Raw genomic sequence first — 144179 nt, 5'->3', positions numbered from 1 at the left:
ATCTCATCCAACCCATCACCGTCCAGCAAGCCTACGATGAGATTATTTACGAACGGTGAAGAGCATCTTGGAATTGGCGATGAAGGAAGGCTGGTGATGACGATGGCGATGATCTCCCCTCTCCGGAGCCCAGAACGGATTCTAGATCTACCCTCCAGAGGAAGAAGAGGATGTGGCGGCGCCTTCGTATTGTAAAATGCGATGAACTCTTCTGCTCGTTTTTTTTCGGACGGAAGGGACTAAATAGAGCTGGAATTGGAGGCGGTGGAGCAACGTGGGCCCCACAAGCCTGCTAGACGCGGCTAGGGGGGGCGTGCCTGGTGGGCTTGTGGGCTTCATGCTCTGCTTCTTCGGATGATTCTTGCGCCAGTAATTTTTATATATTCCACAAAAAATCCTCATAAATTTCCAGGTCATTCCAAGAACTTTTATTTTTGCGCAACAATAACACCATGGCAATTCTGCTGAAAATAGCGTTAGTCCGGGTTAGTTCCATTCAAATTATGCAAATTAGAGTCCAAAACAAGGGCAAAAGAGTTTGGAAAAGTAGATACGACGAAGACGTATCACTAGTCCATCAAAAACTACCACAAGCTGCATCAGAAACCTCGAGCACGGAAAACTCGTGATCTCCTCAGCTTGCTTGTGGAAAACCTCAACCTCGAGATAGCCCAAAGTATCCTCGGAATCCTTCGCACGAGATGTTGGAGAAAGGTAAAAAAATCAAACACGACCGCACGACATGTCGACGAACCCGATAGGAGCCGGGTATCTCATTCTCATGACACATCCAGATGAGCATAGCATATAACAGCCTGATAAACATCACCCTGTATTATGTTGAATTACTCCTTGGGTTCATGTCGCCCTATGTAATTATGAAAGGTGATCAATGTTATTATGTTGGGAAAATATAGTACCATTGTTGGGCCTTACCATACGAGTTTTATCCCAAAACGAAAATCAAGGGGGTCCCCATAACAACCCTAAGCATGTTAGGAGCGCTAACTTATGGAACATAACAATGGTACATAAGTAACTAGGGCGGCAAAGATGGAAGAAAACACCATGCTAGAAGGCCAAGCCTTCCACCTTTTACCAAGTATATAGGTGCATTAAATTAATTAGCAATAATATGGTGATATAACAAGAAATCCATGTTGGCACATGGCAGCAACTGCACGTGCAAGTAGCAACGCTATAAGAAGGTTGAGCAAGCGGTAACATAGCCAAACAAGGGTTTGTTGGGATGTGGAGGGGTTAGTGACTTTTCATGGCAATGTTGGGAGGCCGACATTTAAGTGGTAGGCAGCAATACATAGCGAAATAAACGAGACAACTAGCATGGCAATGATAGTAATGGTATCTAGGAAAATGATCATCTTGCCTGTGATCCCGCTTGGAAGAAGAACGAATCTATGAAGTTTACAAACCAACGTAGTCGAACGAATCCTAAAACTTCAAAGCGGGTCGAAACTCTACCGAGAAGAAACAATCCATGAACGAACAATCAACACATAATAAACACAACACATATGCATGACATGATGCACAATCATATATGATGCATATCCATTTAATTATGCACGACACAACAAAGCACGTCAATTTTTTTACTACACATTAAATGAAGCTCAATATGCAACGAGTTGCGTATTGACGAAACTCCACATTTGAATTACTTAATTTACTCCCTTTTTTTGAAACTTAATGCATTGCATTGAAGAGTGTGCGAAGCGCAGTCGCTCGCACCAGAGCAGATACACACGGATCACGTCCGTGAGATACAGAATTAGGCACACCGGCCATAAGTGTTCCCTTCGCAGCCAAAGCATGCGCTACTTGATTACATATTCTGGGGCAATGCTCAATCTTATGCCCCATGAACTAACTACCAATAAATTTCTGAGCCGGTCAAAAGAAACACCCAGGCAAGAGAAAGTGAGATCCTCCTCTTCAAGTGCCCCTTTCAGTAGTAGTGCATCAGTCTCCAACACAACCTTCTGAACTCCCAACTCCCACGCGAGTCTAAGACCAGCTTCAGCCGCAAGCACCTCAGAGTGCAAAGCACTATGAATGTTTGGAAGAAAACATGCAGCACAAGATACCACCTCGCGATCATGATTTCGAAGCACAACACCCACCTGCCATTCAAGTTTGTCGCCTTGAAAGAGCCATCAACATTTAATTTAATCCATTCCTCCGTTGGTGGTGTCCAAAGCTTCACAGGTATCACCGCCTTGCTTTTCATTTCCCCCTGCAACTTGCAGAATTCAGAGGTTTGGTGTTTTATAATCCATGCTATCTCCTCACCTTGTGTCCCTTTTCCTCCCTCTCTGCGAGTATTGCGCTCGCACCACCAATTCCACATAAGAGTGGCAATAAGAGCTTGCTTCTCATTCATGAGGGCCATTAATTTGTCCATCATAGCCAAAGCCGTTCTCTAGTCGTTGAGCAGTGCTCTATCCTCCTCCAGTCCACATTCTCTCCAGACCACTTTAACTTGTTTGCATCTGAATAGAAGGTGGCCCCCATCTTCTCCAATCATTTGGCAAACTGGGCACCGTAGGGAAACGTCCATGCCCCTTCGAGCCAACTTTACACAAAAGGTTGTAGAGTTGTGGGCCAATCTCCACAAGAAGTGCTTTATCTTGCCCCGTACTTAAATTCTCCACATTTTCTTCCATGGGGATAGCATGATTGTGGCTTTAGTCTTGGATGCGACCCCCTTGGTCCCAATACGCAGACTTGATCGAGAATTTGCCCTTAGTGTCGAATTTCCATGCGGGAAGATCCTCGAGCTCCCCGTTGATTGGGATAGCCAGTATCCAGGCCGCATCATCTACATTAAACACATCTCTCACAAGAACCTCGTCCCACATGCCAGTCACTGGGTTGATTAGCTCACTGACTTTTGATAGCAGGTTCATGCTTTTCGGGGTAGCTCGCAGGCGGGTATTTCCCCTGGGTATCTGTTGGAATTATGCCCTAGAGGAAATAATAAATATAGTTATTATTATAATTCCTGTATCAAGATAAAAGTTTATTATCCATGTTATAATTGTATTGAATGAAGACTCATCTACATGTGCGGATACATAGACAAAACACCGTCCCTAGCATGCCTCTAGTTGGCTAGCCAGTTGATCGATGATAGTCAGTGTCTTCTGATTATGAACAAGGTGTTGTTGCTTGATAACTGGATCACGTCATTGGGAGAATCACGTGATGGACTAGACCCAAACTAATAGACGTAGCATGTTGATCGTGTCATTTTGTTGCTACTGATATTCCTATGACCATGAGATCATATAACTCACTAACACCGGAGGAATGCTTTGTGTGTATCAAACGTCGCAACGTAACTGGGTGACTATAAAGATGCTCTACAGGTATCTCCGAAGGTGTTAGTTGAGTTAGTATGGATCAAGACTGGGATTTGTCACTCCGTGTGACGGAGAGGTATCTCGGGGCCCACTCGGTAATACAACATCACACACAAGCCTTGCAAGCAATGTAACTTAGTGTAAGTTGCGGGATCTTGTATTACAGAACGAGTAAAGAGACTTGCCAGTAAACGAGATTGAAATAGGTATGCGGATACTGACGATCGAATCTCGGGCAAGTAACATACCGAAGGACAAAGGGAATGACATGCGGGATTATACGAATCCTTGGCACTGAGGTTCAAACGATAAGATCTTCATAGAATATGTAGGATCCAATATGGGCATCCAGGTCCCGCTATTGGATATTGACCGAGGAGTCTCTCGGGTCATGTCTACATAGTTCTCGAACCCGCAGGGTCTGCACACTTAAGGTTCGACGTTGTTTTATGTGTATTTGAGTTATATGGTTGGTTACCGAATGTTGTTCGGAGTCCCGGATGAGATCATGGACGTCATGAGGGTTTCCGGAATGGTCCCGAAACGAATATTGATATATAGGATGACCTCATTTGATTACCGGAAGGTTTTCGGAGTTACCGGGAATGTACCGGGAATGACGAATGGGTTCCGGGACTTCACCGGGGGGGGGGGGCAACCCACCCCGGGGAAGCCCATAGGCCTTCGGGAAGACACACCAGCCCTTAGTGGGCTGGTGGGACAGCCCACAAGTGCCCTATGCGCCAAGGAGAAGAAAATCAAGAGAGAAAGAAAAAAAAGGAGGAGGTGGGAAGGAAGGGGGACTCCCTCCCACCAAACCTAGTCCAACTCGGTTTGGGGGGGGAGAGTCCTGCCCCTTGGACTCGGCCGACCCCCTTGGGGATCCTTGAGCCCCAAGGCAAGGCCCCCTCCCTCCCACCTATATATACGGAGGTTTTAGGGCTGATTTGAGACGACTTTTCCACGGCAGCCCGACCACATACCTCCACGGTTTTTCCTCTAGATCGCGTTTCTGCGGAGCTCGGGCGGAGCCCTGCTGAGACAAGGTCATCACCAACCTCCGGAGCGCCGTCACGCTGCCGGAGAACTCTTCTACCTCTCTGTCTCTCTTGCTGGATCAAGAAGGCCGAGATCATCGTCGAGCTGTACGTGTGCTGAACGCGGAGGTGCCGTCCGTTCGGTATTAGATCGTGGGACTGATCGCGGGGCGGATCGTGGGACATGAGGACGTTCCACTACATCAACCGCGTTCTCTAATGCTTCTGTTGTACGGTCTACAAGGGTACGTAGATCACTCATCCCCTCTCGTAGATGGACATCACCATGATAGGTCTTCGTGCGCGTAGGAAATTTTTTGTTTCCCATGCGACGTTCCCCAACAGTGGCATCATGAGCTAGGTTCATGCGTAGATGTCTTATCGAGTAGAACACAAAAGTTTTTGTGGGCGGTGATGTGCGTTTTGCTGCCCTCAGTCTTTTCTTGATTCCGCGGTATTGTTGGATTGAAGCGGCTTGGACCGACATTACTCGTACGCTTATGAGAGACTGGTTTCATCGTGAGTAACCCCCTTTGCTCAAAGATGACTGGCAAGTGACGGTTTCTCCAACTTTAGTTGAATCGGATTTGACCGAGGAGGTCCTTGGATGAGGTTAAATAGCAACTCATATATCTCCGTTGTGGTGTTTGCGTAAGTAAGATTCGATCCTACTAGATGCCCTTGGTCACCACGTAAAACATGCAACAACAAAATTAGAGGACGTCTAACTTGTTTTTGCAGGGTATGCTTGTGATGTGATATGGCCAACGATGTGATGTGATATATTGGATGTATGAGATGATCATGTTGTAATAGAAATATCGACTTGCACGTCGATGGTACGGCAACCGGCAGGAGCCATAGGGTTGTCTTTATACTAACGTTTGTGCTTGCAGATGCGTTTACTATTTTGCTAGGATGTAGCTTTGGTAGTAATAGCATGAGTAGCACGACAACCCCGATGGCAACACGTTGATGGATGATCATGGTGTGGCGCCGGTGACAAGAAGATCGTGCCGGTGCTTTGGTGATGGAGATCAAGAAGCACGTGATGATGGCCATATCATGTCACTTATGAATTGCATGTGATGTTAATCCTTTTATGCACCTTATTTTGCTTAGAACGACGGTAGCATTATGAGGTGATCTCTCACTAAAATTTCAAGACGAAATTGTGTTCTCCCCGACTGTGCACCGTTGCTACAGTTCGTCGTTTCGAGACACCACGTGATGATCGGGTGTGATAGACTCAACGTTCACATAGAACGGGTGCAAAACAGTTGCGCACGCGGAACACTCGGGTTAAGCTTGAGGAGCCTAGCATGTGCAGACATGGCCTCGGAACACATGAGACCGAAAGGTCGATCATGAATCATATAGTTGATATGATTAGCATAGGGATGCTTACCACTGAAACTATACTCAACTCACGTGATGATCGGACTTGGGATAGTGTAAGTGGATCATGAACCACTCAAATGACCAGAGAGATGTACTTTTTGAGTGGGAGTTTAGCATATAATTTTATTAAGTTGAACTCTAATTATCTTGAATATAGTCTAAGTCCACTTTGAATATATTTGTGTTGTAGATCATGGCTCACGTGACAGTCATCCTGAATTTTAATACGTTCCTAGAGAAAGCTAAGTTGAAAGATGATGGAAGCAACTTTGTAGACTGGGCTCATAATCTTAAGCTAATCTTACAAGCTAGGAAGAAGGATTATGTCCTTAGTGGTGCGCTAGGAGATGAACCACCCGCTATGGCTGATCAGGATGTTAAGAACGCTTGGTTAGCATGTAAGGAGGACTACTCAATAGTTCAATGTGCAGTCTTGTATGGCTTAGAACCGGGACTTCAACGTCGCTTTGAGCGTCATGGAGCATTTGAGATGTTCCAGGAGTTGGAGTTTATCTTTCAGAAGAACGCCCGGATCGAGAGGTATGAGACCTCAGATAAATTCTATGCTTGCAAGATGGAGGAAAACTCGTCTGTCAGTGAACATGTGCTCAAAATGTCTGGGTACTCAAACCGTCTAGCTGAGCTGGGGATTGAACTCCCGCAAGAAGCTATCACTGACAGAATCCTTCAAGCACTGTCGCCAAGCTACAAAGGCTTTGTGTTGAACTACAACATGCAAGGGATGAACAAGTCTCCCGGCGAGTTGTTTGCGATGTTGAAAGTCGCAGATTCTGAACTCCGTAAAGAGCATCAAGTGTTGATGGTGAATAAGACCACTAGTTTCAAGAGAAACGGCAAAGGCAAGAAGGGAAATTCGAAGAAGAGCGGCAAGCCTGTTGCCAATCCGCCGAAGAAACCCAAGGCTGGACCTAAGCCTGAAACGGAGTGCTACTATTGCAAGGGTATGGGTCACTGGAAGCGCAATTGCCCCAAGTATCTGGCAGATAAGAAGGCGGGCAAAGAAAAATCAGGTATATTTGATATACATGTTATTGATGTGTACTTAACTGGCTCTCGTAGTAGTGCCTGGGTATTCGATACCGGTTCTGTTGCTCATATTTGCAACTCGAAACAGGAACTGCGGAATAGACGAAGGCTGGCGAAAGATGAAGTGACGATGCGCGTAGGAAATGGTTCCAAGGTTGATGCAATCGCCGTCGGCACAGTGTCACTTCAGCTACCGTCGGGATTAGTGATGAACTTAAATCATTGTTATTTAGTGCCTGCGTTGAGCATGAACATTATATCTGGATCTTGTTTATTGCGAGACGGTTACTCTTTTAAGTCAGAGAATAATGGTTGTTCTATTTCTATGAGTAACATCTTTTATGGTCATGCACCGAATGTGAGAGGATTGTTCATATTGAATCTTGATAGCGATACACATATACATAACATTGAGACCAAAAGAGTTAGAGTAAACAATGATAGCGCCATATTTTTGTGGCACTGCCGCTTGGGTCATATTGGTGTAAAGCGCATGAAGAAACTCCATGCTGATGGACTTTTGGAGTCACTTGACTTTGATTCACTTGACACGTGCGAACCATGCCTCATGGGCAAGATGACTAAGACTCCGTTCTCCGGAACAATGTTGCGTGCAAGTAACTTATTGGAAATCATACATACCGATGTGTGTGGTCCAATGAGCGTGGAGGCACGCGGCGGATATCGTTATTTTCTCACCTTCACTGACGATTTGAGTAGGTATGGTTATGTCTACTTGATGAAGCACAAGTCTGAAACATTTGAAAAGTTCAAGCAATTTCAGAGTGAAGTGGAAAATCATCGTAACAAGAAGATCAAGTTCCTACGGTCTGATCGTGGGGTGAATATCTGAGTTTCGAGGTTGGTGATCACTTAAGAAAATGTGGAATTGTTTCACAGTTGACACCGCCTGGAACACCACAGCGTAATGGTGTGTCCGAACGTCGTAATCGTACTTTGTTAGAGATGGTGCGATCTATGATGTCTCTTACTGATTTGCCGTTATCATTTTGGGGTTATGCATTAGAAATAGCTGCATTCACTTTAAATAGGGCACCATCAAAATCCGTTGAGACGACACCATACGAACTGTGGTATGGCAAAAGGCCTAAGTTGTCGTTTCTTAAAATTTGGGGATGTGATGCTTATGTCAAAAAGCTTCAGCCTGAAAAGCTGGAACCCAAAGCGGAAAAGTGCGTCTTCATAGGTTACCCAAAAGACACAGTGGGGTACACCTTCTATCTCAAATCCGAGGGAAAAGTGTTTGTTGCTAAAGACGGAGCTTTCCTCGAGAAGGAGTTTCTCTCGAGAGAATTGAGTGGGAGGAATATAGAACTTGACGAGGTTGTCGAACCTCTCATCCCTCTGAATGGTGGCGCAGGGCAAGGGGAAACCTCTGTCGTTGCGACGCCGGTTGAGGAGGAAGTTAATGATGATGATCATGAAACTCCAATTCAAGTTTCTGTTGAACCACGCAGGTCGACGAGATCACGCGCTGCTCCAGAGTGGTACGGTAATCCCGTCTTATCAATCATGTTGTTAGACAACAATGAACCTACAAATTATGAAGAAGCAATGGTGGGCCCAGATTCCAACATATGGCTAGAAGCCATGAAGTCCGAGATAGGATCCAAGTATGAGAACAAAGTGTGGACTTTGGAGATACTACGTGAGGGCCGCAAGGCTATTCAGAACAAATGGATCTTTAAGAAGAAGACGGACGCTGACGGTAATGTGACCATTTATAAAGCTCAACTTGTGGCAAAGGGTTTTTCACAAGTTCCAGGAGTTAACTACGATGAGACTTTCTCACCCGTAGCGATGCTTAAGTCCGTCAGAATCATGTTAGCAATAGCTGCATTTTTCGACTATGAAATCTGGCAGATGGATGTCAAAACGGCGTTCCTTAACGGTTTCCTTAAGGAAGAGTTGTATATGATGCAACCTGAAGGTTTTGTCGATCCTAAGAATGCTAACAAGGTGTGCAAGCTCCAACGATCCATTTATGGACTGGTGCAAGCATCTCGGAGTTGGAACAAACGCTTTGATGAGGTGATCAAAGCATTTGGGTTTATACAAGTGGTTGGAGAATCTTGTATTTACAAGAAAGTGAGTGGGAGCTCTGTGGCGTTTCTAATATTATATGTGGATGACATATTACTGATTGGAAACAACGTAGAGCTTTTGGAGAGCATAAAAGGTTACTTGAATGAAAGTTTCTCTATGAAGGACCTAGGAGAAGCTCCTTACATTCTAGGCATTAAGATCTATAGGGATAGATCAAAACGCGTGATAGGACTTTCACAAAGCACATACCTTGATAAAGTTTTGAAAAGGTTCAAAATGGAACAGTCTAAGAAAGGGTTCTTGCCAGTTTTACAAGGTACAAGATTGAGTAAGACTCAGTGCCCAGCAACTGATGAAGATAAAGAGCATATGCGCTTCGTCCCCTATGCTTCAGCCATAGGTTCTATCATGTATGCGATGCTATGCACTAGACCGGATGTTAGCCTGGCCATAATTATGGCAGGTAGGTTCCCGAGTAATCCAGGAGTGGATCACTAGACAGCGGTCAAGAATATCCTGAAGTACCTGAAAAGGACTAAGGAGATGTTTCTCGTGTATGGAGGTGACGAAGAGCTCGCCGTAAAGGGTTACGTCGATGCAAGCTTTGACACAGATCCGGACGACTCTAAGTCGCAAACCGGATACGTATTTATTCTTAATGGGGGTGCAGTAAGCTGGTGCAGTTCCAAGCAAAGCGTCGTAGCAGATTCTACATGTGAAGCGGAGTACATGGCTGCCTCGGAGGCGGCTAAGGAGGGTGTATGGATGAAGCAGTTCATGACGGATCTTGGAGTGGTGCCAAGCGCACTGAATCCAATAACCTTGTTCTGTGACAACACTGGTGCCATTGCCTTAGCAAAGGAACCACGGTTTCACATGAAGACCAGACACATCAAACGACGCTTCAACCTCATCCGCGACTACGTCGAGGAAGAGGACATAAATATATGCAAAGTGCACATGGATCTGAATGTAGCAGACCCTCTGACTAAACCTCTTCCACGGCCAAAACATGATCGACACCAGAACTGTATGGGTGTTAGATTTATTACAATGCAATTCACATGGTGATGTGAGGGCTAGATTATTGACTCTAGTGCAAGTGGGAGACTGTTGGAATTATGCCCTAGAGGCAATAATAAATATAGTTATTATTATAATTCCTGTATCAAGATAAAAGTTTATTATCCATGCTATAATTGTATTGAATGAAGACTCATTTACATGTGTGGATACATAGACAAAACACCGTCCCTAGCATGCCTCTAGTTGGCTAGCCAGTTGATCGATGATAGTCAGTGTCTTCTGATTATGAACAAGGTGTTGTTGCTTGATAACTGGATCACGTCATTGGGAGAATCACGTGATGGACTAGACCCAAACTAATAGACGTAGCATGTTGATCGTGTCATTTTGTTGCTACTGTTTTCTGCGTGTCAAGTATTTATTCCTATGACCATGAGATCATATAACTCACTGACACCGGAGGAATGCTTTGTGTGTATCAAACGTCGCAACGTAACTGGGTGACTATAAAGATGCTCTACAGGTATCTCCGAAGGTGTTAGTTGAGTTAGTATGGATCAAGACTGGGATTTGTCACTCCGTGTGACGGAGAGGTATCTCGGGGCCCACTCGGTAATACAACATCACACACAAGCCTTGCAAGCAATGTAACTTAGTATAAGTTGCGGGATCTTGTATTACGGAATGAGTAAAGAGACTTGCCGGTAAACGAGATTGAAATAGGTATGCGGATACTGACGATCGAATCTCGGGCAAGTAACATACCGAAGGACAGAGGGAATGACATACGGGATTATACGAATCCTTGGCACTGAGGTTCAAACGATAAGATCTTCGTAGAGTATGTAGGATCCAATATGGGAATCCAGGTCCCGCTATTGGATATTGACCGAGGAGTCTCTCGGGTCATGTCTACATAGTTCTCGAACCCGCAGGGTCTGCACACTTAAGGTTCGACGTTGTTTTATGCGTATTTGAGTTATATGGTTGGTTACCGAATGTTGGTCGGAGTCCCGGAGGAGATCACGGATGTCACGAGGGTTTCCGGAATGGTCCGGAAACGAAGATTGATATATAGGATGACCTCATTTGATTACCGGAAGGTTTTCGGAGTTACCGGGAATGTACCGGGAATGACGAATGGGTTCCGGGAGTTCACCGGGGGGGCAACCCACCCCGGGGAAGCCCATACGCCTTTGGGGAGACACACCAGCCCTTAGTGGGCTGGTGGGACAGCCCACAAGTGCCCTATGCGCCAAGGAGAAGAAAATCAAGAGAGAAAGAAAAAAAAAGGAGGAGGTGGGAAGGAAGGGGGACTCCCTCCCACCAAACCTAGTCCAACTCGGTTTGGGGGGGAGAGTCCTCCCCCTTGGACTCGGCCGACCCCCTTGGGGCTCCTTGAGCCCCAAGGCAAGGCCCCCTCCCTCCCACCTATATATACGGAGGTTTTAGGGCTGATTTGAGACGACTTTTCCACGGCAGCCCGACCACATACCTCCACGGTTTTTCCTCTAGATCGCGTTTCTGCGGAGCTCGGGCGGAGCCCTGCTGAGACAAGGTCATCACCAACCTCCGGAGCGCCGTCACGCTGCCGGAGAACTCTTATGCCTCTCCGTCTCTCTTGCTGGATCAAGAAGGCCGAGATCATCGTCGAGCTGTACGTGTGCTGAACGCGGAGGTGCCGTCCGTTCGGTACTAGATCGTGGGACTGATCGCGCGATTGTTCGCGGGGCGGATCGAGGGACGTGAGGACGTTCCACTACATCAACCGCGTTCTCTAACGCTTCTGCTGTATGGTCTACAAGGGTAGGTAGATCACTCATCCCCTCTCGTAGATGGACATCACCATGATAGGTCTTCGTGCGCGTAGGAAATTTTTTGTTTCCCATGCGACGTTCCCCAACAGTATCCATTGGTCATGCCACATGTTGATCGAGGATCCATCACCCACCCTCCAAATCATCCCTTTTTTACAAGATCAATACCTTTTAAGATGCTTCTCCGAGTATAGGACATATTACTTGTGGCCGCCATATTCAAACAATTTCCATCTGGGAAGTATTTAGCCCCAAGGACCTATGCACATAAGGACTCCGGGTTTTGAAGCATCCTCCATCCTTGCCAGGCAAGCATTGCCATGTTGAAAATATGGATATCCCAGAAACCTAACCCTCCCTTAGCCTTTTGTTTTGTCAACTTTTCCCAACTCAGCCAATGAACTTTATTTGTTTTATCGTGCTGACTCCACCAGTACTTGCACACAACAGTGCTAATCTATTCAGACATAGTTTTGGTCAAGTCAAAATAATACATAGTGAATGTGGGGATGGCCTAGGATACGGCTTTGATCATTAGTTCTTTCCCAGCCCGAGACAACAACTTCTCCTACCATCGCTGAATACTGTGTAGAATTCTCTCAGTGATGTGCCTAAATGTCTTAGATCTTGACTTTCCCACATGAATTGGCATACCTAGGTATCTCTCATTAAGAGCCTGTTTCGAGATACCTAAGGTTCGCATCACATCATCTTTATCCTTGGCTTTCACATTGTCGCTAAAGAAAACTGCAGAGTTGTCCTTGTTTATGGTTTGGCCTGAGCTTGCTTCGTAGACCCGTAGGATGTGGAGGATCTGCTCTCCGCTTTCTTTGTTCGCCTTGAACAAGATGAGAGAATAATATGCGAAGAACAGATGGGAAATGCTAGGAGCATTGGGGCACACCTTAACCCCGCGGATCAGGTTGTTTTCTTCAGCTTTAGTCAACAGACTTGAGAAAGCCTCGGCACAGAGGAGATATAAGTAAGGAGACATGGGATCCCCTTGCCTTAGACCTCTTTAAGGTAGCACCTCGTCCGTCAAATCCCCATTTATCATGATTCTAAACTTTACCGTCCATACACACTTCATAATTAGCTCCTCAAATCTTCATTGGAACCACAACTTAACCATCATAGCCTCTAAAAAGTGCCACTCCACTCGGTCATAAGCCTTGCTCATATCTAATTTCACCGCGACATAACTCTCCTTTCCATGTCTTTTGTTACGCATGTAGTGGATGACTTCATATACCAGTAAAACATTATCCGGTAATAGTCTTCCTGCCACAAACGCACTTTGAGTCAGAGATATTACCTCAGGCAAGATCCATTTTAGCCTTTTGGAGAGAATCTTTGCAATGATCTTATAGACCACATTGCACAAGCTTATCGGTCTCATGTTCTTTATGGTGTCTGGATTCTTGACCTTTGGGACCAAGGTAATGGATGTATTGTTCCAGTCAGCTGGCATTGGCCCCCATTCAAGAAAGCCAAGACTTCTCTTGTGATCTTCTCCCAAACGTCCTCCCAATAGTGCTTGTAGAATAAGGCGGGCATGCCATCCTATCCTGGAGCCTTCAGGTCCGGAATATCCTTAAGAGTTGTCTTCACCTCGTTTGCACTAAACTCTGCCATCAGTTCAGAATTCATCTCCCAAGTCACCCTTCTCTCAATGGTTCGCAACATAACACTGTGATCAGTTTCGCCCGCCGACCTAAAATGCTAGGAGAAATAGTTAGTGATAACCTCCTTCTCTTCCTCCTTCACCGCCCAACTCCCATCCTCCTTCTTTAGCTTTACGATTATGTTCATTCTCCTCCTCTCCTTTACCCATGCATGATAAAAAGAGGTATTTGTATCTCCCTTCATCAACTAGTTAATTAGTGTGTGCTCGCTGCTTCCAAAAGAGGATCACCTGCTCCTCCAATCTCTCCACTCGATATCTAGCCACTTCCTCGCCGGCCACCTTCTCCTTGCTCACTGGCATACGTCTCCACCTCTCCACCTCTTTCCGTGCTTTCTTTAATATTTTCTCCAAACTACCTAGACTGCTTTCGCTCCAATGATGTAGTTTCCGGGCCACATGCTTCAGCCCATCCTTGACGCAGCAGGCACCAACACCTGTTGCCTCTCTCCCTGCTTCCTTTACTAGCTTGTCACAGTTCTCCTCCTCCATCCATCAGGCCTGGAATTTGAAAGCATGACTCCCACCCTTCCATTTGTGCCCTCCCTCTCCTGGTCTCATTCTCTCACCCTCCTCCATATATATAATTATTGGCATGTGGTGAGAGTGTCGCTGGTCCCCATTCACGACCCTAAAATCTTGAAAATGAATCCTCCATCCCTCATTTGCTATGGCTCTATCCAATCATATGGTGATCGCCGGATGATGAATGCTTTGCCACCCCTTCAGATGTGGGTGGTGAAGGAATCGAACTAATCACTTCTGCAGGTCAGGTCTCCAGATGAAAATCATCATCTGAAGAATGTGCTGGAGACCTGAGGAAATGCTTGATAGGACGCAAGCTAATGATTGATGAAATAGAAATATTTCACATGTCCTTATATTTCTGTTGTGATGAAATTCTTATCTGATGAAATTGATATCATATTCTTCAAATCTGAAGCATATGAGATGGTAAGCTGTACTAATTCATCTGCAGGATGACAAACCCAAGAATAGTGAGTGGGTTCTTGATAGTGGCTGCACACATCACATGACTGGTGATAAAAGCTTGGTGATGAATATGCCACTAACTCCATCACCTCTCAAGCAAATCACATATGCTGACAAAGGTAAAAGCAAGGTATTGGGACTTGGCAAAGTGGCTATTTCCAAGGATAGGCATATGGAGAAAGTGATGCTTGTTGAATCCCTTGGTTTTAACCTCATGTTAGTGTCGATGCTTTGTGATCTTGATATGATTGTTATCTTTGGTAGATATAGATGTGTAGTCATCATGGAATCTGACAGATCCAAAGTCTTCGAAGGTGTAAGAAGAGGGGAGTTGTACATTGTTGATTTCTCTACAGGTCCTCAACCAGCCACTTGCTTACTAGCAAAAACCTCAGAAGGATGGTTATGGCACCGAAGACTAGGTCATGCAGGCATGAGGAATTTGCACACGCTTGCGAAGAAGAAGCATGTCATAGGCACCAAATCAGTCAAATTCCTCAAGGATCATCTCTGTGGTGCTTGTGTATCTGGGAAAATGACTAGATCCAAGCATCCCTCGAAGACTATCATGACCACTACACGTCCATTCGAATTGCTTCATATGGATCTATTTGGACCTACTCACTATGCCACACTAACCAATGCAACATCTTTATATGGCTTCGTCATAGTTGATGATTATTCCAGATATACATGGGTGCATATCATAGTGTACAAAACTGATGTGCAGGAAATCTTCAAACGATTTTCTTCAAGGGCTTCGACGAACTTTGGCATCAAGATCAAACATATCATAAGTGATAATGGAACCGAGTTCAAAAACAGTGGTCTTGATGATTATCTTGATGAACTTGGTATTACTCACGAATTATCTGCTGCTTATACTCCTCAGCAGAATGGTGTCGTCGAAAGGAAGAACAGGACTCTGGTTGAAATGGCAAGAACTATGCTTGAAGAATATCAGACTCCTCGTTGCTTTTGTCCTGAAGCAATCAACACTGCATGCCATATCATCAACAGGGTATATCTTCACAAATTCCTCAAGAAAACCTCATATGAACTCCTCACTGACAAGAAACCCAATGTAAGTTATTTCAAAGTCTTTGGTGCAAAATGTTGGATTAGAGATCCTCACCATAGCTCAAAATTTGCACCTAAGGCACATGAAGGTTTCATGCTCAGTTATGGAAAGGACTCGCACACCTACAGAGTCTTCAACAACTATCACAACAAAGTTGATGAGACTGTAGATGTGCGGTTCGATGAAACTAATTGCTCGCAAAGAGAGCAATTGCTTTCTGAACCAGATAAGCTGTCTCCTGAGGAAGCAATAAAGCTCAAACCTACTGAAGACATTGTCCCCACTGAGGAAATTGGTGAAGAAACGATCCCCGTCACTGATGAAAATCAAGAAGATGCTCCTGAGGAAATTGCACCTGAACCACTTCCTCAGCCCAGAGGAAATCCTCAACCAGCTCATCCGAGGATTGCAAATGAAGTAGAACCTGACAAAATCCTCAACCACATCAACGCGCCAGGTCCTCTCACTCGCTCAAAAGCTTCACACTTAGTTAACTTTTGTGGGCATTTTTCCTTTGTATCCATCACAGAACCCTCAAAAGTTGCTGAGGCTTTTCTGGAACCAGAGTGCATCCAAGCTATGCAAGACGAACTTCTTCAATTCAAGCTGAATGACGTATGGGAGCTCGTCAAACGACCAGATCCTCGCTAGCACAACATCATCAGCACCAAGTGGATTTTCCGAAACAAGCAAGATGAGGACAGTCAAGTGGTGAGGAACAAGGCTGACTTGTAGCCCAAGGCTACACCCAGGTTGAAGGAATATATTTCGATGAAACTTTTGCACCTCTTGCTAGACTTGAAGTTATTCGAATACTACTTGCTTATGATAATCATCATAACATCATTTTATATCAAATGGATGTGAAAAGTGTATTCCTCAATGGTAAGCTTGAGGAAGAAGTATATGTTGCTCAGCTCCCAGGTTTTGAGGATCCAAAGAATCCAGACAAAGTCTTCAGACTCAAAAAGGCCCTTTATGGTCTCAAGCAAGCACCTCGGGCATGGTATGATACATTGAAGGAATTCCTCATGAAGAAAGGCTTCAAACGTGGTTCACTCGATCCAACTCTTTTCACTAAATCCTATGATAATGAGCTATTTGTGTCTCAAATATATGTCGATGATATCATATTCGGCTGTACTGACAAACGATACAGTGATGAATTTGCTTACATGATGAGTGAAGAATATCAGATGTCTATGATGGGGGAGCTGAAATTCTTCTTAGGTCTCCAAATTCGTCAACAAAGCAATGGAATCTTCATATCACAGGAGAAATACCTCAAGGATGTTCTCAGGAAATTCGACATGCATGAATGCAAAGGTGCCAAGACTCCAATGCCTACCAACAGCCACCTCGACACTGATGAAAATGCTAAAGATTTCGATCAGCAGGTATATCGTTCTATGATTGGCTCTTTATTATATCTATGTGTATCTAGGCCAGATATAATGCTTAGTGTTTGCATGTGTGCACGTTTTCAAGCAAAACCAAAGGAATCACACCATAAGGCTGTGAAGCATATTCTTCGATACTTAGCTCACACACCAACACTAGGATTATGGCATCCTAAGGGCTCAAATCTTCATCTGGTAGGGTATTCTGATTCTGACTATGCTGGTGACCGTGTGGATCGCAAGTCAACTTCTGGCACATCCCATTTCCTTGGAAGATCACTAGTTTGTTGGTCCTCAAAGAAGCATAACTGCATATCACTCTCCACTGCCGAAGCTGAGTAGATTGCTGTTGGTTCATGCTGTGCTCAATTACTATGGATGAAGCAAACCCTCAAGGACTACGGCATCAACATGAAGAATGTGCCTCTCTACTGCGACAATGAGAGTGCAATCAAGATTGCATACAACCCAGTACAACACTGGAAGACCAAGCACATCTAGATTCGTCATCTTTTTCTTCAGGACCATGTCCTCAACGGCAATATCCTCATCGACTATGTGAAGACTGATGATCAACTGGCAGATATCTTCGCTAAGCCCTTGGATGAGAAAAGGTTTTGCAAGTTGCGGTGTGAGCTAAATATCTTAGAATCTTCAAATGTTTTCTAAAAACATGCACACATCCTAACACTTATGCAAAATTGATGACTTAGATGTGCAACACATGATGAATCGATTTTCTTCAACTGATGAAGAATGTCACTCTGAATGTGAAGAAATCAACGAAGAAATTGATTCTCAGGGCCCTACGACAATTGTACGCGGCGTCTGTAATCAATATTCTTATATGGTGGGTCACGCCACCGCCCAATGTGAAATTCCTCAAGTTGATTTTCTTCAAATGTTCCATTTCCTCAAAATGTGTTTTTCTTCAAAGCAGTTGTTCTTCATTGCGACGACTTATCACAAAATCTTCAAAAACACTAGATGACTTTCATTTGACTAGATAGACTCTGATTTCTAGTCCTCAACGACATTCACTTATAGCTATTTCTTCAAGTTGATATTTCTTCTATGTGAATGTGATCGGACCCTACTTCCCTCTATGCTATACTCATCCAGTCTATTCAATTCTTCATATGCGTTCTACTTGAAACTTTGTTCAAAATCCTCACTGCGTCCTTGCCAGCTGATGATTTTGTAACGAAAATCCTCAAATCTTAAAAAATTGTTTCTTTAATGCATAGTAACTGAACCCCACTTCCCATGTTCGGATAACCACGATCTCCATTATCTCCACCGCCTTGTTCGAGAACTACACGTGTCCTGCGGAGACGTAGAGGCAGGGACTGTTTGGTCCGAAATCTTCGCGCCAACAGTAACTGTCTGGCTATAAATATGTCCCTATCCCCCTCGGCGAACTCTTCTTCGCCCCATCGCTCTCCTGCTACAACAAACGGCACCGAACCCTAGCGCCATCGCTGGTAGTCTCGTCGCCGGTGAGGAAGAGCTTCACTGCCTCGACTTCTCCGTCGCCGGAACCACGCCGGAGTCGGACCATCTTCGTCCTCCGCCGCCGTAAACATCCTCTGTCGCTGGGTTAGGGCACATTGGACACGCGACCGAAGAGCCTCTCTACACAACTTCTCTGTGTTCTTCGTGTGCTCCTACAAGGGTAAATAAAATCCTATTTTTACCGCAAGTTAGATCTATTATTTTACATCTTCTATGTGAAATCCCTTTTTCCTCAAGAATCTATAAGCACTTGATTCCTCAAACACTGTCTATCACCACATCATTGATGAACTACACTAAGCATCTAAGATTTTCACGAGATTCCTCAATTGTGTGAATTTTTGGATTTGTACAACTCTGGAACCCAAGAACAGTATGCTTAGGCAAATTGCTCAACCACTGGTTAAATTCCTCAACTGTCAAACTTTTTCATTTTCCTCAAATCTGAGAACGCATATGACCTCTCCAAATTCCAAGCAACTATACTCAGTTCACAGGTACACACATGTCAGCTGATGAATCCCTCGGTTCTCATCACATTAACTCATTTGCAGTGTTTCTTGAAGAAAATCTTCAAGTCTCATCAGAATCCTCAAGAGTTCAATCTCATCAGAAAAATCCTCAGCTGAAGAAAATGGAGGATGACAGAAAACAGAAGGCAGGAAAGAAACTTGAGCAAAACACAGCTGCGGATATCCGTGAGGATATTTACTTGGACTATTGCACACCTGAAGAAAATGAGACAATGGCCAATAGAAAGATCTAGCTGCAGAAGATAGAACGCCGATGGGCGAAGGAATGGAAGGAATAAATGTTTGTAACTGCCAAGTATGCGAAGAAATTCGCTCTGAAGCCCCCTGGCAAACGGGCTCATCAAGTAGCACATCCCTCAAGCCTCAAGACTCTTCATGACTATCCAGATGAGAAGGAAAAGCATCTGGCTAAGCTCAAGAAGCAGGTAGATGCTGTATTGAGGAAATTCAATGAATCCTCAGCTGCTGCCTCAGCTGCAGCTACTTCCTCTGCCGCTGAGACCTCTGGTTCAACAATTCCTCAACCGCAGTCTATGCCATCAAAACCAAGGGCTCCAAAGCCTCAAGAGAAGTCTGTTCATGCATCAGTCACAAACCCTCAGCTCCAAAACCCTCAACACCACCACTAAACCCTCAAGATACACCAGAACCGAAGCCAGTCATGAAGCCAATGACCTCCACCTCCAGCTCCTCACTCCCGGCTGCAACCAGCTCGGAGACAAAGTCCTCACCACCTCCGGTGAAGACTCAGGTGTCTGCTGAAAGAGCAACTCTGCCGAGCCCTAGCAAAATCATCACTGTCCCGTCTGCATCAGAGGGCAGTCATGAATATGATGATCAAACCCTGCAAGCCATAATCAGAAACAAGCAGGAGAGAGTAGCTCAGGCATACGGCAGCACCATTCCTCTGGCCATGGACCCCAAGGTCCTCCTAGACTACATAAACATATGATATGAGGACCCAAACACTCCGTTTGATGATTTGAGACTACCCCCTGGCATCAGCCACATAGTGGCCACTTTCATCAATGAAGCCAAGTGGAAAGAACAGCAGGCCAAGCAGGCCAAGGTTGCCAAGCTTAAAAAGGAGAAATTCCTCAAGCAGAATCTCCTCAGCTTGACGCCTGATGCACTGGTGTCAACACAGGCAGAGCTGAAGAATTTGACTGATAAGTACTCCAAGCTGTCAGATCGTAAGAGTCTCAAGAGCTATTTCATCAAGCTGGCCACTAAAGCTGTTGATGACTACAACAAGAAGGCTACACCTCCAGCACCAACTTCCCAGCCCTTGATTGAGGAGCCAGCAGATGAATCTCCTCAAGCTGAGGAAACTCGTCAAGCTGAGGAAATACACGAAGAAAGCCGTGTAGATGTACCGGCTATTGAAGAAATTATCATGGAAGCTCCAGCTGATGAGACTGCACCTGACCCAGCTGCTTCATCAAAGCAGGCTGATGACTCAGTTCCAGCTGGTTCCTCAAATCCAGCTGAAGAATCTATCGAGAGAACCCCTTCACCAAAAGCTTCAAAGGTGAAGAAGATGACTCCATCTACATCAGACGTGAAGAAAACCAGGGCTGCTGAGAAGGAAGCCAAAAAGAGAAAGGCCTCCTTAGGAGAAGAAGAAACAGAGGCCAAGCGCCTCAAAGCACTTGAAGAGACGGCTCCTCTCGACCCTGTGCCCCTAAATCTCGCTCCTTCTTATGAAATGGTCATCCTTGATGATCAAGCGAAAGGGGCAGATGAGGAAATGAAGGATGCTGCCGCTGAGGAACACACTGCCGAAGAAATTCGTATTGACGACAGTCCTCAGCCCTTCATTCCTCATAAAGACACTGCTCAAGGATCAGCTGCACCAGCTGAAGAAACTGCCTCTGCCACCAAGCGAGCTGAGGAAGAACAAACTGAAAATCCTCAAGCTGATGAAATTCAAATCTCTGAGCAAAATCTTCAAGATGAGGAACAGGCTGACCCAACTCCTCCACCTGGGAAAGATGAAACTATTCCTCAGCCTGATGCACAGCCAGAGCAAGCCCCTCAGCATGAAGCCCAGCCAGAGCCATCTCCTCAGCCTGAAGTACCAGCTGCTGAAATTCCTCACCCTGAGGAAAATGCTGAGGAAAATGCACCTGACCAAGACAATGCATTCGTCGTGCTCAACCCCGAGACTGCAATTGTTGTCTCCCCTCCTATTCCTCAGCAAAATCTTCAGCCAGTTCAGCGTCAGCGATTCTCCAAGCGACCAAATTTTCAAAAGGAGAATTTCTTTGAAGAACACATGTACTTCATTGGACAGAACCCCTATGACAAGCCTCAGATGAGGCATCTGAAGTTTTGGACTAGGACACAAATTGAATTACTATGCCTCTATGCTGTGTGGAAGAAACAAGATATTCCAGCACAAGCATATTCCTCACGTTGAGCTTGAAGCTATACCGTGCCTAGAGCCAGTCCTCAATGTACTCCATGATGCTGGTTTACTGCCAATGTGCTCCGACATTTCTGACTGGAACAGCGAGCTCATTCTTCAGTTCTATGCCACTCTTCACATCTCTGGCAACCCTGAAGACATTAACACTTGGGTGTTTGACTGGGTGACACAAAACACTCACTACAAGGCTCCTGCTACTGAGCTCCTCCGTGAACTGCCTGTCCCAATTCCCTCAGAGGAGGCTGTGAAGCTTTATGGTGAGCGTGAGCTTCCCAATGAGATGATGGAAGTCCTCATGAAGCCTTTGGCTGAAGGAAAATCACCAAGAAAAACATTCCTCGTCCACGAGGTCAAGTATACACCAAGGTCTGTCTACAGAATCCTCTGCAGTGTGCTCGCACCGATCAAAGGCCATGATGATGAAGAAGATGTCGTAGGCCTCATGAAGAATATCCTCTTCAACATCATTCATGGTATTCCTATCAACATCCATGATTTCTTCTTGAGGACTTTGGCCGACAATGCTATGTGTCCTTTTGATCACAAGATATATGCCCCATGGATCATGAGATTCATCAGGACAAGGACATGCATCAACTTTCTCACTGAGTGCCAAAACCATGTTGGTTATATGCCTCCTCACCGGGTCAACAAGAAGACTTTCAAGCCCACTGAAGGAAAAGGCAAATCAGTGATCGAAGAAGGCAGTAGGCCCCTTGATGGCAGTTCAGAGAGCCAGAAGCTTATTCTTCATGGGATGATACCGAGACACGTCCGGCAAGCCCCGTTCCTCCTCGAGTGATGAATACAAGAGAGATCCTCCTCAGTCTTCACCAGAAGGTGGATCGCAATCACAAGTGGGTCAAACGCCAGTTTGGCGCCATTGTGAAAACCCTCACTGAAACAAAGAACTCTGTGAAGCTCAACCATCACTATCTGCATGAGGTTTTTGATCGCACCTGGGCTACACTTGCACATCTGAAGACTCGGACTGAGCTTGAAGAAATGGACTTTGAGAGAGACTCTGACTGGTCGTGGCCTCCCAAGAAGAAGTTCAGGCCCATTCCAGTTCCAAACCTTGAAGACAGCTCCTTTTCTTCATTCCGCACTGCTGATACTGATGAAGAACAACTCGACACTGCTACTAGTCCAAGGAAGAAGACTACTCCCAAGAAGCGTCACGACTCTTCCTCAACCGCCAAGATGTGAAGTCTTCACGGGCGTTAGACCTCAGTTTGTCCCTTTTTGTCACTTGATGACAAAGGGGGAGAAACTTGAGAGTTAGTCTTCAAACGGGATATTTTTGGGGCTTATGAACTATATTTAAGTTACAAACTCTTGGCTCTTCTGAAGTTTTTATGTAATGAGTTGTAACTTAAGCCCGATGGTACTCTGACGCTTTTGAATGTTTTTCTTCGCATGCTTATTCCTCAAGTTTTGATGCACGCATGCTGGAATTCATTAGATACCATTTGTCATCATGATTTTCATTTTCTTCATATGATAAGTTACATGTATGCATGATTTACAAGACTCAGGGGGAGATCTCCATGATATAAATCATCAATGTGCATTTCCTGTGAAAAGCAAAATCCTCACGATATGCACATCTTCAGGGGGAGTCTCTCTGAATCTTGATCTCAAATTCCTCAAATGAGTATTTACACTTCATATTTTTGATCCCTGTTGAAGACTTAACCTAATTGTCATCAACCACCAAAAAGGGGGACATTGTAAGTGCATCTAGTGCCCCTTAGTGATTTTGGTGGTTTGAAGACTTATAGGTTAAGTATCTAATGTGTTTATGAGTGTACACAGGATCTATAAGTCATTGAGGAGTTTGAGATATTTGAAGAATATCGACTCCTAAAAATATATATCTTCGGTTGAAGAAATTGGTCTGAAGCTGAAGAAATGAATCGCGAGGAATCGGCGATGAAATTGATATTCCTCATGAAGATACTGAAATTGAGGAATTCGGTGTGTCCTGAAGAAAATCATTTTGTAGACTTTGAAGCATGAAGATTTACTCTTTCTGTTTTATTTTCTTAGCATTTGAGTAATAGGAACACCGTACTGTTAATGGGGGTCGAAGTTACACTTTGGAATGAATTTCCTCATGATGCTCAACCTAAGCCTAATCCTACCAAAAGCCTCAAGTGAGCAATACGAGTGACATGAGGACTCTCACAGTTGAGGGTTCCGACAGTTTCGATATCCACGCCAAGTCATTGGTCTTATCCACTCCAACGGTCATATTATTTAAGGGCATTAGTGTCAAATCATGCCGGGATGCTCCCAGGCTATAAATAGCCACCCCCACAACCATTAGCTGGTTGGCTGCTCCGTGAGAAACTGACACTTGTCATAAGAGCAACCCAATTCCTCAGAGTCTTCGAGAGTAATTCATCAGTGTGGAAATACCCCATACACCGAAATCACAAACCAAACCTAGTGATTGAGCATCACTGAAGAAGTTGTTCGTGTGTGGGACTGAAGCCTTTTACCTTTGAGGATTGTGCATCCTCCAGACGGTTAGGCGTCATGGTCTAGAGCTTTCCAGCAGTCAATTGTGGATCGCCGGGTGAGCAAGTTTGTGAGGGTATGGAAGTCTGCCCTGAAGACTTACCATGAGTGTTGCGCGAGGACTGTGTTTTCTTAGGCCAAGGAGAACACGGTAGGGACTGTGTGTCCCGGGACTGTGTGTCCTTTGGTTTCAATACCAACCCTCTCCAAACCAGATGTACGACTATCACAGCAGTTGGAACTGGGTCATCAACGACTGTCTTCACTGAGAAACGGGTTCTAATTCCTCAACTCCTTACTTTCCTTGAATTATGTGTTGATGACTTTCACTGCTACCGTTTGAAGAATTTGCTGAAGACTTTCTCTGAATTTCCTCAACCCCAAATTCTTCCCCTCAGTTAATCCTCATCTGTATTCTGCGTGCCTGCTCACAGTGCAATCTGTTTTCACATTCCTCACTCTGAAAAACTGCTGTTGTGAAACTTTGCACTTCTGATCCTTTACTGTTTCCGCTGTAAGTTAGTCATCAGTGAGGAATTTCCTCAAAAGGAATTTCCTCAGTGATGAAATTCTAAAAATCTCCTATTCACCCCCCCCCCTCTAGTCGATATAACACACTTTCAAATTTCTCTGAAGGCGACTTGATGCCTTCCTCTACGGTCTTCCACGGCATCGTCCCGGGTAAGTCGGCATATCCTGTTGGGCGGATTAAACTCAATGTGGCTTTTGGCATCGAGTCTAACTACAGGAGCGAGTTTCTCATGTTTGAGGTGGTCAAGATCAAGAGCCCTTATCATGCGCTTTTTGGTCGGTCGGCTTACGCCCGTTTCATGGCCCCCCATGTTATGTCTACCTTAAGCTCAAAATGCCAGGCCCTAAAGGAACCATCACGATAAGTGGAGATTGAAGATAGCTCAGGAGTGCGAAGAAGGAGATGCCGCTTATGCTGAGTCGGCTTGCACAGCTGAGGAACTCAAGTTTCGTCAAGCCAATGTTGACCCCGCGGACATGACCCCACTCAAGAAGCCCACAATCGATTCAGAGCTGCCCCTTAATATTACACCTACAGATGACACTAAGCTGGTTGATTTCACACCTACCGACTCTTCCAAGCAATTCACCATTGGGACGGGTCTAGATCCCAAATAGGAAAGCATGCTCATCGAATTCATCCGTGAGAATCGGGACATCTTTGCATGGAAACCTTCTAACATGCCGAGTGTACCGAGAGAGTTCGCTGAGCACCACCCTAATATACATCCCAAGATGAAGCCGGTTCGGCAGTACCTTCGCCGTTTCAACGAGGAAATGCGTAAATCAACTGAAGAAGAGGTAGCCTGGCTCTTGGCTGCTGGGTTCATTTTGGAGGTTTTTCACCCAGAGTGGTTGGACAATCCAGTTTTGGTCCTCAAGAAGAATGGCACCTTCCGTATGTACATTGACTACACTGACCTTAACAAAGCCTGCTCGAAAGACCCTTTTACTCTCCCGCGTATCGATCAAATCATTCACTCTATGGTGGATTGCGAGCGGCTGTGTTTTTTGGATGCATACTCAGGTTATCACAAGATCAAGATGGCTTTGGAGTATCAGGAGAAGACGTCCTTCATAACTCTATTTGGCGCTTTTTGCTATGTCTCCATGCCATTTGGCCTCAAGAGTACAGGGGCGACTTATCAGCGCTGTATTCAGAATTGCTTGTACAGCCAGATCGGGTGCAACGTTCATGCCTATGTTTCATAAGTCTCCTTGGAGAGAAGGCCATCCCCCTTTATTAGCTTCTCATGAAAACAGACCGTTTTGTGTGGACGGACGCGGCCAACGAAGCCTTTGAGGCCTTGAAGAAGCAATTGGCTGAGCCGCCCGTTTTAGCCGCTTCTGTATATTGCTGCTAACTCTAATGCAGTAAGTGTGGCAGTGGTGGTCGAAAGCAAAGAAGAAGGAAAGGAGTATCCGGTCCAAAGGCCAGTATACTTTGTTAGCGAAGTCTTCACCCTCTCCAAACAACGTTATCCACACTGGCAGAAACTGTTTTTCAGGATCTTCATGGCGAGTCGGAAGCTGAAGCACTACTTCTAGGAGCATCCGATGACGGTAGTTAATTCTATGCCACTTGGCGACATCATACATAACCGTGAAGCAACCGGGCAGATTGCTAACTGGGCTATCGTGCTTGGTTCTCACCACATGAAGTATATGCCCCGCACGGCCATCAACTCTCAGGCCTTAGTGGATTTCATCAACGATTGGACCGAGTTGCTGATTCTGGAGGACAGACCTGATCACACCTATTGGACTATCCACTTTGATGGGTCTAGGCAGCTGGAAGGCTCGGGGGCTGGTGTGGTACTGTGTGGGGACCCCGACTTACGAGTCGAGATCGCCGTGCTCAATGTCCCAGAGATCAATGCTCACCGAACACAGATACCGAATAAAAGAGTCTTACATCCAAGTACCGAATATTACAACACATGACCGAATGGTCAAGTTCACAAAGCAGGGCCTAAGTCCAAATCACTCTCATACATCTAGTAGCGGAAATCATAGGGGCTAAGCGGGTGCCCATGCCATCAAGCCTACACCGACAGGCATTCTCACTCGGAAGCGTCCTAGTTCGTAGGGGTGTCTTCGAAGACGTACTCATCTCCAAACTCCGGTCCTTCCATGTCTGGTCAATAACTTAACCAGTGGCAAGCCAATGAGTACTTTGAATGTACTCCCAAACAGCCCATGATATGAACAGTGAAAGTGAAGGATAACAATATCATGCATTTCTGGTGTAACTCATCTTGGTGGAATGATCATGATTATGCATAAGCTAAAGAATTACTCTTGAAGAACAAGTTACAGATATCAATATATCTGTCGAGGGCTGAGCCATCCGGTCTCACCTATATGCCATGTTTCCAAACTCGGTGATACTATTACTCTCATAACAACATCTTTGTCATCACCTCTCTCTCTCACACACACACTTGGCTTATGCAGAAATAGCTGGACGTAGTTGAAGCAGAATTACCCAACTCTCCTTGACCATGGACACGACTATTCGAATAGTTTACACTCTGCAGAGGTAGTACGCTGGACCCACGAGATCAGGGAAACTTCCATGTTAGCCACGACTCGCGGTATATAACATACCCGAGGTAAGTATCCGATCAATGCCTTTCCCCTGACGATACTATACGAAGAGCTCCACTTGATTGGTACCCAGCCCACACGTTGTACGTCTTACGATCATCGACTCTGGACAGTACCAACCATGCGGGGACCAACGGTGTGACTGGAACTCATAAAAATGGCATAGTCGTCCTACCTGGCCCGACCCCATCACGAGAGTGACCACACATCACTCCCGCCACTAGTATTGTGGCTCTTTGCTAGCACCGACCAGAGTAATTAACATAGCCCCGTCCCATAAGGGGTAACGTGGTCATACTGGTAAGCTTGCGAGGGTCGACACATCATAAATCTAATCGCATTTTCGAAACCATACTCACACAAATACTGGGTGCATCACTTCACCAAAAGTGACCACCTAACTCATCATCACCCTCCGGCATTAGTGGCACCCGATGGGGTTTTCATAAACTCTTGCTTTAAGTCATCAACATGCTCATGATAATACTACTTCTATCTTTACTTGTCAACATGATATTAGCATGACCCTCAAGTGGTAGGATCAAGCTCAACGCATGTGCTCCGGGGGAGCCATCGGTAAAATCATATCAAATGATTACCGACACTTATGATCATATGCAACAGAAAATACTTGCTATTTAAATCATGCAAAGTAACATATGCTCACTCATGGTCAAAGGGCTGCTTGCCTTGGTCAGCTAGGTATCCGGGTTCTTCGAGGTCTTCCGCTCCGATTCCCTTGTCACACGGATTTTCTATCATCGATAAAACAATAAATAAGAAATAGCTCACACAGGAACAGATCACAAAGTCATTTTAAAAATGTCCTTTATTACTGATAAATCTAAGTTATCATTCTTAAAAATATTTGCCTTAATCTCTCTTGAAGAAACATTTTTAAAATTAACCAAACAGAAGCAAAACTATTCCAGTTTAGTCCTTTCTATTATTGTAAAACAGAATAGTTGTAGAAAAATTCATCCATTCATTCTATTAAATATTACATATTTTTAGAAGAATATTAGTGAAAGAATTATATTTTTACATTGGTTAAATGTTTTTATAAAAATCTTAGGAACGAGGTTTTAAAAATAAAAAGAAAAATCGGCTAACTCCTGGCCTGGCTCGGCCTAGAGCCGGGCTGGCCCATGGCGAGCCGACAGCCTGCCCAGGCGCGCGCGCCATCAGGTTTGTACCTGAAGTGCGGGGCCCTGCAGTCAGTGGTTGTGGGCAGCACGAGGGAGGAGGCTGGGCCACCGACAGGTGGGGCTCACCTGTCGGGGTCGGAGGAGGAGCACGCCGGCGAGGTTGCCGACGCTCTCAAGCCCCAACGAGGACTGGAATGGGTTTGCCTTGCTGTCGCCTACCTGCTGGTGGTCGGAACATGGTCGGAGAGGGAGGGGTTCGCCGGCGACGAGGAGGCCGTGGCGGAGGAGTTTCGGGAGGTGGTCAAGGAGGTGACTAGAGACACGGAAATGCTCGGGCGAGTTGGGGGAAAGCTTCCTGGGGTTGAGAGGGTTAGTTTGCTGGGTCGAGGGGCGCAGGAGTCGGTGTGTAGCCGGAGGTCGACCAGAGCTCCGAGGCGGAGGGGCCTCGGTCGATTTCGAGCACCGCGGCTCTGCTGGGTTCCAGGGGTGGCTAGGGAGGTACTAGTGATCGTGGTGGAGCTATGTGAGGGGTGCCAGAGCGAGGGGGAGGGCTATCTATAGGCCCACGACGGTGAGCCAATTCAGAAGCGCCGGTGACTCATCGTGGCGCGCATGGGGGTGCAGAGAGAGGCTGGGGCCGAAACCACGGGCTCAGGACATGGTTTTGGACTACCAGAGCCGTCTGCTGCAGAGGGAGAGAGGGGGGGAGTCGTGCATCCGTGGCCACGCAACCTTGGCCGGTTCTGGTGCGCGCGGGCACGCGTTGCACGCGCTCTAGCACGGGAGAGGAGGGGCCCTCAGGGTTTCTCGACGCAGAGGGGTTGTCGGGGAAGAGGTTGGACACCTCGGGGGAGGCTGGAACTGGCCGAGAGCGTCGCCCCCACCTTGGTGGCTTCCTGTAGTGCGCCCACAGCATAGTGTTGGCATGCCACGGCATGCTGGTGCGCTCTGTCGCACTTTGGACGTGTCTAGCATGTCCTGGCACTGGCTGGGAGTGTGGCTAGCCGTTTGGGTCTTGTGGGAGCTTCGGCTGGACAAGGGAGACAAGAAATACCGGTGCTTTCAGCCTTGAACTGAAGCTTAAATTGGGTTTTTTGGCCTTTCCACTTTGAACGATATGGATACTAGCCACCTAATCTCTAAGTTTGGAGCAAGGGGGTTGGGTTTAACTGTGGCTAAGATGGCTTTTTCCCATCTGCCAGAAGGTAATCGGCAGTGCTTTCAGGTTTGCACCCCACCCCTGGTGCTGCAACTTAACTGGTTCGGGTTTGGTGCTAAACCATGGGGTTTCACCAAGTTTGAGCTCCATTGGACAAGTTTAGCGTTGTAAACTTGAAAACACTCCAATATGACCAGATCTGTCCCTTCCAAAGGGAGTGTGGGCAAACTAAGTCGCACAAATCCCATTTTTGGTGTGGAACCCTCATTTGATGTATTAGGCACTCTAGCAAAGTTTCAGCCTTATTGGATAAACTTTGCTATGTAGTGTTTCTCTAACTTGATTCTAGACACAAGGAGTTTTTGGGGTATTTGGGGTCCTTAATCACCTTGTATCAAGGTGAAACTTTATGTGGACACCAATATTGGGGTCCTTAATCACCACTGGAATTTTCTAGGATTTTATTGAAAATATTTCCTTTAGAAATATTTCAGAAGGTCAAAACAGACAGAAATATTTTTCATGGTTTTATTCAATAATTATAACATAAAATAGGGTTAAGATTCTTATGTATGGAAATATGTGTCCTTCTGATCATCATCAAATTTAATAAGATTTTTCTAAGGCAGAAAAGTATTTTTCCCTGTAGGAATAACAATTTTGGCCTCAGAAATGGACATGCAATTCAATTAGGAAAACAATTATAAAAAAATAATTATTTTTGTGTTTTTGGAATATAAAGATAAGTTAAAATCAGATCACCAACTTTGAGTGGAAACCAACCTTGCCATCAGGGACAAGTAGTGCAACTAAAAGTAGGGTTTTACCTTGATCAGTATCAAGTAAAGGTTTTTAGAAATAATTCAATATTGTGAAATGCGGTTTTTATCATCACATGATCACACTCACAAGCATACAATGACAATCATGGCACTTACATCATTAGTTTTGGAAAATTTTCAACAAGCTGGCATTTTCGCAATACAAATAAGTGATATTAAAAACAGGGTGTGACAGACCTATCCCCCTTACAAGAATATCGTCCCCGAGATTCCTTAGCTAGGTGTTAAAAAGGTCTGGAAACTCAGATCGGAGATAGTCTTCACGCTCCCATGTAGCTTCGGCTTCGGTGTGGTTTCTCCATTGAACCTTGAAAAACTTGATGGTGCGGCTCCTGGTGCAATGCTCTGCTTCGTCCAGAATGCGGATCGGCCTCTTGCTGTAGGTGAGGTCAGGCTGAAGGACAATGGCGTGGTGGTTAATGTCCTTGTAAAGATCAGGACGACTTGGCGCTTGAAGACACTTCCGAAGTTGTCACACGTGGACGACGTTGTGCACACCGGAAAGTTCCGGAGGTAGCTCCAATTGATAAGCAACTTCTCCATGCCTTGTCGTGATCTTAAAAGGTCCAATGAACCTTGGAGTGAGTTTCACTTTAACATGGAAACGCTTGGTTCCCTTGAGAGGTGTGACACGGAGGTACACCAGATCTCCATGAAGGAACTGTACAACCCTTCAACGAGAATCCACATAACTCTTCTATCACGACTTGGCTGCTTTCAAATTTTCTCGGACCAGTTGCACCTTCTATTCTACCTTGTGCAAAACTTCCGGCGCAAAAATCAGCCCTTCAACGGTTTCGAACCAGTTGAGCAGGGTGCGGCACTTTCGTCCATATAATACTTCAAATGGGGCGATCTGGAGACTGGACTGGTAGATGTTGTTGTACGAAAACTCAGCGAATGGCAGACAATCTGCCTATTTGGCTCCATGCGCCAAGACGTATGCGCGAAGCATATCTTCGAGTATCTGATTCACTCTTTCCTTCTGTCCGCCCGTTTGTGGGTGGAAAGCGGTGCTGAAGGAGAGCTTGATTCCGAGGGCTTCTTGGAACTTTTTCCAAAACCTTGAGGTGAACTGCGTGCCTCGGTCAGATACAATCTCCTTTGGAACTCAATGAAGGCTTACTATACGCTCGATATAGAGACTAGCTAGCTTGTTCCCATCGTAAGTGGTATTGACGGGGATGAAATGGGCCACTTTGGTCAAATGGTCGACAATAACCCATATAGAGTCATGGCCTGTGCTTGACCTTGGTAAGCCGGTAATAAAGTCCATGCTTATCTTGTCCCACTTCCATTCTGGCACTTTGAGAGGTTGTAGCAGTCTTGCTGGTCGCTGATGCTCAGCCTTGACTAGTTGGCACACGTCGCACTTGGCAACATAAGACGATATTTCCCTCTTCATGCCATGCCACCAGAATCTTTCTCGGAGGTCTTGATACATCTTGGTACCACCGGGGTGAATAGAGTAGGGTGTATCATGTGCTTCCTATAGGATTAAGTCCTTGAGTCCAGCCTTGTTGGGTACGCATAAACGTTTCCCAAACCACACTACTCCTTGCTGATCCACCGAGAATCCTGGGGCCTTGCCTTCTTGAATTTTTTTCTTGATGCCTTCAATGCTCTTATCACCCTTCTGGGCCTCTTTGATATCACCCGCCAGCGTTGGTTTGACTTCGAGGTTATCTAGGAATCCGGATTTCACTACTTCCAACCCGACGTTCTCCAATTCTTCATATAAGGTGGGTTGCCTTTCCATGAGCATGACGTTCAAGGTGCTGGTTTCCGGCTGAAGGCATCAACCACTACATTGGCCTTACCAGGGTGATATTGAATGTAGAGGTCATAGTCTTGGATTAACTCCAACCATCTTCGTTGCCTCATATTCAATTCCCTTTGGATGAAGATATACTTTAGACTTTTGTGGTCAGTGTATATTTCACATCGCTTCCCGGGAAGGTAATCTCGCCACGTCTTCAGAGCATGCACTACAGCTGCTAACTCGAGATCATGGGTGACGTAGTTCTCCTCGTGCGGGCGCAGTTGCCATGATAGGTATGCCACAACTCTGCCATCCTACATCAGAACCCCACCGAGTCCGGTCCTGGAGGCATCACAATATATCACAAACTCCTTGCTTATATCTGGAGTGGCCAATACCGGGGCGGTAGTTAGTCTCTTCTTCAACTCTTGAAAGCTTGCTTCACACTCCAGCGTCCATTCGAACTTCTTGCCTTTATTCAAGAGCTGAGTCATGCCTCGAGCGATGCAGGAGGATCCTTCTAGGAACTTGCGGTAATATCCCGCTAGTCCGAGGAAGCTCTTGACTTCCTTCACGTCAATTGGCGATTCCCAGTTGGTTACCGTAGTAATCTTGGAGGGATCAACTGCCAATCCACTTGTTGTCATGGTATGACCCAAGAATCCAACTTCATTCAGCCAAAACTGGCACTTGCTGAACTTGGCATAAAGTTGGTGCTCTTGAAGCTTCTCCAGTACTAACCTTAAGTGTTGCTCATGCTCTTCTTCGGACTTGGAAAAGAATAATATGTCATCAATGAACATGACGACAAACTTGTCCAAGTATTCCATGAAGACCTTATTCATGAGGTACATGAAGTAAGATGGACCATTAGTTAACCCGAAAGACATGACAGTGCATTCGTACAGACCGTACCGGGTCACAAATGCAGTCTTGGGTATGTCCTCGGGTCAGATGTTCAATTGGTAATATCGAGATCGGAGGTCGATCTTGGAGAATACCTTAGCTTCATTTAACTGATCGAACAAGTCATCAATCTTGGGGAGTGTGTACTTGTTCTTGATCGTGACCTCATTGAGACAACGGTAATCGACGCAGAGTCTGATGGTCCCATTCTTCTTGGACACGAAGAGAACAGCAGATCCCCAAGGTGGCACGCTTCAACGAATAAACCCTTTCCTGAGTTGCTCATCCAGTTGCTTCTTCAACTCTGCTAGCTCTTCGGATCCCATCTTGTAAGGCTTCTTATTGATAGGCCTTGATCTGGGCATGAGTTTGATGATGAACTCGATGTCTCGGTTAGGAGGCATCCCTAGTAGCTCATAAGGAAAGATGTCCGGGTATTCACAGACTATTGGCACACGATTGAGTCCATCCTCAGACAGGGTGTTAACCCGTGGTACTCGAGCGGGTACTGGCTCAGGGACATACTTGAATTTGACCCGTTGTTCACTTTTCATGGTAATGGCCCTGTTGGCATAGTCCAAGATGCTTTGATGCTTGGCCAACCAATCCATGTCGAGAATTACTTCTAGGCCTTGCGACTTAAGCACAATGAGATCCACTGAGAAGCTCGTCCTGTTGATAACTATCTCGACCTTCCTGCACCCTAGGTTGGTCCTCAAAACTGCTCCCGGGGTTTGAATTGCCATATGCCCACGAAGCAAGGTAGGTTCTAAACCACATTTTCCCCAAACTTTTGCGTAACAAAAGAATGCGAAGCACCACAAACACACAATACTGATGCTGGGGTAGAGTTGACGAGGAATGTACCCAGAATGCAGTGAGGGTCTTCCTGTGCCTCTTCTGCGAAAATATAATTTATCCACCCCTTGCTGTGATACTGCTAATTGCGGGGAGCCTGATTCCTGCCTGGTGCTCCTTGGCCTAGAGTTGGCGCATTGGAGCGCGGAGCATCGGGTTTCTTGTAGGGGCACTACCTGGAATAGTGTCTTGTTTGTCCACATCCTAAACAGGTAACTTGCGCTAGAAGATTGGTCTTGATTCCACCGTTGTTTGGCGGATTGCTGGCTGGCTTGGCGTTGACATGCTGCTGAGGCTGGTAATTCCGGAGAAATGTCGGATACTTGTACTGCTGCTGATGATAGTTGGGTCTTGCTGAAGCTGACTGCCATGGGCGCGGCTTCGTGTTACTCGGTCCTGCATTACCCATGAGCTTGCCCTTACGGGTTTCATCCATGGCACGACGCTTATCTTCCAACATAAGGGCCTTATTAACCAGGTCGCTGAAGGTCCGGCATTCACAAACAACCAGCCGACACTGGAGTGACTGCAGCAGTCCTTCCATAAAGCGTTCCACTTTGGCGGCCTCAGTGCTGACATCTTCACGTGCTTACCTTGATAGGAGGTTGAACTTCTGCAAATACTCGTTGACAGATCCACTTCCTAGCCTTAAAGCTCGGAACTCCCTCTTCTTAATGGTCATCATTCCAGGAGGAATGTGAGCAGCGCGTAATCCATCTTTGAACACAACCCCATTGATGACTTGCCCTGCTCGCATGATCTGAAATCCATCCCACCAAGCTGTGGTTGTGCCTCCGAGACAGTGAGAAGCATAAAGAACTTTCTCATGGTCATCAGTGCACTTGACCAGCACGAGGAGGTCTTCGATAGTACAGATCCATTCATCGGCATCCAATGGTTCAATCGTCTCCGTGAATATGGGTGGCATCATTCTCATAAACTCAGAGAGAGTTGAGCGACCATTTCCATTCCCGTTCTGCGGCAGACTGTTTACCAAGGTTTGAGCCAACTGCTGTATAGTGGCATTGTTGGCTTGACGCTCCTCCCGAAGGGCTTGAAGGAACTGAGCCATAGTCAAGCTTTCAGGAGGAGGCGGCGGCGGTGGAACATCGTCTTGCTGCTCGTGGTGATCTCCAGCTTGAGCTTCCCCTCCGGTTCCCTGCTGCTGACCTGAAGAGGCAGAGTCAGGGTTGCCGAAGGTGCTGTTGCGAGTAGCATTCACCATCCTATCAGGGGAGTAGACATGTCAATTTGCTGAACTGGCCGAAATCATGAGGGATGATGCACTAGTAAAGAGGGGGTCTGGTGTTGTGCTAGTGTGAAAATTTTAAGCCAAAGGTTTTGAAAGAGATAATGCATTGAATTTGAAAACAAGCGATGTAGTCGCTCACAAGCTGCCTAAGGCAGAATGCGACTTGCATCCAACAGACTTACACAACATCCGGGTTCATACAAACCGGTACAAGAACTCCTACGCTCGGGGTATATCCTATTTGCCTATGCTGCTAAAGCTAAGCGGCAGACTGCGCGGTCTCATAAGCGGGTTTTGCGGGGTCTTCTTCTTCGTCTTCATCTTCATCTTCATCTTCATTAGTGCTTCCCTTCTTTGAAGGAGTAGGGGACGGAAGCGGACCATCACGGCGTCTCTTGGTTGGTGAGGTAGCGACGAGTTCGGTGTACTCTTCCGCGGTCAGGCGACGACTCTGAAGAGGAGTGGCCTGAAGTGGTGTTATTCCTCCTCGGAATCAAAGCCAGGTGGTCCTACGAGTGCTCCTTCCTTCTTCACCTTGCTGTTCCTCATATTCTCCGTGCTAAGCAGATCCTTGACTTGGTGTAGCTATTGGCGAATCCTAGTTGACTCCTTGATCAAAAGGTGCATCAAAGTGTCGGAGGAGAGACTGACGTAGGTTCGAAACCTCAGTGGTGTCCCGTCCTAAGAAGATGGGTTGAGTGTCCAACTCCCGTCTACCCCATCCTTAACGAGTAGCTGGCTCGTCAGCCATCTTTGGAAGGATGTCGCGGAGTCACATGAGCGCCTCTCGTGCTGCGGTCTCCACGTCCAACATCAGATCCTCCATCTATGGTCCTTCTTCTTATCCTTCTTCTTCTTCTTCTTATCCTTCTTCTTATCCTTCTTCTTCTTCTTCCTTCCTTCCTTTCATTTTTCCTCTTTCTTCTCGTCTTGTCCCCTTCTTCAGGCTAAATTAGCTAAGAATGCCTTTTTGGAGCTAATTATGTCATTTTGAGGATAATTAGCTAAGTATAGGTCATGTTTTATTAAATAGACCATTTTGGAGCTAATTAAGCTAATTATGTCATTTAGGTGGAAGCCTAGCTAACTATAGGTCATTTCGGAGCTAACTTGGGTAAAATGTCTCATTCATGAGCAAACTATGCTTATTAAGCCATTTTGGATCTAGCTAAGCTAATTATAGGCCATTTAATACATAAGTTAGGGGGAATAGGTCATCTTGCAGCTACGTAAGCCTTATTATATCATTTAGGAGAGAACTTAGCTAACTATAGGTCATTTTTTTATTAAATAGGTCATTTTGGAGCTAACTAAGCTAACTATGTCATTTAGGTGGAAGCCTAGGTAACTATAGGTCGTTTCGGAGCTCACTTGGGTTAAATATGTCATTTTGGAGCTAACTATGCTTATTAAGCCATATTGGAGCTAAATTGGCTAATTATATCATTTAGGTGGAAGCCAACCTAAGTATATAATATTCATGAGCTAACCAAGGTTCTTATGCCATTTTGACTTTATTATTTCATTTTTAGCTAAATTGGTCATTTTAATGAGCTAACTAAGGTTCTTATGATGTTTTCACCTAACTAAGCTAATTATGTCATTTTGTAGGATAATTAGCCAATTTAGTCTTTCTTGGATGAGTCTAAGCTAAGTAGAAGAAGAGAAAGAGAAGAAGCAAGAAGAGAAGAAGAAGTAAAATAAGAAGGAGGAGGAGGAGGAGGAGGAGAGGAGAAGCAAGAGGAGAAGAAGAAGAAAAGAAGAAGGAGAAGGAGAAGGAGGAAGAAGAAGGAGAAGGAGGAGCTCCTTCTCCTTCTGCTCCTCCTTCTTCTCCTTCTTCTCTTCTTCTTCTTCCTTCCTTTCATTTTTCCTCTTTCTTGTCCTCGTGTCCCCTTCTTCGTGCTAAATTAGCTAAGAATGCCTTTTTGGAGCAAATTATGTCATTTCAAGGATAATTCGCTAAGTATAGGTCATGTTTTATTAAATAGACCATTTTGGAGCTAACTAAGCTAATTATGTCATTTAGGTGGAAGCCTAGCTAACTATAGGTCATTTCGGAGCTAACTCGGGTAAAATATGTCATTCATGAGAAAACTATGCTTATTAAGCCATTTTGGATCTAGCTTAGCTAATTATAGGGCATTTAATACCTAAGTTAGGGGGAATAGGTCATCTTGCAGCTACGTAAGCCTTATTATGTCATTTAGGAGAGAACTTAGCTAACTATAGGTCATTTTTTTAAATAGGTCATTTTGGAGCTAACTAACACTACTAGGAAAAGGCCTTCTAATGGCGCACCATTTTTTGCTACTAATGGCGCACTATAGGTGCGCCACTAGCATCACACCATTAGATTTTTTTACTAATCGCGCACTACAAGTGCGCCATTAGTATCTGATATACTAATGGCGCACCAGGTAGTGCGCCATTAGTATTGCTCACGGTGCGCCATTAGTATTGCTCACGGTGCGCCATTAGTATTGCTCACGGTGCGCCATTAGTATTGCTCACGGTGCGCCATTAGTATAGATACTGGTGCGCCATTAGTATATATCCTTGTGCGCCATTAGTATAGCTTATGGTGCGCCATTAGTATGCCTCCGAGGGCCATATTTACCCATATGCTCTGGCTTACTAATGGCGCACTAGTGTGCTGAGTGATGTGCCACTAGTATGAATATTAGGTATTTATTTTATTTTTTCTGATATTTGCAGAGATTACAAAATATATTATTGCACAGAATATAGATAGCACAACATATCAACAACAAATTTATCGAATACAATAGAAGATTAGTCTCCGAATACAATTCATCATATTAGTCTTCGAATTTGAAATACCGAACAAAGTTAGAAAATTACAAGTCTCGAGACCGCGAGTAGCGAGTTTGTCTTCACATTACAAGTCGATATATCGACCATCTAAACTACAATCACATATAGAAGAGAGTTGCGGTCATCACGATGAGCATAATTGCAATGAAACTGGTCTTCATCCGGTTCCTCCAATGCTCCCTCCTCTCTCCCGCTAGATAGCGCGCGTATCTAACTTCCGCATCCGCCCTTGTGGTGTACCCTTTGTAACTGTTACCGCTGAATCGGTGAACCTGTCTCCAACACTCCTCCCAGTCGTCGTGGACTCCGGGAACCTTACCCTTGTAAACGACATACGACGACATCTCTATGCACTAGCCAAACAAAATGTTAGTAGCAATTCACAGAGACATACAAGTTCATTAAAGTTTTATATTACAACTATAACAACACGATTCATGGTCCTACTAATAAATAGCATCGATTATATATAAGTTGAACGACTGTCCAAACCAAAGAGACATACCAGTTCATTAAAGTTTAATATTGCAACATGAATTAGTAGCAATTCACTGGAACGTGGATGAAGCCGCCGTCTTTCGTGATGGTCATGAAATTGCGGTCGTTGTCAGCCTGCACTTGTAGCATTGAATCTATCTCACTATTGGACAGCGGAGATCTGAGGTAGAACTGCCCCGAGGTACGAAGGACATCTTGATGGATGATTTCCGCAAACTCCGACTAGATGCGAGAGAATTCTTGTCTGATGTCCGCATCCTAGATTGCCGACAAGCGTGCGGCCCAGTCTTTGAGATTATTTGGTAGCCGAAGGTGATTACTGTGCCGTATGATCGCCCGCATGTGATGGAGGGCATAGTAGGCATCTTTCTGGCTGCCAGGCGGCTGCTTGACGCAGGCGAACATCGTATTGTGGGTGAACACGTGCTTGCCGTGCCTGAGACTTGTCCTGCTGAAGGTGCCTCCAGATATGGTGTAGCCGGGAAGAACTTTCTTGATATTTGTGTACTCTTTTTTTGACTGACAGTCCGAGTCAAAATACGTGGGCGTGGAATATTTCAGGCTTAAGAGGATGAGTGTGCAACGTGTGTCACTGCAAAAAACACGGAAGTTTTATCACTAGAAAAGAGAAGTACGATCAAAATCTAAGAAATCATATGTTACGTGGCGATGAGGGGATAACTTACCAGGGAAAGTAAGGCACGAGGAAGTTATCCTTTTCTGAGTTTGCCAGAATGACGCCTTCGAGGTATGAACTCGCGACTTGCCGGTCCCCAGCGCTGCCCAAGATCTTGGCACGCATATAGAAGGGGTCGACTATCACTAGGTCCGGGGTCTTGTCTCTAATGATCCGCATCTCCATACTCAGCGAAAATAGCCGAACGAAGTTGTAGTGCAGCGGATGAAGGTTAAACATAGCAAAGATGTCAGCAAACTGCAGGACGATCATACCCCCGATGGCGCTATCGACAAAGCCCTTGCCCTCTGGCACCTTGGCCACGAAAGCCGGGTATGCCACATTATGCTCGGAGAGACGCCGCTTCTCCAAACAAAGAATACTGTCATGTAGACTCCGCATAGCACCGGTTGCAGCATCTTGTCTTTTTTATTTATCTCCGGATCATTTCCGTCATCTTCTCGCTTTTTCTCCTCCCTATCCACGTGCCAACGCAGGAGCTTTGCTACCTTAGGGTCCGCGAAATACCGTTCCAGACGAGGAGTGATCGGAAAGTACCACACCACTTTTCGAGGAGCTTTCTTCCTCTTCTTGTATCGACTGACGCCGCACACCGGACATATGGTAGACTCCGCGTGCTCGTCCCGATAAATGATGCAATTGTTCATGCACACATGGTATTTCACGTGCGGTAAATCCAGAGGACACACGATTTTCTTCGCCTCCTCGAAACTGGTCGGGCACTTGTTCCCCTTGGGAAGACGTTCGTGCCAGAATGACATGTTCTCGTCGAAGCTTGCGTCGGTCATTTTGTGTTTTACCTTCATCTCCAGAGCCATGAGCGTTACTTTCAGGCGGGTATCCTCAGCCCTGCATCCTTCATACAATGGAGTAACCGCGTCTATCTCTAGTTGATCCAGCTTGGCTTTCTCTCGGGCGGCAGCTCTTGCGTTATCCGTCTGCTTGAGAAGCAGCTCTTGAATATGAGGGTCCTGCACCCAGGCCATCGATGGTCCATCGTCGTCTGCTCCGGCATCTTCATCTTCATGATCATGCCCTTCGTATGCTCCGGCATCTTCCTCGTCATCATGTCCGGCATCTTCTACATGATGACTGTGTCCTGGAGATTCTTCGTCTTCTCGCCCGCCCTCGCCGCGGTTGTCTTGCTCATGCCCTTCTTCATTTCTTTCCCAGCCCCCATGGACAACTTCATAATCATCTTCATCACCTTGCCACCGATAGCCATCCATGAAACCACGCAAGAGCAGGTGGTCCCGCACCTTTACGGAATCCTGGTCCATAAGGCTCTTCACCTTGCATCTTCGACACGGACATCTTATCTCCGTCTCGTTCTTTTGAAGCATCTCGGCCTTCGCGGAGCTCAAAAACCTATTCATGATGCCTTCGGTCATCATGCGGACCATGGTCGCCTGCGGGGTAGAGCAAAACGATATTTTAGAACCAAAAAAAAATTGGCATGACTTTTCCTAAAAATAGGACAAAAAAGAATGCATAGTGCCAAATTCTTGCCGAAACGGAAATGAATCAACATTCCGGGAAAATATTGGCAACTATCGAATTTCAAATACCGGTACGTGCAAACACAAACATATATGCAACACCACAAACATATGCAACACAACAAACATACGTAGATCTAGCTAGGCCATAGAAAGTGCATGTGCACATTGTTGGAGGGAGAAAAAAGTAGATCTACAACATAAAAGCTTTCCCCTTACTTACCTATCAAAAAAGGTAATTTAACCACTTAATTTGGGTGAATCTATGATGCAAATGAGGTGAGGAGGAGGAGGCACCCGAGACAAGCTTGGAGGAGGAGGTGGAGAGAATGAAAGTGGGGAAACTGAGTGTGGTAGGTGGCTGTCCAAAATATCTAGCTGGTCCGAGGTTACTAATGGCGCACCACCTACATATGCGCCATTAGTAACCCTAGTTACTAATGGCGTACCTCTTCTGGTGCGCCATTAGTAGTTATGTAAAAAAAATATTAGTAGTGGCGCACCACCAACTGATGCGCCATTAGTAACACTTGTTACTAATGGCGCACTAGTTTTGGTGCGCCATTAGTAGTTTGCAAAAAAAAAACCAATTTTTTATAGTAGTGGCGCACAACTAACAGATGCGCCATTAGTAACCAGGTTACCAATGGCGCACCAGGTGCTGGTGCGCCATTAGTAGTTTTGCAAAAAAATAAAAATAGAAAAAATATAGTAGTGGCGCACCGAGAGTGTGGTGCGCCATTAGTATCCACCACACTAATGGCACACCTGACATGGTGCGCCATTACTATATAGTAGTGGCGCACGGCTTGTATGGTGCACCATTAGTATCTATTTCATCTATAGCCCTTTTCCTAGTAGTGTAAGCTAATTATGTCATTTAGGTGGATCCCATAAGCATGACTTATGAGTCGAGCGTGTTCCGTGTTATACCCTTTCAAGTATCATGGACGCAAAGGATCAGGCTCGAGAGCGTTTAACTGATCAAGGGTCTGTTGGCCTGTCAACGCAACTGGTGCAGTGTTTTTGACAAATCTACCTTTGATGAAATTCTTCTTGTCTTTTCTGAACTTATGGGCAGGATCCAGGAATTGTCTATGCATGTCGAAGCAAGAATACTTGCGACCAGCCTGCAACCAACGGAACTGAAGAGCTGCTTTGCATGTGGTGCACGGGAACCTTCCATGCACACACTAGCCAACGAATAGCGCAAACGCCGGATAATCATGCGTCGAGTACATGTACCACACATGCATTTTGAAATTTGTTTTCGTAGCCACGTCTTAGGTCTTGATCCCATTATCCCAGGCTTCTTGCAACTCATCCTTAAGCTGCTACATGTAAACATTCATATTTTTCCCCGGATAGTTGGGCCCTAAAATTATCAACGTCAGGAAAATGTTCTTTCTTTTCATAACCTCTCCGGGTGGCAAATTTAGTAGAATAACAAATACTGGCCAACAACTGTATTGTGCTGCCGTCATACCATACACATTGAACCCATCCGTGCTGATGGCAACTCTAGGTTGCCTTGGATCTTCCAATTTATCCTTATGTAATGCATTGAAGTGCCTCCACGCAAAACCATCTGAAGTGTGTACCAACATCTTGTTCCCATCCGCATCTAGTTCAGTTCTTTTGCCCAATTTGTGCCATGTCATCTGTCTAGCCGTCTCTTCGACCATGAAAAGACGTTGAAGTCTTGGTACGATTGGCAGATACCGAAGAACACTAATGGGGATTTTGGTCTACCACAATATACCTGGAAGTATTGCCAATGGGGCAATAGTTCAAGGCCGCTTACTCAAGCCTAAATAAGGCACATCCATTCTCATAGGCATGTATCTTCTCATAGGGCATCTTAAGTACACGGAGGATTTTCTCTGACAGGTACCGGTACATGGCCTTTGGGTAGAAAGCATCCAAATATCGTCATCATCGCATCGTAGTATTATCTGCCTAGGTTGAATTGAGCCTTCAGAGCCATTACTTGCGCGATGGCATCCAGTTGACAAAGTTCAGTCTGCTCGTGGAAAGGAAGTTTTGAAGACTCCAACATTTGATATAAGGCCTTTGCAGATTCCTCCATCTCATCGTCCGAATCCCGAGCATCATCAAAGTCTTGCACCATGTCTTCAATCCCGGTACCATGCTCGTCGGTGCGACGACAAATCACCTCACCTCTGGCACGTTGGTCAGACTCGCCATGAAAAGTTCACACCGTATAATTAGGCGTAAAACCCCACTTCTGCAGGTGTTTACCCATTTCAAACTCTGTCTGCTTTTTCCCGTTGTCGTAGTTGGGACACGGGCACCATCTTTTTTGTTGGCCATTTGCAAATACGGCTCTCACAAACCCCCTGGTTTTTATTAACCATTCATGGGTCATGTCTTTCTGACTAGGGTGACCAGTGTACATCCAAGCACGATCACTCATGTTGCCTAGCTACCTATGGGGGCACATGGAATAAATATATAATTCATCATCTATATTCATACGCCAATCAAGTTTGTTAGTTTTATTACGTCCATGCAACCTACACGTTAATAGGTAAAGATAGGTCCTAATCCCACCCAAGTATGTGTAGATTGGGTTCGTTTTCCCATGCTATGCTCCAGATGCGACGCAGGATTTCGGAAGAACCTCCCCGTTGTTCTCCTAATACACGTCTTGGCAATAATCAGAGAGGATGTGTACCCGGAGAACAACAGGGAGGCACTAACGAAATTCTGCATCGGATCCAGAGCACAACATACGGGAAAATGAACCCAATCTACACATACTCGGGCTGTCCATGGATAATGTTGGACAATTCGAAAGGATGGCGGCTATAAATATGCAAATAAATGCATATTTATAGATGTCGCCCTTTCGAAGGGGAGACACATATTGGTCACACATACTCATGATTGAAGAAACCTATAGCTAGCAAGTTTCATCGGCACGAAGACCGGGACAGAGCAAATTAAGGTGGTAGGAGGAGAAGTCATTTGTGCTCACCAACAAACGCAAGGGCGGAGCTCGTCCAACGCACGTGGAGGTCGTCGAAAAACTGCACATTGAAATTCACATGATCAACACAAATATGATGTTTTTATAACTAACATAACTATGTGACCTAACTCATAACTATGTGGGTTAGTGTTGTCGGGGGTCGAGCGTCACTGGCGTCGGGGGTTGGGGTCTTTTCGGTCAACAAGAGGCCGAAGAGGTGTCAGGGCTCGGGAGTTGGGGGTCAATGGCGTCGGGGGTCGGTGTCACGCCCAAGATGCGACCCTATCCTCAATTTGGCACGAAGGCGTCGTTAGGGATAGCAGCGCATCTTGTCGTGTCGCAAGAATGGATATCGTTACAAGTACATGTACTGAAAAGAAGAGATGTATATATAGAATTGGCTTACACTCGCCACAAGCTACATCAGAGTCACCTCTGTACATTACATAATCATCAAGAGTAAGAGCAGGGTCCGACTACGGACGAAAACAAACGAGAAAAATAAGCACGACGTCCATCCTTGCTATCCCAGGATGCCGGCCTGGAACCCATCCTAGATCGATGAAGAAGAAGAAGAAGAAGCAACTCCAAATGAACAATCAACGCGCTCGCGTCGAGTAACCTTTACCTGTACCTGCAACTCGTGTGTAGTAATCTGTGAGCCACAGGGGACTCAGCAATCTCATTTCCAAAGGTATCAAGACTAGCGAAGCTTAATAGGTGAGGTATGGTTAATTGGTGAGGTTGCAGCAGCGGCTAAGCATATATTTGGTGCCTAACTTACGAGTACAAGAAATAAGAGGGGGAAGATCTACGCATAGCGGACGTGAACTACTGTTGATCAAATGAATGATCCTGAACACCTACCTACGTCAGACATAACCCCACCGTGTCCTCGATCGGAGAAGGAACTCACGAAAGAGACTGTCACGGTTACGCACACAGTTAGCAAGTTTTAATTAAGTTAACTTCAAGTTATCTAGAACCAGTGTTAAACAAAGTTTCCACGTTGCCACATAACCGCGGGCATGACTTTCCGAAATATTTAACCGTGCAGGCGTGCTCCAACTACTCCATCACAAATTACCACAAGCCGCATAGAAAACCTCAATCACGAAGCTCGCGATCTCGTCGGATTCCCTATTGGAAAACCTCAACTCTGAGATTACTCAAAGCATCACTGGAATCCCGATGCACAAGATATCTCGTCAAAGGTAAAACTAATCCAGCAAGGCCGTCGGGCGTGTCGATGATCCCTATACGAGCCGCATATCTCGTTCTCAGGACACGACGTATAAGCGAAGTGTACGAGTGCCAAACCTCGAGTTTCCTCGCGGTGGCCCCACACAGTGCTCTGTTTTGGACCAGCACCATCAGCACTGGCCCTACCTGTATTATGTAGAATTACTCCTCGGGTACCGCTAACTCCCTATGCATTTCAAATTATCAGAATTTTTATGTTGGGCAAATGTAGTACCAATGTTGGGCCTTGCCAGACAAGCTTTAATCTAAAACGAATTATCAAGGGGGTCCCCATAACAACCCCGATCGTGTTAGGAGCACTCAATTATGGAACATAACACCGGTAGCCGAAACTAAGGGGGCAAAGCTGGAACAAAACACCAGGCTAGAAAGGCCGAGCCTTCCACCTTTTACCAAGTATGTAGGTGCATTAAATTAAATAGCATTTAATAGGGTGATATAACAAGGAACCCATGTTTTCACATGGAAGCAATGCACCTGCAACTAGCAACGCTATCAACAGAGTTAAGCAAGCAGTAACATAGCCAATCAGTGGTTTGCTAGGTTGAACAGGTTGAAGGTTTTCATGGCATTGTTGAGAGGCTGATATTTAACATGTGGTAGGCAACAAGACATAATCGATAGAAGCGATAAAAACTAGCATGGTAATGATAGTAATGGTATCTGGGGAAATGGTTATCTTGCCTGAGATCCCGCTTGGAAGAAGAATGACTCCGTGAAGCAGATGAACCGACGTAGTCGAACGGGACCTGACATCCGACATGCTTGCGGAACTCTATCGAGACGGGGAAAACCGGAAAAAGCATCAACACACGATATTCACCACATGATGTACAACAGATATGATGCATGAGCAGCTGAGTACACGCAAGTCACGGCATGACAATTCACACAATCAAACACTACACATTAGTTCTATACCGTTTAAATACACGGAAATATTAAATGTGGTTAAACATGGAAGAGGTGAAGCGTAATTAAACTACCTATCTAGGCATTTTAAATGAGGCCGGAAATGACATATAGCATCTCCGAAACGACCTCACATGTTAATTTACAATTCTCTCCAGATCTAAACTAACACATTTAATTAGTTGTTAAAAAACAAAAAAAATAGGTTCACGTGATTCTACGCGTCATTTCAAGCAATCTACACATAAAGAACATCTCCAACTGAGCTACGGATCAAAAGTTACAAGCACCGCAAGATATGATGGCATGGATGCAATATGTGTGCAACGACGGTCACGAGCACTTCAAAACGTACAACCAGCAAAATAAAATGAAAATACACAAGTTTCTAAGCAAGTTTCATGCAGGGAACGGTCAAATCGGAGCTACGGTTCAACAACTACAAGCAAAACAAGAAATCACTACAATTTGCCAAAATCAGCCACATAGCATTTTCTACGCCCCACAACTACGAGCTACTCAAATCAAATAAAGGCAAGCAAGGCATGAAACGAAAGAGGGCAAGAAGCACTACAACAAACAACTAACAACAACTAGCATGGCATCATGGATCACTAGGAAAAGAAGTCACAAAATGGCTTCCCACACACTATTTCAGAATTAGTGAAAATAACACCTCATGGAAGTGCAGTTTTCGGTCTGAAAGCATATTGACAGCAGCAAAACCTATAGCTACAGGACTCCAAATGGCTTGAAAATTCACAGCATGCTAGAGAAACAGAAGGTCTACAACTAACTCCATTGGACCAACCTCAAAAGAGCTACAGGTCACAACATAGAAGCAAGACAAGACATCAACAAAAATATAACAGATTCCAGACTTAGAAATATTTCAGCTCCTCCAAATCAGCACTATTTCTAGCAACTTGAGGGCAATCAAAGCACACTTAAATATGCATTTCTATTGTAAGCAAAAATACCAGGGGCTAGAGTAAACATCCAAGAACAACTCTCTAGTTGACAACTCCTTCAAACGAAGCACGGAATAAATCCTACGAATTAAACAAAAGGGCGTCACGGCAAAATATCGCGCGAACTAACTTGCTCTAATGATAAAACTAATTGCACAGAAAAATCCCAAACATATAAAATATGTGGGGTTGAACACACAAATAATGCCACACATAAACGCGGGATAATAACCTATACACGGAAAAATAAACTAGCGGCAAACCCTACACGCAAAAATACCAATGACCGCTCTAAAATACATGGAAAATAGGTTCCTAAAACATGGGCATTTTATCTATGGCATACGAGCAACCCGGTCTTGCGTGAAAAATAAATACAGCGTCTATCCTATCTAGACAACACGCTAATCTATGCATTCGACACGTCAAACAACGTCAAATAATTATGCAAGTTTTATAAACGGGTTATACGCGTAAAACTACGTGAAAACCATATACTGCATGCCTCAAACTGACTTACGGTTATTAAACTACAGACGAGTTAATATCGACTATTTTTCTGAAATTTTTAAATAATTCAAAAAAAACCTAAAGAGCTAATGGGCCGCACAGGTGGGCGCAACATAGAATAAATCGCCACGGGCGGGGATTACTCACCTTGGAGGAGGCCACTTGGGTCGGTTGGGAGGCTGCATCAAGGTGGGCCGGCGGGGAAGCAGTGGGCCGAGACCTAGCTGGGGCGAGGCGGAGCTGGCAGGAGGGCGAGGCACCAACCGGTGACGGCAGCGGGCACGGACAAGGCTCCAGCGAGGGGCGCTCGGGAGCACGAAGCTCCTCGGGCTGGGAGACACAGGGCGCCGGCGGCGGCGGATGGGCCTTCCTGGGCGCGATCTGGGCTCGGCGGCCCCTGGCGGCGGCTGAGGGACCGAGGGGAGGACAGAGAGGGCGCGGGAGGCTAGGGTTAGCACGGTTTTCCATGCAGGGGAGAGGGGGCTGTCTAAAAATATGATGGAGGGGTATTTATAGAGAAAAATGGGGCTAGGTTAGCCGGAATTTCGTTCCGGATCCAAACGGGCGGTCAGATTCGGACGATTCCGCACGCGGGAATGGGCGAGCGGCTGTGTAGAGGGAATATGCGGAGATGAGAGGGGGAACGGGCAGCGCGGCAACGAATTTTAAAACACCGACAAACGTCCGACGAATAACCGAAGACGGTGTCCCTACGGTCGACCGTTCGGGTACCAGACGGTCTCCGATCGCGACGAAATTTGACTTGCGGCCTAGCAATATTGAAATAACACCGCACGTCAAATCTCACCCCAATCAGAGAAAGTTTTCAACACACTTTTAAAACAGGGTTTTGATGGTGCCGCGGGCGCGTGCGTGTGAGGTCGGGCTCAGAACGGACAACGACGAGAGCCGGCAACTAACAACGGATGCAACTTTTGAAAACTGGCGGCACGGATATGCCGATGCAATGTTGATGATGCGCATGATGCGATGATGATGCGACAAAAGAAAATAGACACACCACGAAAACGGAAAGTAAAAGGGGAATCTTCTCGAATGTCGGCATCGGGCTGTCACAGTCCTGGTAGGGGGTCGGGGGTCGAGGGTGAGTGGCGTCGGGGGTTGCTGAGAATATTATGGTTGACAGGGATGTTTCAAAATTTCACTGTTTTTCCGGTGGAAGCAAACACACCACAACATAGTGCACCGGTTAATTTAACCTCCCACTAATAAACTAACCTACAGAATCTACCACTAAGTAACTAAAAAAGAATATAGCTACCACTAATTAACAAAAGATAATCTACCACTAAACAACCTACTAAATCTACTAATTAACAGAATCTACCACTAGTCAACACTCGCTCACATTCTGGCAACTGATGAAAGAGGAGTTGGGTGTGATGGTGGCTAGTACACCTGTTAATTTGACCTCCCAGAAGGCTCTCTCATCTTGGTTGCTTGAATGGTCGCTGTCGCTGCTGACCATGAGAAGGAGCGCATGCTACAGGCTACTTACGGGCTATGGCTCACCAGAAACAACACAAGGGAGGGGCGGAAGCCGCAACAGCCACATGAAATAATAGATTCTCTGAAGGTGCATCTGTCAGATTGGAAAGCAGCGAACGAGACAAGGGTGTCACAGCCGGAGCCAAAAACTATCCAGAAATGGGAGCCTCCTGTCAATGGATGGGTAAAAATAAACTCCTATGGCGCGGTCTCGAACCAAGGAACAAACGGTGGTGGTGGGGCAGTATTTCGGGATCATAATGCGATATTCTTGTCCGTAGTTAGCCATTTCTTCCCAGGCATTGCTGATCCTGAAGTGGTAGAAGCATTGGCGTGCAGAAGGGCACTATAGGTGGCTGTTGGTCCTAACATCCAACGAGCACATTTGGAACTAGATAGCAGGGCACTAGTTGTGACGGTTAATCATCCAGATAGGAACTTGTCTTCTGTCGGGCCTTGGGTAAAATATATCAAGACAATGCTTAATTCTTTCACTGAGTTCAAGGTCAATTGGATTTGTCGTTCGGGTAATATGGCCGTGCATAAGCTAGCTAGGGTAAGTGTAGGGGAGCTTCGTAGTGAAACTTGTCTGCTGTCGGGCCTTGGGTACAAAAAATCTACTAATTAACTAACTAAATATAACAACTAACTAAACTACCAACTAACTAAAAAAAATGTAGCAACTAACTAAACTACCACTAAATCTACTAATTAACTAACCTACAAACTAACAACTAACACGAACAAGATCCAAAATTTGAATGGGCATTACCACTAACAAGTAACCTAACTAACCTAATTAACAGTAGGTAATTAACAACTAACCTAACTAACCTAAATAACAAATTATACGAAAAAGGAAAAAAATAGGGACTCACGGGAGGGGGCGGACGGGCGATGAGGACGGCGCAGGGAGGACAACCATAGAGGAGGATGGGGCGCGGGGAGGAGGCGGTGCGCTGGTTGGAAGCGGTAGTGGTGGAGGAGGGGCGGCGCGATGGTGAAGGAGGGAGTCTTGGGGAGGAGGAGGGCACGGTGATGGAGGAGAGCGCGGTGGTGGATGAGGGGGCAGCGCTGCGCAACCTCCTTAGGCCGGAGCAGTGGGACGACGGGGCGGCATGGCACGGCCTCCTTGCGCCGGAGCAGCGGGACGTCGCCGCGGAGCACCTGGTGCAGGACGGTAGGATTGTGGTCCTGCCACGACATGTTGGTGCGCTCTGTTGCACTTTAGGCGTGTCTAGCATGTCCTGGCACTGGCTGGGAGTGTGGCTAGACGTTTGGGTCTTGTGGAGCTTTGGCTGGTCAATGGAGACAAGAAATACTGGTGATGTCAGCCTTGAACTGAAGCTTAAATTTTGGTTTTTGGCTTTCCACTTTGAACCAGTGAGGGGCCAGTTGACTGGGGTTAGATATGGATATTGTCCACCTAATTTATAAGTTTGGAGCAAAGGGGTTAGGTTTAACTGTGGCTAAGATGGCTTTTTCCCATCTGTCAGAAGGTGCTCGACAGTGGTTTGAGGGGTTTGCACCCCACCCGTGGTGCTGCAACTTAAAAGGTTTGGGTTTGGTGCTAAATCATTGGGTTTGACCAAGTTTGAGCTCCATTGGACAAGTTTAGCTTTGTAAACATGAAAACACTCCAATATGAGCAGATTTGTCCTTCCAAAGAGAGTGTGGGCAAACTAAGTCCCACAAATCCCATTTTTTGTGTGGAACCCTCATTTGAGGTATTAGGCACTCCTGCAAAGGTTTAGCCTTATTGGATAAACTTTGCTATGTAGAGTTACTCTAAGTTGATTCTGGACAGAAGTTTTTTTTGGGTAATTTGTGGTCCTTAGTCACCTTGGATCAAGGTGAAACTTTATGTGGACATCAAATATTTCTTAGGGATACCACTGGAATTTTCTAGGATTTTCTGGAGAATATTTCCTTTGGAAATATTTCAAAAGGTCAAAACACACAAAAATATCTTTCATGGTTTTATTCAATAATTATAATACAAAATGGAAAATATATGTCCTTCTCATCATCACCAAATTTAATAAGATTTTTCTAAGCCCGAAAAGTATTTTTCCGCGTAGGAATACCAACTCTGGCCTCAGAAATGGACATGCAATTAAATTAGGAAAACAATTATAAAAAATAGATATATTTGTGGTTTGGAATATAAATATAAGTTAAAATCAGATCACCAACTTTGAGTACAAACCAACCTTGCCATCAGGGACAAGTAGTGCAACTCAAAGTAGGGTTTTACCTTGATCAGAATCAAGTAAAGGTTTTTAGAAATAATTCAATATTGTGAAATGGGGTTTTTATCATCACATGATCACACTCACAAGCATACAGTGACAATCATGGCACTTACATCATTAGTTTTGAAAAAGTTTTAACAAGCTCAGATTTTCACAATATAGATAAGTGATAGTAAAAACAGGGTGTGACGTACTGACTTCCTTGGAGGGTGACAAGTTTTGCTACGTCCTCCGGCTCATGTGCCCATGTATTAACAATGTAGCCGTGTACGGATCTTTGCTCCATGGGCTTAGGATCGTCAAAAAGATGAACCTCAGCCAAGTTAGATGCCTGGGCGACTCGGATCTGGTGGCGCAGCAAGTTTCTGGAACGTGAGATTCCAGGGATCCATTGATGGCGGCTTACAGACGTGATGTGTCACATGTGGCGGGTCACTTCCATGGTTATCAAGTTGATCATATTTATTGCCGGCTCAACGAAGCAGCTAATGCTCTTTCACAACTCAGGTCGTAGCGTAAGCCGGTTCCTCCCAATGTATTTTTGGATATTTTGCATAACCCATCGGTGAAATTGCCTTCTTAAGAGGGTATTGCGGTCCCTGACCCGGAGTCTCAACTTGTGGTGGCTCTTCATGCCACTCCGGAGTGGGCGGTCCCTTACATGGCTTATTTGGCACATGGTGAGTTACCTACTGATGAGTTGCTGGCCCGCCAAATTATCCGACGATGCAAGTCCATGGTCATACATAAGGGCGAGTATCACAAACGAAGGACTTCTGGAATTTTTCAAAGATGCGTCTCGCCCGAAGAAGGAAGTGCGATCCTTAATGATATTAACGCTGGCGATTGTGGTCATCACGTTAGTTCACGCTCTTTGGTGTCAAGGCTTTCAGGCATGGATTCTATTGCTTGACGGCTCACGCAGATGCTGAGGACATAGTGCACAGATGTGACGGGTGTCAGATTTTTGGGAGTCAGATGCATGTGCCGGCTCAAGAGTTGTGGATGATCCCAATTACATGGCCCTTTTTGGTCTGGGGGCTCGACATGGTTGGTCCCTTCAAGATGTCTTCCAACAAAAAGACTCACCTATTAGTAGTGGTTCACAAATTTACCAAGTGGGTTGAAGCAGAGTCGGCTAGCAGTTGCGATGCAGATACGGCCGTCAAGTTCCTCAAGAAGCTTATTTTTCGCTTCGGGTATCCTCATAGTATCATCACTTATAAGGGTACTAATTTATCCAAAGGCGCCATGCAAGAATTTTGTGAAAAAGAGCACATCCGGCTTGATGTTTCTGCGGTTGTGCATCCCCAATCCAATGGACAGGCGAAACGGGCGAATCAAGAAATCTTGCGTTGGATCAAGCCGCGACTCATGGTTCCTCTGGAACGCACCCCGGGTTGTTGGGTTGAAGAGCTTCCTTCCGTTCTATGCAGCATAAGGACTACCCCTAACAGATCCGCTGGTTACACGCCCTTTTTCTTGGTCTAAGGAGCTGAGGCGGTTTTACCAAGTGACATCAGGCAGGACTCGCGGCGAGTCACCTCTTATGTTGAGGAGGACAATGAGCTGGGACGTCAAGATTCGTTGGATGCTTTGGAGGAAGAGCGTGATTTAGGAGCAGCACGGTTGGCAATTTACCAGCAAGACCTGCGACGCTATCATAGCCGCTGAGACAGAAGTCGGGCCTTTCAGGAGGACGACTTAGTGCTTCGATTGATTCAAGATCATACTGGTATGCATAAGTTATCTCCTCCGTGGGAAGGACCTTTTGTCCAGACATGGTTCTTACTACTTGGTGGATCTTTGTCCAGACATGCCAACAACAGAGGTAGGGACAAACCGGCCGTGGAGCATCGCCCACCTGCGTCCTTATTATACTTAGAACCATTGGTTCCTTATCATTGTACATAGTTTAATCCTTGTACTCTCTTTATATATATATATATGGCAATAAAGTCGGCGCCCACGAAATTCGGGGTCTCTGCCGTTTCAGCCACTTGAGAGCATGAGTCTTTATTGTTTCACAAGTCGTCCAAGCATGGACGCTATCAGTATCAAAGAGCATAAGTCGACACGCTGCACTTATTTCAAAACTGGATCCTGGTAAGACAAAGAGGACCAAAGTTGCCATGTTGCAAGTTTCAAACATGGGCGCCTTATATGGTTTTTAGAATTAAGTCGACTTACTTGGGGGCTACTAGTGCCCAAGTCATTTTGCAGTAAGAGCGTAAGCGCTTCTGCAATCCTATGTCCGACTTTTCCCTAATCATAGGTCACTTGGAGGCTTCATCTCACTGAGTTCAGCCTGAATACCCTCTTGTCTAGCAAAAAATTAACGTATTACGATGATTATACTGGACTGTATGTTTGGCGACTCGCCCTATGGTCCCATGTACTCTTGGCGAGTCAATCCAGTTCTCGACCCTGAACTTACCTTGGTTAAAACATGAAGGGTGCCTGCGGGAGCCGGCATATGGAAAATAGACAAACAATGGGTTCACTGAACGTGCTTCACTGAAGCTTGGCTCGCGCCTGATCAGCCGGTCTAAACAACTAAGGCTGTTGCAAAAGCCTCTCTGGGGTAGCACCGGAGCCTTGCAAGGTCGTCCTACCCTGCCGTGACTCATTGAGACGGTAACCTTTATCACTATAGTGTATCTTTGTGGTATAGTTAGATTTTTCGAAAACTCATCTTAAGCAGCCGAGTCTCATTGAGCCGGCTCATTATTTCTTCTCTGACCACATGAAGAATAATTATTTTGCAAAAGGCATGGCAAAACGCCTAGTAAGGCGGCTCATATTAACAAAAGGTTGAGATTTTAGAGTCAACAAAGGTACGGTGCAGAAAAATATTGTTTCATCTCTAACCTATTACATGGCTCAGAAGGCCACCAAATGTTACATGACCCGACATTGGATTTTCTGAATTGATCTCCATGGTCGGTCTTCAAGTGACACCTTGTTCATGTCGCCTCCGGATTATCCCGCGTCGAGCTTTCGCCATCTTGGATCTATAAGTCGCCCATTTTCAAATTGCAATTGGTTAAGGCATGTAACTCAGCCTCATCGGTCAAGAATGTGGACGGGTTAGCATTAGAGTCAAAATGATGCTTACGGCGCTGCGGAGTCAGAACTACGATTTCATAAGAGGGAGAAGTAACACGCTTGTTGCGCTCATCATAAGGCACCTAATACTTGGTTAAGTCAAGACAGACTGCCAGTTGAGTCGTCGCGGAGCAAGATTCCTTCACACAACTATGGTAATCCTCTTCAGTAAATTCTGACTCGTCATCTTTGTATTCTGGAAACCCCCAATTATCTCCTCCGACTTAAGCTCTGGATCATAAGCCAAGCACCAGCTCTGGGTGCTCAGTACTCCTTTCCGGGCGGCTCATCTTTTTAGTTCTTCAATTTGTGGTGGCAATTTGGACAAGCATCCCAACATATACTTGATGGACTTTACGGGCTCCTTGTCGCCCATCAGAGCCTTAATAGCGACCACACCGCCAGTATACAGTTTATGTGTTAAGGTATATATTGCCTTCAGTTTCAATACGCAATTGTCATGGAGATTGGCAGATCGAGGACCTGCAGCAAGGATACACAATCATAAGTCGCCGGAATATTTTACAACACAACTTCGGAAGTAAGGATAGTTGCGGATACTTACCAAAAACGACATTAGCCATTTCTTAGATATGAAGATTTAGCCCGGTCAGTTCCTGCACACTGACCTTCATTTGTTCCTCAGCTTGTTCATCCCTTTTCAGCAAGGCGTCTCACTCAGCTTCGGTCTTTTCTTCAAACTCCTTGTGATCCGCATTCATCTTCTCAATGCCAACCAATGCAAGGTGGAGATTTTCTTCAAATTTAGGTCGGGCATCTTGTTGCTCCGCCAAGCTTTGCTTCAAGCCAGACACGGTTGAGTCGGCCTAGATCAGCGATTCTTGCACACGCCAGATGGTTATGACAAGTTTCATGCAGATTGCGAGCAATATCCCTGACACTTGGGGGCTAATGTATGATTCAATTTTTTCGTGGTCATGCCTTAAAGCAAGACCGGACTCATCTTCAAAAAGATGACCCGGCCCTTGGGGGCTACAGGTTGAGGCTTTCTTCCAATTTAAAGCAATACCCAACTCATCTTCAAAAATATGACCCGACCCTTGGGGGCTACAAGTTGAAGATTTCTTCCAATTTAAAGCAAGACCCGACTCATCTTCAAAAAGATGACCCAGCCCTTGGTGGCTACAGGTTGAAGCTTTCTTCCAAATTAAAGCAAGATCCGACTCATCTTCAAAAAGATGACCCGATCCTTGGGGGCTACAGGTTGAAGCTTTCTTCCAATTTAAACTAAAGACCCGACTCATCTTCAAGAAGATGACCCGGCCCTTGGGGGCTACATGCTGAAGCTCTCTTGTGGTTTATACTCAAGACCCGGCTCATCCTCAAAAAGATGACCTGGCCCTTGGGGGCTAAAGGCTAAAAATTCCTACAGAACACATCACAAAACTTCGACTCATCAAAGATGACTCACCTTTTGAAGGGCTAATGGGAGTACATGCAAGGAAGGATAACAGGTATCACACCTCATGTTTTCTCTTCATCATATTCACCAGGTTTTTTTCCATTTTGTGACTCGTCTCCAGGCGACTCAAATAGCCAGAATGTAATTCATCAAACTCTAGTTTCTCCATATTGGGAAGCTTCAACTTAGTCATGCTTTTATCTATAAGGATTCGGGCATCCTTGGGCGCATGCTTGGTCAACACTGCGGATGCAGGTTCAGAATAGCCTGTCCCAACAATAAAGACCAGGTCTGGATCAGGTGTCACGTCTTTAGCCGCCTTTTGAGGGGTTGGCGGATTGAGATTCTCAGTTGTTTCTTTCTGTGGGCTCAGTAGCTCATCCTGGACATCACGAAAATTGTCAGGAGCTTCGGCGTTAGTCGTAGCCGGCTCATCTTCAGCTTCTCGGATGGAAGTACTTATTCCAATTGTTTTAGCCGTCGTGGGATTGGATGATGACTCACCGATTTTCCTATTTTTCGTTTGATCCCCATAAAGGGTTGTAATTATGTTAAATTGGAAAATTGGTGTCCAAAAAACATGTTGGCAAGTGGACTTACCCCTGGAGGCGGATTAAAGGGGGAAGAGCCGAAGCAGCTGAGTCACCAGATGAAGGAGCTGAAACCTGTTGGATATAAGATTCAAAAGATTGTGTAAGTCATGAGAATTGACCGCAGAAGAAAGGACATTTAGTATTACACATACCTCGCTCTGTCTCTTGAGACCGGCCGTTTTCTCGGGCAACCCAGACAAGAGATCACCAGAATGACTTCGAGTGTGACGTTTTGGTGTGAAACTCGCCTTCTTGAAAAGGAAATTGGGATCCAGATGAGCATTCGGGTGAGACAGGGGAACTTTCCTACAGAATCGCCTTGTCGGCCTGAGAGGGGAAGAATCTGAGTTGGAAGAAATGGAAATTTCCTCGATGTCTTCATCTTGGTTCTCCATGTCATCGTCCTATAAACAGAAACGACAACGCTTGAGTACGGGCTGCGATAGAATAAGATGGCCAAAAAGCATTTACCTCTGAGTGCTCGTCTACGGCCAGAGACTCACCCACAACAGATGACTCAATTGTGGCGGCTTTGCCCTTGGTTTTCTTCTTCTTTAGGGCAGCTTCCGTTGTCGTATTCTTGACGACGGTTTTCGATCTTTGCTTCCAGAAAGGAGAGTTCTTCTGATTAATATAATTGGGACCCGGGTCAGAAACCAGCTCAAAGTTATAAAAACAAGAAGCGAGTTAAGTTACTTCACCTCTAGGGCCGGGTTAGAGCGACAGAAAGGTTTTAAGCCAATCTTGGAGCAATTTGCATGTGGCTCCCCACACTGTTTCTTCACAATATTAACAATATCTTGCTCTGCAAGCATGACTTTCTAGAAGCATTGCGGATGGTTTAAGCCGCCATCATATTCGCACATTAAGCCACCCCAGCGACTCAAAGGCATTATCCGCCATTCCACCCAGCAGCGAATGAAATCGATTCGAGTAAGGACAATGGTGGTCAAAGCCCTAAGCTTTGCGAAGACAGAGGCAAGTGAAGCTTCCTCCTCATTAGTCAGCTTCTCAGGCAGCTTAAAATCCATGGGCAGACGTTCCTGCCTAAAACCTGGTAGAGGGTTCTCAGTGGATGGAGGAGTGTCGCGGCAATAAAACCAAGTCTTCCCCCAACCTTTGGGGTGACTAGGTAGAGCAGCAGCCGAGAATCCATATTCTCGTCGTCTCTGAATGTTTACCCCACCAAGTTCTAGGCAGGGGCCGTCGGCGAATTCAGTTTGGCGGTTCAAATAGAAAATTTTCCTAAACAAAAGGATGGTAGGCTCTATCTGCAAGTAAGCTTCGCAGAATACATGGAATTGACAGAGGTTGGTGATTGAGTTTGGACCTAAGTCTTGGGGATGGAGTTTAAAAAAGTGTAGCATGTCTCTGAAGAATTTTGAGTCGGGCGGTGTGAAGCCCCGTTCAATATGGTCAATAAGACCACCACCTCCCCATCGACGGGTTGTGGACGCTGTTCTCCTAAGGCGGCTCGCCAACCGACTGTTTCCTACGGAGCTAGAGTTCCCAGTTTTACAAAATCTTCAAGGACCGCGTCGCTGACCTCTGACGGCAACCAATTACACTTGGACAAGTTACCCATGGCCGCAAAACATAGAGATAGAGATCTGCATAAAGGCAATGGGCGGGTTATAAGGACCTATAGAAGTATTAACTCGCCAACAAGTGGTTGAGGAAGCATCTAAACAGACATTTTGACTCGCCGCAACCTAAGGACGGATTGCTTTTTAAATTTTTCCTTAGTAAATTTCCTGTATCTAAGGCAAACACGTTTCCCACAAGGTGCCAGAAATTATGGATCTACGGGTGCCATAAAATGGAAAATAATCTACAAATCCTAAGAACACTAAGGATGCAGGAGCACCGTAGAACACATGAGGAGATCTTGCGAAGCCATAAAAAAGAGCAACAAATTTGCTGGCACTATCAAACAAATCTACCGCGTTTTTTTTACTAAACTACGGGATTCAAATGATACTAATGGGGTAATGGCGCGATCTACACATGCTTGATGAACTACAATATTTCCCTAAGAATAAAGATGATTGGTAAAGTAGATCTATGAGGAAGAGGAAGTTTACCTGGTGATCTAGACGTTGGCGGAGGTGGCCCCGCTGATAACTGCACCAAGCGCCAAGCCAGAGTGATCCAAGAGCAGTTGATTCGAAGGGGAAGCTCTGTGGCGGCGGAACCTGCACAACACAAGCTTGAGGAAGAAGAAGAAGAGGAGCAACAGTTCGGACGAAGGAAAGCCCCCCATACGGTTATTTAAAGACCCCAGGCAGGAACTGGAACGACAGGCACGGGAATCGAGGAGACACATTAAAAATCGGTAATGATGTCGCCTGGATTTTTGGGGTGACATGATAAAGTCAAAAAAGATCCGTTGATATAACGTCACTAGATCCCTAAAATGATGGGGGAGATGATGTCATCCATGAGTAATCTAGTGGTTTGGGCGAACCATGAAGATTGGCGGCCGAGTCAGAGAATTCCATATGAGTCGCCATGGTTAAAGGATAAAGATTTATTGGCGTGAATAAATTCAAGTCAATATGGGTTCTAATGTTGGGGATATTACCTGGTGCATGACCCACCATGTTAGGCCCGGTCAGCTTCATGGCGACTCGTTAATCGTGATCAAGATGGGCTTAGGCCCGGGTCCCAGAAGGGGAGAGGTGATCTCCAGCGGAAAGCTGTCCAAGCCCAAGAGCGCGGATGGCGACTCAAGGCCCGTGAAGAGGAAGACTCGGCAGGTATTGTCCTTGCTTGGGAGACACGACGGGTCATGACTTATGATGTGACCTGGACTGTTCTAAACCTAGGGCCTCGACCTGTATATAAAGGCGAGTCTCTAGGGTAGAAAGATTAAGTTACCATCCATCGAGACCTAGGTGAGGCGAGTTACGCACCCTTGTAATCGATTCCACCATCACTATACACAAAGCAAGTCGTAGGCTTTTACCTCCATCGGAGGGGCCGAACCTGGGTAAACCCGAGTCTCGCTTCCGCTCAACCCCTTTGAGTCGCCACCAAGGTGTGTTTACTCCATCTCTAAGTCCTTTCACAAGGACATCTGACGTGACAAAACCACGACAATATGGTTAAGTCATGAGGCTGCAACAAGCAACTAAGCATTTATTTAAGTGCCTAACTTATGAGTACAAGAATAAGAGAGGGGGTGATATATTCATATAGTAGTGAACTAATCATGATCAAATGAATGATCATGGACACGTACTTATGTCAGACTTAACCCCACCGTGCACTCTCTCGGATACAGAGTTCACGAGAAGATACATTCATGGTTACGCACAAAGTAGGCATATTTTAATTGAATTTACTTCAAGTTTTCTATGACCGGGTGTTAAACAAAGTTTCCAAGTTGCCACATAATCGCGGGCACGGTTCTCAGAAAGATTTAACCCTGCAAGGGTGCTCCAACTAGTCTATCACAAACTACCACAAGCTACATCGGAAACCTCGACCATGAAAAACCCGTGATCTCTGCGGATTCCTAGTGGAAAACATCAACCTCGAAATAACCCTAAGTATCCTCGGAATCCCTCGCACAAAACTTTCGAGAAAGGTAAAACAAATCCAGAAATGCCGCCCGACGTGTCGACAAACCCGATAGGACCGCGTATGTCGTTCTCAGGACACGACCGGATGAGCACAACGTACAGCGGCCTGATAGTTATCACCCGAGTTGCCCCGGGTTGGCCCCGCACACGATTCTACTTAGGACCATCACCATCACCACTCGCCCTCCCTGTATTATGTTGTATTACTCCTTGGGTCCAGGACGCCCGATGTATTTATTAAAGGTGATCAATGTTATTATGTTGGGCAAGTATAGTACCAATGTTGGTCCTTGCCAAACGAGTTTTATCCCAAAACGTAAGTCGAGGGGGTCCCCATAACAACCCTAGGCATGTTAGGAGTGCTCAATTATGGAACATAACATTCGTACACAAGTAACTAGGGCAGCAAAGATTGAACAAAACACCTGGCTATAAGGCCAGGCCTTCCACTTTTACCAAGTATATGGTGCATTAAATTAATTAGCAATAATGTGGTGATATAACAAAGAATCCATGTTGGCACATGGAAGCAACTACACGCGCCACTAGCAACGCTATAAGAAGGTCGAGCAAGTAGTAACATAGCCGAACAAGGTTTTGCGGGGATGTGGAGGGGTTAGCGTCTTTTCATGGCAACGTTGGGAGGCTAAGATTTAAGTGGTAGGCAGTGCTACATAGCGAAAGAAATGAGACAACTAGCATGGCAATGATACTAAGGATATCTAGGTAAATGATCATCTTGCCTGTGATCCCCCTTGGAAGAAGAACAAATCCATGAAGCAGAAGAACCAACATAGTCAAACGAATCCTCACACTTCGAAGCGGCCCAGAAACGAACTATCAACATACGATAAACACTACAAATATGCATGAGATCATGCACAATCATATATGATGCATGTCCATTTAATTATACACGACAGGATAAATCACATGAATTTATTACTACACATTAGATGAAGCTCAATATGCAACGAGTTTCATATTGATGAAACTCCATATTTGAATTTGTAGTTTACTCTCGTTTAGGTACATGCCAATATTAAATGTTGTTAAACATGGCGACAGGTGAAGCACAAATAAACTACACTATCTAGGCATTTAAATGAGGTTGGAAACATCATATAGCATCTCCGAAATGACCCCATATGTTAATTATTATATTGGTCCCGATCTGAACAAACATGCAAAATAAAGTGGACCATGTGATTCTACGCGTCATTCTACTCTATTTCCATATATAGATCATTGAAAACGAAGCTATAGTTTAAAAGATATTTGCAACACACGATGATATGGTATGAATGCAAAATGTATGCAAATGACAGCCACAAGCTTGTTAAAGCATGGATGCACAAGGTATCATGGAACTACATGAAACTCTAGGCAAGTTTAAATGAGGCTCGAAAAACGAATAATAATTCTGGAAAGTCCCCATATGCAAATTAAGATTTTGAACTGTTCTGCCTATGCATAATTTTAGAATTGTTAAATAGAAAAATAAATGCAAATCATTTCAAGTTACATATGTAGAATAATAATTCTGGTCAAGTTACATATGTGGAACATTTTAATCGGATCTACGGTTAATTAGTTACGATACAAATCATTTCAACATGATACCTACACAAAATTAAGTAAACAACAAGTGTATAGATTTTTATCATGGTTGAATAATTCCATATTGTGAAACTACACAAAATTCTATGAATTTTACATGTATGAAGTTTTTAAATCCGATGTACGGTCAATCTTCTATTTATTAAATCATTTTAATATGTCATCACACAAATCAATGCAAACAACATGTTAAACATCTTTTAACGTGCATGAAAGTTGGATATTATTGTTCTACATGAAATTATGGGTATTTTATATGTTAAACTCATCATGATTAGAGGCACTGTTATTCAGTTATTAGCAATTTAAAAATGTTCAATATAATGTAATTACGAAATGTTGTGATTAATTGGGAAATTCGTCCCGTAGAAAAAAATTAACACGCTGGTTGAATCTACCCAACAGGCCTAGCAGAACAACCGAGCGCATCATAATTATAGTACGCACATGGTGGCACATAGTGATCTCGGGCATTCAACTTGTGGGCTTCGGCCCACTCGAGAGAGCTGGCTTGAGCCTAGAGCGGAGTACGCCGGATGCGGTCAACGGGGGAGGCTGGAGGAGAAGCTGGGCCTTGGCGCTACTTGCAGCCAGGCGAGTCTGGGAAGGCAGTGACCCACTCAAGCGGCTCCATTGCCCGCCTCCTCGCAGGAAGACGGCAGCATCGGCGGTCACAGTTCTGCGGCGACGGCGGGGTGCAGCAAGGGGGTGGGGATCTGGGACGAGCAGATCCAGCGATCCCGGGACGGATATAGGCAATGACGGCCTGGGAACGACCGACGATGAGCTCCAGCGGGCACTGGCCTTGGAGGGCTGGAACATAGGGAGGGAGAGAGAGCGGAGAGGAAGGAGGAGAGAAGGGGCGACGAGGCCTAGCCTGGAGCGAGGTGCTGGTCGTCGGCGAGTTCGCCGGGGTCGGATGGTGCTGCTGCACGGACGACCATGGGAGGCGGGGCAGGCTGCGGGAGGAGACGCGTTCGCGGGGAGGAGTGGCTCGGGCACGCAGGCTAGCTGCAGCACGGTTCAGGCCCGGGCGGGCCTATTGCGGGCCGCGATGGGCCTGTCGCATGAGGAGGCGCTTGGAGCCGATATGGCAGCCTCCCATTGGCCGCAAACAACGTTGTGGACGCGTTGGGTCACGGGGATGCCGCCAAGTGGCCACGTTGGGAGCGGGGCAGCGCTGAAATCATGGAGGGGGGCGGCGGCTGTGAGGTGGGAGGTTAGGGTTGGTCCGAAAATGGTTAGGGGGTTGTCTATATATAGCAAGTTAGGTAGGGTTGCATTTGGGGACGTTTTTTGACCCTTCGATCGCGATCGAAAGATCCGATCGGAGAGGTGGATTTTGATGGGCCACAGTGGGCTGTGTAGAGAGGTTAGTCCAATACGAGAGGGAAATGATGCGGTCCGTGACAGAGTTTATAAAATCGAAATTTGTTCAACAAATATACTGATGACGGTGCCGCTACGGTCGAACGTTCGGGTATCAAATGGACATTGATTGTGATGAAATTTAGCAGGCAGCCTACCTACAATATAATAAGACATCGTGCCAACTTTCAAGTCAATCCGAGAAAGGTTTATACACACTTTTAAAAGCAATAATTTAAAGGATGTTGCGGGAACAAGCATGTGTGGTTGGTCTCGAAACGGGCAACGACAAAAAGGGAGAGAACCTACAAGTAATAACGGACGATAGTTTTGAAAAATGACGATGATGGAGTAACGATGTTATGAAGATGATGCGCATGATGCGATGATGAATGCGATAACCAAACGAATCACACGATGACAATGGATTAAAAGGGGGATGTTTTGGAGCGTCGGTTCGGGGCTGTTACATGATGCCACTGAAACCGGGCATCCTGAGGTTGTTGTAGCTGTGGTGGGTCTCTGCCATGAACTTGGCCAGCACCGGGTAGCCTAAGATGGCATTGTACGGGAGCCAATGTGTGCTACATCAAAGTCGATGTGCTTGGTGTGATAGTTGTTGCGCGTAACTAGGTGACCGGGAGGCAGACGTACCCAACGGGGTGGTGGAGTGGTTGGTCACCCACGAGAACGGCCTGGTCGGCATCAACTGGTCGTAGGGCACGTGGAGCATGGAAAAATAGCATGTTGAGGCCCGCGCCTCCATCGATGAGGCTCTTGGCGACTGCCACGCTGCTGATGGTGGTAGTGCACATCATGGGGAGCATGCCCGCGATGGCTAGAGAGTTCAGTTTGTCCTTGGCATCAATGGTGATGGCGTATTTGGACCACTTGAGGGGCTTCGCAGCCCTGGCTTCGGGAGGACTACGTTCACCTCGCGGGAGAGGTGCTTGAACTGGCGATTCAACGAGGGGGTGTGAGCGCCGCTGAGAATGCAGGCTACCGTGCAAGGCTCCTGATAGGCCCCGACCTCCTCATCGTGTTGGTTATCCTTGTTCTTCTCGGTGGCGATAGAGGTAGTGGAGTGAGCATATCATTGTTCTGAGGGCGCATCTCGCGAGGTTGGTCACGCCAGCCATTATCGCGAGGCTCCTCGTACCAGCATTGGCGAGGGTTGTCGTTGCTTCTGTCCCTTCTACCGTCACCAAGGCCAACGTCATGACCAACACCATGGTCGATTTGCTTCGGGCGCCTGCCAACCTTCTCGTCCCAGAGGTCCCTGAGGTCCTGGCTATCTTCGGTGTTGTGGGTCTGCATGTTTTGGTAGATGCAGAACGAGCGACGGTCCTTCTTGGGCACGATTTGATCGCGTCCGCGCTTCTGCTCGGATTCAGCCTTCAGCACGATCAGACCCTTACTTTTGACCTCCTTGGGCTTGGCCTTGGCGTCTTCGGGCACGTCATCAGGGTTGTCGCGGGCGAACATGCGACCTTCTTCAGCCTTAGTGCACTTGTCAGCGAAGTTGAACAACTCCATGGTCGTTCTTTGGGTGTCGTTGACGGTGAGCTTCTCACACATTCTTAGGTACTTGATCCTATTGTTGAACGCCATGAAGACGGCCTCGTCCGTGGCGCGGTGGATCTTTTTGCGCACCTGGCTGAACCTATGGATGTACTGGTGAAGGGTCCCACCAGGGCAATGCTTCACGTGGCGTAGTTCGTTGACGGAAAGAGAGAAGTCGTGCGTACCCTTGAAGTTGGCGACGAACAGCTCGCACAGGTTGCTCCATGAAGAGACCGAGCCGTCGGGCGTGTTGAGGAGACAGGACTATGCACCGTCTTTGAGCGCCATCAGAAGCGAGTTCGCCATTAGCTTATCGTTGCCGCCCGCCACTTCGATGCTCACGGCATAGAGTTAGAGCAGCTCTGCTTGGTCGAGGGAGCCATCGTAGCGCTGACAGGTTGGGCTTGGACTTAGCCGACAAAGCCACCCTACGCAATTTGCAAGTGAAGGCCGGACAACCCACGATGCTTGAGTGGCCGCGTGCGCGAGGGTGGCCCGATGCTGGCGTTCGGCCGCTGCAACATCCTGGACGACCCGATCCAGGGGCTGACGTTGTTTCTTGTGGACAGCGCACGCATCAAGTGGGGCCTCGAGCTGGATGATCTGGCAGCTGTCTCCTTCTTGGGTGCGCAGTGGTGGTTCGTGAGGCGGGTTACCTAGGTTCGCGGCGCCCCGTGAGCCCCCTCTTCATCGCGGGACGGAGGGGGCTAAGTGAGAGAGAGGGCACGTGGGCCTGGCCAACCACGCATGTTAGTCGACATCTGTTGGACGGTAGCGAAGCATCTGATGTGTCATGAGCAGCGCCGCGTGCACGTTCACCCGCCCCAGGCGGGCGTGGGAGGCTGAAGCCGTGGTGGTGCAGCCTTCCCTCTGCATGGAAGGGTGCACGTATGAAGCTTGTTGCTCATGGGTCTCGGTGTTGGTTCCCGTGGCCTCAACCCAAATGGAGTGACAATGGGTGTTAGGGCCCGTGGGTGTGGTCACCTCGACCTGCGCAGCTGTGTGATAGGCGCGCACACGACAATTGTCGGCCATGGGGTCGGTGAAGCCGGGAGCGAAACTGGAGCTGAAGAGCGGCTGCGCACCCCTACCTGCCACGCCAAATGTCATAATCGGGGTTCCGCAGACCCAAAAAGGTACCAACACTGGGGTGCCCTTGTTCTCCAACCCTTTTTGATCTTTCAACTTCACGGCAACTCTACGGTGGCTCAAGCTAAGTGAAGCGAACTAGAATACATTGCACTTTACCCAGGTTCGGGCAACCTTGTGGTGTAAAATCCTAGTTCTTCTTGTATAGATTGCTTGAGGTGGAAGTCGAGTACAAAGGTGGGTTCTTGCCCTGGTCCAACTAAATGAGCCTCTCTCTCCTACGGAGACTGGGCCTCTCTTTTATACTGGCTTCGGTCCTCCTCCCCTAAATCACAATTGACAACAAGGGTAGCCACAACGGCTATTTTGAAAGGGGACATGACTATAGCCCACCGTGACAAAGGTGGTCTTCGCGTGCAAAAGCCTTCTCCATGACGCACTGGTGGGCTCAGGGGTGACATCCGTCCTGCCAAGCTCCCAGCCTTCGACCTCTTGCACTGACCGGAAAACATTAGGGGGGTTGCTTTGGGAACCCGCAGCTAGATTGGCTCCCTTAGCACGGAAAGCTTCTTTGTCCGTGCCCGTTGGCATTGAGCTTGGCACCGTGCACCGTGGCTCATGTCATCCACTTGGGGAGGTTGGACGTGCGACCTTGGCAGGATGCCCTCGATAAGTATGCTCCTCGTAGGAGGAGCTTCAGGAGGCGCCTCATGGGAAACCTTCTCGGGAGTACCCCATGAACAGCCCCTCATGAGGGTCGAACCCCTATGCCTTAACGGGGGCGTCTTGGGGCCCACAATGCAAACTCGGCCTTGGGTCGCACGCAGGAGGGCCTTGGCACCCCCGGTCCCACATCCCCGACATAAGGGATGCACGCAAGAGTGATCCCATGCAGCAAAAGCTCGTCCTCGTGCTCCTCATCACCTCTAGAAAGTTGCGCCACAACTTCCATGGGCACCCGATAAAGGTTGTCTATCCCTAACCCTTGGAGCAGTTCCTGCATAGCTCAAACACCGCTAGCAGGGTCACTGAGTGGAACATCGAGTTGCAAGCCTTCAAGCTGGAGTTCTGCACCACCAGGGTCATCAAGGGTGCGGCCCTGGCATACTTCATCATAGAATGGACGGACCCAAGCGAAGAGGAACCTTGCAAGGGCGAATCCACCCTGCCCGGGGACAAAGCGCGTTACGGATGGGTCCTGCACTTTGATGACACCTTCTCTATGTAGGGCACGGGGGCTGGTGTGGTGCTCACTTCGCCAAAAGGAGACAAGCTTTACTACGAGGTCTAGTTGTGCTTTAGGCACGACATGAATGTTTCCAACAACATTGCTGAATAGGAATGCCTGATTGCCGGCCTCAAGGCGCCTCGGCTCTCGATGTCAAGCGCCTCGTTGTGAAGGGCGACTCCCACCTCCTCGTCAACTTCTCCAACAATAAGTACAAACCAAAGGGCAAGCACATGGCGGCCTACCTAGAAGAGATACGTAAGCTCGAGAAATGGTTCATTTGTCTAGAATTGTAGCACATTCCTCGCGATTCCAATCAGGAGGCCGACGACATCGCCAAGCATGCAGCACGTCAGGAGTCCTAGCGGCCCGGCATCTTCGAGGAACAACGCCTCAATTCCTCAACCATGCTACCCATCACCAGTACCGTTCTGCTGCGTGAGGAGCTGCCACCCGCGCTGCTGACAGGCGTGTTGGACTGCGACCTGCCCTCAAGAGATCGGATGTTGCTGGCCTTGGAGCCCCAAGAAGGTGACTGGACCATCGAGCCCAAGGCCTATCTGCTCCGCGGCGACCTCCTTGCGAAAGACGAGGAAGCAGAGCATCGTCTGGCAGGCCACCACCTACTGCCCGCGGGACGGGGAGTTGTACCGCAGGCATCCCAACGGCGTTTCATTGCGGTCCATCTCGGGGCAGCAAGGGCGCGAGCTGCTCGCCGACATCCATGGAGGGATTGAGGGCACCACTCCTCGTCGTGCACCCTCGTTGGTAAGGTGTTCTGCATCGGCTTCTACTGGACCGCGGTGTCGGGGAAATCGACACCTATGGGAAGCTCGAAGGGTCCCTTGATCGTTTGATGGAGGGAGAGAGGTGGCGCTGAGAGCGGAGCTAGCAATCAACAACGGCAAGGTCGTTTACCCAAGTTCTAGCCGCTTGGCGCGTAAAACCCTACTCTTGCTTAGTTTGTATTGGGGGCTTACTTTAGGCTGATTTGCTATAGTAATCTAGCTGGTGATTAGGGAGCCTCAAATCTCAAAAAGTCTAACCCCTAGAAAATGAGCCTTGGGCCTCCTTTTATAGGCAAGGGGTCACCAACAGTGTGCTCACGGGATGCATAGTGAACAAGGTTCACCGCTCATCTTTCTATTGTGGTGTCAGGGGCAGTAAATGCCTTGTCTGGCCCCTGACCTGCAACAAGGTGGCTTCGGCACGTACCCAGGTGGATCGACACCTGGGTCTTGCGCTATCGCATGAGGGATGCGTTGGAGCGGTGGGACTATGGTATAAACGGGGGAGGACACCTGGCGAGCGAAAGGAATTTGCTAGTCTCGTGTCCCTGTCGGTCGCCTAGATCGTCTTCCCGGCACGGAGGGATTTCCGGGGTCTTGAACGTATTCCCGGCAAGGAGGGTTTGCCGTGGCCTTGTGAGACCTTGCAAGTCTTCCCAGCAAGGATGGCTTGCTGGGCCCTTGTGTCTGGAACTTTTGTACTCTACGCCTTCGGAGAGGGGGCGTGGCCTCGGTGGGTCTTGGATTGTCTTCCTGCCGGTCTTCCTCATGTGTTGCTGCCAAGGGCGTTGCCGGTTCCCGTGCACAAGTCTGGGCACAGGAGACCCCAGTCACTATAGCACCGACAGGAGCCCCCGGGCCTGGTGTGGGGACCCCGACTTACGATTCGAGATCGCCGAATGAACGTGCTCAGTGATCCCAGTGATCAATGCTCACCGAACACACAGATACTGGATATTAAGAGTCTTACATCCAAATGCCAAACTATTACATCACGTGACCGAATCGTCAATTCACAAGGTAAGGCCAATAGGGCTAAATCACACGGATTCAACTAGTAGCTGAAATCTTAGGGCTAAGCGGGTGCCCATGCCATCAGCCGACAGCAACAGGCATTCTGACTGGGAAAAGTCCTAGTTCGCAGGGGCGTCTCCGAAGACGTATTCTTCTCCAAACTCCGGTCCTTCCATGTCTGGTCAATAATATAACCAATGGCAACCCAATGATTCATTTTGAATGTACTCGCGAACAATCCATGATATGAACAATGCAAGTGAAGGATAACGATTATATGCATCTTTGGGGAGTAACAACTACACTGTAAATAAACATTATCATGTGTACGCATCATAATCTAGATGTTGTTTTGAAAAACAGGTTACAGATATCAATGTATCTGACGAGGGCTGAACACTCCGGGTTCACCCTATATGCCAAGTCACCAAACTTGGTCATATCAATTCTTTTATTTTAACACCATGTTACCACATACTCACACACACTTGGTTTATGCGGAAACGACTGGATGTAGTTTAAGCAGGATTACCCAACTGTCCTTGACCGTGGACACGGCTAATTGAATTGTTTTACACTCTGTAGAGGTAGTACGCTGGACCCACGAGATCTGGGAAACTTCTGTGTCATCCATGACTCGCGGTATATAACATACCCGAGGTAAGTACCCCATCAATGCATTTCCCCTGACGATACTAGACAAAGAGATCCACTCGATTGGTACCCAACCCACACGATGTACGTCTTACGAGTACCGACTCTGGTCAGTATCATCCATGCGGGGACCAACGGTGTGCATGGAACACGTAAAAAATGGCATAGTCGCCCTGCCTGGCATGACCCCATCACGAGAGTGACCACACATCACTCCCGCCACTTGTAATGTGTCTGTTTGCTAGCACCGACCAGAGTAATCAACAAAGCCCCGTCCCATAAAGGGGTAACGTGGTCGTACATGTAAGGTTGGGACGGTCGACACATCATAAATCTATTCCCATTTCCGAAACCATATGCACTGAAAATACTCGGTGCACCATTTCACCAAAAGTGGCCACCTAACTCATCATCACCTTCGGGCATTAGTGGCACCCGACGGGGTTTTCATAAACCTTTGATTTATGTCATCATCATGCTCATGCTAATACTATTCTAACTTTACTTGTCAACATGTTATTAGCATGACCCTCTTAGGTGGTAGGATCAAGCTCAATGCATGTGCTCCGGAGGAGCCATCGGTAACATCACTTCAATGGTTTACCTGCACTTATGATCGTATGCAACAGAAATATTTGCTACACTAGCATGCATCATAACATATGCTCAGACATGGTCAAAGGCTGCTTGCCTTGGTCAGCTAGGTATCCGGGGTCTTCGAGGTCTTCCGCTCCGACTCCTTCGTTACACGGGTTTTCTATCATCGTACAAAGATAAAAATAATAAGTAGGTCACTCGTAAACAAATCACAAAGTCACTTTAAAATGTTGGTTATTTCTCATAAATCCAGGTTGTTATCTTAAAAATATTTTCTTCTGGTTTTAGTGAAAGAATATTTTTAAAATCAACTTAACATAAGCAAAACTATTCCAATTTAATGCTTTTTATTATTGTAAAACAGAACAGTTGCTATACATTTTTAGAAGAATAACAGTGGAAAAATTAAATTTTTACACTGGTTAAATCTTTTTATAAAAATCATTTAAACTCAGCTTTTAAAACAAAAGAAAAAAGGCTACAGACCCTGGCCTGGCTTGGCCTAGGACTAAGCCGGCCCAATGGCTAGCCAACCAGCCTACCCAGGCGCGTGCGCCGTCAGGTTTGAACCTGACGTGCGGGCCCCTGCGGTCGGTGGCTGCGGGCAGAAGGACAGAGAGATGAGCCACCGATAGGTGGGACACAACTGGTGGGGTCGTCTCGTACCTCTGGCCAGATTTAGTAGGGGCACGGAGGGGTTTTGGGTGAAGGTGGAGGTGGTAGCTAGGGGCACGGAATTGGTCGGGGGAAGAGAGGGGAAAAATTCCTGAGGTCACGGGGAGTGGTTTGGTGGGCAAAGGAACGCGGGAGCCGACGTGTAGCCGGAGATCTACCGGAGCTCCGAGGCGGAGGGGCCTTGGTCGATCTCGAGTACCGAGGCTCTGCTTTCTCAAATAGGAGGCTAGGGAGGTGACTGAGGTTGCTGCGAAGAGTAATGAGGGGTGCTGGAGCGAGGGGAGGGGCCATTTATAGGCCCGCGATGGTGAGCCAACTCGGGAGCGCCGGTGATTCACTTTGCATTCATGGGGTGCAGAGAGAAACTGGGGTCAAAACCACGGTCTTAGGACGTGGTTTTGGACCTCCACAACTCGGTGCGAGAGAGAGGGAGAGAGAAGAGGCGAGCTACAGTGGCCACACTTCTCTGGCCGGTTCTGGTGCGCATGGGCACACGTCGCACCAGCTCTTAGCGCGGGAGAGGAGGGGCCCTGATGCTTGCCTGATGCAGAGGGGTTGTCGGGGGAGAGGATAGACTCATCGGGGGAGGCTGGAACTGGCCGAGAGCGTCGCCCCCACCTTGGTGGCTCTCTGTAGCGCGCCCAGACCACAGCTTTGGCATGCCACGGCATGTTGGCGCGCCCTGGGGTGCCTTGGACGTGTCTAGCGTGTCTTGGGAACTGGCTGGGAGTTGCCTAGCCATTGGAGGCCTATGGGAGCTTCGACTGGTCAAAGAGGGACAAGAAACAGATGCTCTCATCCTTGAGCTGAAGCTTAGATTGGGGTTTTTGGTTTTTCTACTTTGAACCAGAGAGGGCCAGTTCACTGGTGGTTGGCATTGAGACCAACCACCTAATCTGAGAGTCTGGGAGAAAGGGTTTGGGTTTAGCTAGGGTTAGGAGGGGTTTTACCCATTTGTCAGAAGGTGGTCTGGGGTGGTTGCACCCCACCACTGGCTCCGCAACTTAACAGGATTGGGTTTAGTGCTAAAACAAGGGGTTTCACAAAGTTTGAGCTCAAAAGGGCAAGTTTAGCTTTGTAAACTTGAAAACATTACCAAATGACCAGATGTGTCCCTTTGAAAGAAAGTGTGGGCAAATTAAGTTCCACAAATCCCATTTTTGGCATGGAGTCCTCATTTGAGGTATTAGGCACTCCTCCAAAGTTTCAGCTCCAAAGGAAAAACATTGCTAGAGTTGCTCTAGCTTCATACTCGAGAGAAGGGGTTTTGCAATTATTTGGTGACCTTAATCACCTTGGATCAAGGTGAAATTTTATATGGGCACCAAATATGGCTTAGGGATTCCGCTAGATTTTCTAGGAATTTATTGAGAATATTTCTTTGGAAATATTTCAAAAGATCAAAAGGACAGAAAGGCTTTTCATGGTTTTACTCAATTAATAATAATATAAATAGGGGTTGAAAATCTTATGTATGGAAAATATATGTCCTTCTCAGCATCTCCAATTTTGCTCAGATTTTTCTAAGGCACAAAAGTATTTTTCCATATAGGAATACCATTTTTGGCCTCACAAATGGACATGCAATTAAAGTAGGAAAATAATTATTTTATGATTTTAATGAACTAAAATGGTGCTAGAACCAAATCACCAACATTGGGTAAGATCACTCTTTGCCATCAAGGACTTGTAGTGCAACCCAAAGCAGGGTTTTGAATTATCCAAAACTAAGCAAAAGGGGTTTCAAATTACTTAGGTTATGAGAAATGGGGTTTTTAATATCACATGATCAAGCATACAAGCATACAATGAAAATCATGGCACTCTCAATATTAGTTTTGAGAAAGTTTTAATAAACTCAGATTTTTGAATTACAGAAAAAGTGGTAGTGAAAACAGGGTGTGACAGACCTATCCCCCTTACAAGGATCTCGTCCCCGAGATTCCTAAGATAGGTGCTAAAAAGGTACAGAAACTCAGATTGGAGATAGTCTTCACGCTCCCATGTTGCTTCTGCTTCGGTGTGGTTTCTCCACAGAACCTTGAAATATTTGATGGTGCGGCTTCTAGTGCAACGTTCTGCTTCATCCAAGATACGGATCGGCTTCTCAAGGTAAGTGAGATCTGGCGGGAGGTCGATGGCTTGATGGTCAATGCCCTTGTATAGATCAGAACGGTTTCCCGCTTGAAGACACTTAAGAATATGTGGAAGACGTTGTGCACACCCGAAAGTTCCGGAGGTAGCTCCAACTGGTAAGCAACTTCTCCATGCCTTGCCGTGATCTTAAAAGGTCCAATGAACCTTGGAGCAAGCTTCCCCTTGACATGGAAAAACATGTTTCCCTTGAGAGGTGTGACGCGGAGGTACACTTGGTCTTTAAGGTTGAACTCCAATTCCCTGTGGTGAGAATCCGCATAGCTCTTCTGTCGCGACTTGGCTGCCTTCAATTTTTCTCAGACAAGCTGCACCTTCTCTTCTCCCTCTTGGAGACCTTCCGGCCCAAAAATCAACCCTTCAACAGTTTCGGACGAGTTGAGCGGGGTGCGACACTTCCATCCGTACATCACTTCAAATGGGGACGTTTGGAGACTGGACTGGTAGCTGTTGTTGTATGAGAACTCAGCGAACGACAGCCAGTCTTCCCATTTGGCACCATCCGCCAAGACACAAGCACGGAGCATATCTTCGAGTATCTGGTTTACACTACTGCAATTCAGTTTTTTGCCGTCTCCCAAATCTTTGTCGTATGCTGGCTGATGGCAAAGAGTGTATTTGCCGTCAGCTCCCACAAAGCAGACGGCAAAGAACTGGGTGATGGCATAGAATGTCTTTGCATCAGTTAATTCTTTGCCGTACGCCGCAGATGGCACATACTAGGACAACAAACGTCAAAGCTTTGGACTAGGCCCACCTCCTCGAGGGAATATTAGGTCAAACTATAGTCGCTTCTTTGTCGTCTGCTAGCGGACGTCGAAGAGTACGGAGGCAGACGACAAAGAGTCTAGACCCTTTGCCATGCGCCAACGGACGGCAAAGCTTCTGAATTATGTAACGTCCGTCCCGATCCACCCCGGCCCTCTCTCTCTCTCTCAAACGGCCACTCTCTTCCCCTCCTCTTCCCCAACACCCACCGCCCCCACCTCCGTTGCCCCGGTGCCCCCGGCGCACCCGGCGCCGCCTCGGTGCCCCACAGCCCCCCTGCCGCCGCCCCACCGCCCCCGGCACCGCCCAGGTGCCCCGCAGCCCCCCAGCGCCACCGCCCTACCGCCCCCGGCGCCGCCCCGCAGCCCCAACACCTCCAGCCCCGCCAACCACGATGCCACAGCCGCCCTTGCCGGTGATCCCCCACACCCCCACCCCCATGGGAAATTAACTTGTTGTTATTTAGTTTTTTGGAATTAGATTATAAATAAAAAGTTGATTTTTAATTGTTGTTCTTGTTATTGTAATTGTTGTAGTAGTTGTTCTTTTGGTAGTTTTTGTAGTAGTTGTTGTAGTAGTGGTTGATGTTATTGTAGTTGTTATTTAGTTCTTAGCTTTTCATATAAAGACCATCTGCCACTAGTTAGTTAGCTTAATAGAAAGAAGAGGAAGAAGAAGAAGAAGATGAGGAGGAGAAGAGGAGAAGAAGAGGAGGAAGAGGAGGAGAAGGAGGAGGAGGAGGAGAAGAATAAGAAGAAGAATACAAGAAAAAAATAAGAAGGAGAAGAAGAAGAAGAAGAAAAAGAAGAGGAGGAGAAGAAAAAAATAAGAAGGGGAAGAAGAAAAGAAAAAGAGAAGAAGAGACGAAAAGAAGAAGATAAGAAGAAAAAATAAGAAGGAGAAGAAGAGGAAAAAAGAAGAAAAGAAGAATAAGTAGAAGAAGAGGATAAAGAAAAATAGAAATAGAAATAAGAGGAAGAAGAAGAAGAGGTGGAGGAAGAAGAGGAGAAGAGGAGGATGAGGAGGAGGAGGAGGAGGAGAAGAAGAATAGGAGAAGAGGAGAAGAAAGAGGAAAAATGAAAAGAAGAAGAGAAAAACTAGGAGGAGGAGGAGGAGGAGGAGGAGAAGGAGAATAGGAGAAGAGGAGAAGAAAGAGGAAAAATGAAAAGAAGAAGAGAAAAGCAAGGAGAAGGAGGAGGAGGAGAAGGAGCCCTCCTTCTTCTCCTTCTTCTCCTTCTTCTCTCCTCCTTCTTATTTTTTAGCTTGTTTAGAAAATTATCCTCCAAAATGACATAATAAGCACAAAATTACATAACAACCTTGGCTAGCTCATGAATATTATATTCTTAGCTTGTTTTCCTCTAAAATGACATAATTAGACATAATTAGCATATTTGTGTTGATCGGGTGGATTTACATGTGACAGTTGTCTCGTTGCTATGAGGTCTGTTGTGCGAAGACTTCCCCGTGCGTTGTACGAGCTCCGCCCCTGCATTCGTGGGTCAGTACAAATGTCATCTCCTCCTCGCCCCTTTATTTACTGTGGGTCGGTTTTCGGATGAAACTTGCTAGATTTTGGTAATTGAATTAATTTACCAGTATGCGTGACCAGTATGCGTCTCCCGTTCGAAAGGGTTACAGTTGTAAATATGCATGCATTTGCTTATATTTATAACCGTGATTCTTTCGAATTGTCCAACGTTATCCATGAACAGCCCGAGTATGTGTAGATTGGGTTCGTTTTCCCATATGCTTTGTTCCGGGTCTGAAGCATAATTTTTTCAGTGCCTCCCTCTTGTTCTCTGGATATACATTCTCTCTGTTTATTGCAGAGACGTGTATAAGGAGAACAACGGGGCGATGCTGCCGAAATTTTGCGTTGTATGCGAAGCAGAGCATGGGAAAACGAACCCAATCTACACATACTCGGGTGGGATTAGGACCTATCTTTACCTATTAGCGTGTAGGTTGCATGGACGTAATAAAAATGGCGAACTTCATTAATTGATGAATATATATGCTAAATTATATATAAATTTTTTTCTTGTGTCTTTCGAAGCTAGGCAAGATGAGTGTCGTGCGTGGATGTATACCGGTCACCCTAGTCAGAAAGAGATGACGAAAGAATGGTTTCTAAAAACCAAGGAATTTGTTTAAGCCGCATTTGCAAATGGCCAGGAAAGAAACTATTGCCCCTGTCCTAGATGCGACAACTATAAAAGACGACAGAGTCTGTAATGATTAAACACCTGTAGAGGAGGGGTTTTAAGCCTAATTATACGGTGTGGACATTTCATGGTGAGTCTATACAACGCACCAGAGCTAAGGTGGTCCGTCGTCGCACCAACGAGCATGGTACCAGGATCGAAGACATGGTGCAAGACTTTGATGATGCTCGGGATTTGGAAGATGAGATGGAGGAATCTGCAAAGGCCTTCCATGAAATGTTAGAGTCTTCAAAACATCCTCTCCATGAACACACTGAGCTTTGTCAGCCAGATGCAATTGCACAAGTAATGGCTCTGAAGGCTCAGTTCAACTTGGGAAGAGAATGCTACGACGCAATGATGACACTATTTGGATGCTTCCTACCTAAAGGCCATGTCATGCCTGCAAACCTGTACGAGTCGGACAAAATACTTCATGTACTTAAGATGCCCTATGAGAATATATATGCATGTGAGAAAGGTGTGTCTTATTTAGGAAGGAGTATGCACACTTGGACTATTGTCCGAATTGCGAGACTTGCAGGTATCTTGTGGTAGACAACGGTATAGGTGAGAAAAGGCAGACCAAAATCGCAGTTAGTGTTCTTCGGTATATGCCAACCGTACCAAGGCTTCAACGTCATTTCATGGTCGAAGAGACAGCTAGACAGATGACATGGCACAAACTGGGCAATAGAACCGAACTAGATGCGGATGGGAATAAGATGGAGGTACACACATCTGATGCTGAAGCGTGGAAACATTTCAATGGATTGCATCAGGATAAAAGTGGCAGATCCAAGGAATCCTCGAGTCTGCATCGCCACGGATGGTTTTAATCCATTCGGCATGACGGCAACCCAATACAGTTGTTGGCCTGTATTTTTCATTCCACTCAATCTCCCCCCCCGGGCAGATTATGCAAAGAAAGAACATATTTCTGACGTTGATAATTCCAGGGCCCAATTATCTGGGGAAGAATATGAATGTGTACCTGCAGCCGCTTATGGATGAATTGGAATAAGCTTGGGATAATGGGGTCAAGACATACGATGCCGCTAGAAAACAAAACTCCAAAATGCATGTGTGGTACATGTACTCTACGCATGACTTGCTGGCGTATGTGCTATTCTCTGGATGCTATGTGCATGGAAGGTTCCCGTGTCCCCAATGCAAGGCAGCTCTTCAGTTTCGTTGGTTGCAGGAGGGTCGGAAGTATTCTTGCTTTGACTTGCATAGACAGTTCCTGGATCCTGACCATCAGTTCATAAAAGACAAGAAGAACTTTACCAAAGGTAAAGCTGTCATAAACTTGGCACCACCTGTGTTGACAGGCTAACAGATCCTGGATCAGTTAAACACCCTCTAGCCTAATCCAGAGCGTCCAGGGTATTTCAAGGGGTATAATTGAAAACACGCCTGGACTCACAAGCCATGCTTCTAGGATCTGCCTTACTTCAAAGACCTCCTTCTTCCATACAATATCGACATGATGTACACTGAGATGAATATCGACACGCTATTTTTGGTACATTGTTCGAAATAGATGGGAAGACAAAGGATAATACTAAATCTAGAGTCTATCAAGAGACACTATGTCATAGACCCTTACAAAACATGCGAGAAGGCAAAGCAAAGCAGAAGTGGTCGACGCCAAAGGCCTGGTTCAATCTTGGAAGGCCAGCTATGAGGGAAATTATCTTGTGTTTCAAAATGCACTTGAGGTTTCCCGATGGGTATGCAGAGAATCTAAAGAGGGGAGCGAGTCTTGAAAATTAAAAATCTTTGGTCTCAAGAGTCATGATTGGCACATATGGCTAGAGCGGGTAATGCCAGTAATGTTACGTGGCTTTATTCCTGAGAATGAATGGCTAGTACTCCCGGAGGTGAACTATTTCTTCCGTGTTCTTTGTGCAAAAGAATTGTCGCCTGGCGTGGTAGATGACATGGAGGAGTTTGCACCGCAGTTTTTGTGCAAGTTAGAGAAGATCTTTCCGCCGGGCTTCTTTAATCCAATGCATCATTTGATTTTACATCTACCCGCCGAGGCAAGCCTCGGTGGGCCCGTGCAAATTCGTTGGTACTATGCAGGTGAGAGGATGCACAAGACGCTTCGAGCTAAATGTAAAAATAAGCATAGAATTGAAACATCGATGGCTGAGGCATTCATTACTTAGGAGGTGGGAAACTTTGTGACAACAGATTACGAAGCCAAAAATCATCACTTGCATAATCCGAAGCCTCGGCACAATGATGCACACCCTAAAAAAGGTGGGTCCAACCTCAACCTATAGAAAGGGAAGCTCGCACCAGCCGGTGCTTCGAAACCAATAACGTTGGATGTCGAAGAATGGCAAAACGTTTCGTTGTATATCTTCATCAACCTAAGAGAAGTGGAGCCGTTTATCGAGTAAGTTCTGAGCACATTTTCTCGTAACTTCTAATTCCTTTGAACTGCTCTTATTCCCAGATATTTCATACAGCCGATACATCGCCAAATTCTTGGATGGAGCTGTGATCGAAAATGATTCCGTCGAATAGTATGAGCTTCTGGCAAAGACAGGAGGCGGCTATCCCGGTTTCATATCTTGGTTCAAATAAACGGTAATTATCAATAATGGACCATTTCATTTCTTGGTCTAACTTGCGGTTAATGCAACAATCATTTCATATTAAACTTGTAGGCTAATTCAGAGTCTATGGACGCCGAATTGAAACAAGTCGCTAATGGTTTTTACTATAAGGTCCATTCATTTGAGAAATAAAACATCAACGGGTATCTCTTTTGTACCATTGGCAAAGAGCTATCTATGCCCGACCGGAAATCTACAAATTGTGGTGTCTCTGCTATCGGCGAAGGTGTTATCGAGTATTATGGAAGAGTTGAAGCAATTTATGTACTTTAATTATATGGTGAAAACCCACCAAATGTCGTAGTCTTCAAATGTTATTGGTTCTAGCCGAAGGAGACTAGAAGGACTCATGAACATATAGGACTAGTCGAAATCAATCCAAACACCCATTTAGATGTTCCCGATGTCTATATTATGGCTCAACAGGCGACCCAAGTTTTCTATCTACCGTGGGCATGCCAAACTGGTAAGAATCTGGAAGGTTGGTATGTTGTTTATGATGTGCCGCCACATGTTAGACCACCTCTCCCAAATGAACAGGATTATGAACCTCAGATTAACCCAGACACATATGATGGAGAATTCTTCCAGGAAACACGTCTTTCCAAGAAACGTTTCAAGAACCGTCGTGCTTCACCCCAGAACATGGAAGTAGACAGGTACAATGAACCCGACTTCACCCCTGAGCCGGAACCAATAGAGCTGGAACTAGAAGAGGTTACTGATTCGGATGACCTGTCAATGCTTGTCCGATTACAGAAAGGCCTTCCACAACGTCATGCTGTTGAACCCGATGAGCACGTCATTCATGAAGACATGCGTGATAGTGATGATGATGATGCATTTATTGATGATGATTACTAGTTTGTAAGATTCACAACTTAAATTATATATGTACATATTATTATTCATGATAGTGATTATGTTGTACTAATTTGTTTTAGCCTTTATCATGGCAGGTCAAGTCCCTCCGCCGATGCCCGTATTCTCTGCGATTGGCATGGTGAGTTTCATTTCAATGGTCATTATAAACTAGTATTAGCAAGAGAAGAAGAGGAGAAGAAATAGGAAAAAACCTTGGTTAGCTCATGAATATTATATTCTTAGTTTGTTTTCCTCTAAAATGACATAATTAGCCCATTTAGCTCCAAAAAGACATAATTAGATAATTTAGCTACATCAACAGGAGAATAGGAGAATAAATAGGAAAAATGAAAAGAAGTAAGAAGAAAAAGAAGAAGAGAAGAAGAAGGAGAAGGAGGAGTAGGATGAGAAGGAGGAGAAGGAGCCTTCTCCTTCTCCTCCTTCTCCTCCTACTCCTTCTCCTTCTTCTTCTTCTTCTCCTTCTTCTTGATTTCTTCTTCTTCTCCTCCTTCTCCTCTTTCGTATTCTCCTTAAGTTATTTTCCCCAACAATGACATAATTAGCCCATTTAGTTCCAAAATGACATAACAAGCTCAAGATGGCATAAAAACCTTGGTTAGCTCATGAATATTATATTCTTAGCTTGTTTTTCCTCTAAAATGACATAATTAGCGCATATAGCTCCAAAAAGACATAATAAGATAATTTAGCTCCAAGACTAGGAGAAGAGGACAAGAAATAGGAAAAATGAAAAGAAGGAAGAAGAAGAAGAAGAGAAGAAGAAGGAGAAGGAGGAGGAGGAGATGAAAGAGAAGTAGAAGGAGGAGGAGCAAGTGAAGGAGGAGAAGGGGGAGAAGGAGGACCTTCTCCTCCTTCTCCCCCTTCTTCTTCTTATCCTTCTTCTTGATTTCTTCTTCTTCTCCTCCTCCTCTAAAATGACATATTTAACCCAAGTTAGCTCCAAAACGACATATAGTTAGCTTGGCTTCCACCTAAATGACATAATTAGCTTAGTTAGATCCAAAATGATCCATGTAATAAAAAAATGACCTATACTTAGCTAAGTTCTCTCCTAAATGACATAATAAGGCTTACATAGATCCAAGATGACCTATTCCCCCTAACTTAGGTATTAAATGGCATATAATTAGCTTAGCTAGGTCCAAAATGGCTTAATAAGCATAGTTTGGTCCGAAATGACCTATTTTACCCAATTTTGCTCCAAAAGGACCTATAGTTAGCTAGGCTTCCCCCTAAATGACATAATTAGCTTAGTTAGCTCCAAAATGGCCTATTTAATAAAAAATGACCTATACTTAGCTAAGTTCACTTATATTTTACCCAAGTTAGCTCCAAAATGGCCTATTTTATAAAAAAGGACCTATTCTTCGATAATTTAGCTCCAAGAAGAGGAGAAGAGGAGAAGAAATAGAAGAAATGAAAAGAAGGAAGAAGAAGAAGAAGAAGAAGAAGAGAAGAAGAAGGAGAAGGAGGAGTAGGAGAAGATGGAGAAGGAGGAGAAGACCTTCTCCCCCTTCTCCCCCTTCTCCTTCTTCTTCTCCTTCTTGATTTCTTCTTCTTCTCCTCCTCCTCCTCTTTCTTCTCCTCTTTCTTATTCTCCTTACCTTATTTTCCACAACAATGACATAATTATCCCTTTTAGTTATAAAAAAGAAATTATAAGCTCAAAATGGCATAAGAACCTTGGTTAGCTCATTATATCATATACTTAGCTTGTTTTCCTCTATAATGACATAATTAGCCCATTTAGCTCCAAAAAGACATAGTTAGCTAATTTAGCTCCAAAAAGAGGAGAATAGGAGAAATTAAAAGGAAGAAGAAAAAGAAGAAGAGAAAAATAAGAGAAGGAGAAGGAGAATAAGGAGGAGGAGAAGATGAGAAAAAGAAGAGAAGGACAAGGAGAATAAGGAGGAGGAGAAGAAGACAAGAAGGCGAAGGAGGAGAAGAAGGAGGGCTCCTTCTTCTTCTCTTCTTCTATCCTCATTCTTCTCCTCATTCTTTTCCTTCTTCTTCTCTTCTTCTCCTCCTCCTTCTCCTTCTCCTCCTCCTCCTTATTCCTGTTTTTCTTCTCCTTCTTCTCTTCTTGCTTCTTCTCTTTGTTCTTCAATTTAGCTTTTTTGTCATATATATGTTGTTCTTCTTCTTCTTCTGACTTTCTTATTCCCATTTTGCAGATTGGATGTATTACATGCATGGAAGCTGCAATTGGAGTGCTTTTAGTTCTAGTTTTCATTTGACTTGATGAACAATGTGGAACTATATGTATATGTATATATATATGAACAATATATGTGGAACTATATGTATATGTATATATGGATGAAACTTTGTATGTGTTGGTTCTTTCGATATATGGGATGTACATTGATGAACAAATGGCATTGATGAACTTTATATGTATATCATATATGTGGTGTGACCTATATAGCATATATGTGCTATGAATTATATATATATATATGTGGTGTGAAATAGAAAACATAAACAAAAATGTGACAATATTGGCTATTTGCCGTCTGCCAGCTGATGGCAAAGGCCTTTGCCATCAGGGAGCAGACGGAAAGAGGCCATGTGGCACCCAACTGTGCAACCTGGGCAGCAGCAGGTGGCCATATGGGCACTTTGCCGCCCGCTACCTCGGGAGGCTGACGACACAGCGGTAGGGAGGCAGACGGTAAAGAGGCTGATTCCTGCACTGGCCCAACTCTGTGCTGACCCATAGAAGCGGACGACAAAGAGGGGGAGGGAAGCAGACGGCAAAGAGGGGGAGGGAAGCAGACGACAATGCCTTCGTTAGCCCTAACGGAGGCGTCGGCTGTCGGCTGCCATCTCAAATTCTTTTTCGACTGCTCGGTGCCAGAGACTGACGGCAAAGCTCTTTGCCATCCGCTTAGGGAAGGCTGACAGCAAAGAAGCTACAATGCCGTCCTAAGCTGACGCGGAATCTTTGCCAACATGAGTTTTCCTTGCCGTCTGTGTATTACCGAATACCCTCGGTGGAGTCCTCTTTGCCGTCTATTATGGAAGACGACAAAGAAGATGATTCCTATAGTGTTACTCTCTCCGTCTGTTTGCCCGTTTGCGGGTGGAAAGCGGTGCTGAAAGAGAGTTTGGTTCGGAGGGCTTGTTGGAATAGAATCTTGAGGTGAACTGTGTGCCTTGGTCAAACACAATCTCCTTGGTAACTCCGTGAAGGCTCACAATACGCTCAATGTAGAGGCTAGCCAACTTGTCGCCCCCATAGGTGGTGTTGACCGGTATGAAGTGAGACACCTTGGTCAGATGGTTGACGATGACCCATATAGAGTCATGGCCCCTGCTAGACCTCGGTAAGCAGGTAACGAAGTCCATGCGTACTTTGTCCCACGTCACACTTGGAAACATAAGATGCTATTTCTCTCTTCATTTCATGCCACTAGAATTTTTCTCAAAGATCTTTATACATCTTGGTACCACCAGGGTGAATAGAGTAGGGTGTGTCATGTGCTTCCTGTAGGATCAAGTCCTTGAGTTATGCCTTGTTGGGTACGCATAAACGTTTCCCAAACCACACTACTCCTTGCTGATCCACTGAGAATTTTAGGGCCTTGCCTTCTTGGATTTTCTTCTTGATTCCTTCAATGCTCATGTGCCCCTTCTGGGCCTCCTTGATATCGTCAACCAGCGTTGGTTTGACTTTGATGTTAGCCAGGAATCCTTATTCCACTAGCTCCAACCCGAAGTTCTCCATATCTTCATATAAGGCAGGTAGCCTTTCCTTGAGCATAACGTTCAAGGTGGTGGTCTTCCTTCTTAAGGGATCAGCCACTACATTGGCCTTACCGGGGTGATATTGAATGCTGAGGTCATAGTCTTTGATTAACTCCAACCATCTTCGTTGCCTCATATTCAATTCCCTTTGAGTAAAGATATACTTCAGACTTTTGTGGTTAGTGTATATTTCACATCACTTCCCCAGAAGGTAATGTCGCCACGTCTTTAGAGCACGCAATGCTGCTGCCAACTCAAGATCATGGGTGCCATAATTCTCCTCATGCGGGCGCAGTTGCCATGACAGATACGTCACGACCTTCCTATCTTGCATTACGGCTGCATCAAGCCCGGTTCTGGAGGCATCACAATATATCACAAACTCCTTGCTGATATCTGCTGTAGCCAATACCGGGGCGGTTGTCAATCTCTTCTTCAACTCCTGGAAGCTCGCTTCACTCCGGCGTCCATTCAAACTTCTTGCCTTTCTTCAAGAGCTGAGTCATGGGTCGAGCGATGCGGGAGAATCCTTCTATGAACTTGTAGTAGTATCCCGCGAGCCCGAGGAAGCTCCTCACTTCCTTAACATCGATTGGCGACTCCCAGTTGGTTACCGTAGTATTCTTGGAGGGATCGGCTGCGAATCCACTTGATGTCATGGTATGACCCAAGAATCCAACTTCGTTTAGCCAGAATTGGCATTTGCTGAATTTGGCATAAAGTTGGTGGTCTAGAAGCTTCTCCAAAACTACCCTCAAGTGTTGCTCATGCTCTTCTTTGGACTTGGAGAAGATCAATATGTCATCAATAAATACGATGACAAACTTATCCAGGTATTCCATGAATACCTTATTCATGAGGTACATGAAGTAAGATGTGGAAATAGTCACCCGAAAGACATGACCATGCACTCGTATAGACCGTATCGAGTCACAAGCGCAGTCTTGGGTATGTCTTCAGGTCGGATCTTCAGTTGGTAATATCCAGATCGGAGATCGATCTTGCAGAATACCTTGGCTCCATTTAACCGGTCAAACAAGTCTTCAATCTTGGGGAGTGGGTACTTTTTCTTGATCGTGACTTCATTGATAGAATGCTAATCAGCGCAGTCTAATAGTTCCAGCCTTCTTAGACACGAACAGAACAGGTGATCCCCAGGGTGATACACTCGGGGGAATAAATCCCTTCCTGAGTTGCTCATCCAGCTGCTTCTTCAGCTCCGCCAGCTCTTCAGATCCCATCCTTTAAGGCTTCTTATAGATAGGCATTCATCCGGGCATGAGCTCAATGATGAACTCGATGTCACGATCGGGAGGCATCCCTGATAGTTGACCAGGAAAGACGTACAGGTAATCACAGACTATCGACACTTGGTCCAACTGTTCTCCTGACAGGCTGTTAACCTGTGGGACACGAGTGGTTACTGGCTCAGAGACATACTTGACCTTGACCCCTTGGTCGCTTGTCATGGTAATAGCCCTGTTGGCATAGTACAAGATGCTCTGGTGTTTGGCCAACCAATCCATGCTGAGAATTACTTCTAGGCCTTGCGACTAAATGACAATGAGATCGGCTGAGAAGCTTATCCCATTGATAACAATCCCGACTTTTCTACACCCTAGGTTGGACCTTAACACTGCTCCCGGGGTTTGTATTGCCATTTTCCCGTTAAGCAGGGTAGGCTTCAAACCACATTTTTCCGCAAATCTGTGTAACAAAAGAATGCGAAGCATCACAATCAAACAATATTGTTGCTGGGGTGGAGTGGACGAGGAACGTACCCAGAATGCAGTCTGGGTCTTCGTGTGCCTCTTCTGCGGAGATATGATTGATTCGCCCTCTGCTGTGATACTGCTGGTTGCGGGGAGGTTGGTTCCTGCCTCGTGCTCCCCGGCCTTGGTTTGGCGCATTGGGGTGCGGTGCATCGGGCTTCTTGTTGGGACATTGCCTTGAATAGTGCCCAGTCTGTCCACATCCAAAACAGGTCACTTGTGCTAGAAGGTTGGTATTGACTCCACTGTTGTTCGGTGGTAGAATGCTGGCTTGGTGTTGACTTTCAGCTGAGGCTGGTAGTTCTGGCAAATGTTGGAGACTTGTACTATTGCTGCTGATAACTAGGTCTTGCTGGAGTTGACTACCATGGACGTGGCTTCCGATTACTAGGTCCAACACTACCCATCAGCTTGCGCTTACGGGTGTCGTCCATTGCATGACGCTTATCCTCCAACACAAGGGCCTTATTAACCAGATCGCTGAAGGTCCGGCATTAACAAACAACCAGTTGATACTGGAGTGACTGCTGCAGTCCTTCCATAAAGCGTTCCACTTTATCGGCCTTGGTGTTGACATCCTCTGGTGCATATCTTGACAGGATGTTGAACTTCTACAAATACTCCTTGACGGATCCATTGCCTTTCCTGAAAGCTCAGAATTGACGCTTCTTAATGGACATCATTCTGGGAGGAATGTGAGCAGCGTGGAATCCCTCCTTGAACATAGCCCAAGTGATTACCTGCCCGGCTCGCATGATTTGGAATCCAGCCCACGAAGCTCTGGCTATGCCTCTGAGACAGTGAGAAGCATAGGGGACTTTCTCACGATCATCAGTGCACTTGACCAGCGTGAGGAGGTCTTCGATGGTACGGATGCAGTCATCAGAATCCAATGGTTCAGTCGTCTCCGTGAATATGGGTGGCGTATTCAGCATAAACTCGGATAGACTAGAGCAACCATTGCCATTCCCATTCTGCAGCGGGTTGTTCACCAAGACTTGAGCCAGCTACTGAATAGAGGCATTATTGTCTTGAGGTTCCTCGTTGAGAGCTTGAAGGAACTGAGCCATAGTCAAGCTTTCACGAGGAGGCGGTGGCCGAGGAACATCGTCTTGCTGCTGCTCGTGGTGATCTCCAGCTTGAGCGTCCCCTCTGGTTCCCTATTGCTGACCTGAAGAGGCAGAGTTAGGGTTGCAGAAGGTGCTGGTGCGAGTTGCAATCACCATCTGTCAGGGGAGTAGACAGGTCAATTTCCCGAACTAGCCGGAATCATAAGGGATGATTCTCTAGTAAATGGGTCTGGTGCTGTGCTAGTGTGATATTTTTAAGCCAAACATTTTTGGAAAAGCTAATGCATTAGATTACAACAAGTGATGTAGTCTCTTATAAGCTGCCTAAGGAAGAAATGGGGCTTGCATCAAACATGCTTACACAACACTTATGGTTTGCATGAACCGATATATGAATTCCCTACGCTTGGGGGGAAACTCCTAATTGCCTACGTCGTAATCCTAAGCGGCGGACTGCTCAATCTCATAGGTGGTTTCTGCAGGGTCTTCGTCTTCATCTACATCTGTGCTTTCCTCCTCGAGTGGAGTAGGAGAAGGAAGTGGTCCACCACGACGTCTCTCAGTGTACTCTTCCGCAGTCAGGCGGCGACTCTGAATAGGAGTGGCCTGTAGCGGTGGTACTCCTCCTCGGAAGGCAATGGTTGATCGCCCTCCGGTTGCTCCTTATTTCTTAACCTTTCGGGGCTTCATCTTCTCCAGGCGAAGTAGGTCCTTGACTTGATGCATCTCTTGTTGAATCTTTGTTGACTCCTTGATCAAAAGGTATGTCAAACTATCGTAGGAGAGGCTGAAGTAGGTCTGAAACCTTAGTGGCGTCCTGTCCTCTAAAGATAGGTTGAGTGTACAACTCCCGTCTATCCCATCCTTAATAAAAGGTAGGTGACGAGTACCTGGCTCGTTAGCCATCTCGGGAAGGATGTCGCAGAGACACACGAGCGCCTCTCGTGCGGCTGTATCCCCTACCAACATCAGATCCTCCATCTGTGGTCCTTCGAAGAACCAACTAGTTGGGGAATTGTTCGACTTCACTATCACGTCCACGTGATATTCCTTGGTGTCGGCATTGACCCAGTGCTCGTGGTAGAGGAAGATGGGCATCCGGCGTACTTGGCACTTCTCGAGGCTATCTCCCAAAAGTATGGGAAAGCCCGTCTACAGAAGCATCTCAGGTTAGGCGGCCATCTACAAGATGTAGGGGAGAGGTTAGAAAGTTTTTAGTGGGTGCAGAAATCTTAGGTTAAAGTCTAGGTGCACTAATCATCTTGGCTATCATCCATAATACCTAAGCCTTTCTATAGTCAGGATGGCTCTGATACCAGATCTGTGGGGACCCCGACTTACGAGTCAATATCGCCGATTTAACGTGCTGAGCGATCCAAGAGATCAATGCTCATCGAACACACTGATACTGAATATTAAGAGTCTTACATCCAAGTACCGAATTATTACATCGCGTGACCGAATGGTAAAGTTCACAAGGTAGGGCCTATAAGGCCAAATCACACGGATACAACTAGTAGCAGAAATCTTAGGGCTAAGCGGGTGCCCATGCCATCAGCCTACACCAACAAACATTCTGACTAGGAAGCGTCCTAGTTCGCAGGGGCGTCTCCGAAGACGTATTCTTCTCCAAACTCCGGTCCTTCCATGTCTGGTCAATAATATAACTAGTGGCAAGCCAATGAGTACTTTTGAATGTACTCGTGAACAACCCATGATATAAACAATGCAAGTGAAGGATAACGATAATATGCATCTTTGGGGGAGTAACAACAACAATGTAAATAAACATGATCATGGGTATGCATCATAATCTAGATGTTGTTCTCAAGAACAGGTTACATATATCAATATATCTGTTGAGGGTTGAACATTCCGGGTTCACCCTATATGCCAAGTCACCAAACTTGGTCATATCAACTCTTTTATTTTAACACCATGTTACCACATACTCACACACACTTGGTTTATGCGGAAATGGCTGGACGTAGTTTAAGCAGGATTACCCAACTGTCCTTGACCGTGGACATGGTTATTCGAATAGTTTTACACTCTGTAGAGGTAGTACGCTGGACCCACGAGATCCCGGAATCTTTCGTGTCATCCACGTCTCGCGGTATATAACATACCCGAGGTAAGTACTCGATCAACGCCTTTCCCCTGACGATACTAGACAAAGATATCCACTCGATTGGGACCCAGCCCACATGATGTACGTCTTACGAGCACCGACTCCCGACAGTATCATCCATGCGGGGACCAACGGTGTGCCTGGAACACGTAAAAACGACATAGTCGCCCTACCTGGCACGACCCCATCACGAGAGTGACCACACATCACTCCCGCCACTAGTAATGTGGCTCTTTGCTAGTACCGACCAGAGTAATCAACAAAGCCCCGTCCCATAAAGGGGTAACATGGTCACTCAAAATACCCGGTGCACCACTTCACCAAAAGTAGCAACCTAACTCATCATCACCTTCGGGCATTAGTGGCACCCGACGGGGTTTTCATAAACCTTTGATTTATGTCATCATCATCCTCATGCTAATACTATTCTAACTTTACTTGTCAACATGATAATAGCATGAACCTCATAGGTGGTAGAATCAAGATCAATGCATGTGCTCTAGAGGAGCCATCGGTAACATCACTTCAATGATTTACCGGTACTTATGATCATATGCAACGGAAATATTTGCTGCACTAGCATGCATCATAACATATTCTCAAACATGATCAAAGGCTGCTTGCCTTGGTCAACAAGGTATCCGGGGTCTTCGAGGTCTTTTGCTCCGACTCCTTCGTCACACGGGATTTCTATCGTCGTATAAAGATAAAAATAGTAAGTAGCTCACTCCAAAACAGATCACAAAGTCACTTTAAAATTGTTGGCTATTTGTGATAAATCCAGGTTGTTATTTTAAAAATATTTGCTTCTAGTTTTAGTGAAAGAGTAATTTTAAAATCAACTTAACAGAAGCAAATATATTCCAATTTAATCCTTTTTATTATTGTAAAAAAGAAGAGTTGCTGCAAAAATTCAACCAATGGTTGTGTTAAATACTACACATTTTTTGAAGAATAAGAGTGGAAATTTTTTATTTGTACACTGGTTAAATATTTTTATGAAATCAATTAAACTCACGCTTTAAAACAAAATAAAAAAAGGCTACAGACCGTGGCCTGGCTTGGCCTGGATCTGGGCCGGCCCAATAGCTAGCCAACCTGCCTACTGAGACGCGAGTGCCGTCAGGTTTGAACCTAACGCGCGGGCCCCTCTGGTCAGTGGCTACACACAGCGAGGGAGAAAGAGATGGGTCACCGACAGGTGGGACACATATGTCGGGGTCGTCTCCTACATCTAGCCAGAGAGGAGGAGGAGCACGCCGGCATGGCTACCGACGTCCTCAGGCCCTAACGACGACAGAAATGGTTCTGGCTCGTCCTCGCCTACGTGAAGGTGGTCGGGACAACGTTGGAGGGGCTCTGGTTCACCGGCGACGAGGTAGCCGCGGTGGAGAGGTTTCGGGTGAAGGTGGAGGTGGTAGCTAGGGGAACGGGTTTGCTTAGGGAAGAGAGGGGAAAGCTTCGTGAGGTCATGAGGGGAAAGCCGGAGATCGACCGGAGCTCCGAGGCGGAGGGGCCTCGGTCGATCTCGAGTACCGAGGCTCTGCTTGCTCAAATAGGAGGCTAGGGAGGTGATTAAGGTTGCTGCAAACAGGAATGAGGGGTGCTGGAGCGAGGGGAGGGGCTAATTATAGGCCAGCGACGGTGAGCCCACTCGGGAGCACCGGTGATTCACCATGGCATTCATGGGGGTGCACAGAGAAGCTGGGGTCGAAACCGCGGTCTTAGGACGTGGATTTGGACCTCCACAACTCAATGTGAGAGAGAGGGTGAGAGAAGAGGCGAGCTACCATGGCCATGCATCTCTGGCCGGTTCTGGTGCGCGTGGGCACGCGTCGCACCAACTCTTAGCGCGGAAGAGGAGGGGCCTTGATAGTCGCCTTATGCAGAGGGGTTGACAGGGGAGAGGACAGACACATCAGGGGAGGCTGGAACTGGCCGAGAGCGTCGCTCTCACCTTGGTGGCTCTCTATAGTGCGCCCAGAGCGCAGCTTTGGCATGCCACGGCATGCTGGCGCGCCTTGGGGTGCCTTGGACGTGTCTAGCGTGTCCTGGACACTGGCTGGGAGATGCCTAGCTGTTGGAGACCCGTGGGAGCTTCGGCTGGTCAAAGAGGGACAAGAAACAGATGTTTTCAGCCTTGAGCTGAAGCTTATATTGGAGTTTTTGGTTTTTCTACTTTAAGCGAGAGAGGGGCCAGTTGACTGGGGCTTCGCATTGGTGCCAGCCACCTAATAAGAGTGGAGAAAGGGTTTGGGTTTAGCTAGGGTTAGGAGTGGTTTTACCCATCTGTCAGAAGGTGATCGACAGTGGTTTGGGGTGGTTGCACCCCACCACTCGCTATGCAACTTAACATGATTGGGTTTGGTGCTAAAACAAGAGGTTTTACCATGTTTGAGCTCAAAAGGGCAAGTTTAGCTTTGTAAACTTGAAAACATTACCAAATGACTAGATCTGTCCCTTTGCTCCAAATCCCATTTTTGGCAATTAAGTCCCACAAATCCCATTTTTGGCATGGAGCCCTCATTTGAGGTATTAGGTACTCGTGCAAAGTTTCAGCTCCAAAGGACAAACTTTGCTATGTAGAGTTGCTCTAACTTCATACTGGACAGAAGTGGTTTTGCAATTATTTGGTGAACTTAATTACCTTGGATCAAGGTGAAATTTTGTATGGGCACCAAATATGGCTTAGGCATTCCACTAGAATTGTCTAGGAATTTATTGAGAATATGTCCTTTGAAAATATTTCAAAAGGTCAAAACAGATAGAAAGGGTTTTCAGGGTTTTACTCAATTAAGAATAATATAAATAGGGGTTGAAAATCTTATGTATGGAAAATATATGTCGTTCTGAGCATGTCCAATTTTGCTCAGATTTTTCTAAGGGAGAAAAGTATTTTTCCATATAGGAATACCATTTCTTGCCTTTGAAATGGACATGCAATTAAAATAGAAAATAATTCAAAAAATAATTATTTTATGATTTTGGTGAACTAAAATGGTGCTAGAACCAGATCACCAACTTTGGGTAAGATCACTCCTTGCCATCAAGGACTTGTAGTGCAACCCAAAGCAGGGTTTTGAATTATCCAAAAATAAGAAAAAGGGTTTTGAAATTAGTTAGGTTATGAGAAATGGGGTTTTTAATATCACATGATCAAGCATACAAGCATACAATGACAATCATGACACTCTCAATATTAGTTTTGTAAAAAGTTTAAATAAACTTAGATTTTTGAATTACAGAAAAAGTGGTAGTGAAAACAGGGTGTGACACCTGGGCCGCGCACGCGCGCCAAGTGGTGGACGGGGTTCCGTGAGAGGGTACTCTGTATCTTTGTAGCCGTTGCGAGGGGTACTTCCCCACGTCATGCATCCAGCCCGTGAGGTGAAGAAGTGTGCGCACAGTGGCCTCCCCACCTCTCAAAGCATTACTGTCACGCGTGAGGCATGCACAGTAACGGTCGGGCAAGTGGCGTTCGTGGCCTAAAAGGCTGCAGTCATGGTAGGGCCCGCCACTGCATGCATTGGTGCAGCAGTGCGGTTCCCTGTTTGCCCATGATCATGGGTGATTGGGCGAGAGGGGCGGCGGTTTCTGGAGTGATGAGAGCTATCGCCCGCGCCTTGCCCTATAAATTAGGAAGTTTGCGAGGGGGGTTTGCTCATCCATCCAACTCCTGAAACATTCAGCACCCCCGACTTGTGTCTGCAGAGTATTCTTCAGTTCTAGGTGGCACTCGCCCCTAACCATGTCTAGGGGACGAGGGCGGCCACCATCGGCCAACAGGGCGGCAAGAGAATCCCATTCAGATCATGCTACAACTTCAGGGGCCGCACCTGCGGAGGGCGGCCCGAGCCCCCGAGGTGGAGGAGGGGCGAGGGGCTGTGGTTTCCGTGGAGGCCGTGGCCGGGAAGGCGGAGTGCTGCTCCAGCACCTCTGTCTTCTCCCCCAACGCTAGCTTCTCCTTTGTGCGGCAGACATTCGGACAGGATGATACTGGAGTTCCTCGTGGAACTGCACGGCATCCCTCGGGGCTATCTGCACCTCCCTCGCCCTTTTGCTAGGGCAATGGAGGCTGCCAAGCCTCCCATCTTATGGTTGCGGCGTATGCTTGCTCCCACGATGCTATGCAGGTGCACGTGGAGTACCTGAAACTCCTCTCCATGTTGCTCGGGCGGGGCTGGAAAACCTTCGCCCGCGCCCACAGCCTCGAGGGTTGGCATGCCCTCCGCTTCAAGATGGCGGAGGATAATATGCTATCCATAAAGTTTTATGTGCGCTCATGTGTGCGTCTCGGCTGCTGCAAAGAGAGCTTGAGCGGCGCCGAATGTCCCTCCTCGAGCGATAGCGATGAGGAGGACAACAGCGGCAGTAGCATTCTTGGAAGGTCAGGATCTCGGCCGTAGCCTGAAGAACGGAACCCACCGAAAAACAATTTTCTTTGGAAGATGTTTCTTAGGTCTTATCGTAATATAACATAATCCCACATGGTCCGATTGCCTGGTTCTCAGAAATTAGCTCTAGTTACGACATGATACACAATGTAGAACATTGCCCAGTTATTAACAGGGGAGGTAGAAGCCGATCGCGGTTAAAGACAGATTATTCAAACACGGAAGGAAGTGCCTTGATATACATGAATATAAAATTACATAGAACCACGTGCTAGGCAATTGGTCGAGATAATCTATCATGACATCTAAGGTGCAATCTACTTGTGAAAGGCGGGCGGCGGGCATCACTTGGTCATAAACCAGATGAAGAGGAATCTCTTTGCCATCCGGCCCTGCTAGACGAGCTCGGGCCATGTGCTACAGATTATGATGAGTAAAATGGGTGTTCACCATAGACCATGACTCCCGAGCTCCTTCGTTGAAGGCCAAAGTCTTCAACAGGTCGAAGCCACTCACAGCTCCTTTGAGCCACGCACCAAGCTCAGCCATTCCTTGTGGAGGACTTTCATTCGGCTATAGCGCCTTAACCATACTTCTCATATCTTTTCGAGCTCGCTCATGCACAATGGATAACTCCATCAACATTCCCCCCCGAAAGAGCTAGTCTCTTCCTCGGGACATCTTGTCAAGAGACCTGATCAAAGGGAATTGCACGTCTTTACAATCAACACAATAAATAGTGATTTTTCACATTCTAGGTTGGGATTTTACTTACAAAATATGCCGCCCTTTAATTTCCGTTTCTCTTCATTTTTTGCACAAACTGAGCTTTCCAATTCTCAATTTCTTCAGCTTGTCGCCTATTCTCCTCCCCGAGTTGGTTATTTTCCTCAGGACACCGCTTTAATATGCAATGACCAGCTTCAAGGTGGGAGTCGGCTTACCTTTGAGAATCTCGGGATGTGTCTAAGTCTTTTTGCAATTGGCCTATATATTTGTCGGCTATGACAAAGTTTTCTATTATAAAGGAAATCCCATGGAAATTCGGCACATTGCAAAATAATTTTACTCACTGTGTGCTTCTCCGGTGAATTTCTTCACCTCCTCCAGTTTGACCTTGCTAGCTTGCAATTCGGCTTGGCTTAGCTCGAAACATTTGCCCAGTTTTTGATTCTCCTGCTTTAGAGACCACATCGTAACAAATTATTATTTTGACACTTAACTTGGCCGTCCCGACGAAATTAAGGCTCGGGGGCTACTGGGTCCGAACTTATGTTCAGTTATCAAAAACCAATGACTTACGTGCATGGCTGCTTGCACGAGTCCGGCTCTCGCAGCCCCAAGGCATGCATAAGTTCGGACTCTAGGTCGACGCCTCTGCCCCCAACTCTAGGTCGGTTGTATGTAACCCTAGGGACCCTGGGTGGCTATATGAACCAGATGGTTTCATTTGTATAGATAGGTTGACTGATCTAGGGGTTTAGCTTATATGATCTGGAGGTATATCAACTATGTAATCCTCATACACATAAATATAATCAAGCATGACGTAGGGTTTCACCAAACCTGGGTAAAAACTGTCTCCTTCATCCCCTGGAACCCATCAATCCACGGTCTACAACTCGGGACCCCCTACCCGAGATTCGCCGGTTTTGACCCGACAGCTTTAGACCATAATTTATGCCTAATTTAATACCTACATTCATAATTCACATAATTTACATTTCTAAGTAGAAAATTATTTATTTCATATCGGAACGTGTTTAAATATAGGTTGAAGAATGAACACATAATTCGATTCACATGTACATACACTCAAGAACTACAAAAGCCTCAATTGACAAAAAAAGGAAAACTACAGAAAGGACAAATAGGCAATGATGGAACCATTATTGTATTAAAGACGGTAAAGAGAGATCCAAAAGGCATTCTGGTTACTCAAGAAGGTTAAGCGGAATGCCCATACTATGCCCTCCTTCATGCCTAACGCACACATGACTCTAGGCCAGACCCTAGTGATGGACCCCCACACATCCTTCATAGTGTTCATTACGACTTCATGATACTCTTTGTAGTCTCGATGATATATATCAACATTCATTGCATGTTTACCAATCATGTACTTTGCGAGGTAATCTTGAGTAAACTTCTTTGGGCACTACTTCAAAATAATAAGATTCCGACATTGTTGTGGGACAACTCATTAGAAGGCTACATAGTTCGCAGTTACCATCCTACACTTCATTGTTGTGTTGGATAAAGCATAAACAAATAGTGTAATTGACATGATTCCACTCTTTTCCTTAACAATCCTTATTTGTTTCCTGATTTGATGCTAGTTCATGAATATTTCATTGCCTCACACGCAAAAAGGGTCCATGCATGTAACTTTACCGAGGTCATAAGTACCCACAAGCAACAAGTCAATACTAGAAGCTAAAATGCAATTGCAGAATTGTGTAATATATTACACCATCAGTTCAACACTGTGTTGCGTATAAACATTTTGAAAAGTCAACATTTACTAATTTAGGCCAAGTTTGTTGAGAAAAACATATACATATAGAATTAAAAATCCATTTCATTAGATACATCACAAAATCTACTTTCATATTATATACATTTTTGTGTGTTATATATAAGTACTATTCTCTATAAATTTGTTCATAGTTTGCAACGCTTGACTATTCAAAACTTTGATATGCACTACATTACGGAACATATGGAGTATAAGCCGAGGGATGAAACAAACCTCGGTGGAAAACGTCGACCACTCCCATTGTTTTCGTGTGCAAGTACATGTAAACTAATGATAATTACAATAGGCTTAACATCAATCAAATATACAAGGTATCTGCTTGAAATAAACAAGGCATATATGCTCACTATAAAAAGAAAATATATCCATTTGGACCTCGACAAACACTCAATGCAACAAACCTAACAACGAGATACAGAAAAGCAAGACATATGCTTGAAAACTAGACAAATGTTATCAGCAACCAACCTAACAACCAAAAATAGAGAAACAAGGCATAAATGTTTAAAACAGAGTTAAGGCCACTGGTTAACTACACGAGGCATAACAGGTGGTATTGTTGAAATAGAACTTCATAGTTCATGCTTGCACATAATGAACATCACAATATGAATAACTGAAAGAAACTAGTCAAATTTTCTCACTTTAACAACCAAATATGGCCATTGAAAACTGGAGAAATGCTCAATGCAACCAACCTAACAACGAGATACGGAAAAGCAAGACATATGCTTGAACACTTGACAAATGATCAATTAAACACTTCATGGTTGTTGCATGGAAGAAGCTACTACAACAATTGGTGTGAGAGGGCTAGCTAGAAAAAGTATGATTTTGTGACAGGATGTTGCCTCACTTGTCATGGATGAGCTCCTTCCACATGGAATTTTTGGTGCATAGGGTGCACTCCCTGATGTTGTAGATGGAATGTTTCCCCTTGTAACAATCCTACTGTTTGCCCTTATCTTGGTCGATGAGATCTGACTTTAGAGCTAAGGATCCCATGCCACCGTCATAGAATGTTACCTTCATATATGACAAAAGGGACTTGATGGTCTGCAAGGATTCTAAATCCATGACCGTGATGCAGAGGAGATCAATAGAGGGGCATTTGAAGAGAAGGACCGCTATTGAACCATAGATGTTGTCGTCGTTTTCTCACGACAGATGCCATGGGGTGGCTAATCGTATGTGGTTTGGACCAAAAGGACGTCGTCGGGCTCCGGAAACGAGATTGGGAATGAGCGGTGCGAGACACACGAAGTACCCAAGTTCGGGGCCCTCCATCGGAGGTAACAACCCCAGTCCTGCTTGAGTTGGTTGATGATCCGGCTGGGGATACCATATGCTCCTAGAGCTATATGCTAGAAGAAGAAGAAGGAGCTACGAGCTCTGTTTTCCCCTCGTATGTGTGTGTGAGTGGGTGATTGGCCTACCCGTGCATGGACGGGTGCTAGGGGGTTTTATAGGCCAACCCCCTGGCTTAAAATAGGAATAGAAGGTACTGGATGGGACCTAGCTGGCAGCCTCTAGAGCCGGCTAGGGGTCCCACCGGCTGGAGAAGTCTTGTCTTAAGTGGGGGCCCGCCGGCTGCTGGGTCCCGCCTGGCACTGGGGCCCGCTGGCCGAGCATCGTCATTGGTGCGTGCTCGCTACGCAATGGCGTGCGCCGCATTATGCGCGTCGCCTTGCGTAGCCGGCTTCGGTCATCGTAAGGCCGGTGGCACTATTTCCCACGCCGGGGTAGGTAATGAAGTGGATGGGGGCATGCTCGTCACTATGCCGTCTCGGCTGGTCGCTGTCGGCGATGATCAGTGGGACGTACCCTCCACTTTAGACTCGTTTCTTTCTGGCTGCCGGTACATGTACCTTTGGTGATGATGTCCCTGCCGTGGTTCATCAGGGCGATGTGACTGGGGATGACCCGCCGACTAGAGGGGTGTAGTCGATCCGGACAAGCGTAGCAGGCTAGGTGTAGCCGGCTAGGGGCAACCGGCTAGGGGCAGTTGGCCTACGGGGAGCTAGCCGTCCTGCGTATGTTTTTCAAAGGGCACTGGAGGAGTCCTTGTTTTCGGCCAACCCTAGGGTCATCGCCCCTTGGTAGTGCACCAAGTAGGGGAGGCCAGCCGGCCGAAGCGGCGGACCTCGCCAGCTTAATCTTTGTTTCTTGTGTAGCACGTGGTTGCAGGCGATTGCTGATATGCCGGTGTCGGCCTGGGCCGTAGCCGGCTGGTGCGCGAGCTGCCTCAAACTCTTCAGTGCATGGAGGGAGGGTTCCACGTGTGGCGACCCTCAGACCGAGGCGTGGCAGGCCACGCGCGTGACAAGATTGGGCCGCGGAGTGGGGCCTGCCCGATGGCCGCCTTTGTCCACGCGTGAGGATCTTCTGTGGATTTGGGGGTGTCGGTTGGCGCTCCCGTGGCGGAATTACACTGCCCGCACGGTGCAGAGGTAGTGGGTGAAGTGCACGTCGGATCCCCTCCCCACTACCCCGCGTGCGGTTTAAATGGGCAAGGGGGGGAGGCCGAGGGAGCCATTTGCTCGACCGCTCTCGCCAGTGTCTTCTACGATGCCTCCCCTCCACGCTAGAGTGAGGGACGCCGGTAGCGGGCCTGTCGGCGATGTTCACCCGACGCGCTTCGCCGAGCCCTTCGCCGCTCTGGCCCAGCGCGCCTAATCGCCATCGAAGATGTCAACGATCCGCGGAGCCTGAGATGGCAGCGACATTGTCGAGGAGCACATCGAGATGCTTCGACACCGCTGCAAGCTGCCATCGGCTGAACTTGTAGCCGCGCGCATCCCGGGACTAGGGAACTCTCCGGTACCACAGGAAGGCGAGGTGGTGGTGTTTGCTGAGCATTTCGCTCAAGGACTCGGGCTGCCGGCGAGTGATTTCTTCTTCGACTTCTTGACACATTAGGGTCTGCAGCCGCAACAATTCGTCCCCAACACCGTCCTGCAGCTGGGGGCGTTCGTCATCCTCTGCGCGGGCCTCTTGGGTTTCGATCCATGCCTAGACCTCTGTTGTCGGCTCTTCTTCTTCAAGCAATTGTCGGTGAAGGATCCGGCATCGGCAGGATGTGAATGACCAGTTGCGGGGCGGTGCTCTTGCATCACCGCACCGGTTTCCCGCAGCTCCCCCTGCAGGACACCGTGAAAAAATGGCAGAGGGGGTTCTTCTATATGAAGAACCTCGACTCGGCGCGCGACCACGTCAACCTGCCCGCCTTCTTTGACGCGCCGCCAGTTGAGAAGCTGAACTAGAAGGTAGAGGTGTCGACTGTGGCTAAGGAGGTGGACGTGATCTGCAGCCAGCAAGAACGCATGTTCGATGTGGAGGGCCTCGGGATGGTGGATCTGCTGGCCACCAAGGAGTCGTGCTGGATCCAGCCGCTGTACTACATACCGCACCTCATCTGCTAGATGAGTGGCCAGCACGACCCTTGCCGGCTATCAACGATGGAGCTGCGGGCGCATCAGGTGGCCCATGGGGTGATCCTTATCACCACGAATCCGCTGGACGAGGACGACTGGAGATGGGGCAAGATGCCCTACGACCGGGACCATCCGACTCCATTAGTAAGTGATGAGCTGGATCCCTCTTCCTTGGTGTTCTTGATGTCCTTCATGCCTGATGCTGAATGCCGAATGCGGTGGCAGCTATTTCCCTAGCTCTAGGCCTATGACCCGACGACCGCCAACTTACCGGAGTCATGTTCGGAGGAGATCGAGGATCCCGACGAGATGGAGCCGAAGATGGCAGCCCGCGCTGGAGACGCGATGTTGGAGGGTGTCGCGGCGGAATCGGACGCATCCGAGCCGGCTGGTGAGTCCCTTAAGTCTATGCTGCTGAGTTGGCCTGATGACTATGCCGAGTCATCGGAGTCAAGCGATGTAGTTGTCGCAGAAGATTGAGAGGGGCCCGAACACGTCCCCAGAGTGCCGAGGTGGCGGGGGCACAGAGCCGGCCATGGCTCGACGGGATATGTGGCGGAGGCCAAGAAGCAAGGCAAGCTGCTGGTGGGGGCTCATTCGGCTCCTAAGCATGGATCCGGTGGGCCTCCGGCTAGATGCCGCGGAGGCGGCGGGAAGTGACGGCGGATCATGCTGTGAGGGCCTTCCAGACGGTTGGTTCCCATCAACACACGGTGAGTCTTCTTTTCCCCTTTACTGTTCATTGTAAAGCTTTAGTGCTCATCCGAAGGTTAGGAGCTGGGCCCCTGGCACCCTGACGAAGTCGGCCCGAATGACAACGATGGAGGACAGGGGAAGCTCCAAGAAGGAGGACGCCGGCTGGATCGAAATGGAGGCGGCGCACTAGGCGATGATTGAGCAGGAGCGACGCTCGTGGGAGGAGGCGACCCAAAAGATGGTGGGCGAGGGGAGCCACTTGGAGCCGCATCCGGAGGTCTTCGCCGCGGAGCCGTCGGCTAGGGAGAAGCGATCCAAGCGGTCGCACTACCCCACGCGGGAGAGGGAGGAGGAGCGCCTGGAGGCAAAAACGGCGGAGGCTGCCAAAGAACTGAGGAAGGGTCTGTTGAAGCTCCGGAGGCGCCCGAGGTGGACCTGCAGGGGCACGATGCCACACCGGAGGTTACGGAGGCGCCCCCGCCGGATGTCCAAACTGCGCTGGAGGCTCCCGAGGTCACGCCGGACGCCAGGGACAGAGGCCACGAGTGGCGAGGCATATGCCGTCGGGGATCCGACGACAAAGGAGGTAAGCGAGGCCCCGGGAATTGAGATCCTGCTGCAATGGAGCCTCGCTTGGCCGACTCGTCGACAGAGCCGGCAGGAGGTGTGGAGCCGGCCAGGGGTGGTCCATCTGGAGCCGACGCCATGGTTGTGTCGGGGCACAGCCCAACCACCTCCGGGGCCGTTTCCGGCGTCGGGATCCGGCCGATGGAGACTTGGGGCGCAACATGCGGGCGCCTTGTGAGGGGAGCCCCTGGCGCGCAGGTGAGCCGGGTCCCCGCACTGATTGTGGAGTTCTGCCAATGCCGCCGCAACGTGGAGTAGGTGGCTGAGGTGACGCGTTAGTGAGTGCTTCACCTTGAGCAGTCGGTTGGGGTACGTTCTTTGCCCCTCGATTCTTTTCATTTGAAAAATTCTTCTGCTTGTTCCTTCATTGGGGGCGCGCTAGTGCACCCACTCGGTGGAAACCCTACGACTCGGACCGACTGGGAATCAGCCGGGTCGAGTCGAATTCACACGCAGTCTTTGTCTTTTGCTTTCATTGGGGGCGTGCGAGCGCACCTAGTGGGTGTAGCCCACGAGATTCAGGCTGGGTGGGAGCAAGCTGGGTCGAATCTTATTTGCGTTGGGCCTTTCTTTTTTCCTTTGCAGGATTATCATGACTGCAGGGTGACCGCCAACAATGCGCTGCTAGGCCGACACAAGGAGGTGGAGATCCAGCTGGCCAATTGTTGGAGCCGACTGGACCAAGCCGGCCAGCAGAGTGACGCCCTTTAGGCGGAGTGCGTTCGGCTTCGTGTGGAGGTGGATCTTCACCACACATAGAAGAAAGAATGCGAGGAGGCCAGCTCACGGAGCTGGATCAGAGGAACACGACCCATCGCCTGGCCTTGGAGCAACTAAAGGTGACCCATACTACGGAGTTGGAGCGATTGGAGCAGGTCCATCGTGACAACAAGGAGCAGGTGAAGGCTACTTCCGAGGCGGCCCTGAAGGCCAAATATGACCGTCTGGCGGAGGAGGCCAAGGCGACGCGAGTGGCATGGGCTGCGCTTGCTGACCATCTCAAGCCATATGCGACCAGGGAGCGGGCTGGAGGACGAGGCGCACGAGATGGACACCCTCCTTTTCAGTAAGTCCTCCTCATCTTGTTTTTTCTTTCTTGGTGTTGATTTGAGTTTTATCTTCTCCTTCCCTCTTACGCCACGCACCTGCTTTCCTCCCTAGACCTCTTTCTAGGGACGCAGGATGCCTCGGAGATGGCAATAGTGTTACACCGCCAAGAGAAGCGGGAAGTGGGCATCCAGATTGTGGCGTTCGCCAGCTGGAGCGTGGAGGAGTTGGGGAACGCCACCAAGGCCCACCTGACGGGGCTGGAACGGGCCCTGGAGAGGCTAAAGGAGGCTGGTCTGGCCATGGTTCATGCGCTCCGGCCGAGCGTAGTGCACCCAGAGTCCATGAGCTAGCTGACGAGGTGGCTAGAGGTGGGGACTGCCCGGCTAGGCGACTGGCGTGCCTCGGCGGTGTGAGCCGGTGTGTACATGGCGCTCCAGGTTGCCAAGTCATGGTACTCGGACCTCGACTTGGGCGTGCTTGTTTCCCAGCGCGTCTGCACGGAACTGGAGCTGGCGGTGGTCGAGGACGAGCTTCTCCTACGGGCTAGCGACCTGGCGTCATTTGCCCCATGGGATGAGTACGTCACTGAGCGGAGGGCCAACGACAGCGCATTCTGGAGCCCCGGTACCGACTGGCCCTCCACGAACCTGAAGGCAGTGGAGGCAAGACGAAGCTCGAGCTCAGCGACTCCAGCGGTGCCCCGTACACCGAGTCCAAGATGGAGGAGGACACGACTGCGAAGGGTGACGCGGGAGGCGCCGGAGCTGGAGACGAAGAGTCCACATCGGGTACTGCGGGAGGAGCCGGAGCCGACGACGAGGCGTCCCCCTTGGCTACCATGGGAGGAGTCGGAGCCGTCGACGAGGCATTCTCCTCGACAGCCACGGGCGATGCCGGAGCCAAGGGCGGAGCCGTCGCTTAATAAATTTTCTTCTTTTCCTGCATTTTGTTATGTCTGCAATTCCACCCAGTGGGGGTGTAACGTACTGAACTTGTGGTCATGAGCCATTAATGCTAGCGTGTAATATATGCATGATTTGTTTGCCAAATTTGTGCTCTCCCACTCGTCTTTTGTTTTCTGTTCCTTTGGCTCATGTTCTTCCAAAACCTTGCCCTCCTCTGGCTTCCACCCTGCCATCCCGATAGTCGGGAGCTGGTCTGTGACTGTGACAGGGCTTTTTCCTTTCTGGGGGTTGGTCCTGGATCTTTGGAGCCGCAGGGACATTTCAACTTAGGGCGAGTGTGGCATAGGCCGGCTAAAAATAACCGTAGAGGTTTCGACTAGCCCAAGCAGTCCCCTCCTTCTTAGTCGGCGCTGATGCGTGGCAAACTTTTCCGTCTCAGATTCCCGTTAGCCAGACAACCGACAACCGGTCTATAGCTAGGCGGGCTGGTAGGTTTTTGCTTGGCCCACACTACTTAGCTAGCTACAAAGTGGAGGGAGGATTCGAACCAGCCAGCGAGCCCCTAGGTCCTATGAGTCGGGACGGGGAGTTTGCTCGAAAAGCAACCCGATTGAGGGAATCGAAAATGTATGCCCGAAACGTCGGCTTGGGGTACCTGCTGCATTCATAATCCCAAAAGGGTAGGGTATACATACGTACACTTGTTGTCTCTCTTTCAGCAGTAGAACGGGCATAGGAGTGTCGTGTTCCATGGATGCTCCGACTCCTCGCCGAAGGCGTATCTCTTGCGCGTCCGCTGCTTCTGGGCATCTATCAGGTAATATGCGTTGTTGTGCAAAGCCTTGCTGATGATGAAGGCCCTTACCATGAGGAGGACAGCTTGTGCTAGCCTCCCTGAGCACCAGGTCGCCATAGCGGAAGGAAAGGGGTCGGACCCGTACACGAGGAAGAACAGAGTGAAACCAGATGATCGGTTGGGAGTGGTGCAAAGACTCTAGAGGACGGTTGGAAGCTCTTTAATCTAGCAGCCAGCCAACATGACCAGTGGTGTCAAGAGCTGCGGCTTGATGCTCGCTAGCATCAAGCTGTTCTCTCTTTCAGCCTGACCGTTCGACTATAGATGGGCCACCGATGTGAGGTCAAGCCGGATGCCTTCCTTGGAGCAGAAAAGTGTGCCATCGTGCCCTTGGCGAAGTTGGTGCCATTGTGGGTGATGATACTATGGGGGATCACATAGCGGACGGTGATGTCCTTGACGAATCAGACAATCGTGGGCCCGTCCAGCTTCTTGATGGGTCTTGCCTCCATCCACTTGGTGAACTTGTCAACGGCTGCTAGGAGGTGCATCATGCTGCCTCTGGCGGTCTTGAATGGTCCCACCATGTCAAGCCCCCAAACGGGGAAAGCCCATGAGAGGGGGATGGTCTTGAGGGACCTACTGGTAGGTGGCTCTGTGTGCTGAAGCGTTGGCATCCCTCGCACTTGTCGACGAGCTGCTTTGCCACCTCCAAGGCTGTTGGAGAGTAGAACCCATGGTGAAAGGCCTTGGCCATCAGGGTCCTTGAGGCGGCATCGTGCCCGCACTTGCCCTAGTGGATGTCTCTCAGGATATCATTTCCCTTTTTGTATTCGACACAGCGCTGAAAAACTCGTGACGTGCTGCGACGAAGCAGCTCGCGATTGACGATGGCGTAGGTTGTGCAGGGGTGCTGGATCTGCTGGGCTTAGGCTTCATCTGGTGGGAGCATGCTACCATGAGAGAGGAGAGGATTGGCTGGGCCCAAGTTGGGGCTGAAATCGGAGCCGGAGTCGGCTCGAGTAGAGGGGCCGGAGGTGCTGGATCCCCCGGGTCTTCGATCGGAGTCCCGAGGTGGATTCGTGAGGCCCCGTGACTATGGAGGAGCCGGACGTGTGTTCCATTTCCATGACGACTACGGATCTGGAGTCAGCCGTCGCGATTCCATCCGGAGCCGGCATCGCGGATGCCGCTAGAGGAGGCTCAGTGTCCGGGGCAGGGACGGATGGGTCAGCCGGCATGAAGATTGATGTCGATTCCGGAGACGGCTTGATCGAAGGCTTGCAAAGTTGCTCGAGGGAGACGCCGGCTGGGAGCGCTTGTCGAGTGGAGCTGATCTTTGCCAGTGCATCTACCGCCTTGTTGTCCGCTCGGGGGACATGATGGAACTCACAACCCTCAAAGGAGCAGGTGCGCTGTTGGACAAGGAAGCGGTAGATGGCCATGTAGGCGTCCCTGGCGTCCTAGTCGCCAGAGATCTGCTGCACCACGAGGCCCGAGTCGCCGAAGCACAGAATCCAGCGGATGACGATCTCCTTTGTGAGCCAGAGGCCGTGGACGAGCACCTCATATTCGGCTACGTTGTTGGAGGCAGCGAAGTGGATTTGGAGGGCATATTTGAGCCGATCCCCTTTCGGGGAAGACAGAACAATGCCGGCTCCCAAACCAGTTCGCATCTTGGAGCTGTCGAAGTGCATGCGTCAATGTGCGGAATCTGGAGGCGGCAGCGTGAACTGGGTTTCCGTTCAGTCGACGAGGAAGTCGGCCACCACGTCGGACTTGATGGGCGTGCGCGTCTCATACTAGATGTCGTGGTTGGCCATGGTGATGGTCCACTTGGCGATCTGGCCGGTTGCGTCCCGATTGCGAGTGATCTCTGAAAGCGGAGTCGTGCTCACCACAGTGATGGTGTGCTCCTCGAAGTATTGCTTCAACTTCTTGGCGGTGAAGTATATGACCTAGCACATCTTATGGTAGTGGGGGTAGTTTTTCTTGGAGGCGGAGAGGACCTCGCTCAGGTATTAGACGGGGCTCTGGACCAGCAGCGTCTTGCCTTCCTCAGGCCGCTCCACCACGAGAACAACGCTGACCACTCGCTTGGTTGCCGCGATGTAAGAGAGCATGGGCTCCTTCTTAGTCGGTGCACCCATGACGGGTGTGCTGGAGAGGACGCGCTTGTGATTGCGAAAGGCCTCATCCGCCTCATTGGTCCACTTGATCTTGGCTGTCTTCTTCATGAGATGGTAGAGTGGCAGCGACTTCTCGCCGAGCCGGCTTATGAGCCGGCTGAGCGAGGCCAGGCAGCGAGCGAACTTCTGGATGCCGCGAAGCTCTGCCGGCTTGTGCTTGCGCTCGATGGCCATGACCTTCTCTGAGTTGGCTTCAATGCCGCGTGCAGACATGAAGTTACCGAGGAGCCGGCCAGCCAACACACCAAATACGCACTTCTCCGGGTTGAGTCAGATCCGAAACTCGTTCAAGTTGGTGAATGTCTCTTGGATTTCGTCGAGGAGGCTGAACTGCTTCTTGGTTTTTGCGAAGATGTCGTCAACGTAGACATGCACTGCCGATTTGGGGTAGGAGACACTTCTGCATACAGCGCTAGAAGGTGGCACATGCACTCTTCAGGCCGAACAACATGGTGACGTAGGAGTAAGCTCTGAAGGCAGTGATGAAGGAGGTCTTGAAATGATCCGCCGGATCCAGCTTGGTCAGGTGGTAGCCAGAATAGGCGTCCTGGAAGGATAGGAAATCTTAGCTGGCCATGGAGTCGATCACCTGATCCGTCCGGGGGAGGGCGAATGGATCCTTTGGACTGGCCTTATTGAGGGTTGTGTAGTCGATACAGATGCGCCAGATCTTGTTTTTCTTCAGCACCGGGACTGGGTTGGCCAGTCATTCCCGGTGGAAAACTTCCATGATGTATCCGGCTACTAGGGGCTGGGCTATTTCCTCGCCAATGGTGGGTCGTTTCTCTTCGGAGAACAACGCAAGGTTGCTTGACCAGCTTCACCTTCGGTCGCACATGAAGGTTGTGCTCGACGAACTTCCTCAGAACACTAGGCATGTCCTTGGGGGACCATCTGAAAATGTCCAAATTCTCATGTGGGAAGTCGATGATCTCGCCTTCCTATTTGCTGCTGAGGGAGGCGCCAATGGTGACACTCTCCTTTGGGTTGGCCGGGTCGAGTGGGACCTGCTTGGTGTCCCTGGACGGCTGGAAAGTCTCATTGCTCGCCGGCTGGGATGGAGGAGTCGGCATGGCCGGCTGCTCGATGGCCTAGGCCACGAGCCGGTCGAGCTGACACTTTTCCTCCGCAATCACCAACACCTCGGCCAGCCTGCTTCCATCACGGGCGTAATCGATTGAGTTCCTGTAGTCTCCAGATATGGTGATGATGCCTTTGGGACCCGACATCTTCATATTGAGGTATGGCTAGTGTGGGATTGCCATGAGCTTGGCGAGCGCCGGCCTGCCCAGGAGCGCATTATAGGGGCTTTGCAGATCCATCACCTCAATCCAGACCGGGTCACGGCAAAAGTGAGCCTTGCCGCCGAAGAGGACATCGAATTGGATGTTTCCAATGGGGGATGAAGGATTGCCTCGGCGCGATGCCGTGGAACATCGCCCCGGTCGGCTGCAGCTCTTTCTCCTTGAGCCCCAACTTGAGTAGCATGTCGCGGTAGAGGAGGTTGATGATGCTGCCGCCGTCGACTAGCACTCGCGAGAACCGGCAGGTGAGCCTCTTGGAGGCCATAGTGGGGTCGAGGACGAGGGTGTATCTGCCGGGATTCGGCATCATGGCCGGAAGGTCAGTGCGACTCTAGGTAACCGATTTCTCCTACCAGTGCATGTACTGTAGGACTGAAGGCACGGTGGGATTCACCTCATGCCAGTGCTGGCACTTGCTGTGCTTGTCGCCGCCTTCGCTCGTGAAGACAACATATGCCCCATCCTTATTGGGGAATGGGTCGTGGAGACGGCCATCATTGGGGGGTTGTGGAGCCACAACCGACGCTTGCTGAGTCGGCGCTTGCAGAGGCGGAGGCGCAGGAGCCGGAAGGCTCTCGCCTCGGGCTAGCCATCGGGAGAAGGTGCATTGCTAGAGCGTATGTGTAGCCGGCTTCACCCCGATGTTCATCTTGAAGGGGGCATCGAGCATCGGCTCGAAGGTGAGCTTGGGCTGCGAGGCGCCTTTGCCTCCACCATGGCACTGGCTGGCGGCCTGAGCAGCCAGCTGCTCTTCTTCTGTGGTGGCGACCTGCTTGCTCCCATACCGTGGATCCGGCTAATCGGATTTGCGCTTGTTGTTCTGCTACCTCCGGGCGTTCATTGCCAGCTGTGAAGTAGCGGGCGACACAATGGCCTTGCCGGTTGTAGTAACCTTGATCCGCATCGTGGAGTCAGCAATGGCATACTTGTCCACCCTGGCCATGAACTTGGCAAGTGTGGTCGGCTCTGAGCACATGAGCTTGTGATTGAGGAGGGTGTCGTCTTGGCATCCCTCTATGAAGTATTGGATGGCCTGAACCTCATGCACTCCTTCGCAGGAGTTGCAAAACTCGGTACAATGAGTGAGGTAGCCGCGGAGAGGCTCCTGCTCCACCTGGACGCACATGGCCTACTCGCGAGGGTCACCCAGGCGCTTGTAGATGCCGTCGAAATTTCGGACGACGGCTTCTTTGAATTCCACCCACACGTTGATGCTACCGACTCATGGGCTTTTAAGCTAAGTTCGTGCTGAGTCGGTAAGCATGGCCTAGAAGGTGGTGTAGTCCATTAGCCAGTCTTCTGCCTTCGCCCTCCCGTTGTACATCGGGGTGTCGCGAGGAAGAGTGAAGCCGGTGGGAAACGTCTCTATGCGGAACCAGGGGCCGAAGCACACCGTGCCAATCAGACCCTCCTCCTCGAGGAGGGTGGACTGGGCCAGCTGGTCAATCCAATTCCGGGCATCATTCTTGCTTCGAGGGATGCGCGGGACGAGACGGCAAATGAGCTCGTCCCAAATGGAAGGAGCCAACGAGGGTGCTCGCTCCCTCCTCGGAGGCGGGGTGTGGTTGCGAGCTGACTCGTTGTCGCCCATGCTGGCATCGTGACGGCAGTTGGAGACGACCGACTACTCAACAGTGCGCCGGGTGCGTCTGCCTCGACTCCCGTCAGTGCTTCGGCCGGAGGCGTGGGGGGTGAAGAGTGCGGGGCTGGCTAGCTGCTGAAATCCGTCCACAGGTTCTTGCCTCCTGGCAAAGACGACTCACCGTAGGGGTAATCCGGCTTGAAGCAAGCCTGCTGCGAGTTGGCAGCAGCGATGAGGTTGTGGATGTGCTTTTGTTGATGCACACGTTCCTCGCCCTCCATGTTGTCCAGCTCCTCGTGGGCCACCTGGGCGGCCCTCATGTTGGCTACAGGGTTGTCGTAAGTGGCGAGCTTTCCCCCGAGGATATCGGCAACTACACGTCCGCAGCTATGAACCGCAACACGCCGGCTGGGCGTGGCGCCAACCAGGGTAAGGATGTTGGCTGAGTTGTATTCACGCATTGCAACCTCCATCTCGTGTTTAGCACACGCCAGAGTGTTGGCCTCCATGTGTAGTTGCTAGCGGACCACCTCCAGCAGGGCTGCAGCCATGGCTGGGTTAGCCGTTGGCGCAATAGGAGTGCTCAAACCATGTAGCGTCGCGCAGAGAGGATCGGACGGGCTAGGGCAAGCCGAGGCGGCAGTGGCATGCGCCTCGGCCATAGCACAAGCAGATCTTGTGGTGGAGCTGGTGAACATCACTTCTACAAGGGTGCGAAAGCTACAGACATCGCTCGAGGTTGTCGTTGCTGCAAACGACAGTGGGTCAGAGCAGTCTGACACGTAGCTGGGGTACTCGTTGAGCCGAGGCGCGCCGCAGCTTGCTGAAGAGCTTGCTTAGGGCAATGACGTCGGACGAGGCAAGGTTGTGGCTTGTCTTGTCGAGGGGAACGACAACAGAGTCTGTGGAGCAGGAGAAGCCAGAGCTCAATGTCGAAGAAGCTTCCATTAGGGAAAGCTCCACGGGCGTGATAATGAGCCCGGACGCAGTGCATCTGGCGGATTTTGTGAAGGGTCCCACCCTGAGCATGATTCTCGCCGGCGCCCCGGATGGCCCCATGATGGGCGCCAACTGTCGTCTTTTTCTTATGAAAGATGCCAGGGGTGGCTAATAGAGGTGAGAGCAAGGCTGTCGTGGATGATCCGGGACGGGATGGGGTAGTAGCACGCGGTGGTTTGCCTAGGTTCGGGGCTCTCAAGAGAGATAATACCCCTACTCTTGCATGTTTGTATATGAGGTGTATCTTCTGTATATAGTTGCTCCTAGAGGTGTATTGGAGAGGAGTGAGAGGGGCTTCTTGCCACGCACGTGAGTGTGATAGTGTGTGGGGATGAGAGAAAGTGAGGGGGAGAAGAAGCCTCTCATACGTGGTGGGCATGAGGCCCCTCGTATGTCATGAGTGTGTGGCTTGGTATTTAATCTACACTGGGTAGCTTACATACCAAGCTTCTTGAGGTGCAAGCTACAACGGGTAGCTTACATACCAAGCTATATGTAGCTTGTGAGGTTGGCTATGCTTCTCCCATGGGGTGCTTTATAAATCAATGCCCAGGGGACAAGTTACACTGTATGAGATACTTCATGACGCGGGTGCCTCGCACTGCTACTCCTCAATAGCGCACCGCCGATGGGTATGGTCGTCTCGTCCACGCTTGTCCAATGGGACATCGTTGCTGGCTTTGGCAGCCGGCTGGCTGGAGTAGCAGGCTGCGGGTGCGAGTCGGAGCAACCGGCCCAGACAGGCGGGCACCCCGTCTGACTCGTTGCCTTTGGGGTACTCGGGGGTCATCCCCCCGACAACACCACACTTTGGCTCCACCCACATCCCGAATTGACGTTCCGCTAGTTCGGGGAACGAGGCAAAAGTATTTTCTCCATAGGTCGAAGTTGGTCTCGTAGCCCAAGAACATCTCGCACAGCGCTAAGCCCTACGAAGACAATGTGAAGGATTGAGCCAGGGGTCAGGTTAAGAAGTTGTAGCCCGTAGAATTCCAGCAATCCCCTCGGGAAGGGGTGGACTCGAAAGCCCAGGCCTCGCAACAGGAAAGAGATGAAGCAGATCCTTCACCCTATTGCAGGGTAGGGAAATTATCTATGAAGGCCTCGCCATTTGCAGAGGTCAATCCAGTGCGAGTGGCCGCAAGATCTAACGTGGTAAGATATCCTTGTACTTCGAGGTTGCGCTACTGGAGCAGGGAAACGGAGCAGCTTGCCCAATCTCCTTGGAGGGGGCCAAAGGGTCGCGAGGAGGTACCTGCCATGGCTATAGGTGCTTGAGCTTTAGTGTTTCTTGGTGGTGCCTGAAGGGTGATGATCACCCAAGGACGTATTTGATATATTTATAATGAGTATTTTCTCCCTCGGTTACAAGAAGTTGTTCCATGAAGGACTACTAGATTGCTTGTCTTCATTAATGAACACATGAATCGAGTGCTGCTATCGATTTTCAAGCCGAAAGGTTAGAGGACGTGGGCCGTGCGATGCTTCGATAGTCGAGAACTAGTCAATGACTGGATCGTCATTCTACAAATCAGAGAGGATAGAGGAACTCGTCTCGCAAGCCGATTACTCTGGACATAAAGAGCTGTCGAAGACCATGTATATCAGTGTTGGATGCTAGTTCAGGGGCTACTGAGGGAGTCCTGTACTAAGGGGTCCTCGGATGGTCGGCCCATCTCTTAAATGCCGGCCATATGGCTCGTATTATTGAGGACCGGACTGTGTGACGACCACGTATTCAAGAAGGAATGCTCCAAAGAACTACGTATCATCCAAGTCTTGTAGTGTAGGTCGGCGCCTCTACCCCCGACTCAACATCAGTTGTATGTAACCCTAGGGACCCCTGATGTCTATATAAACCAATGAGCTTCATCTGTATAGAGAGGTTGACTCAACTAGGGTTTTAGCTCATACAGTCTCGAGGTAGATCAACTCTGCAATCCTCATACACATCAATATAATCAAGAAGGACATTTGGTTTTACCTCCTCAAGAGGGCCCGAACCTAGGTAAAATCTGTCTTCTTCGTCCCCTGCAACCCATTGATCAAAGGTCCACAGCTCGGCACCCCCCATCCAAGATACACCGGTTTTTGAGACTGACAATGGCGGTGTCCCCTTCCCCGAGATCCCCATCCCATACTCTAGAGAGTTGCAACCTAATTAGCCCGACTACATATCCGCTGGAGCTCGAGGAGCATACATGCAAAAAATATGTCTATCATGTCCTCTCCGATGTACGCTCGCAAGGTAGGCGTTGTTCGTGCCGACCCGTCAAACTCTGAGGAACTTCTCACCATGGAAGAAGGTGAGGATGTTGACTATGTTGCCATGACGAAGGGTTCAAGTGTGTAGGCTCATGTATTCGTGTATCTCAGGAGAGCCGGCTATTATATCAAGCTTGTCAACATCGATGGCTTCACTCGGGCCACAATACAAGTTAATTGTTCCACCAACAACACCTGACGGGGGGATAACACCGGGTAGGCCAAATGCAAGGACTCCTCCAGCGACCTTTGAAAAACATCCGCATGACGGTCAGCTCCTCGTACGCCGGCTGCGCCTAGCTGGATGCCCCTGGCCGGCTACGCCTGTCCGCCTTGCCTGCATGCCGCTGGCCGGGGGGTCATCCCTAGTCACATCGCCCTGACGAACCACGTCAGGTCCATCACTCATAACCCACAACTCTAGGGGATCTATCGTAGTCCTTTCAATAAATAAGAGTGTCGAACCCAATAAGGAGGAGAAGGCAATGATAAGCGGTTTACAGTAAGGTATTCTCTGCAAGCACTGAAATTATCGGTAACAGATAGTTTTGTGATAACGTAATTCTTAACGGGTAGCAAGTAACAAGTGTAACAAAGGTGCAGCAAGGTGGCCCAATCATTTTTGTAGCAAAGGACAAGTGTAAGTGCATCTAGTGACCTTATTGATTTTGGTGGTTTGATGACTTATAGATTAAGTGACTAATGTGTTTATAAGTGTACACAGGCTCTATAAGTCACTGAGAAGTTTGAGTTATACGATGAATATCGACCCCTAAATATGTGTGTCTTCGGCTGAAGATTTTGGTATTATCTTGAAGACTTTGATCGCGAAAACATTGCGATGAAATTGATATTCCTCATGAAGATATTGATGATGAGGAATCTGGTGGTTCCTGAAGAAATACTGTGTGAAGACTTTGAAGCGTGAAGATTTATTCATTCTGTTTCATTTTCTTACTCTTGAGTCATAGGAACACCGTACTATTAAAGGGGTCGAGGTAATACTATAGAATGAATTTCCTCATGATGCTCAACATAAGCCTAAAACTACAAAATCATCAAGTGAGGAATATGAGAGACATGAGGCCTTTCACAGTTGAAAGTTCCGACCGTCGCCGCGACACGTGCCACCCCACTGATCTTATCCACACAAATGGTCATATTACTTAAGGGCATTTATGTCAAATCATGTCGGGATGCTCCCAGGCTACAAATAGCCGCCCCCATAACCACTAGCTAGTTGGCTGCTCCAAGAGAAACTGATAGTTGTCATTTAGAGCATCCCTAATTCCTCAGAGTCCTAGAGAGTAAATCATCAAGTGAGGAAATAACACAAACACCAAACCCCAAAGCAAAAACCAAGTGATTGAGCATTACTAAAGAATTAGTTCCCCTGTGGAACTGAAGCCTTTTACCTTTGAGGACTGTGCATCCTCCAGACGGTTAGGCATCATGGTCTAGAGCATCCAGTAGTCAATTGTGGATCGTCGGGTGACCAATTTTGTGAGGGTTTGGAAGTCTGCCCTGAAGACTTACCATGAGTGTTGGGTGAGGAATGTGTGTCCTTAGCTCAAGGAGAATACGGTAGGGACTGTGTGTCCCGGGACTATGTGTCCTTTGGTTTGAATACCAAGCCGCTGCAAACCAGATGTACGACTGCCAGAATAGTTGGAACTAGGTCATCAACAACTATCTTCATCGTGATACGAGTTCTATTTCTTGAACTCATTCATTTCCTCAGAATTGTATGTTGAAGACTTTCATTTCTACTGTTTGAAGAATTTGTCTGAAGACTTTCTCTGAATTTCCTCAACATCAAATTCTTAAGTTGAGTTAAACTTCACTTGCGTTTTGTGTACCTACGTACTGTGCAAACTGACTCTCATAATGTCCACCAAGTAATCTGCTGTTGTGAACTTTGCACCTCTGATCCGCACTATTTCCGCTGCACGTAATTCATCAGAGAGGAATTTCCTCAAAAGGAATTTCCCCAGGGATGAAATTCTAAAAATCGCCTATTCATCCCCCTTCTAGTCAATATAACGCACTTTCAATTGGTATCACACCAAGGTACTCCCTTGTTCTATGTGATTGTGGCACCCCGATTCACCGAATCCGATTACCAGTGTTCCGAACCCAGATATCATGTCTTTTGGAAACACTCAACATCTTGGAACAGAACAGAACTGACTTTATTGATAGCATAAGGTGACAGGTACATATCTTACAATGATAGCGAGGCCAAAGGGCACCCTTGGTGCTGCAACAGTATCTACATTATTCATGAGACATAGTGGGGCCTCGAAACTACTAAGTACTTCTATAGCGTAGCGGAACATAGCGGCTACTCCATACATAGGGACACTGCTGTGGACACTTCCTAGAACGCATCATCAGGATCTCCGTCCTCGGCTTCTCCTGCATCTGGCATGATACGCCAGGTGAGTACTTGGAATGTACTCGCAAGCTCATAATAACCAAGTAATGCAGCAAACAATAGCATGGCAACAAATTAGGAATAATACCAGTTGGCTTTTACAATATCCACTTACTCATGTCCGGGGTTGTTTCACAACCACCGGAATGCCTATCAAACACCTCCATTCAACTGAAGGGTTCTTCCATCATTACTAACATCCACATGGTTGACCATCTACTGAGGTCTGGTCGGGCTGTCCATTACCGTGGACACGACTATTCGAATAGGTATTACACTCTGGTGAGGTTGCACACTTTACCCACACTATGGAGTACTGACCTCGTGATCCCATTCGGGTGGACCAGCATTACTCCAACGAGACTTGCGTGACCCGTGACTCTCTCATCGTATCCCCGGCAACCACTCCCTTCCGGAGTCTTGCCCTGGGTGGACCTGTGTCCTCATGACACCTGCCACCGTCGTGGACAAACAAAACTGTCCCAACCGGGGACGGGCCCAACTCAACTTAACTGGGCTCACAGGATTATCACTGCCCACCGGACAAAGGTAGCATGCGTGCATAACCCTCCCTCTTTGGGGATATCGGTGAAAGATCACGTGGACAACCCAAGTCACGACCTTCCCATACCGGCATGATGTGGTTGTACGATTATGCCCGGACAGGTGACTCATGATCAACCACTAAGCCATGGTAATCATAGTCATTTATAATAGTAAGCACATATTTCTTTATGATGGTTCATTAGATGATTATTTCCTAACAACTTAAGTAAGTAAAATGCATGAAGATGCGAGTTATGCTATGCAAAACTACATCACATGGATATGATGGCTTGCCTTGATCAGTGGGGTTGTTCAAACACTCCTGGTCTTTAAAGTTTCCTTCTGAAAATGTGTTTGAAATAGAAAAAGAAAAGAAAATTCATTTAATACCTTCTTATTAACCAAAAATTCTGTGAGTGTGGGAAAATACCAAACTTTACCAGATTGTAGAGAAAATCAATACCAACTTAATACAAAAAGAATCAAGTGATTTGGACTTGTAAATAAAAAGATGTAAATGGTCAAAGTTTCTGTTTGAGTCTGGAATTAATAAAAGAAAAGAAATCCTGGCAGAGGGCCACGTCGAAGGCGTAAAGTGGAGGGGCACCTCCACTTAACGCTTCGGCCGCGGGCCACAGCCGCTGGCAGGTGGGGCCTGCCATGAGAACAGAGAGGGGGAGGAGAGGAACATAGGCGAGGCGGCCTTCTGGCGATGGTCACCGGCGACTGAGACGGCGGCGACGCCTGGGATCGGGCGGAATGGAAAGGGCGGTCGACGACAAGCACGCACATACCCGTAGCTTGGCGAGATGTGGATAAACGATGTCGCCCCCTTCTTCTCCGACGACGGCAGCTTCGAGAGGTCGTCGGAGACGATGATTCCGGCGGGGAAAATCTTGGGCGAGGGGTCGAAAGCAGCAGGAGAACTTCACGAACTCGATGTTGGGGTTGATTAGGCTCTCGAGGATGTGGTTGATGCTGTCGATGCTGAGGGTGCAAGCGGTGGAGCTCTGGCGATGTTCGAGGCCAGAGGGCCTCTAGGCCTTGGCTCGCTCTTCGGGACGTCAATAGGACGCAGCAGGAGGGGTGTGGAGAGCTCGAAGGGGTCGGGCACTCCTTTAAATAGGTCGGCGATGAGCTCGGCCGATCTCTCCCGAAGCGGAGAGGATAAGCTCAACCACAGTCGCGGGAAGCTGAGCTGGCCGTCGTGGAGTGCGCCGAGGTGACGGAGGAGAGCAGGGAGGCGATGGGATAGCTCCTGGCCATTAAGAGCTCGCTGACGAGAAAAGTGGCCAGAGCCGTCAGTTCGGTCATATGGCGGAGCTTGGCTGGGAGCGGCGGTGGCGTTCTCTAGCAACCCAGCACCTTCGAGAGGTGCCACGCGGCTGCCAGGGACTTCGTCGGTGCTCGGGACAAGGATGGGGTATCGAATGACGGCTTGGGGCGGCTCGGCTGTCACTGGAGTTGCGAAGAGCGCGCTCTGTGGCATGCTAGCACCGTGATCACCATGGTTGTGGCCACCCTGATGTCACGCAGGCCTGTGGACCTTGTCCATTGCATCGACCAGCCTCTCTTTACTCACCATCCACTGCTTGCTCGATCGGTCACGCTCTCCTGCGACTAGGAACATCAACAATAGTTTCTGTCTACAGGATTTGGGTGGTTTCAGAGCTCAACTGGGTTGGGGTTCGATAAAGATAGGATGTGTGGGAGGATCAGCATAGAAAAGACTCTAAACTGGCATAGTTTGGCAAGGTTTGAAGATCAAATGGATATAGTTCCTTTGAAAACCATTTTTCTGGCCCAGAACACAAATGAGCTTCTAGCACTCAATTGCAAGCTTTGCTATAAGTGAGACTTGGTGGGGAAGTGTCATTTGGTAGTGCACACATGCCCAAAAATTTGTTGCTCCATTGTGCACTCCTAGCTAGCACTTCCTTCACAAGGGTTTCAGCATTAGCAGAAACTTAGCAGAGTTTTCCTGCACAAAATTTGTATTGGACCACTTGATGTTTTTACATATTGGAACTATATATGATCCCTAGTAACTACAGGAATTTATTGGGAATTTTCCAAAACAGGAATCATGGGGTTGCTTCACAAAGGGACAATTCTGGTCAGAAAAGAAATAATTATTCTAGCCCAAATTCTCCATCAGACAAAGAAATATTTTTGAATATTTTGAAATCATATGGTATTGAGAAGATGTTGCAAAAGTTTTGGGTCTTAAAACTCAACCAAACTATAGGTTGCTTCACAACCCATAGTGATGCCATAATTCCCAAAAATAGAAAGAGAATTATTTGGAGGAATAAAATATTGCAAATAAATCTCAGAAAGGTTTTGGTAAGAAGCAAAAGGTTTTGGGTAGCTTGAGACAAGAACTCAGGGAGTTCACAATCCAACTTGCTTTGAGAATTTGAAAATCCACCAAATTGCAAGTGATCCTCCAAAATATTTTCAAAAGAAAAAGTTTGAAAAATCAGGGTGTTAAAACCTACCCCCCTTAGGATGAATCTCGTCCTCGAGATTCGGTTGCTCAGGGAACAAGTATGGTATGTGGATCTCAAGAAATCTTATCTCTCCCATGTAGCTTCTTCCTCAGTATGGTGCTCCCATAGCACCTTATAAAACTTAAGCACCTTACTCTTGGTAGTTCTTTCCATCTCATCCAAGATTCTGACGGGTTTCTCCTCATAGGTCAGACTCTTAGCCAATTCTAGCTCACTCATATCTACGTGCTTAATTGGTGGTGTAGTACATTTTCTTAGTTGTGAGATATGAAAGACATCATGCACATCTGACAATTCGGGCGGTAGCTCTAACTGATAGGCGACTTGGCCTCTTCTTGCGATCACTGGAAAGGGACCAATATATCTCGGTGCGAGCTTTCCCCATGTGCGGAACCTTCTCACTCCTTTCATGGGGGTTACTTGGAGATAGGCATATTCTCCTGGTTCAAATGTCATTTCTCGATGCATTGGATCATACTAGCTTTTTTGATGAGACTTGGCTGCCTGGAGGCGTTCCTGAATGTCTTTGACCTGTTTCTCGGCCTCCAGCATGAAGTCGGTTCCAAATATGCGACTGTCTCTTGTTTGTGACCAATTCAACGGGGTTTGACACTTTCTGCCATAAAATGTCTCAAAGGGTGACATCTTCAGGCTTGTCTGATAGCTATTGTTGTAGGAAAATTCCGCATAGGGTAGGCTATCTTCCCATTTGGGTCCATGGGTGAGGGCACATGACTGAAGCATGTCCTCTAGTATTTGATTCACTCTTTCTGTTTGTCCATCAGTCTGAGGGTAGTATGCGATGCCGTGTTTTAGCATGGTTCCCAAGGCTTGGTGTAGTCGTAGCCAGAATGCTGAGGTGAATAGAGAGCCTCCATCCGACGTGATCGACCTGGGACCCCATGTAGGCTTACTATCCGGGACATGTATAACTGTGCTAGTTCTTTGGCGTTGAAAGTAGTCTTCACCGGGATAAAGTGGGCTACTTTAGTGAGCATATCCACAATGACCCAGATAGCATCATTGCCCCTTGTCGACTTGGGTAGTCCGTCAATGAAGTCCATGCATATATCGTTCCACTTCAATTGGGGAACCGGTAAAGGCTGTAGTAACCTAGCGGGCTTTTGGTGTTCCGCCTTAACCTTGTTGCATATATCAGAGAAGGCGACATAATATGCTATATCCTTTCACATTCCTGACCACCAAAATGTCTTTCTCAGATCTTGGTACATCTTCGTACCTCCTGGATGAATAGAATACGCTTAATCATGCGCCTCTCTGAGTATTTGTTGTCTCAGGGTGTTTTTGTCGGGGACGCATATCCGTTTTTGAACCATAGGATGCCTTGGTCATCTACTCAGAAGGATTTGTCCTTCCCTTTTGGCAGCAACTCTTTGATCTTTATGATTCCTTCGTCTGATCCTTGAGCTTTCTTGATTTCTTACATGAGAGTGGGGGTAATTTCCAAGGTCTCTAGGGTAATTGGACCGCATAGTATCATGTTGAGACTAACAAATTCTTCTTGCAGTCTCGGATGCATACTTGCCAATAATGCATTTACCGTGATTGGCTTTCGACTAAGAGCGTCTGTAACCACATTGGCTTTTCCCGGATCATAGTTGATCCCAAGATCATAGTCCTTGACTAGTTCAAGCCATCGTCGTTGCCTGAGATTCAGATCTGGCTGGGTGAAAATATAATTAAGAATTTTGTGGTCCGTATATATCTCACACCGTTGTCCAATGAGGTAATGCCTCCAAATCTTCAAGGCATGAACCATGGCTGCTAGCTCCAAGTCATGAGTGGGGTACTTCTCTTCATGCGGCCGTAGTTGTCCGGATGCGTATGCTACAACCTTCCCTTCCTACATCAGCACACAACCAATTCCAAATCGGGAAGCATCACAATAATTGTCAAAACTCTTGTGAATATCCGGAAGGATTAAAACAGTGCGGTCGTTAGTCTTGTTTTTAATTCCAGGAAACTGCTTTCACGTGTTGTCGTCCATACGAATCTCTTGTTTTTCTTGAGCAATTCCTTCAGTGGTTTGGCTATCTCGGAGACGCCTTCTACAAATTGTCGGTAGTAGCCTGCCAATCCCAGGAAGCTACGAACTTCGGTCATCGAGACTGGTGTTTTCCAATTTAGCACTGATGTTACCTTACTCAGGTCAACGGCCACACCTTGTTATGACAGGATGTGCGCCAAAAATCGAACTTCCTTTAGCCAGAACTCGCATTTACTGAAGTTAGCAGGCAGTTGATGGGATCTCAGTCTTTCCAAGACAGCACAGAGGTGACGCTTTTGATCCTCTTCATCCCTAGAATATATCAGGATATCATCAATGAACACTACCACGAATTTGTCCAGGAAATCCATGAAGAATTTGTTCGTCATGCTCATGAAATAGGATGGAGCATTCATCAGTCTGAATGACATGACCATAACTCATATAGGCCATATCGGGTGGTGAACGTTGTCTTAGGTATATCTTCTTTTCTGATTTTTAGTTGATGATACCCAGTCCTGAGGTCAATTTTGGAGAATACTCGTGCTCCACTCAACTGGTCAAATAGGTTATCGATGCGTGGTAATGGGTACTAGTTTTTTATAGTGACCTCATTTAGCTGACGATAGTCTACGCACATTCGCAAACTTCCATCCTTCTTTTTGACAAAAAGTACTAGTGATCCCCATGGTGAGATGCTTGGGCAGATGTATCCTTTTTGCAGTAATTCGTCCAACTGTTTCTTTACCTGTGCCAATTCCGGTCGTGGCATACGATAGTATTTCTTGTAAATTGGGGTAGTACCAGGAACTAATTCGATTGCGAACTCCAACTCCCGGTCAGGTGGCATTCCTGGCAATTCCTCGGGGAACACATCTCGAAATTCACATACCACCGGAATCAAGTTCATATCTGTGACATCTGCTTGGCATGCCATTCCGTTCCTTGACTTCATGTTGTTGGCGAGAAACTAGACGGTTTGACCGGCCGGAATAATGAGCATCACAGTCCTGGTGGCACAATTGATGCACACTTGATGGGGTGTCAACTAGTCCATCCCGAGTATTACGTCTAATCCCGAGGATTGGATGGCAATTAGTGCAGCTGGAAAGGTAGATCCTTGTATCTGTATTTCTAAATACCGGTATACGAGATTTGTTCTAAGCATAGAGCTAGGGGATTGTACCACCATGATTTTATCCAACAATGAAGGGGAAAATTGGTGTATGGCGGCAAAACTCCTTGAAATAAATGAGTGGGAAGCCCCGGAATCAAATAAAACTATTGCTGGTATGTTGTTAACATGGAACATACCGATAAGGACTTCTGGAGCTTCGCACTCTTCTTCGGCGGAGATATGGTAGACGCATCCTTAATTAAAATTAGGATTAGGGCGGCGTCCAATAGTGTTGACCTGCGGTTTGATGTCGGAGGATGGATTTTCGATATTGGTGGGGCGCTGCCTTGCATAGTGTCCACTTTGGCCACAAGTGAAACAGGTGTTGTTGCGGCGGCAATCCTCTAGCACTGGTTGTTTGCCGAAGGCCTTGTTCTGGCTCACTGTCTTGTTAGCATTGTTACTGTTGTTCCAAGTGGGCTTGTAGACAGTGGTGTTTGGTTGCCAGCTACGTGGCTTTTGTGCAATCTGCTCCTTGTTGTCCTTCTTGGTTTCAAACTTCCTCTTGCGGTCATCGTATCGAGTCTTAAGCTCTCGTTCGGCTATGAAGGCTTTGTTTATCAGCGTCTGGAGGTATGGAAAATCCAACATACAAAGCTGACAACGAAGGGTATGGTTTAGGCCTCCTAGGAAGCGATCAATCTTCGCTTCCTCAGTGGATACATCATGTGTAGAATATCATGCCAGATTGTTAAACTTATTCAGATACTCAGCTATAGTCATGCCTCCTTGTGTAAGAGCAAGGAATTCTCTTTGCTTCACTTTCATAATACCTGTAGGAATATAATATTTGCGGAATGCTTCCTTGAATCTTTCCCATGTAATATCTTCTCCACAGGGCCATGTTGTCTTGGTGTTATCCCACCATATGGTTGCTGGCCCTTCTAGGTAGTGAGTGGCAAAAGGAACCTTGTCTACTTCCTCACAACGGGCTAAGTCTAGCTTCTTCTCCATAGCCCTTAACCGGTCGTCGGCTTCAATTGGATCCACCGCTTGGCCAAAATTTGGAGGCTTAGTACGCTGAAAATCTGACAACTTGGATCGTGCCCCGTTGTTGTTATTCTGGCCTACCATAGCCTGTGTGCTTCTGAGGAATTCCATGAGGTCCTGATTCCTCTTTTCCTCAAACATTTTCATGATCTGCTTAGTATTTGGTGCCTGGGGTGGTGGAGGTGGTAGGTCTTCTGGTGGTTGACCTGCCTGCCTAGCGGATCGATGGATAGGGATTCCATCGCTGCCTTGACTACAACTTCCTTTCATCCTAAATTATTGTTCCCATTGAAAAGTACCGAATCGATGAGCAACATCCATAAGGGAAAATCATGGTCATAAAACAGAAAAAAATAGATTCTCATGGAAAGGCGAATAAGCAAATAATATAATTATACAATACGATTCAGCATTATTCCTGGCAAGCTAGTAGGGGAAACATATCATGACTAGAGTGCTCAAACGGCAGTTGACATATGCAAAGATGCATGCTCAACAACTCCAACCTCGGATCTAGTGGCGCGGATGGCACGAACACTGGAAGAACTCTGACTCCACATCTCTGATCCAGAGTCAGAGTGTGAACTGATGATGTTGACCTCAATCTCTGGAGAAAAGGCTACGCGGCGATGCTGACGAGACGGTCCTGCTTTCGAAGGAGCACGACGCCTCAGCATTGAGGCAGCAGGAGTGGCACGGAGTGAGGCCCACTCAGAAGGAGTCTCACGGCGACTGCCAAACGAAGTGCCTGGCAGTGCTGAAGAACTAACACGGATCTCAAATCCAGGTGGTGATGGAACTGGTGATGCATCTGAGGGTGGAACAGAAGACTGGGGTGGGGGTGGCACTGCAGTTCCAATAACAAGTGCCGCCCGGAGACGGGATAGCTCCTCAGTCAGGGACAGAATCGTACGATAGCTGGCGCTCACATAGCGAGATAGCACAGCAGTCGCATGGTCACATGCCGGGTCTACGGGAGGAAAAATGACTCTCCCTGTCGAAGGCGACAAGGTGGGTAGTGGTAGAAACCTAGATGAGTCTACATCTCAACCTCGTGGCAGCGCAAGTCGGTGAGAGCATCCACCGCAACAAACTGGATTGTCATCTCCGGAGTAGAAGCCATTCCACCCTTAGTAGAGCGAGAATAGCTACCAATGTCCGAGCTGACAACCATATAAGCCTGAGCATGGAACTGGTACACGGACTCGGCAAGCTGCTGTAGAAACACCTCGTACACTGGTTCCTCGCCATGCGGGTACAGTCGAATCCAGACGTTCCACAACATTGATGGGAAGGAGGATAGTGCAGGCTCATACTGGAAATGATACAGAACATGTGCCATCTACACTCACAAAGCCAAAGGTTAGTAAAACAATGAGTCATGATGCATGACATGCAACAATCAAATGCAGCATTCAAAATGCAACAAGCAAATTGATAACCCACAAGTATAGGGGATCAATTGTGGACTTTCTCGATAAGTAAGAGTTTTGAACCCAACGAGGAGCTAAAGGTAGGACAAATATTCCCTCAAGTTCTAACGACCACCGATACAACTCTACGCACACTTTACGTTCGCTTTACCTAGAACAAGTATGAAACTAGAAGTACTTTGTAGGAGTGATAGGATAGGTTTGCAAGAAAAGAAAGAACACGTAAATAAAGACTAGGGGCTGCTAAGAAACAATTACGTTACTTTAACGAGTGTGGAAAAGTGGTGGTAGGAGTTGCGGAATTATCCCTAAGCAATTGACTACGTTACTAGACCGATAACAAGTTTTATGTGGGAGAGGCCACTGGTAGCATGTCATCCCTTTCTTGGAATTCTATGCACTTATGATTGGAACTATTAGCAAGCATCCTCAACTACTAACGTTCATTAAGGTAAAACCCAACCATAGTAATAAGATATATTGGTCCCCCTTCAATCCCATATGCAACAATTTCTATGCTAGGCTGAAGCTTCTGTCACCCTTGACCTCGAATACATAGTCCTACAAAAATACAACTAACCCTATGGTGTGATCCACGCGCGCGCTCATATGATGGGCACCAAAGGACAGCAACATAACCACAAGCAAATTAAGCCAATCATAGCAATTCATCAATCACCGATAGGACAACGTAAATCTACTCAGACATCATAGGATGGCAACACATCATTGGATAATAATATGAAGCATAAAGCACCATGTTCAAGTAGAGGGTATAGCGGGTTGCGGGAGAGTGGACCACTGAATATAGATGGGGGACGGTGATGGAGGTGTTGGTGAAGATGACGGAGGTGTTGGTGTAGATCGCCGTCACACGATGATGTCCCGAGCGGCGTTCTGGCACCGCCGGGAGAGAGGGGGAGAGATCCCCCCTTCTTCTTCTTCTTCTTCCTTGACCTCCTCCCTAGATGGGAGAAGGGTTTCCCCTCTGGTCCATAGTCTCTATGGCGGCGGAGGGACGGGATCCCCTCCGAGATTGGATCTCTCTCTCTGTGTCCTTCTGTTTTTGTGCTCCCAGATTTTGCCTTTCACCGTTTCTGAAATTCCCGGAGATCCGTAACTCCGATAGGGCTGAAATGTTAACACGATTTTCTGCTGGATATTATCTTTCTTGCGGCAAAAGAAGGGCCCCAACCTCCTTAGGGATTGGTCACAAGCCTGCCAGGCGCGGCCCCACCCCTAGGCCGCAGCTAGGGGGCTTGTGACCCCCTCGGGCATCGTTTCGCGTAGATTCTTCTTCCCAAAAATCATAAATATTCCAAAACAAATCTCTGTATGTTTTTTATTGTGTTTGGACTTCGTTTGGTATGGATAATCTGCGAAACAAAAAACATGCAACAAACAGGAACTGGCACTAGGCACTGGATCAATATTTTAGTCCCAAAAATAGTATAAAAAGTTGCCAAAAGTATATGAAAGTTGTAGAATATTGGCATGAAACAATCAAAAATTATAGATACGATGGAGACGTATCACAAATGCATAGTCACGACCCTATACTACTCGTTGTGCTAAGCGGCTTCTAGGGTGTCCTACAGTCAGCGTGGCTCTGATACCAAGCGTTGTGGCACCCCGATTCGACGAATCGGATTACCCGTGTTTCCAACCCAGAGATTATGTCTTCTGGAAACACTCAACAACTTGGAACAGAACTGAACTGACTTTATTGATAGAATAAGGTGACAGGTACATATCTTACAATGATAGCGAGGCCAAAGGCCACCCTTGGTGGTGCAACAGTTTCTACATTATTTATGAGACATAGTGGTGCCTCGAAACTACTAATTACTTCTACAGCGTAGCGGAACATAGCGGCAACTCCGTGCACAGGGACACTATTGTGGATACTTCCTACCACGCATCATCAGGACCTCCGTCCTTAGCTTCTCCTGCATCTTGCATGATACGTCAGGTGAGTACTTGGAATGTACTCGCAAGATCATAATAACCAAGTAATACAGCAAACAATAGCATGGAAACAAATTAGGAATAATACCACTTGGCTTTATAATATCCACTTACTCATGTCCGAGGTTGTTTCACAACCACCATAATTCCTATCAAGCATCTCCATTCAACTGAAGGGTTCTTCCATGATTACTAACATCCACATGGTTGACCATCTACTAAGGTCTGGTTGGGCTGTCCATTACCATGGACACGGCTATTCAAATAGGTTTTACACTCTGCAGAGGTTGCACACTTTACCCACACTATGGAGTACTGACCTCGTGATCCCATTCGGGGTGGACCAGCATTACTCCAACGAGACTTGCCTGACCCGCGACTCTCTCATCGTATCCCCGGCAACCACTCCCTTCCAGACTCTTGCCCTGGGTGGCCCTATGTCCTCATGACACCTGCCACCGTCATGGCCAAAGAAAATTTTCCCAACTGGGGACAGGCCCAACTCAACTTATCTGGGCTCATAGGGTTATCACCGCCCATCGGGCCAAGGTAGCACGCGTGCATAACCCTCCCTCTTTGGGAATCTCGGTGAAAGATCACGTGGCCAGCCCAAGACACGGCCTTCCCATACCGGCAAGATGTGGTTGTACGATTATAGCCGGACAGGTGACTCGTGATCAACCACTAAGCCATGGTAATCATAGTGATTTATTATAGTAAGCACATATTTCTATATGATGGTTTATTAGATGATTATTTCCAAACAAGTTTAGTAAGTAAAATGCATGAAGATGTGAGTTTTGCTAGGCAAAACTACATCACATGGATATGATGGCTTGCCTTGATCAGTGGGGTTGTTCAAACACTCCCGGTCTTCAAAGTTTCCTTTTGAAAATGTGTTTGAAATAGCAAAATAAAAGAAAATTCATTTAATACCTTTTTATTAACCAGAAATTCTATGAGTGTGGAAAAATACCAAAATTTACCAGATTGTAGAGAAACTCAATATCAACTCAATGCAAAAAGAATCAAGTGATTTGGACTTGTAAATAAAATGATTTAAATGGTCAAAGTTTATGTTTGAATCTGCAATTAATAAAAGAAAATAAATCCTGGCAGGGAGCCACGTCGAAGGCGTAAAGTGGAGGGGCGCCTTCACTTACCGCTTCGGCCGTGGGCCAGAGCCGCTGGCAGGTGGGGCCTGTCGCGAAAACATAGACGGGGGGAGGGGAACAGAGGTGAGGCGACCTTCGGTGATGGTCGCCGGCGACTGAGACGGCAGCGATGCCTGGGATCGGCCGGAATGGAACGGACGGTCGACGACAACACACGTACCCGGACCTTGGCAAGAGGTGGACAAACGACGTTGTCCCCTTCTTCTCTGGCAGCGGCAGCTTCGGGACGTCCTCGGAGACGAGGATTCTGGCGGGGAAAAGCTTGGGCGAGGGGTCAAGAAGCACCAGGGGAACTTCACGAACTCGATGGTGGGATTGATTAGGCTCTAGAGGATATGGTTGGTGCTGTCGACGGTGAGGCTGCAGGCGGCGGAGCTCCGGCGATGTTCGAGGACAGAGAGCCTCTATGCCTTGGCTCGCTCTTCGGAAGGTCAATAGGAGGCAGCAGGACGGGTGTAGAGAGCTCGAAGGGTCGGTCACTCCGTTAAATAGCCCGGCGACGAGCTTGGCCAATCTCTTCAGAAGCAGCGACGATAAGCTCAACCACAGTGGCCCGGGAGCTGAGCTGGCCGTCGCGGAGTGCGCTGATGTGACGGAGGAGAGTAGGGAGGCAATGGGATAGCTCCTGGCCATTAAGAGCTCGCGGACGAGAACAGTGGCCGGAGCCGTCAGTTCGGTCCTGCGGCGGAGCTTGGCCGGGAGCGGCGACGGCTTTCTCCGGCGACCCAACACCTTAGAGAGGTGCCATGCAGCTGCCAGGGATTTCGTCGGCGCTTAGGACAAGGATGGGGCAGCGAATGACGGCTCGAGGCGGCTCGACTGTTACTGGACTTGGGCAGAGCGCGCTCTGTGGCATGCCAGCACCGTGATCACCACGGTTGTGGCCACCCTGATGTCACACAGGCCTGGGGACCTTGTCCATTGCATCGACCAGTCTCTCTTTAGTCACCATCCACTGCTTGCTTGATCAGTCACGGTCTCCTGCGACTAGGAACAACAACAACATTTTCTGTCTATAGACTTTGGGTGGTTTTAGAGCTCAACTGGGTTGGGGTTGGAGCAAGATGGGATGTCTGGGAGGATCAGCATAGAAAAGACTCTAAACTAGCAAAGTTTGGCAAGGTTTGAAGATCAAATGAATATAGTTCCTTTGAAAACCATCTTTCTGGTCCAGAACACAAATGATCTTCTAGCACTCAATTGCAAGCTTTGCTATAAGTGTCATTTGGTGGTGCACACATGCCCAAAAATTTGTAGCTCCATTGTGCACTCCTAGCTAGCACTTCCTTCACAAGGGTTTCAGCTTTAGCAGAAACTTAGCAGAGTTTTCCTGCTCAAAATTTGTATTGGACCATTGGATGTTTTTACATATTGGAACTATATATGATCCCTAGTAACTACAGGAATTTATTGGGAATTTGTCAAAACAGCAATCATGGGGTTGCTTCACAAAGGGATAATTCTGGTCAGAAAATAAATAATTATTCTGGCCAAAATTCTCCATTGGACAAAGAAATATTTTTGAATATTTTGAAATCATATGCTATTGAGAAGATGTTGCAAAAGTTTTGGGTCTTAAATTTCATCCAAGCTATAGGTTGCTTCACAACCCATAGTGATGCCATAATTCCCAAAAATAGAAACATAATTATTTGGAGGAATAAAATATTGCAAATAAAGCTCAGAATGGTTTTGGTAAGAAGAAAGAGGTTTTGGCTTTCTTGAGACAAGAAATCAGGGACTTCACAATCCAACTTGCTTTGAGAATTTGAAAATCCACCAAATTGCAAGTGATCCTCCAAAATATTTTCAACAGAAAAAGTTCGAAAAATCAGGGTTTTACATTGATTTTGGGTTAACCACCTGGATTTTTAGTTATGTCTACTGCAGGTATGATCAAGGTTACTGCAGGATGTCCTTCCTTCGAATGAAAGGACTTTCCCTACTGGAAGGCCAAGATGCAGATGCATCTTCACGCCATTGACAATGATCTTTGGTACATTGTGGAACATGTTATTCCCTCCATCGCTGCTACTGTCTTTGCCACTGATATGAACAAATTAAAGCAACTTGATTCTCAAGCGATGAATATCATATGTGGCCATCTGAGCAAAGGTCAGTATGGCAGAGTGAGTGCTTTGGGCACAACTAAGCTTATCTGGGATAGGCTGTCCAAAGTCAATGAAGGAATTTCAACTCAGCGTGACTCTCGTGTTGATGTTCTTCGCAATCTCTTCAATCGCTTCAAGAGGCTTGACAATGAAAGCTGCCAAGATACCTTCGATCGCCTCACTGACATCTCAAATGAACTGCAAGCACTGGGAGCTCGAGACATCACTGACCATGAAGTTGTGAAGAAACAGCTAAGATCTCTGATCCGTCATTTGATACACTGGTTCTGATGATTCAAGAAAAAGGAGACTGTACGATGCTTGATCCTGCTGATATACTCAAAAGACTCAATACTCATGAATTCCAAGAGGCAGAAAAGAGAGATTTGTATGGAACAAGCTACTCAAGACTTCGTGCGCTGAAGGCCAAAGCAATATCCTCATCTGAAGAAGAAGACTCAGATTGCAGCATTGGTGATGCTGAAGAACTTGGACATGAGCTTTCAATGCTCATGAGAAAATTCCAGAAGTTTACAAGGTGTGGCCAGTTTGGTAAATCTTCAAGACGAGATATGAGGAAATCAAATCTTCATCTGAAAGTTCTGATTGTCCTTGCTGGGTGAATGAATCAAAGAAGAAGAAATACAAGGATGAAAGTTCTGATGACTTGAAGAAAAATAAGAAATCTTCAAAATCCTCATCCTCAAAGTCCTCATCGCACAAGAAGACTAGTTTCAGAAAGGCTCGGGCACTTATTGGCAAGGAAATGGATTCTGAGGAAGAATCTGAGGAATGGGATGAAGTGGAAGGTTCAGAAGAAGACTCGGAGTCTGATGTGGCAAGTCTTGCACTGGCTACCACATTCGCTAGCAAGTCGATCTTCAACCTTGAAGAAAATGACAACACTATCTACACTCATGACTATGCTGATGACTTCGCTCCAACCTATTGCTTCATGGCAAAAGGTTCAAAGGTACCGAATAACATTTCATCCTCTAATTCAAGTGAATGTGAACCTGATGATTATAAAAAACCCAGTTACAATAAACTTTCCAACATTGCAACTAAACAACAAAGTGCCATTGAAAAGCTTCAAAAACTGCTAGACAAAAGCGATGATCTGTTGAATGATGAAATGAATCGTACTCAAATCCTCACTCAAGATGCGAAAAGTCTTTAGTCTAGATTTTATAGTCTTCAAGATCGTTATGGCACACTCTTGGCTGATCATGAGAAACTTTCCTATGAATTTTTTCAAAAGAAACTTGATATTGAGAAGTTGAAGATGTCTCATGATGATCTCTGAATAGAAAACGATTCATTGCTTGCTCAACAGATCAGTGCCACTCAGGTTGAATTCACTCCACCATCTCTCAAATGCATCGAGCGTGAAACTACCAATTCTTCACCACAATCATCAAATGATTCTATGTCTACAAATTTTTCAACTGCTCCTGTGGTATCAAATTCCTCACTTGAGGAAACCACAAATGTTACTAACGAAAATGCACACCTGAAGGAATTGTATGTGACAGGCATGTACAAAAGTTTCAAAGGGAATCAAACCTTTGTGATGTGCTCAAAAAGCAAATTTTGAACAGGAACCCGAGGAAGGAAGGAATTTCCTTCGAGAAAAAATTGAATGCTGATGGATCATAATGGAAACCTGAGGAGTACCTCAAAACCTCATGGGTTGCTACTAAACGACCCTATGTTGACCCATCTATTCTTAGAGGCTTTGCATGTGAATTATCCTATTCCTCAGATGAGTCAATTGACTGCAACTATAAACTGTTGAAAAATTAATTTGGTGAAGTATTTGCTCGATATGTTGGAACTAACTATAGGAATGGACCACCCGTGAGGAAAATCTGGGTCCCCAAAAGGTGTTTGGAAAATCTTCAGGTGAATGTCCTCATGACACCACCAGGGAAGAACCTGAAACCCAGATCAAATTCCTCATGTGGACTAAAGTCTTCAAGAGGATCAAAATCCTTAATAGGTCAAAACTATGCTCGTACTAGTGCTAATGCTTTTGATATGCAGGGAAATTACAAGGGATATGAATATGAGCGTTATACCTCAAATCATTATGTTCATAAATCATCAAAGAACTTCTTTACCTATTCATTTGAGTACTCTAACCCCCCTACTGTGAAGAGAAGTGCATTGGCTTCAATGCCCCCCTTTCTCATATGGTGCTCGCAGGACGATGAACTCTTTGCCACCCCTTCAGATGTGGTTGGTGAAGAAATTGAACTAATCACTTTTGCAGGTCAGGTCTCCAGATGAAAATCATCATGTGAAGAATATGCTGGATTCCTGAGGAAAATGCTTGATTGGACGCAAGCTAAAATTGATGAAATGATAACATTTCACACGTCCTCAGATTTACTGTTTATGATGAAATTCCTACCTGATGAAAATGGAATCATATTCTTCATGTCTGAAGTATATGATATGGTAAGCTATACTAATTCATATGCAGGATGACAAACCCAAGAGTACTGAGTGGGTTCTTGACAGTGGTTGCACAAAGCTTGCTGATGAATATGCCACTCATTCCATCACCTCTGAAGCAAATCACTTATGCTGACAAAGGTAAAAGCAAGGTATTGGGATTTGGCAAAGTGGCTATTTCCAAGGACACGCACATGGACAAAGTCATGCTTGTCGAATCCCTTAGGTTTAACCTCATGTCAGTCTCAATGCTTTGTGATCTTGATATGGTTGTTATCTTTGGAAAATATAGATGTGTAGTCATCTTGGAATCGGACAGATCCAAAGTCTTCGAAGGCTTTCGGATAGGAGATTAGGATATGGTTGATTTTTTCCACAGGTCCTCAACCAGCCACATGCTTACTAGCAAAAACCTCAGACTTGGTCATGCAAGCATGAGGAATTTGCACACGCTGGCGAAGAAGAAGCATGTCATAGGCATTGAATCAGTCAAATTCCTCAAGGACCACCTCTGTTGTGCTTGTGAGTCTAGAAAAATGACCACATCCAAAGACCTCTTGAAGACTATCATGACTACTATTCGTCCGCTTGAATTGCTTCACATGGATCTATCTGGACCTACTCATTATGCTACTCTAACGAATGCAACATCCTTATATGGCTTTGTCATCGTTGATGACTATTCTAGATATACTTGGGTACATATCATTCTGTATAAAACTGAAGTGCAGGAAGTCTTCAAACGATTTTCCTCAGGGGCCTCGACAAACTTCGGCGTCATGATCAAACACATCAGAAGTGACAATGGGACAGAATGCAAAAACATTGGTCTTGATGATTATCTTGATGAACTTGGTATTAGTCACGAATTATCTGCTCCTTATACTCCTCAACAGAATGGCATCGTTGAACGCAATAACAGGACTGTGGTTGAAAAGGCACGGACTATGCTTGAAGAATATCAGACTCGTCGTCGTTTATGGCCTGAAGCAATCAACACTGCTTTCCACATCATCAACACGGTATATCTTCACAAATTCCTCAAGAAAACCTCATATGAACTCCTCACTGATAAGAAACCCAAGTAAGTTACTTCAAAGTCTTCGGTGCAAAATGCTGGATTAGAGATCCTCACCATAGCTCAGAATTTGCACCTAAAGCACATGAGGGTTTTATGCTTAGTTACGGAAAGGACTCGCACACCTACAGAGTCTTCAACACCTATCACAACAAGGTTGTTGAAACTGTAGATGTGCGGTTCGATGAAACTAATGGCTCACAAATAGAGCAATTGCCTTCTGTGCTAGATAAATTATCTCATAAGGTACCAATCATGTTCAAAGCTACTGAAGACATTGTTCCTACTATGGAAATTACTCAAGAAATCGTCCCCAACACTGATGAAATTCAAGAAGGTGCACCTCAGGAAATTGCTCCAGATCAAATTCCTCAGCCTAGACAAAATCCTCAACCAGCTCATCCAAGGAATGCAAATGAAGTAGAACTTGACAAAATCCTCGATGACATCAACGCGCCAGATCGTCTCACTCGCTCAAAAGCTTCACATTTAGTTAACTTTTGTGGGCATTCCTCTTTTGTGTCCAGCACAGAATCCTCAAAATTTCCTGAAGCTTTCATGGAACCTGAGTGCATTCAAGCCATGTAAGATGAACTTCTTCAATTCAAGCTAAATGATGTGTGGGAACTCGTCAAACGACCAGAACCTTGCAAGCACAATGTCATCGGCACCAAGTGGATTTTCCGAAACAAGCAAGATGAGGATGGCCAAGTGGTGAGGAATAAGGCACGACTTGTAGCCCAAGGCTACACACATGTTGAAGGAATTGATTTTGATGAAACTTTTGCACCTGTTGCTAGACTTGAAGCTATTTGAATACTGCTAACTTATGCTAATCATCACAACATTACTTTATATCAAATGGATGTGAAAAGTGTATTCCTCAATGGTAAGCTAGAGGAAGAAGTATATGTTTCTCAACCCCCAGGGTTTGAGGATCCGAAGGATCCAGACAAAGTCTTCAGACTTAAAAAGGCACTCTATGGCATCAAGTAAGCCCCTCGGGTGTGGTATGATACATTGAAGGAATTCCTCATGAAGAAAGGTTTCAAACCTGGTTCACTTGATCCAACTCTTTTCACAAAATCCTATGATAATGAACTCTTTGTGTGCGAAATATATGTCGACGACATAATCTTTGGTTGTACTGACAAACGTTACAGTGATGAATTTGCTTACATGATGAGTGAAGAATATCAGATGTCTATGATGGGGGAGCTGAAATTCTTCTTAGGTCTTCAAATTCGTCAACAACGCAATGGCATTTTCATATCACAGGAGAAGTACATCAAGGATGTTCTGAATAAATTCGACATGCATGAATGCAAAGCCGTCAAGACTGTTATGCCTACCAACGGCCACCGCTGCACTGACGAAAATAGTAAAAAATTTGATCAGCAGGTATATCGCTTGATGATTGGCTCTTTATTGTATCTATGTGCATCTAGGCCAGATATAATGCTTAGTGTTTGCATGTGTGCTCATTTTCAATCAAAACCGAAGTAATCACACCATAAGGGTGTGAAGCATATTCTTCGATACTTAGCTCACACACCAACACTAGGATTATGGTACCCCAAGGGCACAAATCTTCATCTCATTGGATATTCTGATTCTGATTATGCTGGTGACCGTGTGGATCGCAAGTCAACATCTGGCACTTGCCATTTCCTCGAAAGATCATTAGTCTGTTGGTCCTCAAAGAAGCAGAAATGTGTTTCTCTCTCCATTGCCGAAGCTGAGTACATTGCTGCTGGATCCTGCTGTGCTCAACTGCTATGGATGAAGCAAACCCTCAGAGACTACTACATCAACATGAAGAATGTGCCTCTTTGCTAGGACAATGAGAATCCGATCAAGATCGCCTACAACCCAGTACAACAATCGAAGACTAAGCACATCCAGATTCGTCATCATTTTCTTTGGGACCATGTACTAAGCCCTTGGATGAGAGAAGGTGTGAGCTAAATATCTTAGAGTCTTCAATTTTTTTGCAAAAACATGCACACATCCTAACACTTCTGCAAAATTGATTACTTAGATGTGCAACACACGAAGAATTGATTTTCTTCAATTAATGAAGAATATCACTCTTAGTGTGAGGAAATTAATGAAGAATTTGGTTCTCAGGGCCCTACGACAATTGTATGCGGCGCCTGAAATCATCATTCTTATACGGTGGGTCACGCCACCACCCAACTTTGAAATTCTTCAAGCTGTTTTTCTTTAAAATTGAAATTCATCAATCTCACACAATGTCACAAAATCCTCAAGTTTTCAATACCCTCAAATTCTTCAAAACGTTTGATGATTTTCATTTGCATACATATAGACTTAGATTTCAAAGTCCTCAACAACATTCACTTATAGCTCCGTCTTCAATTTGAGTTTTCATCTAAGTGAATGTGATCGGAGCCGACTCCCCTCTATGCTAAGCTCAACCCAGTCTATTCATTTGTTCATATGCGTTCTACTTGACACTTTTTCAAAAATCCTCACTCAGAACTTGTCAGCTGAGGACTTTGCAATGAAATCCTCAAAGATTCAAAAAACATTTTTATAATGTTGCACAGTAACTGGACCAACTTCTCACGATCGGATAACCACGATCTCCACCGCTTCAGTCGTGGGCTCCACGTGTCGTGCGGAGACAAATGGGCAAGGGCAGTTTGGTCTGAAAGTTTCGGCCGAACAGTTTTTCACCTGAGCTATAAATAGGCCCTTACCCCCCTCAGTCAAATCTCTTCGTCCTCTCGTCATCTCCGCTTGAGCTCAACCCTAGCGCCACCGCTAGTAATCTCATCGCCGGTGAGCAAAAGCTTCGCTGCCTCTCCCTCGCCGTCGCCGAACTCAAGCCGAACACGAAATTTCTCCCCCCGCAACCGCTGTAGGTGACCTCTGTCGCCAAGTTAGGGCGCGGAAGATCTGAACCGAAGAGCTTCTCCCTTTAACTGCTAATGTTCTTCGTGTTCTTCGCTCAGGGTAATTAAAATATTATTTTACTGCCTCTGTTGATCTATAGTTAACTTTAGACTCCTCAAATCTGTTTTTCCTCAATGTGTTTGTCAGCCTTGTACACTCATTCCTCAAACACTTGATGAATTTCACTATGCCACTAAAATTCTTCATGAGATTCCTCAATTGTGTAAATTCTCGAATCTACACAACTATGGAACCAAGATCAAATGCTTAGTCAAATTCCTTAACCCACTGGTCAAATTCCTCAAGTACTAAAATTTTCAATTTCTTCAAATCTGAGAACGCATATGACCTCTCCAAATTCTTCGCACCTATAATCTGTTCATAGGTACAAAATGTCAGCTGATGAATCACTAGGTTCTCATCAACTTAACTCATTTGTAGCGTTCCTCGAAAAGCTTTACCCGTGTCATCATAATTTTCAAGAGTTCATATTCTTGAGTTGATGAAGATCCATCTCCAAGCAAAGTCGTCAACGTTCCTTCTGCATGAGAAGGAAGTGAACAATTTGATGAGGAGACTCTTCAAGCTATCAGCAGAAACAAGAAGGAATGAGTTTCTCAAGCCTCAGGCAACTCTATTCCTCTTACCATGGACCCGAAGGTTTTGCTGGACTTCATTGACCTCTGGTATGAAGATCCAAACACTCCTATTAATGACTTGAAGCTTCCCACTCATGTAAGCCACATGATAGCAACTTTCATCAATGAGGCAAAGTGGAAAGGACAGCAAGCCAAACAAGCAAAGGCTGCTAAACTCAAGAAGGAGAAATTCCTCAAGCTGAATCTCCTCAAGTTGACGCCCGAAGCACTTGTATCAACTCAAGCTAAACTTAAAACCCTGACATATAAGTACACAAGTCTATCTAATCGTCAATGTGTCAAGGTGAATTCATCAAGGCTGCAATAGTTGTAGTTGATGAATACAACAAGAGAACTGCTCCTCCCATGCAGCAAAAGCCACCTCAGTCTAACTACACTATTCAGCTGACTAAGGAAGATGAAACTGATGAACTAGCTACTGAGGAAATTCCTCAATATATTCAAGCGGAAGAAACTGCTCCAGCTGAAGAGACTGCTCGAGCTGAAGAAACTACTCCAGCTAAAGAAACTACCAGGCCTGAATCTGCACCAGTGCCTGATGAAACTATTACTTCACCAAAACCCTCAATGGTGAAGAAGATGATTCCGTCTGCATCAGACGCAAAGAAGACTAAAGCGGCTGAGAAAGAAGTGAAGAAGAGAAAAGCTTCTATGACCTCAAAAACCTGAGAGGCCAAACGCCTGAAGGTCTCTCAGTCAGAGTCTTCAACTGGCCCGGTGGATGTTACTCCTCCGAATGTAGCTCCATCTCACTTGATCGTTTCCTTCGGAGTTGACTATGTCATTCCTGACGATGATGAGGAAATGGAGGATGCTGAAGATGAAGAAATCATGGATGAGGAAATACTGATTGACAATATTCCTCAGTCCACCGTTCCTCCAAAGACCTGTGAAGAACGAGTGGGTGATGATGAAACTAGGGGTAGCACTCAAGTGATTCATGATGACTTCCGGGAAGAGACTCATCCTCGCTCACCGAGGTCAACTCAAATTCCTCCGACTCCTTCTGCAACAGAAATCCTCACAGGTTCTGATGGGCAAACCTTTCATGAGGAATCTGCTCAAGAATCAGCTGCATGAGCTGAAGACAATGCATCAACAAATACTACAACTGCCTCCTCCAACAAACAAATTCCTCAAACTTAGGAAAATCCTCAACCTGAAAAAAATGCTCAAAATGAAGAAAATGCTCCTGCCCCAAACACTGAAACTGCTATTGTTGTGGTATACACAGAAAGAACAATGATAGTGGATCCTCCTCAAGAACAACATCATAATCTTCAACCACAGCAGAATCAACCTTCGTCCAAAAGGCCAAAGTTTCAAAAGGAGGCATTCTATGAAGAACACATGTACCTTACTAGCGAGAATCCATATGGTAAGCTTTGCATCAGGCACAGGAAGTTTGGACAAGGAATCAACTCAACTACTATGCTTCAGTGCTTTGTGGGAGGAACAAGATATTTCAGCATAAACATATTCCTCACTGTGATATGGAGGATATACCTTGCTTTACTCTAGTCCTCAACATTCTTCACGAAGCTGGATTACTACCTTTCTGAATGACATAGGTGACTGGAACAGTGACATCATTCGTTAGTTGTACGCCACTCTACACATCTCGGGCGACCCAAAGGATGTCAACACTTGGGTTTTGGATTGGATGACTCAGCACACGCACTACAAAGTGCCTTCCACTGATTTGATGCAGTGTTGATGTATGATGTATGAAGTCCTCATGAAGCCTTTGGCCAAGGACCAACCTCCAAGGACTCGCTTTCTGGTACAAGACTTGAAGTATGAACCAAGAACAGTCTATAGAATCCTGTCCAATGTCATTGCTCCTATCAAAGGGCACGATGATGAAGTAGATGTTGTAGGCATCATGAAGAATATCCTTTTCAAAGCCATACATTGCATATAAATGAACCTTCATGATTTCTTCTTGAGGACTCTGGCTGATAATTCCCTATCTCCTTTTGAAATGAAGATTTATGCACCGTGGATCATGAGATTCATCAGAAACAGGTCAAGCATCAACTACCATGCTGATTTTCCGAATCACATCGGATATCTGCCGCGAATCAGAGTCATCCAGAAATCATTTGTGCCTGTTGAAGGGAAAGGAAAATATATGATTGATGAAGGAAATCGGCCCCTTGATGGCCAGTTTCGCAAAGCAGAATCATATTCTTCATATGATGACACTGCTACCCAAGATCCACTAAGCCCAACTGCCCCAGAGTGATGAATAAGAGAGAGCTGCTCCTTAGTCTTCATCAGAAGGTCGATCGCAATCATAAGTGGGTTAAACAACAATTCTGTGCCATTGTGAAAACACTCAAAGAAACTCATAATGCAGTGAAGAAAGATCACTATTATCTTCATGAAGTGTTTGATCGAACCTGGGCCACTTTGGCGCATGTGAAGATTTAAGAGGAACTTGAGGAACTGGAGTTTACCCAAGACTTCGACTGGTCGTGGCCTCCCAAGAAGAAATTCAATGCAATTCCAGTTCCTGACTTGGAGGACAGTTCTTTTTCTTCATTCCGCACTGCTAAGTCAGATGAAGAACCAGAAGACATTCCAACTGGTCCAAGGAAGAAGCCTGTCTCGAAGAATCCTCACGCCTCTTCATCAGCCAAGAAGTGAATTTCTTCAAAAGGCGTTAGTCCTCAGTTTTCTCCGTTTTCGTCACTTGATGGCAAAGGGGGAGAAATCTGAGTTAGTCTTCAGACGAGATCTATTTTGGGGCCTATAAACATTATTAAGTTACAAACTCTTTGTTCTTCTGAAGTGTTTTGATATAATGAGGTGTAACTTAAGCCCGATGGTGGTCTGACTCTTTTTGAACGTTTTTCTTCTCATGCTTATTCCTCAAAGTCTATTAATGCAGGCATGCTGAAATTCGTGAGACACCATTTTTCATCATGCATTTTTAAATTCCTCATATTATATGTCAAATATATGCATGATTTACAAGATATAGGGGGAGATCTCCATGATATAAATCATCAATGTGCACCTGCTGTGCAAAGAAAATTCCTCAAAATATGCACATCTTGAGGGGGAGTCTCTCGGTATCTTGGTTTCAAATTCCTCAAACCTAGTACTTACATTTCATACTTAGATCCCTTTTAAAAACTTAACCTAACTGTCATCAACCACCAAAAAGGGGGAGATTGTAAGTACATCTAGTGCCCTTAGTGATTTTGGTGGTTTGAAGACTTATAGGTTAAGTGACTAATGTGTTTATAAGTGTACACAGGCTCTATAAGTCGCTGAGGAGTTTCTATTATACGATTAATATCGACCCGTAAAAATATATGTCTTCGGCTGAAGATTTTGGTATCAACTTGAAGACTTTGATCGCGAAGAAATTGCGATGAAATTGATATTCCTCATGAAGATATTGATGATGAGGAATCTGGTGGTTCGTGAAGAAATACTCTCTGAAGACTTTGAAGCATGAAGATTTACTCTTTCTGTTTGATTTTCTTTACTCTTGAGTCATAGGAACACCGTACTATTAAAGGGGGTCGAGGTAATACTATGGAACGAATTTCCTCATGATGCTCAACCCAAGCCTAAACCTACAAAAGCCTCAAGTGAGGAATATGAGAGACATGAGGACTTTCATAGTTGAAAGTTCCGACCGTTGCCGCGATACGCGCCACATCACTGATCTTATCCACACCAACGGTCACATTATTTAAGGGCATTTATATCAAATCATGTCGGGATACTCCCAGGCTATAAATAGCCGCCCCACAACAACTAGTTGGTTGGCTGCTCCGAGAGAAACTGGCATTTGTCATTTAGAGCAACCCAAATTCCCCAGAGTCTTCGAGAGTAAATCATCAAGTGAGGAAATAACCCAAAGAACAAACCCCAAGCCAAAAACCAAGTGATTGAGAATCAGTGAAGAATTTGTTCCTATGTGGAACTGAAGGCTTTGACCTTTGAGGACTCTGCATCCTCGAGACGGTTAGGCGTCATGGTCTAGAGCATCCAGGAGTCAATTGTGGATTGTCGGGTGACCGATTGTGTGAGGGTTTGTAAGTCTGTCCTGAAGACTTATCACGAGTGTTAAAGAATACGTTAGGGACCATGTGTCCCAGGACTGTGTGTCCTTTGGTTTCAATACCAAGCCGCTCCAAACCAGAAGTACGACTGTCATAGCTGTTGGAACTATGTCATCAACAACTATCTTCATCGTGATACGGGTTCTATTTCTTCAACTCTTTCATTTCCTCAGAATTGTATGTTGAAGACTTCATTTGTACTGTTTAAAGAATTTGTCTGAAGACTTTCTCTGAATTTACTCAACCTCAAATTCTTCAGTCGAGTTAATCTTCTATGTACCTGCGTTCTGTGTACCTGCGTAGTGTGCAAACCGATTCTCATAATCTTCACCAAGTAATTTGTTGTTGTAGTCTTTGCACCTCTGATCATGTGCTATTTCAAATACACGTAATTCATCAGAGAGGAATTTCCTCAGCGATGAAATTCTAAAACTCGCCTATTCACCTCCCTCTAGTCGATATAACGCACGTTCAACAAGCGTGGACAAACTCTTATATAAAGAAAAGTGCTCCCGAGGACACATGGGAATTTATGTCAAGCTAGTTTTCATCATGCTCATATGATTCACGTTCGTTACTTTGATAATTTGATATGTGGGTGGACCGGTGCTTTGATGCTGCCGTTACTTGGACAAACATCTCGCTTATGATTAACCTCTCTCACAAGCATCCACAACTACAAAAGAAGAATTAAGATAAATCTAACCATAGCATGAAACATATGGATCCAAATTAGCCCCTTACGAAGGAACTCATAAACTAGGGTTTAAGCTTCTGTCACTCTAGCAACCCATCATTTACTTATTACTTCCCAATGCCTTCCCCTAGGCCCAAGTAATGGTGAAGTGTTATGGAGTCGATGTTCACATGACACACCTAGAGGAGAGACGACACACATCTTATCAAAACATCGAACGAATACAAAATTCACAAGATTACTTATAGCAAGACTTATCACATGTCCTCAGCAACAAACATAACTACTCACAAAGCATATTCATGTTCATAATCACAGGAGTATCAGTAATAATTAAGGATCTGAACATGTAATATTCCACCAAATAAACCAACGAACATAAATTACAAGGAGTAATCAACACTACTAGCAAACCACACGTACCAATCTGAGGTTTTGAGACAAAGATCGGATACAAGAGATGAACTAGGGATTGGAGAGGAGATGGTGCTGATGAAGATGTTGATGGATACTGACCCCCTCTAGATGAGAGGATCGTTGGTGATGACGATGGCTTCGATTTCCCCCTTCGGGAGGGAAGTTTTCCCGATGGAATAGCTCCGCCGGAGCTCTAGATTGGTTCTGACAGTGGCGACTCGTCACGAAAGCTCTGATATGAATTTTTCCAGGTCAAAACCCTTCATATAGTAGAATATGGGCATCGTAGGCCTGCGACGGAGCTTAAAAGCCTGCAGGGAGCGGCCAGGGGGTAGGCCGCGCCCCCTGGCTTGTGACCTCCTGGTGGGTCCCCTCTGGTATTTCTTTCACCCAATATTTTTTATATATTCCAAAACTATTCTCCGTAACTTTTCAGGACTTTTGGAGCTGTGTAGAATAGGTCTCTCAGATTTGCTCCTTTTCTGCTCTAGAATTCCAGGTTCTGGCATTCTCCCTGCTAATGTAAACCTTGTAAAATAAGAGTCAAAAGGCATAAGTATTGTACCATAATGTGTATTAACAGGCCATAATGCAATAAATATCGATCTAAAAGTATGATGCAAAATGGACGTATCAACTCCCCCAAGCTTAGACCTCGCTTATCCTCAAGCAAAAATGGAGATCGGTAAATATGCCCACATATTTAGAGATAGATGTGTCGATAAAATTAAATACAGACATGAAGGCATCATGGTTATCTTTAGAGCAGCAAGACATTTTGATATATAATTTCTTATGCTAGAGTAACAATTCATTCACAAGTTAAGATATGAATCAAGAACTCTATGGAGAACTAACTAACTATGGTCTCAGTCATTGAAGCAATTCCAATTTATCACAATGGAGGAAAGAGTCAATATAAGAGCTTGTGAAGCAAATCCGCATACTCAATCATCTTATAGTCGTTCATAATTGCTAACACTCACGCGACACCTATGAGGTCAAAACTTCAATTGAACACAAAGAAAGATAGGGGCTTATAGTTTTTCCTCCCAACAATTTACCTCAAGGGTAATGTCAACAATAATATCTCATGATCACCTACATCCGAGTGGATATATGTGTCTAGATCATTCCCCGACATATGACGCTTGCCAAAAGATAATGGTGAAATAAAGGAAATGGTCAAGATCACCAAGACTCTTGCATAAAGGTAAGTCGTAGAGAGCAAAGGTAACAGATAGGCCCTTAGCAGAGGGAAGCAGAGGTTGTCATGTGCTTTTGTAGTTGGATGCGCAATCCCTTAATGCAAAAGAACGTCACTTTATATTGCCCCTTATGATAAAGAACTTTATTATGCAGTGTATCGCTTTTATTTCTTCTATATAACAAGTTCTTATAAAGTTTATTTTCCTCACACTAATAAATAATACATTTCTAAAGAGCAATTTTTATTGCTTGCACCGATGACAACTTACTTGAAGTTTCTTATTCAATCCATAGGTAGGTATGGTGGACTCTCAAGGTAAAACTGGGTTAAAGGTTTTTGGATGCACAAGTAGTATCTCCACTTGGTGCAGAAGTTTTTGGCTGATATGGGGTGGAAGCAAGCGACACATGTTCAAGGATCTATAACCATATAACTTCTATTCGGAAATAAGCAAACATAACTCATTACGTTGTCTTCCTTGTCCAACATAAACTTTTTAACATATAATATTTGAATGTGTGCTCACAATCATAAAAGATGTCCAAGATAATATATTTATACGTGAATCTCTCTTTCTTTATTACTTCCTTTTAATTGCAGCAATGGCCAATAGCTTTTTTTTGTCAACTCACAACAAATTTGAATCGACATACTTTTTATATGTGAAGTCATCACTCCCCATAAGATCATTATATATGCTCTTTTGCTGTTATTCTATACTTCTTTCTATTTCTATTTATCAAGGTCATAGCAAGCAAGCTAAGCCCTCGACTCAAAACTACTCTTTATTATATAACTCTCGGACTTGCTTACATAGGGGGAACATAAAGAAAAACTCAAAACTAGATCACACTAAAACTTTATTCTACTAGATCAAGATATAACCAAAAGGATCGAACAAAGAAAAACAAAGAAAGTAGAAGGTGTGATGGTGATAAGATATCGGGGCACCTCCCCCAAGCTTGGCAAAAGCCAAGGGGAGTGCCCATTCCCATGTGTTTAGTTTTATTTCTTGACAGGTAGTGATGTTGGAGTTGTTGGTGAGGCTGGAAGATTATCAAGGTTCCTCTTAAGCATGAAATTTTGTTCCCTCAGATCGTCTACTTCCCGCTCGAGCCTAAATATCTTTTCACATAATTCATCCTTGCTCTCCTGCAGAAAACGAGAAGGGATAAATAGAACCTTGGGTTTTCTCCTTGTTTTTGGGAGGCTCGACTTCTTGAACTCCACATGCATATCTTTGGGTCGAGGCAGGGGAATCTCATCTTCGTCCGAGCTTTCTTCCGCACACTTGCATATCTCCATTTCCTCCTCCGAGAACAATCCATAAGGATCTAAGTCCCCGTATGTCGGGACCCCGATCCTAAGCCATAGGAATCCAGCCTGTAACACATCGCATCCCTTTGCAGTCTCACGCACGGTTAACTCCACGGCTGCAGCCTTACCTTAGCCGGGACCGTTTGCGCCATCTGACTCACGTATGGAATCGTGTCGCTAGCATTCCAATGTCAAAGAACCTGGATCGACAAGTCTAGTCATAAACCAAAGTGGCAGTACCGCACAAGGACATGATACATGACCCAACAAAGCAGGTGTCGGTCACCAGCGAATGTAGATGAGTCGTAGCAAGCTACAAGGACTCCATTACATCGCGTGACATTTCCCCAAAGGGGACAGACACAGCAGCTAAGAAGGACATATGCCGGTCAACCAATGTGTCCGGAGCAATAGCGAACTACCATGGCTCGTTGGATCACAAAGGGGCATTTCCCTGTAAGGAGTGCTACTAAAGTTCACGGCTAGGTAGTCGAACCCCATACATATCAAGTACGACACACGTACGCATAGCATACTGATATGTATAGATACATCGATGGCATCACAACATAACCATAAACATACAATCTTTATTTAAGAGGCTCGGAAGAGCCACACACATAATATTACACAGTAAGGGTCTCACGACCCATAATAGCAGTCATTCAGTTACAAGCCAACGGAAGTGTTTAAAACTGCGTGAGTACAGACAGGTGCAACTAGAAGGCACATGGCCTGACTATACTACACACCCAACCTAGGGCCAGATCGTAGCTGGGACACCAGCTACTCGTCGTCGTCGATGTCTATGAAGAACCCTCCATTAGGGTCATTAGCAACCTCTGCAACATTTATTAAGAAAACATGAGTACGGAGGTACTCAGCAAGACTTTAGGATAACTATCTACTCATGCAATGTATCAATAAGGTATTGTGGGGTTTCATGCGGAAAGCCAGCATTTAACTCGTGGCTAGACAACTTGCATTTTTAAATAATTTTGACAATTTAATTTCTCGCACTTGAGTCCACTAACACCACAACAATACTCCATCGTGGAATCATTCCGTCTCCATACGGAAATGCCGTGCACGACACTCACGCTTATCTTTACAATTTTACGAGTAGCTGTTGAAGTTATCTATGAACAACATATGTCTCCAAGTAGTCCATATCCGCGGACGCGGCTATTCGAATAGATCATAACCCTGCAGGGCTGTACTTCATCACACACGCTCTCGCCACTTATTGCCATGTGCACGTCATGCACCTCGGCAACCTTCAAGTGGAAGCCCAGCGAGGGAGTCAGCCACGACCGTTAACCACATTAATACCTAGTCCAGGTTTATCGCCTATCTGAGAGTAACCCGTACGGAAGTCCGGCCGAGGTTTCCGCCATGGCCTCAAACGATGTGCGCAGGGTTCCCAAGCCCACCATCCGGGTGCCACTTGGTACACCGTGCCACTGCCTACCGCATCACAACCCACCTCTCAGGTCAGCTCTATGCATGGCCTCCAGCATGACTATAAACACCAGAAATTACTTGGAACTCCTGGACCGAGTACTAAGCGATTAATAAGTCGATCGGGGTCATATTTCAGGGCCCAGCATGTGGTAGTATCTCGTCTTGGATTACATACACGGAACTCAGTTCCTAAGGACGGTTCCAATCAAACAACCCTCCATGTACTCCTACACAGCCTTTCACCGGTACCTTTACCAAATCAGGTTCAACACACAACCTTTGCTTACCGAACACATTCTCACAATTCTGTTCATCTCCTAGATGAAAGACCATACACAACTCTAAGCATAGCATGCATAGCAGGATAGGGCACATCATGGCTCAAGCAACTACCAGGTATGCTAGGTTGCAAGGTTTAGCTATTTACTGTGACAAGGATAGGTCATGCAAAGGAAGTGGGTTCAACTAACGTGGCAAAAGCAGTTGAAGCATTTGATCCTAATGCAATAAGTAAGTGCAGGAGCAAGAACATGGGATTTATCGGGATGATCAAAATGGTTGCTTGCCTTGTTGCTCAGAGGACTGACAATATCCGTCAGACGGATATTCGGTGGAATTCGTGGAGCGGAGCCTACCGAAAGGAATGACAACAACCAATATCAAACATATGCGATCAAGATGATGCATGAGCATGGCATGAGAATGGAAGATGGTAAACTATTATAGCTAACATTTATTAGGTTTGAAGTTGATTTGAATCAAATTCAAATACCACTTCGAACGAGGTATTCTCGGATACCATTTTAATTGATTCGACCTAATGCTGAGATCAACTTGATGTTAACATGCATGGGATGACATGTTAGGTTGCTGGTTTGTAATTAGGACAGTGTTTGATCATGTCATTTATAGTGAAATTTAAATATTTTCCAAATTCCATCTACAAAGTATTTATAAGAATTAACTTATTCATTAATCTACATGTTTGGGTTCTGTAACACTTTCAAACATGTTTGAAAATGACATATTCAGATTCCTTGAATTTTTCTAATACTTTTTCATATATAAATTATTTTCATTGGAGTTACATATTAATTTC

Source organism: Hordeum vulgare, chromosome 3H, assembly GCF_904849725.1.
Source record: "Hordeum vulgare subsp. vulgare chromosome 3H, MorexV3_pseudomolecules_assembly, whole genome shotgun sequence".
Taxonomy (NCBI): domain Eukaryota; kingdom Viridiplantae; phylum Streptophyta; class Magnoliopsida; order Poales; family Poaceae; genus Hordeum; species Hordeum vulgare.
This window is presented reverse-complemented; position numbering follows the sequence as displayed.